The sequence below is a fragment of the Sinohyriopsis cumingii genome, chromosome 3, assembly GCF_028554795.1.
Source record: "Sinohyriopsis cumingii isolate HCF-2022 chromosome 3, ASM2855479v2, whole genome shotgun sequence".
Taxonomy (NCBI): Eukaryota; Metazoa; Mollusca; class Bivalvia; order Unionida; family Unionidae; genus Sinohyriopsis; species Sinohyriopsis cumingii.
In genome coordinates, this window is record NC_142963.1 from 25720671 (window position 1) to 25864849 (window position 144179).

Here is a 144179-nt window from a genome sequence, read left to right on the forward strand (position 1 = left end):
CCTTAACAACGTCAAAAATGATTTTATCCCTGACAAAGTCAGGAACAAAGGCGTAATTGTCTATTTATCTTTTTTTTCACAGATGAAATCTTTATTTTATTACACTTGTTCGGGTTTATGGTACATCAGTATTTTCCGCAGGATCATATTTAAAAAAAAAACATTTTAAACAAATCACGCTGAGCTATTTTTGAACTTCCAAGTATCAGTCGGTTTATATACGATACGATCCTATTAGAAGACGGAGTCTTCGAAGTTCAACAGCAATCAATACCGTCTCGTCATATCCGCTCATGGCGGATGCTTTTTGCGTCATCCAGGGGTTGATTTTCGGGATTGTATTGTCCCGCTGTTGAGTGTAGAAAATGACTCCGCTAGGATAAGTACTGTAAATACTATATGTTGTGCTGTCCTACTGTAAATACTATCTGTCTGTGCTGTCCTACTGTAAATCCTATATGTCTGTACCGTCCTAGGATAAGTTATATATGCAATTGTAAATAGTGTAAATATACAATAGTGTAAATAGTGTAAATATACAAAGCTGTAAATATGCTTCAGGGTCAAACGACCCACATTTTTTTCTTTTAAATATATATATGAATTACGAAAATATCAATAATGTGATTGCTGCTATTAAAAAATTAGAAAAACAAGGATTTAAAATATCACTAAATTCTGATTTTGAATCTTTACATGAAGCTAAATGCGCAGGGCGTTATATTCTTCCTGCTCAGTATCGGTTTATAAAAAGAATTCAAAATAATTTGTATAAATCGCTGGCTACCGTAGAAGAAGCACAAATAAATGAATTTGTTTTATTGTCTCGTGCAATTGAAAAGATTAGGCTGGCATTGGCGGCCGAGTATGAAATAAAAAAGATAATAAATACCCGGGTAAGGAAGTTAAAGGATTGTATGTCCCTTGACGAAGTCAAGGACAGCGTCAGTGATGAAGTCAGCGACGAAATCAAGGAAGTAAATACCTCACCTTGATTTTATCAAGGATGAAATCAAGCATCAAGGAAGTAAATATCTCACGCTGATTTACTTGGAAATCACCTTGATTTCGTCAAGTACTTGGAAATGAAAGTAAAAAAAACGGTATATTTTTTTTTTACTTCCCCTTGACAGCGTCAAGGATGCTTGATTTTGTCAGCGCGATAGTATTTCTCTTAGTTGGTCGGGTTCAATGCAGGAGTGTGCATAATTGAGAATTTGATCTCTGTCGCATACTATTGCGGTAATATGCTCGCGTCTGAGACTATCTAACTGTTGCTGTGTTAGTAAGAAATCTTCGTCTCCGTATTCATCAATAAGCAATTTAACATTAATTTCTTCTTGTGCAAATGCAGCCTTGAGTGCTTGCTCGAGCGCTTGTTTGTCATACACAAAAACATCTGTGTGGTGGTACATATAAATCTAATCTAATCTAAGATCTAAATACGCGTATATATTCGAGGATTGGATGTATACCGCAATGCGCAATCACAATATGATCTTTGTTTAATACTTGCAGTTGCGTGTCAGTCAGTATAAAGTCGTCATTCCCGTATATATCAATGATTATTTTTTCCGGGGTAACTTTTCCGGTTTTGACAGCTTCATCAAGAAGTTCTTTATTATGTATGAAACATTTCACGCGGTGATACATTATATAATACTTGCTTGATTAATTGTGGAAATGTCCTGCGATTTTTCAATATATTTTTCTGCAGATTTCAATATTTTTTTACTTTTTACTAGTAAAGTACCCCTCCAGGTTGAAAAATTGGACGATTTTTTTGCTTTTTACTAGTGAAGTACCCTTCCAGGTTAAAAAATTGGACGATTTTTTTGCTTTTTACTAGTAAAGTACCCTATAAATGCGTGAATTTGTCAGTGTTGCACAAATATATATAAAATAAAATATGTTTACTGTTGCTTATACTTGCTTGTGAATTTCAGACGATTTTTGTGATTTTTACTAGTAATTACCCTATCAAGGTTGAAAAATTGGACGATTTCTGTGATTTTTACTAGTAAAGTACCCTTCCAGGTTGAAAAATTGGACGATTTCTGTGATTTTTACTAGTAAAGTACCCTTCCAGGTTGAAAAATTGGACGATTTTTGTGATTTTTACTAGTAATTACCCTATAAATGCCGTGAATTTGTCAGTGTTGTATTTTTACTGTAAAACTGAAAGTCGTTTTACAATTGAAAGTCCTTAGGATTTCACCCTGATTGGAAGTTTATGACTTCACCCTGATTGGAAGTCTATGACTTCACCAGGAGACTAATATGTAGTGTTTCATTCCGTAAATCAAGAGGATTTCCACTCTGGTCTGTCAGCGCGAAATTTATTCTGGTCAGCCATGGATTATGACATCGTAGATAGACCGGATTGACTGGCTCTTGCACAATCTGAAATCCAGGTGGTTCTTTCGGAGTAAATGAATAAAGAATAAATCCTTGCTGGGCTTGATTTGATACCGTCGTGTCCGTGCTGTAGCTGCCATCAATGACATCACACACAAGATTGACCGCGAACACATCGGTGATGTTTACGATGCCCGGGGATACATGACGGCCCTGCCCTTCGGGGTTATTGTTATGTCTGAGGATAGTTGGCTCCCGTAGTGTTTTTCTGTGTTGTGCGAGTATGCCGTCGAAGGACTCATTGATGAGGTCGGTGACGGATTTCTTCAGCTCGGGCACGTTATACCAGGGAAGTTTAAAATTTGGTAGATTCGCCTCTGGTATTCTAAAGAAGTTTAAAAATTGTTGCTTATATTTGGTTACGCCGTCAACATGATCGATTATCGCCTGAATTAATCGCTGATTAAAGTATTCCATATCGTATGCGAGCTGATTGAATATCTCAATTTGTTTAATAATTTCGCTGCGTAGTGATGTATCAAAAATATGTTCTTGGAAAAGTTGCCGTAGTTGCTGTAATTGTTTCTTATGCTCTTCATCAATAAATTTGAAGCAATGATTGATCTCATCTAGGTTTGTATCAAAGTATTTAGCTGTTCCTCTTTGGAGATCCCTTTCATAAGTAAAAAAACATTTGATATTATCCTTACTGTGAAATTCAAATATACTACCCAACGTTGCGTTTTTTAGCTGAATTAAATTTTCCTCGTATATCGGTAAAACTCCGTGATATGACTTATTATCAGTGATATAGTCAGACTTTTTAGGTGCTGATGGTATTGGTGGCGCCTCGGGTGGAGTTTCAGGCCATCCTAGCACTGTTCTGATCGAACTATTGTATATATCCACGGCGTAGTCTGGGTTGTTAATTTCGATCACGGATGACAGCGTTGGCTCATGAACAGTTATTTCTATTTTTGATTCCTTCCCGGTGATTCTTTTTATTCGACGTTGTAATTCCTCATTGATTTCTTCGATTTGATAAGACCCGGTTGGTAACACAATGACATTCCAGTCTGGGGTGCCATCGGGTTTATTTTTACATGCAAATACAAACGAATTATTTGCTGACAATTTTCCAAACGATCTTGATCTGATATTGGGCCAACTGTGATATACTCGTAATTGTGCTAACGCGATGTCGCTTACTGGAATCGCAGTTGGAAAATTAATACTGAATTGTGACTTAGTTGATGTTACTGTTAACAAAGATGTTCGCGCCTGGCTTGTATTTGCGACTATCTGCTGAAGTAATTCCGTCGATGTCATTGACATTGTTATTTATCTGCTGTCGTTTCAAATCGAAGTACTTTATGCTCTGAGTGTAGTCGTTGTACATCTTTGCCATTTCGGCGAATTCGGAATCTGATATTGTTGTATCGTCAAGACTGGATGATATCAGCGACGACAATTTCGAGTAGGTGCTCGTGGCCGCGCTGTTTAACTTTTCATACTCGTGCAATTTTGTTAGCGCACATGAAGATATTTTTTTCGCGATAATATTAGCAACTCCTGCAATTGTCGTTGATGTTGAAACGGTAATTGTGATTGCAATTGCAGTTGTCACTGGTGTTAACGCTGATAATAACACACCCGTGGACGCAACTATCGCTGACACCGAATATACTATTGTGTCTAACACGATTACACGCCGTTTGTATTTTTTTACCTTTGTTGTATATTCGTTGATGGTATTTTTTAACTCTGACTGCCATTCGCGTACTTGATCATATCTGTATTGTTGCGCTGTTGTCGGTGACTGCGTCACTGTCGTTTTCATTTATTATTTTACGCAGTAACCAATTGAGGCGTTTCAGCTACAAATTCTAAACACCACCAGTAAGATGTTGCGGTTAATTTCTTGTCGGCGGATTCCAGTATAAATGTTTCTTCGGTTCCGCTATTTAATATGATAGTCACAACCACGGAAAACTTGTCGGTGGAATGTCTCCAGGGATATGTTGTGAAGATTTCAAATTTAGCGGCACTGAACACAGACAGTCTGTACACGCCAATGACTGTTGCGGTATATTTGATAGTATTATTTTGTCGGGACCATGTTGCAAATCCAGATGATACCGTGTATACTATGTTGGTGATATGCCCGGGAGTAACTCCAGTGGGGACTTTAATCAAACTGGTTTTGTTAATGATCTCAGGAATCCCCGATACGATATCCTGCTGTGTTTGTTTGATCGTGTCAATGTTGGTCTTGATATCAGAAAGATTTCATATCGACGGTGTGCGGAGTACCAAAGAACTCATCCGTGGTCTCATTAGTTTTTCTAAAGTTTCTACGGAGATTTGTAAACGCGTTCACATGAACATCATACTCGGCTCGCAACGTTGTTAGTTTACTGTCAACGGCGCTAGCGCTTGCGTCAACATATTGTTTGTTTGCGGCATCTTCCGCCGATGTTGGATCTCTTAAAACGGTTATTTTGTTGCCGTTCATACTGAGTTCACCTGTCATTGTATCACCGGTAATTTTTAGCCGAGTAACGAGTATGCCTCCAACGGTTGTAAATAACGCGTCAATATATTTTTTGTTTGCGGCATCTTCCGCCGATGTAGGATCCGCTAACACAGTTATTTTGTTTCCGTTCATGCTGAGTTCACCTGTCATTGTATAACCGGTCTTTTTTACTGCAACTTTGTGCATATCATCTCGCAACGCCGCGATTGATATCAGCGAATCCCGGATTTTTCCGCTGTCGGTGAACACAGGGATGTTACCCGGAGTAGCTCCAATAACCCTACGAATTATTTCATGCCATTTGATATCGCTGGTTTTTAGTTTTCCGTGCCGGTCCTGAAAAATAACAACCTCATCTGGGTCTATCCCGGTCAGACTTAAAAGATTATCGATTTCATCTTTGGTCGCATATTTTGATAAATCTATATCGGCGCGTTTTTTTGTCTTTGTTTCGAGAAGAGATCTTCCGTAGATATCAACAATTATTTGATAGGAAACCGTTTAAATTGACCCGTGGTATACTCGTGCACAACTTTGTGAGGTGGTTTGGTCGACGCTGATATCGCATCAAGAACATTCAATACCTGTCGGCCACATATCGGAGGATCGGTCAGTGTTTGCGTTGGCAACGTTGAGTACCACACTTTTGGCCCTGTCGCGGGGATGTCTTTTGTATATCGGAGAAATTCAGCTGGCGGCGCTAACCCATACGAATCAAAATAGATAATTCCACGTGGATCGATCGCGTAAGCAACCCAGTGAGTTCCTGGACCACCGCTGTTATCAAGATTAATAATTCCGGTTTCTGGATTATTCGGTTGTCGTGGTAGCTGATCTCGCATAAAGACACCTCTGAAATTTTTTATATTTAATTGTTTAACAGCATTGAGCAAATCAAAATTGGACATTGGTGTGGTTTTCAGAACCGTTTTGGATACCATGAGGGTGGAGTTCCTGGAAGTCTTAACCCGCGTCCCATTTTTTTGTATCCTGATCCCTTGGATCCCCCTGTGGCTTTCTTTAATGCCATTCCAGCAGCTGTTCCAACAGCTCCTAACGCGGTGGCTTTGGCAACAGCTGGGGCAGCAGCAGCTATCAGTGCTGGTATCGCGGCGAGAAGCGGAAATATACCACCGGTTTTAATCATGTCCTTGACAGCTTTTGGAGCAAAACTAAGTTGAACCCCATTTTTTGCTTGTTTTGCTTTATTGAAATGATTAAGTTGTGTTTTAGTCAGCGATAGCTTGTTTGGGCCGCCAGTAATCTGATCACTTTTTAGTGTTATTGTTACCTCACATGCGCTCACGTTTTTCGATTGTAATTTCTTAACCTGACCAGGAGTCAGAGTGACATTAACGTGACTGTATGACATTTTTTGTAATAAACGCGATTGATCTAATTGTTACATATTTTCTACTGGTGCATCAACGAATCTCATTCGGCCGGCAACACCCTCAAGTAACATTGATTTTTCGGAAAGTATGACTGCGATTGCTCTGTAATTAGCTATAGCGGCTGCTCCTGCTGACGGTGGGTCTTTATTTTCTATAGCCCGAAAGTGTATATCAACGACAGACTGTCTGGTTAAATCAAGATGCTCTAACGAGAAGTAATAGATTGGATAATGAGATATAAAATCCAATTGTGATATTTGCAAACCAGTATCGATATTTAGATCGCGCGCTAGATATTTCGTCAATTGTTGATATGCACGTGCAACGTGATTATTTCCAAAATTTAGCATTATATTCTCGGACGGCTCTTGATGTCCGTTTATTCTCAGAGAAACGTCAGTGATACCAAGTTGATCAAATATCATATGCGAACGTGTTTCACTACCCACCCGTGCAACGTCCTGAAGAGCAATAAAAATATGTCGCGGCGCGGAAACTCCCTGCTGTGATGCTATATGCCATGTAAATAAACCATTGATGGCACTTTGGACACTATCTGTAGTTGTTGTAAGCCACGATAGCAACACTTTACCACCTTGATCCATAAAAGAAAGCAGTCGCTGTTCTTCAGTAATTGCAGGAGTCATTACCGGCATCCACAGTGATAGTTTTGTTATATTTACCTTACCAGGGTCACCTAGGGGTCGCCATAGCGCATCATTGTCGTTGGCTTTTCTAACAAGCACGACTGTATGTTTTGCTCCAAAAAATACCTTTCTGACATCTCTGCAAAATCCAAAGATGTGCGACAGCGGAATGGCACATGAAAAATTTCTACGATTACCTTTCAACATTTGTCTACGTGTATGAAAACCTAAATTAAATTCTTCATTAGCACCATGAACCACCGGCCACACAGCAGCGTCAGCGGTATTGGTATCGTTTCTTGGTCGTCTAATATTGTACTGATCACTGTTAGGAAAATTAGAAGTGTCCTTGGCAAACATCATTGATGGACCAGATGATCTTGTATAATCATCAGAATATCTTGCTAGACCAATTATTGTTGTAGCAACATCGACATCCTTCTGAATCGATTCAATATTTTTTCCATCAATCATGTAGATAGCACTATCAAACAAGGCCATAATTCCGTTATTGACAAAGCCAATTTTAACCGCATCCCCGTATACTGTATCATCTGTTTTTATAATTTCTCCTTCTACTTCAATAAATGCTTCAGCGAGCAGGAAATATCCTTGGCAAACGTCACTGATGGACCAGATGATCTTGTATAATCATCAGAATATCTTGCTAGACCAATTATTGTTGTAGCAACATCGACATCCTTCTGAATCGATTCAATATTTTTTCCATCAATCATGTAGATAGCACTATCAAACAAGGCCATAATTCCGTTATTGACAAAGCCAATTTTAACCGCATCCCCGTATACTGTATCATCTGTTTTTATAATTTCTCCTTCTACTTCAATAAATGCTTCAGCGAGCAGGAAATATCTACTTGTATCTTGAACCTGAAGTTCAATTCGTCCTCGTTTATTTGGTTCTCGTGCGTCATAAGAGTAATACTGATAATCATGCACTGATTCATTTTTAAGGACCGGTTCGTCCATGTCAAATGCTGGGTCGGATTCCCGTTTAAACTTTTTATTATAGAAGCTATCGTTTAAAACGAAGACCACTTCCCGCCACCAAACTTGTGTTTATTTGTTCAGGATTTATCCCTTGATTTATTAAGGCGGCTAGTTTTTGATTTGCGGCTTCATTTATTACTTTACTAACATTTGCAGGCATGTCTGCGGTGGCTGGTAATTTTACCGGCGAACCTCTTTGAGGCTTGCGTATTAATCGTGCTAGTCTGTCCTTGATTGCCAAGAATGCTTTGCTGGCAGCGCTACCAACAACGCCAGTAGCTTTATCTTTGATAACGTCAATAGCTTTCATTGATAATTGTTTCGCGATCGGTATTGCTTTAGGTGCCATTCTCGCGAATAAACCCCTGGCAACATCGCCGAGTCCATTTCCATAAGTCATCCTGTATACTGGTAGTCGTGAGTTCACAACCCTGACCATGTCTGGCCTGCGATGAGAATTGTGTACGATCATTTTTATTTAATCAGTTATTTCTCTAATCGTGGCGACTTTCAGTCGCTGTCCACGAGTTCATCAATAAGTTCTCGGTAGATGTGAACATCCATGATGCCACCGCGAAATAATCGCTGACAGATATCAGCCGCTTCATTAATTATTTCTGGAGAGTTATTTCCGGCAGGTCTTCCTCCGATGAGAACTTCTAACCGTGATACATCATTGATGATATTATCAGGACAAATATTTAAACCCTTTCCAGTGTTTGGTCGTACAATTCTCGGGGTTAAAACATCTTGCGGTAAACTTTCAGGAGATGTTGTTAAACCAATTATCGGCGACCTAGTTGGCTCGGATTTTTGACGACGTGGACTTTGTTCAGATGCAACCTCATATTCACCTAACGGGACTAGGTCAGTGTGTATTATCCTCCGCTGTGGTTGTTGCAAAGGTGTAGAAGGTTCCTGCTGGGAGGGTTGTTCTAGTTGTTTCAGCTTTTCTTTATAAAGTCTCTTTACTTAATCAAAGAGACCTCTGTATTCTAAATCATCATCTCTGGCCTGTTTTTTGTTTTTATATATTCGATATATCCATTTAATAAAATTGTCATCATTTACGCCTTCAAAACCGGGTTTTAAGATACTAGATTTATTAAATATACTAATTAATATTTTTTCAGGCAATTTTTCTATTTTAGTATTTCTAATATCTTCAGCAAAACCCTCCCTAAATTTTGCAATCATTTTAACATTTTCCTTTATTGGTTTAGACGCGAGTTCAGCACGAATTTGTCCAATACCTTCAAGTATTTCTTCGTCGACGGGCGGAGGTTGAGCTGCAACTATATCAGTTGGAAGATCTCGTAAAATCTTTTTTGTTTGTTTGGTTCTTCTAGCAATTTTTTCAGTCTGCTCAGCGGTTTGTTTTAGCACTGGAAGAATACCCTTTTCATCTCCCAATAAAGCTCTTTCAGTGATCGCCGCAGCTTTTTCAGTAGCTGTTGTAACGGGTTTAAATAATTCTTCTGCACCTGTCGCAAATTCAACTTGTGCTTGTTGCCGCGCTTGTAATTTTTGTCTTACACTATCTCGTACAGGAAGAAATTTTTTTATTGCTTCTAGTCGCTCTCGAGCTAGTCTAGCGGAATGTGCTTCTCCAATGTTGGCCATTATTGTTAACTTGAATTTTTAATTTACAGCAGCAGAAACGACGACGACAAGCAAACTCCGCCAGGGAGAAACACTTTGTGTTTTAGGAGCAGAGGAGGCTAAACATCCCCGAGTGTTTTCGCAAGATAGACTCTTGTATCAAGAAATAGTTGTATAGGTAGATATTTTCACGATATAACCCTTCCAAGTCAGCAGAGAAAGCCCATTTTGTCATGTTTTTCTGACTTGAAGTGTTTATTTTGTGAAAATAATAACTCTATCTAAAATGTCCTCGATAGAAGGCTCTGTTAAGCGAAATATTTTGTGGGATTCGCCTCCTCTGCTGCTAATAGTCTAGGATAACTTATATCTAACTGGGGATTTCCAGAGTATTATCGAAATTTGCTTACCAGATGACGTTCACCGTGCTTGTCTGAGTTAGGGCTAATTCATTTCTCACACGAAATTGGCCCAGTTTAATAGAATGGAAGAAATGTTTTTTGTCGCTGTCTTGGGCTGGTTCAAAATCAAAGGCCCACAAAGCATATCCTCCTGGATAATCGTCGTATGAAATAGTGTGCCTGCTGTTGATTCCAAATTGTCCTTTGACTTCAAATAGAGTCAAGTAAGATCTAAAGTAATTTTTCAAGGCAAAATTAGGCTCAAACGGTCTGGTGCACAAAGTCTCACCATTTCGGGTAACTTTCATCTTGGATACGCTGAAACGTGGGAACTCAAAAGGATTTCATTAGATAGCGCTGTTGAGGGCAGCGATACTGGCGATGCCAATAAGCAAATATTTCGGCAGTTGAACTTGGAAAACATGATCTTCGATTTTAGCTCGGAGTCCAGAGGCAATGATAGAGGTTTTCACTTCCACTCGTCGTAGAGGAAACTTGGCTGTCGTTCTGTTCATAATTTGAATGATGTAGCTTTCTACTGAAGGTAACACTTCCAGACATCGCTTGTAGAGTCTGGTTTAATCGATGTTCGTTGTCTACTCGTTAGCATTAGCAATCAAATGGAAAACAGTACTACTTCGATCCAGTCTAAAACGTACATCCACCCCATTCAACAAATACTTCTCTTGCAACTAGATGTCAAAGTATCTTGTTTGATTTCCATTCGGCGTTCGTTAATTCCATCAATGTGGTGTGCATCATCTGCAATCAATGCTGTGTCGTTGAGTTAAACTTGTCTACAGTGTCAGCTTTCCAAACCATTGTAGCATCCAGCTGTGTGTTCTTTGCTTCTTTTGTATAGATCAAGATATTTTTTCAGGTACGCGCGGTAAGAGTAAGTGTCCATGCTGATGATCACTAGCTTACTTTTTAAGTACAAATCCACTTCGCTGACCAACGAATGTTTGAAATTCTTTACTGGAACCGCCCTAGCATCGGATCCTAGATTGTTGCTGCCCGTTTTAAGAAGTTTGCCTTCAGGTGCAAGTGACTGTTCTTCCGATCGATGTATTCTTCGGTATGTCCTTTCATTTAATAGGTCCTGAGATGGTCCAGGAAGATACAGGATGAAATAATATACATTGGGATTCTTGCACCCTCGCTGTCATCGATGGCATGGCAAACAGATCGAACTTTGACTTTGAACATTAGCAAGAATCTCGGTGCATAATTTTTTCTTTAGTTTTTTATAAGAAACGTCCAATTTTCTGACATCGTTCTCTTCTTTTATTTTTATTTTTCTGATTGTCTGTGAGGTCTGAGGTGCATTGTCCTTGCTATGGTGTAGCGGGGGAATTAATACGTTCACCAGAAGTGTTACGCTAATCTATGACTTGGGTCATTTTCTGTCTAATTCGGCACATTGTTCCTGCTTTAATCAAGCCTTCTTAGCAATATATTGCTCAATGAAGTTTTAGAGAAACTGCGTGAAAGTTGTAACTTTTAAAGCATGCAATCATCCAGTGATCATCGGTAATAAACCGGCTGCTATAGCAAGAAAACATTAAGACGGATCCCAAATCATGTGCTAGTTGTCGAGAACTCCTCTGCACACAGCATACATCTATTACAATTCACTGGAATCGTTACCGAAAATGTAGTTTTTCGGTGAGCTTTCATTTCAAGAATACAATATTTTGTCCAAGGTATTCTGTTGTACTAATATTGACACTGCCAAAATAGAATTTACTGACAGGAAAACAGTGAGGATTGTACAAATCCTCGATGAGGGTGATATGTGTTTCCTCCCTCATCGTAAGCAGCTATGGTAGAATCCACTCTGAAAAGGTTGGATCTCAGCAATGGAACCGCTGTGCTTCCTACGACATTGTACTCGACGAAATCAGAGTATACAAACAGCAAATTCATTCTTTCGTTTAAATTCATTAGGGTTGTGACAATGCTTGTAGAATCGATCGTTAATGTGACTCTTTTGACTGTGGTGTTATGTTCGTGTTTTCTACCCAAAATAGCAAACAGAATGAGAGAAAATCTGATAGCGTTCTACCATATAAAAAAATAGAATTAAAGACGATGAGCAATTTTATGATAGTCAGTACACTTAGGCGAGTTTTCTTCAGTGCTACGCCAAAATGATCGTTGAAAATAACTGAAAACGTATCGACAAAATGCTAAGCATTAAAACAATATTCTGTAGGAATTTGCTGGCGATGGTGTTTCTGATTCGTACATGAAGGGACAATTTTTGTCCATGAGTTCTTGAATTTATTCGCTGAAAGATTTCCAACCAAACTCTTGGCTTGAGTGGGATTAATGACTTCTACCAAAGCCATACTATGTTGCTGGGAAACATATCCATATAACTATCAATGGGGAATGTTATTCATCGTTCGATAATTCTGGTTACTGAGGGGTCACTCGGTGTCACATGATGATTTTCCAAAGACGTATGTTGCTGTGATCGGAAAAGGAGTGGTGACTGGCGTTGGCGAAGCTATCGTTGTTGTTTTTACCATCGATATATGTGAACGGGAATTCGGGAGAAGATAACTAATATAGCTACTGAGTAAAATAGTCCCCATTTGTTTTATCCCCTTCTGGCAAAAAGAGCAGACAGAGTTTAAAACACTTCTCTTGCTTCTTTTTCTTCTACTTCCATCCCTGAGGCTATGTCTGTTATGTTTTGTTTAGGATTTTTATTTTGGTTCTTTTTAAGGCTTCTTTGGATGATGGTGTGAATTTTGCGACATCTTTGTTTCAGGAGTAAAAAACCCTGATGTGAATCTTATCCAACACTTTACTGGAATTGGTCTACACTGATTATCGGACGTTGCATCAGCTTGAGTTTAGGTACTACTGGTGTCTCAACGGTCTAAAACGTGATAGTTCTTGTTTAGGCAAATCCAACATACATTATAACACACCCTGTATGTCCTGTGTCGTGGTGGCCAGGTAGTGTCAAAAGCCGTGAAGGCGCTGAATTGTGCTTTTAGGGCCGCCATAATGCACGTAGCCCTATCTGCTGTACACCTACTACCACGCCACTGCCTTTCTTCTAGCGGCAGTACCTCTCTGTCTTGAAGATGGGCGGTGGGTTCTTGTGGGTTTTCATTTTCTTAGAGTGTGATACAACTATCTTTTCTGTTTGGGATTGTCTTTTGAGATGCATCATTCTTTTCTCTTGGTATTATCTGTTTAGCTTCTGCATTGGGATCACATTTTGAAAGTGAACGCATAATTGCATGTCCTAACGATCCACTTCCACCTAATCTAAAACTGATTTTGGGTAGATGGGTGGGGTGGGGTGAATATCCATTTTTTCATCAGCAAGCTGTGGCGAAGCACTTTGTGTTGTTGTTCGTTTTGTTTTATTTTGTTTTTCATGTTGAATACTGTTATAAAGAAAAAAAGGTGGATGATGTTATTTTTTAAAAAGTTTTCTTTAGACAGACGAAACGATGAAGGTGGCGTGTAAATGATAATCATCCTCCCTGACACAAATCGTAAAAGAGTTCGTACGAAACCTCAAAGACTCGCGAGTGGTATGTTTTAAACTGATGAGATATGCAATGTGGCAATTGAGTGGAATCGTCATAAGCGTAATTTGGTGGTAGGTTTTAAATTGATGAGATATGCAATGTGGTAATTGACTGGGACCGTCCTAAACGTAAGTTAGCGTAGGTTTTAAATTGATGAGATATGCAATGTGGTAACTGAGTGGGATCGTCTCATACGCGTAATTTAGTGTAGGTTTTAAACTGATGAGATATGCAATGTGGTAATTGAGTTTGTCTAACACTTGAACTTTACATTTTTCTCTTGTATTTTTAAACAAAACCACCAACTGTGTATTGAGACTGATTGTATAAATCACCCCACTGCGGCTTACTGGATGTAAAAACAATCCAATGGGACATTTATATCACTAAAGAATTGGAATAGTTACCCTTTGTATTTAAATTCTAAACGTTTTTTTTAAATGGTAAACAAAACATTCTTTCTTTTTTTTCTTCTTACAAATCTATAAATTTATTACTCAAAATGAAATAATAACTTTAACATTTTTTTGAGTGGGGATGTATTGTTGTGAACCTGGTAATATGTAGTATGGTACATAGCAAAAGAAGACTTTCTCAAAATAGAACTAGCGATCATTTCTATATTGGATTCACAATGATTTGTTCTGTATAACTTTCGATGGTTAGTTTTATTACTGTTAGACAAAGTATGATTTGTAAAAACATTTTGAAAAATAACGAAAAATTAGACGTATATGTATATTATATGGGAATTAACTCACACACAGAAAGTGTTGTCATAGCTCTAGTACTACCGGCTGCGTTACTGCCCTTAAGCATACGTGATGTGGCCCCTGATAAAGTTCTTTACAACTAGATACAGTTTCAAGATAGGGAGTAGCTTGATGGACTTCGCCTTCAGTGATATATGCAATGAGCAAGGTAAAATATTTATTGAATTTTGTCATTTATCATCATCATTACCCTTATGACCAAGCATGTTGGCCAATAATACTATTTTCTTTGAAATGCTTTAAGATAAATGTTCAATGTACATTACTTGGTACATGGCCTGCCATGGTGTCAATTCCTGCCAAAGTACTGCCTTTCCGTGTGTAATGGCTAGCTACTTTATCGATAACGATACAGAAAGTACGAATGAAAAAGACACATTTTTCTGCTTAGTATTTGATGACAATGAATAGTTTTATTACACTGAGTGGTGCAGGTCATTCGTGATTGATAGGAAGTGTTCAGCACAATACAGGTTCGTCGCCGCCTCTTTTGAAGTAAAATGGACGCAGTAGCAGTAAACTCCGGGTGATGAGAGCAAGAAAGAGAAGAGGGCATGCTCCTGCGAAAAAGTTCCTAATTTTAGTATTATCCATCACCATAATTTTTTGTTTGTTTATGGATAGTAGCATATATTACAAAGATGTGTGTGTGCATATATATATATATATATATATATATATATATATATATATATATATATATATATATCATTAAAATCAAATTTAATCAATAGTTTGCAATAGCATGACTGTTAAAACCTAATTAGCGGTATTGACACCATGGCAGGTCATGTACCAAGTGATGTACATTGAACATTTATCTTAAAGCATGGACTCTGACCCTACACCCCAAACATTACCAAGACTGAGATTAATGCATTGCTTAAACCATTTATTCATCCCTGTTAGTACTAATGTCTTGTCGTCTGGATCAGCAGAGCTATCAAATGACCTAAACACTAGCATCTTTGAAATCTTCCAGACTTGTTTTAAAGATACTAAAAGATTCAATAATCATTTGAGACAAATTGCCTACTGGCATGATATCTCCTCCATACCTGCCACAGAGCCCCTTTATAAGCCTCCGACCCCCAATTCTACACTTTTCTCTTTTTTAAATTAGTTGTTACCGGTATACATTTACTTTGTATTATTTTTTCAACAAAAATGAAATTTTTTATATTCATTTATATCAGTGAACTGTATTTCTGATCAACGCATAAGTATATACATGTACTGTTAGTCCTTGCCACTTTTCATGTACCTACTTGTAATTTTGGAGGAGGGCAGTTGCTAAGTTGTGAGAACTTGTTTTCCATGCCCATGTGTTGTAATTATGGCAATAAAATATTTTGAAAAGAAACAACAATATGTGGCTGCAGATATAGTTCTGTACATGTAATCAGTAGAACAATTTTAACCATCATCAGAAATCAGGGAGATGTTTCGACTGTTTTGAACGAAGGTATAATGTGCAATCATGCAGACACAAAAGTAAAATAGTGTTTACAATATAGGTATACGGCAAAACACTGTGAAATGTTTCACCCAAGTATGCAGTTTTAGGAAAATGGCAGTGAAGATGGGACCAAAAGTTTAACAAACAAATGCATTTTTCCAGAACCTTGAAAACATCCTATAAGATCATCTAAATGTAATTCTCCCTGTGATGACAGAAAACAAAGTACAGATACCCCACTGAGTGATGATGTCCATGGAATTCTCCCTGTGATGACAGAAAACAAAGTACAGATACCCCACTGAGTGATGATGTCCATGGAATTCTCCCTGTGATGACAGAAAACAAAGTACAGATACCCCACTGAGTGATGATGTCCATGGAATTCTCCCTGTGATGACAGAAAACAAACTGCTGTTACCACACTGAGTGACGATGTCCATGGAATTCTCCCTGTGATTACAGAAAACAAAGTACAGATACCCCACTGAGTGATGATGTCCATGGAATTCTCCCTGTGATGACAGAAAACAAAGTACAGATACCCCACTGAGTGATGATGTCCATGGAATTCTCCCTGTGATGACAGAAAACAAAGTACAGATACCCCACTGAGTGATGATGTCCATGGAATTCTCCCTGTGATGACAGAAAACAAAGTACAGATACCCCACTGAGTGATGGTGTCCATGGAATTCTCCCTGTGATGACAGAAAACAAACTGCTGTTACCACACTGAGTGATGATGTCCATGGAATTCTCCCTGTGATGACAGAAAACAAACTGCTGTTACCACACTGAGTGACGATGTCCATGGAATTCTCCCTGTGATTACAGAAAACAAAGTACAGATACCCCACTGAGTGATGATGTCCATGGAATTCTCCCTGTGATGACAGAAAACAAACTGCTGTTACCACACTGAGTGATGATGTCCATGGAATTCTCCCTGTGATGACAGAAAACAAACTGCTGTTACCACACTGAGTGACGATGTCCATGGAATTCTCCCTGTGATTACAGAAAACAAAGTACAGATACCCCACTGAGTGATGATGTCCATGGAATTCTCCCTGTGATGACAGAAAACAAAGTACAGATACCCCACTGAGTGATGGTGTCCATGGAATTCTCCCTGTGATGACAGAAAACAAACTGCTGTTACCACACTGAGTGATGATGTCCATGGAATTCTCCCTGTGATGACAGAAAACAAACTGCTGTTACCACACTGAGTGACGATGTCCATGGAATTCTCCCTGTGATTACAGAAAACAAAGTACAGATACCCCACTGAGTGATGATGTCCATGGAATTCTCCCTGTGATGACAGAAAACAAAGTACAGATACCCCACTGAGTGATGATGTCCATGGAATTCTCCCTGTGATGACAGAAAACAAAGTACAGATACCCCACTGAGTGATGATGTCCATGGAATTCTCCCTGTGATGACAGAAAACAAAGTACAGATACCCCACTGAGTGATGATGTCCATGGAATTCTCCCTGTGATGACAGAAAACAAAGTACAGATACCCCACTGAGTGATGATGTCCATGGAATTCTCCCTGTGATGACAGAAAACAAACTGCTGTTACCACACTGAGTGATGATGTCCATGGAATTCTCCCTGTGATGACAGAAAACAAACTGCTGTTACCACACTGAGTGACGATGTCCATGGAATTCTCCCTGTGATTACAGAAAACAAAGTACAGATACCCCACTGAGTGATGATGTCCATGGAATTCTCCCTGTGATGACAGAAAATAAACTGCTGAAGCCACACTGAGTGTTGATGTCCATGGAATTCTCCCTGTGATGACAGAAAACAAAGTACAGATACCCCACTGAATGATGATATCCATGGAATTACCTCTGGTGCAATCCCATTAAGTGCCTCCATCAATCAATGTGACCATAATGTTGCAACTGCTATTGACATAACTGTTGAATGTGCTAATGTTTCAAGAGTCAATAAAAATCTTCTGAAGAAACAGTCGATAGTCGTGATTTAGGACAATGTATAAAAGAAAATGTAGAGGAATATCATGGTTCATATATTGACAGTGAAAATATTAATATATTCCATATCATTTATCTCAAAACCATCAAAATTCTGAATTCTCTTAAATTCAGTGGCTTAAGGAAAAAGGTCTCAAAATTTGCCATCTAACATTCATTATCTTGGTGAAAGCAAATTACTTCTTTCAGGAAATAATTCAGTAATTGATAGTTTTGCTTTCAGTGAAACCTTCTTACATGAACTTTTTCATGATGATGAACTTAAAATTCCTAACTACAGTTTTCAAAGAGAAGACAGACTTGTCCAAAAGAATGGTGGACTTCTCATTTACATTAAGGATGGCATTTCTTTCAGATGTCGATATGATCTTGAGGAAATTGGTATGGAAATAATCTGGCTAGAAATGAGACATAATGTCCAAAAACCATTTGTATTGGGCTGTGTATATAGACCACTGAACACTGACAATGCTCGGTTTAATACATTTCAAAACCAGCTTGAAACTCTGCATATAAAAAACAAAGAAGTCTATTTAGTAAGTGACTTTATTTAAAATTTGCTTTATGATACCAATCAAAGCTGGATTAAAACCAGGAATTCTCTGAATTATCAACAGTTAGTTCATGTACCCACTAGAATAACAGAGGTATCTGAAACACTAATTGATCATATTTATACTAACAATGCTGACAATGTTATAGAAGTTGCAATTCCCCAATATTCCATAAGTGATCATTATCCTATATGCTGTACAGAAAAATTAAGTCAAAAAAGGAAACTTTATCATCACAAATATATCAAGTATCAAGAACTGAAAAGATTAAATTCACAAATATTCCTTAAAGAACTGAAAGATATCCCTTGGTCAGTAATTGAATGTTTTGATGACCCATCAGATGCTCTTGACCTCTGGATAGATATGATTACTGACACCCTGAGCACTCATGCTCCAATTAATTTCAAGAGAGTCAACCAACAAAAACAACCAGACTGGATTACATGTGATATACTGAATGCTATTAAGATAAGGGATAGATTTAATAAATTAAAAGATACAGACAGTTACAGATTATGGAGAAACAATCAAGTCATTGATTCAAAAGGCAAAGAAAACTGATCATTCTACTGAAATATCAGATTGTATTACAAAAATGTATCCTATAAAACCCTGGAAAATCTTCAGTGACTTGAGAGGCAGATCTGTCAATGACCTGCCATTTACATGTATTAGTGATGCAAATGGTGATGTTAAGGAAGAACCTCTTGAAATTACAAATGCACTTAATCATTTACTTTGTGAATATAAATGAAAAACTTAAGGATTTCACAAATCTTTGAAGATTCTCCAGTGATGAATTAAATGAACATATTTCTTAAAAACTAAGCAAAAAAGAGTGCTTTAATTCCTAAAATAAGCTTTGAATTCATTTTAATTGAATTAGACCAACTTGATGTCACAATAGCAACAGGTCTAGATAATACAAGTGCTAAATTCCTAAAACTCTCATTTCAAGTGATTGCACCTTCACTTACATATAGGGTACATGTATTTTCTATCTAAGTATTTGCACAGGTATGTTTCTAAACAGGCTTAAATGCCAAAGTAACTCCAATACATAAGAAGGGAGATCTTTCTGATATTAATAACTATAGACCTTTATCAGTTTTATCATCACTTTCAAAGATATTAGAAGGACATGTTTGTAATGAATTTAGAAACTACCCAGATTCATTTAATTTGATACATTCATGACAATCAGGCTTCTGTGAAAGACATTCATGTCAGATTAAAATAATTAGAATGGTAGATGATTGGTTAACAGCAATAGATCAAGGCAACCTTGTAGGCACACTGTTTATTGACCTTTCGAAGGCTTTTGACCTTGTAAATCACAAACTCCTGCTGGAAAAACTCAGCATATATCAAGTTAACCATGAAAGCTTAACTTGGTTTTGAATTTATCTTGAAGGTAGACAACAACAAGATTCTATTTTAAATACACTTTCAGATAAGAAACTGATAAAGTCGGGTGTTCCACAAGGATCAGTTCTTGAGCCATTACTCTTTCTGCTGTACATCAATGATTTACCATATCATATTGAGCTATCCACCACCAACATGTTCACAGATGATACAACATTATATAATATTGGATCAACAAGACATGAGATTAACACTAAATTAAAAAAAGATTTGGTAAAAATGAATAACTGGTGTGAACTCAGTGGTATGAAGAAAAATGCAGCCAAATCAAAAGCCATGATCATAGGTAGTTGAGCAAGAGTAAAAGCTGAGAAAAATTATTTCAAAGTAATGATAAAAGGATTGGATATACAACAGTCTGAAAATAAAAAACTACTTGGCATTATGATAGACCAAATCTTGTGCTGGAAAATACAAGCTGATAAGGTTATTAAAAAAGTTAATTCACTGCTTTATCTCTTGAACATAATAAAATCTTGTCTCCCTCAAGAACAGAGAAAGATATTCTACAATGCATATATCATGCCACACCTAGAATATTGTTGTTCTATCTGGGGTAATAGTGGTATAGAAAATCAGGAAATATTACTGAAATTTCAAAAAAGAGCAGCTAGCGTTATTCTTGATACTGATTTAGATACACCATCAACAAAACTTTTTAAAACCCTAAAGTGGATTCCATTTCAGCAGAGAATTCAGTTTCAGAAGGGCTTACTAGTCTATAAATCCTTACATGGTTTTGCACTTCTGATTATCTTAAATGTAATTTAAAATTTCTTAAAAATGTACGTGTGTATGAACTAAGATCCATCTCAAACAACTAGTTATATTTACCTAAACCAAATTCAGAGTATTATAAGAAGAGTTTTGCTTTTTTCTGGAACCAAACAATGGAATTCCATACCACCTTATATAAAGTCATCTGACACATGCCAATATTTTAAAAAGCTTCTTAGTCAACATCTAGAGAAACAATCATTGTACGATTTTTTTTAAAATTCAGTACTACTACTTTTTACAGCAGTATTGTTATCATGTACTCACCTATAATGTTTTACACATGTTCACTACTACTATTTGTATGAATCCTGTATGTACTCAATCCTTGAAACCTTGTACATTTTTTTGTTGTAGCAGTAGATCAGTTGTCGAGTTTTTAACAGTATTTGTTGTCTGAAGACTCCTTATCTTGTAAATATTGTGCTTATATATATATATATATATATATATATATATATATATATATATATATATATATATATATATATATATATATATATATCCATTGCAGATAATGTACGTTATCAGGACATCTTAATTTTTGTGTGTTGCTGATGTGCTGATTTATCATGGGGGATAGAATCTTTCTAGAGGATGGGCCAGTGTATCCAGCCAGAGTAGAGGGGACTTTAAATGTGTATGAGGCTCCCAACTTTATACTGACAAAGCCAAGGTAGGTAAATGTACATTTTTGTGGCTGATCTGCATGATAGAAAAGAGAGAGATATTGATCACTTTTCTGATACCTATAGGTCGGAGCATGTGCAACAATCAGTTTTATTGAGCTCGCAATGCTCAACATAATGATGACTTTGCTGTCCATGTGCATGTTAATCTATCTGCATGTATATCCATACATTCATCCATTCCTTAGATTAATCTCTGAAAAGGCTGAGTGTTCAAGTTTTTACATGTTCAGTTTCTCAAGTACAGTATTGCCCATAGAGTCATGTCACTTGGTGTGTTGATACTTCCTAATGAGTAACACTAGTTTATCAAAGTTCTCACTCATACTTCCTAATGTGTAACACTAGTTTATCAAAGTTCTCACTCATAGTTCCTAATGTGTAAGTTTATTAAAGTTCTCACTCATACTTCCTAATGTGTAACCCTAGTTTATCAAAGTTCTCACTCATATTTCCTAATGTGTTACACTAGTTTATCAAAGTTCTCACTCATACTTCCTAATGTGTAACACTAGTTTATTGAAGTTCTCACTCATACTTCCTAATGTATAACACTAATTTATCAAAGTTCTCACTTATACTTCTTAATGTGTAACACTAAGTTTATCAAGGTTCTCACTCATACTTCTTAATGTGTAACACTAGTTTATCGAAGTTCTCACTCATACTTCCTAATGTGTGACACTAAGTTTATCAAAGTTCTCACTCATACTTCCTAATGTATAACACTAGTTTATCGAAGTTCTCACTCACACTTCCTAATGTATAACACAAGTGTATCAAAGTTCTCACTCATACTTCCTAATGTGTAACACTAAGTTTATCAAAGTTCTCATTTATACCTCTTAATATGCAACTGTAGTTTATCTAAGTTTCTGGGCAGGACATAGCTTCTTGTCTTTTAAAGTTTATGCAGATCTATATATTCCTGGATATACATCCTTGTGCCTTAATTTAGTGAGACAGCATTCTTTGAAATCAAAGCTCCTATCTTTAAGGTGAATTTCACTGAAAGGTTTGAAATATGTCCTCAATTCATTATATGATTTTCCATTTATGGTAATTTGATTATATTCTTAATTTGATCTGGAGGTAAATGGAAATATCTACAAGACATCTGACTACAAAGAGAAAATGAAGCTTCTTTTTGTTGTTCTCATATGACTGCTATGTTAAAAATGATTTAACACCTATCTTATTAAGTATATACTCAGAATAATAAAGTAGGTCAGTGTTAGCAACATTTAATGCTCCAGTGCCAGCATAAATTGTGGTATTTGTCTTCTTATCTTAAATACTATTTTGTATGTGGATGTAATGTGTACATGCATACATATGTCAATTGATGTTACTTGACCATTCTTGACAATGTGACAGATAATACATATAGAAGATCTCGAGTAAAGAAAAATCAACAGTACCAGTTTTATGAGGATGATAGAAGCAGGAATAAGAACATCCTCTGGAATTATTTAAAAATTATCAGCATTATTATTATTATTATTATTACATGTATTATTATTATTCCAGTAACTTTCATAGACTCCTAAGGATATTGTAATATACAGTAAGTAGTCCATGCACTTGGTCATGCATGTATGTTTAATGTCCTTGAACTTCCACAACATTAATTATTAGCTAGACATGAAACTTGGGTCATGGGAATTTTTGTTTTACTCCATGATGGCAGTTTATAGGGGGTTGGCATGAATTTATATAAATTTTATTTGTCTGAGAATTTGCATGTGTAATCAATGGTACTGTGTCAACACATATCAGACTAAGACCCTTGGGTCATGAACTGTATCTTTTCCCTACCCATAAGGCACATAGTCCCTGAATGTTAGCAGAAGATATTGACATCACCACCCTTTTACCATGTAGACAATGAATTGCACTTAATGGGCATGAAAGGGCAAATTTATATGTACAGTGTTTGGAGTAAAAAGGACAAAATTATATAACTTAAGATACAGTTTTGTGGGTTCCCTCGGTTTAGCATACCACCCAGTGTACAATACTTGGACTTTTTGTTACCTATCAAAATAAAGTAAACCTTGCTTGCATGATTAATTTTGAGTTTATAACAGCCTGGAAACTACCCAGTACTAAGATTCCCACCCAATAACCACTGATAAACTTTCATGAAGAAAACAATTGTAGATGTACATGCAACTGACATTGACTGCATGGTGCTGCCTTATCAGCCAAAGTACTTACCCACCGGGGTTAAAGCCCGGAAACTCTCAAAATCAGCATCCTATAACCATGTGATTATTTACAAGTGCTGGGCATGAAAAAGCAAATGCACATACAAAACTGACATTTGCCCCTACCTTAGTCCTAACCTTATAATGCACCCAAGAGGCTCAAACATCTGTGAGGAGGTCAAAACTGGGAAGTTACAGGGACCTGTTTGACAGACTTCTTCTTTGTATTATCATTATTATTTTTATTATTATTGTTATTATTATTATTATTATTAATTGAATCATCAGGTGGATTGCAGATGAGGAAGTTAGTGCATGTGGAATCTGTAAGAACAAATTCAACCAGCTACGCAGGAAACATCACTGCCGACAGTGTGGGAATGTCCGCTGTAACAAATGCTGCTCAGAAAAGGTACTAAATCCAGACGTCCAAAACAAATAATTAATGGCAAAGTGTTTGTTATCCATAATTTCTATTTTTATATGGAATTTGCAGATTGTTGTCTAAAAATATAAAAAAATGTAAAAATCAGTTAACTTCACATGACATTACCATTTTCTAGATCATGGCAAAATCTTGGAAACTCTTGTCCAAATAACCAATGCTAATAGTATTAGTATGGCATGGATGGAGAACAAATCCAAATAACCAATGCTAATAGTATTAGTATGGCATGGATGGAGAACAAATCCAAATAACCAATGCTAATAGTATCATTATGGCATGGATGGAGAACAAATCCAAATAACCAATGCTAATAGTATCATTATGGCATGGATGGAGAACAAATCCAAATAACCAATGCTAATAGTATTAGTATGGCATGGATGGAGAACAAATCCAAATAACCAATGCTAATAGTATCATTATGGCATGGATGGAGAACAAATCCAAATAACCAATGCTAATAGTATCATTATGGCATGGATGGAGAACAAATCCAAATAACCAATGCTAATAGTATTAGTATGGCATGGATGGAGAACAAATCCAAATAATCAATGCTAATAGTATCATTATGGCATGGATGGAGAACAAATCCAAATAACCAATGCTAATAGTATCATTATGGCATGGATGGAGAACAAATCCAAATAACCAATGCTAATAGTATTAGTATGGCATGGATGGAGAACAAATCCAAATAACCAATGCTAATAGTATTAGTATGGCATGGATGGAGAACAAATCCAAATAACCAATGCTAATGGTATCATTAAGGCATGGATGGAGAACAAATCCAAATAACCAATGCTAATGGTATCATTAAGGCATGGATGGAGAACAAATCCAAATAACCAATGCTAATGGTATCATTAAGGCATGGATGGAGAACAAATCCAAATAACCAATGCTAATGGTATCATCATGGCATGGATGGAGAACAAATCCAAATAACCAATGCTAACAGTATCATCATGGCATGGATGGAGAACAAATCCAAATAAACCAAATAACCACTCCTAACAGTATCAGTATGACATGGATGGAGAACAAATCCAAATAACCAATGCTAACGATATCATTATGACATGGATGGAGAACAAATCCAAATAACTAATGCTAACGATATCATTATGGTGTGGATGGAGAACAAATCCAAATAAACCAAATAACCACTGCTAACAGTATCAGTATGACATGGATGGAGAACAAATCTAAATAACCAATGCTAACGGTATCACTATGGCATGGATGGAGAACAAATCCAAATAACAAATGCTAATGGCATCAGTATGACATGGATGGAGAACAAATCCAAATAACCAATGCTAATGGTATCAGTATGGCATGGATGGAAAACAAATCCAAATAACCAATGCTATAGGTATCAGTAACAAAATATACGGCCAGGCAAGCTAACAATTATCTGGATTATTGCCTGAATAATATTATCTTATTATTCAGGCAATAATCCAGATAACTGTTGCTATTGGCAGATATTTCTTTCTGTTCTTTTTTTATAATAAAGTACCATTAGTATGTGGAGGACATTTGATGATGAATACTGCATATATCCATATGTATATAATACCTATCTAATTGCAACCATCATGGTTATGATATACTCAGATCTTTCATAGCATACTGTGCTGACAAATCTGCATTCATACTGCATTTTTTTCTACTTGGACTAGCACAACCTGATCTGTTTGACCTTCGTTCAGTGAAAGACCTGTGTTGATTCTGTGTTCTTATATATTCAGGCAAACCCAATTAACCTGATCTGTTTGACCTTCATTCATTGACAGATCTGTGTTGATTCTGTGTTCATATATATTCAGGCAAACCTAATTAACCTGATCTGTTTGACCTTCATTCATTGACAGATCTGTGTTGATTCTGTGTTATTATTATTCAGGCAAACCCATTTAATATGATCTGTTTGACCTTCATTCAGTGACAGATCTGTGTTGATTCTGTGTTCTTATCTATTCAGGCAAACCCATTTAATCTGATCTGTTTGACCTTCATTTAGTGAGATCCTTTATTCTTATGTTTTCAGGTGAACACAATAGACTCTGATCTGTCACTGAATAATATGCTGACAGATCATGGTCAGTACTGTGTTCTTAAGTATTCAGGCAATTATTACAGATCCTGATTTATCCATGCTTGATATTTAGTGACAGGTCTATCAATGGTGATTGTCTCAGAATTTGATAGATTGTACACACTGTCTCATGTTTAGCTGTGAGATACTAAGTCAGGTACAAATATTTGATTGAGTTTAATAGATTTTACATACTGTCTCATGTTTAACAGGTCAACTAGCTGTGAGATACTAAGTCAGGTATGACTATCTGATTGAGTTTAATAGACTGTACACACTGTCTCATGTTTAACAGATCAACTAGCTGTGAGATATTAAGTCAGGTACAAATATTTGATTGAGTTTAATAGATTTTACATACTGTCTCATGTTTAACAGGTCAACTAGCTGTGAGATACTAAGTCAGGTATGACTATCTGATTGAGTTTAATAGACTGTACCCACTGTCTCATGTTTAACAGGTCAACTAGCTGTGAGATACTAAGTCAGGTACAACTATCTGACTCAGTTTTATAGATTGTACACACTGTCTCATGTTTAACAGATCAACTAGCTGTGAGATACCAAGTCATGTATGACTATCTGATTGAGTTTAATAGACTGTACACACTGTCTCATGTTTAACAGATCAACTAGCTGTGAGATACCAAGTCAGGTATGCCTATCCGATTGAGTTTAATAGACTGTACACACTGTCTTATGTTTAAAAGATCAACTATTTGATTGAGTTTTATATATTGTACACACTGTCTCAGGTTTAACAGATCAACTAGCTGTGAGATACCAAATCAAGTACAACTATCTGATTGAGTTTTATAGATTGTACACACTGTCTCATGTTTAATGGATCAACTAGCTGTGAGATATCAAGTTAGGTACAACTATCTGATTGAGTCTCATGTTTAAAAGATCAACTAGCTGTGAGATATCAAGTCAGGTATGACTATCTGATTGAGTTTTATAGACTACGCACTGTCTTATGTTTAAAAGATCAACTATTTGGTTGAGTTTTATAGATTGTACATATTGTCTCATGTTTAAAAGATCAGCTAGCTGTGATATACCAAGTCAGGCACAAATATATGATTGAGTTTGATAGATTGTACACACTGTCTCATATTTAGCTGTGAGATACCAAGTCAGATACAACTATCTGATTGAGTCTCATGTTTAAAAGATCAACTAGCTGTGAGATATCAAGTCAGGTACAACTATCTGATTGAGTTTTATAGATTGTATACACTATATCAGGTTTCACAGATCAACTAGCTGTGAAATACCAAGTCAGGTACAACTATCTGATTGAGTTTTATAGATTGTACACACTGTCTCAGGTTTAATGGATCAACTAGCTGTGAGACACTCTTGCCTTTCAGTTAATTTGCTTTAAATTTTTGTTGTTCCTAGTAAATGTTATTTTATTGTTTAATATAATTTGAAGGTAACACAGAACCTTATTCTAACTTATTTCTTATACCCAGATTCTGGATTATATAAACAGTTTTAAACTGTGCATAGACAGAAACCTCAGGTTTTTGTTGCTGCATATTTTTAACCTTACCTTTATGGTCAGGAAATAATTTTGGAGCATAAACAACACTAAAATTTCACAAACATTATGATTCCATGAAGGCTAGTCTTAATAGTTACTCTTTTGAAACCTGAAGTTAAAGGATAACATTATATTTTTCTCTTGCATTAGATTCCACTTCCTCAGTTGGGCATAAACACACCAGAGAGGGTTTGCGATGTGTGCAGGCCAGTCACAGAACTTGTTACAAAGTCAAGGTCACCCATGCCAGTAAGTCTCAGGCTTTCTATAGTGGTCACTTGCATGTAACAACCACCTTCATGTAATAGACAGGAATGATATATATGAAGACCACCTTCTCTTGAAACACCTCATTTTATGCAGTTTTAAACTGTTAGCTTGCCTGGCCATATATTTTGTTATGGTTGTAATGTGGCCTGGCCATATATTTTGTTAAGGTTGTAATGTGGCCTGGCTGTATATTTTGTTAAGGTTGTAATGTGGCCTGGCCATATATTTTGTTATGGTGGTAATGTACATGTATATGCACTGATATTCATTGCACAGAATAAGGTCTTTCAAACCCTTAGATTAGCATGGAAGAGGATGGAATTTGTCGGTCATCTTTTTTTGTCCCTGAACATAATCTGTAAAGGAAGCATATTGCATTATTCATGTCCATCACATCATGCCCCGTCCATTATGAATTTTGTTTCAGCTAAATAGATTTTGAAGGACTGTACGAATTGAAAACAATTTTTGTATCAGGCTTTGCATCAGAAATGTCATAGGTTAAGTTTGATTTTCAGCATTCCTGACAAAATATGACTGTTAAACTGTTTGTCTTAAAAACTGTTCTTGCATACTGAACTAAGCCTTTGTCAATTGCAGAATATGAATGGGGTTATCCATATTGTAAGGTCACATTTTTATTTCTAGCTCACCTTAAGGTCAGATGAGATAGCGTATGGTAAGGTCCTGTGTCCATCATGTATTGTGCAATGTCCATCCAGCAACAATTTGAGGCCATGTTTCTTATCCTATATTTTGATCAAACTTGGAATGCAAGTTTATCATATCAGTGTCTCAGATGAGTTCAAACATCATGAGTGTCAATAATATCCATGCATATTAATGAGATGATCCCGCATCAGATTTGCTGACTATGTTACCACTCTGGAGGCCATATTTTTGATCTGATTTTGATCAAACTTGGAATATACCTGATCAACCAATTAAAATTTGTCAGGATGTCAGATAGCTATGCCAAACTATGTGAGAGTTCCTGACAATGCACCAGATAAGGCATATTTAAGTGGGAACTGACAATTTATATATATATATATATATATATATATATATATATATATATATATATATATATATACACACACACATATATATGTATCTGTATATATATACATATATATACAGGGGAATGATAAGGTTCTAATAGGTTCAGCTAGAACTCTGATCAAAAGACTGATGTGTTGTAATACATGATGTAGTGATATGTGATGTGGTGCAAAATAGTCCTTTGATAAAAAGTTAATATCAGAGGTATATGCAAGTACATTGTCAGATTTGGTTATTAATCTCCTTTAAATCTAAGATGGATTAGTTATTATAACTAAATGATGTACAGCATCATGGCATCAGAATATAGTTAACACCTGTCAGCATAGAAAGCATGGAAATATAGCAACCAAATGAAACAACCGAGATCAAATTCTCCTTCTCATACAGGTATAGTATGGCTCTGAAAGGTATGTTATTCATCAGATTTAGACTTTTAGTGATTTTCTATGCATGTTCCCCTACCCACCTTGTCATGAGGCAAGTATTACCAAACTTCATTTTGCACAATAAACAATAATTCATTTGACAGAATTCAACTCTTACAACACTCACTCTGTAAGTTCAATAAAATTAGAATAGAGTAAAACATGAAATATGTATTTGAACAACTTGAATTTACAAGGGTTATCTTGCAATACTAATAATCTATGTGATCTTACATCTGATTTGCAGAGCTTGTTTCCAGTGATGCCAGACTATATAATTTTGATAGCTATTTTTTAAAATAGGAATTGATTAAACTTCATAGGTGGGTTTAAATCATCAAGAAGTAATGAGAACCATTTACACTAATGAGGTAATCATACATCTGATTGGCTGAACTTGTCAGCACTCTAGTGACTGTTCTGATCAATTTAAACCAATCCAGTTAATAAGTCTTATATTGTAAAAAATGTTGGATGAGTTTTATCATGAGCAAGATTTAGGCAAATTTATTAGGTAATCTTGTAGTCTGATTGGCTGACCTTGTTACTGCTCTTGAGACTGAATATTTTATTTAAAGGGACATCCTATTGCAGCATTGTAGGGGTGTCATTGATGGGTTTCCATTTATTGGGGGTTCTTAAATCTATGGTATAAAGCCTAGTTAATGAATTCTGTCATCCTTCAAATTCATTAAAGGTGCTTTCTAGACCGGGGCATACAATTTAAGTTTATGGGGTTGGGATTAACTACAACTGTGCCACATTTTTTTAGTGGATCCACTCTAACTGAGGCATAAAATTAAATTGATAATTTTGAAAATTTGAATTAAATGTGTTAGTTCACAACTCCCAAATATTTTTTATATTTTAATATGATGATACTACAGATGGTCACACTATTTCACAATTGCCATGGTAATAGGACAGTCTTTTTAGGGCTCCTCTTATATTATCTGAGTTCACATTGAAATACCTAGTACTTTGATGGATTTGTTGATCAGGGATGAAAATCATTCAGTGTAACCAGTGCATAATATATTCAGTTCTACTGGATTAGGATAAAATGACAAAGTGAGTGTTGAGAAACTTTTTTGGAGTATGTTTTCTTAGTAGTAATGTGGGAATAGGAGATACCAGCCTATAACTCAATGTTAACAACTAATCTCCCAGAGAATCTCTGTGTATAAATCAAATGTTAACAACTAATCTCCCAGAGAATCTCTATGTATAAATCAAATGTTAACAACTAATCTCCCAGAGAATCTCTATGTATAAATCAAATGTTAACAACTAATCTCCCAGAGAATCTCTATGTATAAATCAAATGTTAACAACTAATCTCCCAGAGAATCTCTATGTATAAATCAAATGCTAACAACTAATATCCCAGAGAATCTCTATGTATAAATCAAATGTTAACAACTAATCTCCTAGAGAATCTCCATGCATAATTCAAATAACATCCACAAATCCTTATTACTGACAAAAGTAGAAACAACTAGTACAGTCACAAATTAACCCAAAAATTTAGTGTTAATAATCTGTTACTATATTAAAACATTCATGATAATTAATTAAACAAATGGAGAACAAACTTTAATTGAACTCCACTATTCCAAACAACATTTCACTTATATCATAAAAAATCGCTTAGAAGTTGTGTCAGACTGCAAACAAAGATACTGATCTGCTTTAGCATAATGAATCTGTAGATCAGGGTCTATGTTGTTTGCCCTACTGATTACTCCAAACAGACTGCATGGACCCAGATCTCATTCTGGCTTCGCGTTATGGGATCATGGCAGATCTGGGTCTGCAGTTGGACTTGACTTATAAGTGAGTATATATGGTACATTGTTAAGCTTGAGCACATCTTGAAATAAGTGTTGGGTATCAGTCACTGTAGTTTACATACAACTATATATATTCAATAATAAGTTTACATACAACTATATATATACAATAATAAGTTTACATGCAACTATATATATACAATAATAAGTTACATACAACTATATATACAATAATAAGTTTACATACAACTATATATATATATATATATGTACAATAATAAGTTTACATACAACTATATATATACAATAATAAGTTTACATACAACTATATATACAATAACAAGTTTACATACAACTGTGTATATACAATAATAAGTTTACATACAACTATATATACAATAATAAGTTTACATACAACTATATATATACAATAATAAGTTTACATACAACTGTATATACAATAATAAGTTTACACACAACTATATATACAATAATAAGTTGTAAGAACATTGTTACACTTTGATGCAGTAGTATATAGAGGGCAGTTATTCTCACTTTTCAATTTCTATGACCTCTGGCAACAGTATACCAATGAAACACTTGCTCATTTCAATATTGGGGAATGGCTATTCAAAAGCACCCTCTCCCTTTGTATGTAGAATAGAATATTTCATGTTTATCCAAACTAAACAGCAACAATAACTACGTATGTTCTTCACTATTTTGATAGAACACAGTAAATAGGTTTGTATGATCAGTATGTTTTGTGAGTTTAATTACAAGTGAGGTCTACACTTTATGCCAATATCTTAGGAAGGACCTTTTTTCACACATTAGTAAAACAAGTACTGTACAGTTGACATGATATTGAGTTGAGTTCTTATAAAGATAAATAACCCAGCTTAATGAAAGTGTCAACTATTAAGTTAAGTAAGCCAGATGAGTGATATAAGGCCCACTTGGGAATCTTTTTTATGTTTCACACTAATAAATATTTATTTGATCTAGGTGATGCATTTTAGAAAAAAAATAAACAGTATCAGCAATTCTTACAGTCTTTCGCATTATTTTATATATATGTTTATTCATGTGTTTTATGATGATCTAAAATTAGTTACTTGCATATAAGTAGACTCCAGCTGCAAATAACAGACCCTGATCAGCCATTACATAATGTGCCAGCAGATTGGATGTATGTTGTTTGTTCTACTGATTACTCCAGAGAAGCTGCATAGACCCAAATTTCCTGTTGCATTATGTGATGGCAGACCTGGGTCTGTGCAGTTGGCAGTTGTAATTGACTTATAAATAAATATTTTTGGGTAATTTATATTTTTTTAGTCATTTCAGATTGAAGCAGCCTCAGGGTTAGTCGAATTATGCAGAGACCCTAACAAGATAAAATTCGTGAGTAAAGACAAACAACCGACTTTGTGTATGGATTTTTCCACTTTATATATATTAGACCTTAGCTGCAGATAAACAGACATACAATTTAAAAGGACAGATATTTTTGCAATCAAAATTTACATTGTTAAACTGACCATTTCTTTCCATTTCCAACTTCTACTGCTTTATTTTCTATTAAAAATATTGTTAGTATTTGGAACTATAGCAGGTTGAAATGATTATTACAGAGAAAAATTACTAAAAATTATAGAGATCTCATTTTGTTTTATATTTCTATCAATATTTTATTAATAATTTCCATTAAGTGCTGATTTTATTCCTTAAATGCAGATAAACGTAAAGGGGTGGGGGCAAGATCTGTGATGTCAGCCTAAGACATAAATTTTCTGTATTTAGTATGAATATCTCAGTATGCTGGTAAAGAATAAGCATCCTTCAAAATAATCTTTGATCACAGAAATTACAGGCATGGAAATATTTTTCATCTAAATACAATTGCAGCAATTATTAATTAATAAATTCATGCATATTCATCACAGTTGCTGATCGATCCAAAATACAATGACAGCAGTTATTAATTAATAAATTCATGCATTTTTATCACAGTTGCTAATTGATCCAAAGTACATTTACAGCAGTTATTAATTAATAAATTAATGAATTTTTATCACAGTTGCTAATTGATCCAAAATACAGTTACAGCAGTTATTAATTAATAAATTCATGCATTTCCATCACAGTTGTGAATACATCTGATACTACAGAATATACTCATTATATTTTTACCCCAACCACCCAAAATAATTTTTTATTCTGACAAATCCTGATTTATTTATTTATTTATTTTTGTATTTTTTATTTATTTATCTTTTTGGCATTTTTAGGTTGTAGAGCTGGGTGGAATATTTACCCTTATTGCCTTGGCCAGACAAGCTGCTACTCAGGAGGCCATAGTTGTCAGTATTTTATCAGAAAGGCATCTGACCTTTCCCAACTTTCATGAAACATTTCAACTTTCTTAGACACACAACTGACCTGTTCTCACTTTCATGAAACATTTCAACTTTCTTACACACACAACTGACCTGTTCCCACTTTCATAAAACATTTCAACTTTCTTACACGCACAACTGACCTGTCCCCACTTTCACAAAACATTTCAACTTTCTTCCACACACAGATGAAAATTTAGATGTTCTGTAGGATCTGTGTAATTTCAAATTAAAGATCAGTAACTAAATGATAACCGCCAAAATAACTGGCTTGTTTAGCGCAGCAAAATTATTCACAGTGGACAGATTATCAGAATGCAAAATTTGTATCAGAGTATTGTTTTCAAAGTTGGTTTGTTTTATGAAAGCAGGACCAAGTTAGAAATTGATCAAAGACAGGTATTTGTTGGGTTGTTTTATGAAAGCAGGACCAAGTTAGAAATTGATTGGGTATTTGTTGGGTTGTTTTATGAAAGCAGGACCAAGTTAGAAATTGATCAGGTATTTGTTGGGTTGTTTTATGAAAGCAGGACCAAGTTAGAAATTGATTGGGTATTTGTTGGGTTGTTTTATGAAAGCAGGACCAAGTTAGAAATTGATTGGGTATTTGTTGGGTTGTTTTATGAAAGCAGGACCAAGTTAGAAATTGATCAGGTATTTGTTGGGTTGTTTTATGAAAGCAGGACCAAGTTAGAAATTGATTGGGTATTTGTTGGGTTGTTTTATGAAGCAGGACCAAGTTAGAAATTGATTGGGTATTTGTTGGGTTGTTTTATGAAGCAGGACCAAGTTAGAAATTGATTGGGTATTTGTTGGGTTGTTTTATGAAAGCAGGACCAAGTTAGAAATTGATTCAGTATTTGTTGGGTTGTTTTATGAAAGCAGGACCAAGTTAGAAGTTGATCAGGTATTTGTTGGGTTGTTTTATGAAAGCAGGACCAGATTAGACATTAATCGAGTATTTATTGGGTCGTTTTATGAAAGCAGGACCAGATTAGACATTAATCGAGTATTTATTGGGTCGTTTTATGAAAGCAGTACCAGATTAGACATTAATCGGGTATTTTTTGGGTTGTTTTATGAAAGCAGGACCAGATTAGACATTAATCAGGTATTTGTTGGGTTGTTTTATGAAAGCAGGACCAGTTTAGACATTAATTGGGTATTTGTTGGGTTGTTTTATGAAAGCAGGACCAGATTAGACATTAATTGGGTATTTGTTGGGTTGTTTTATGAAAGCAGGACCAGATTAGACATTAATCGAGTATTTGTTGGGTTGTTTTATGAAAGCAGGACCAGATTAGACATTAATCGGGTATTTGTTGAAGGGAAATGTAATCTTCTCATTCAGATGCATTGAGATGACCCAGCCTTCATTTGACATAGCCTTCATTTGACCCAGCCTTCATTTGACATAGCCTTCATTTGACCCAGCCTTCATTTGACCCAGTCTTCATTTTACTTAGCCTTCATTTGACCCAGTCTTCATTTTTATCCTCACAACAGTCATCAAACCTGATATTATGATTTTGAAAAACCAAGTGCTTTAAATGTGACGACGTTCATTCTCCAGAAAAGTATCAGACAGGCTTATTGTCGTGAAAAATTTCAGAGTGCACATTTAAAACATGATGCTCAAAGTGTCAGCAACATCATCATATAGGTGCCGTTATTGATGAGAAATAAACTATATACATGTATTTATATTGTTGTTCTGAAACTTAATATATGTACTAAGGTAGTTTCACCAAAGTCAGTTCGTTCCTGATTAGTGAATGATCTGCATCTTAATTGTCATCTCAAAACTTTAAGATAAAAATTATCTATTACACCAGTTTTGTTGGTTAATAAACAGGGTCAGGTATGCTCTTCAGAGTTATTACCCTTTTTGAATATATTGCTGCCATGAGGCTGTTTTGACCCTTTGGGTGATCTAAACCTTAATCCATCATGTCCATCATTAGTACATGATCATACTGACTGGCTCCTCTACCTTCCTTTCCAAATTGCCAACTTAAATTCAATCAAAAATGAGGGATACAAAACCAGACCATGTATTGTATTTGAGACATCTGCCACATTCTACATTATAATGTCAGTCCCATGTCCCATCTCTCCAACTGAAGAATTTCAGACTTTTCCTTCCATTAGTATCAGGTAGAATCTTCACATTCTGCACTAAAACCATCAAAGAGAAAAGACCATGGAAAATGCAATATAAATTAAGTGTGGTGCAGTTATCACAGTGTACAGTTTTCACCAGCTGGCATTTTACCACCAAATTTAAGGCATTTGTGCCAGTGGCATTATCGTTCCAAAGGGAGGTAACCCACTGTGAGGCAATTGGGTGAAGAAAAGTAGATTTTTGGGTCTTATCCTTGCCAGTGCCCCGGGTAGTACAGATTTGTGACATCACATGACATTCAGTCCAGTTTTCAGCAGATCATAGCCACCTAATTTAACAGTGATTTTGTCACATGTACTACCAGGGACTGTTATGATCCTAATCATTGAGTTGCCAAAAAAAATCAAAAATCACCATTTAAAGGTATATGTAATCATTCTAAAAAAGAAATGATACCTTGAGCTCAGATAGTAGATACCACTTGCCTACATGACCTGTATGACTTGTTCTTTAGGATCTTTTGTTCCCAACTGTTAAAGTTAAAACCTTTATTACTTTGAATATGATACTCTTTTGTAAAGGAAACTGTGAACAAAATGGTATTTATTTTTGTACACAGCCCTTAATCTTGTGTAGGATATCTGTACTTAACAGGTAACCACTTCTTTTTTCTGTATTTTAAAAGAAACATATTGGCATTTAGTTCTGTTATTGTGATTTCGAATAAAGATAACAGTAAAATTTTATATGTTTATTTTTATCAGAGAGGTATCAAGTAATTATGAAAAATCCAGTGTTAGTGTTAACATGTATAATTTCTGTTGAAAGACTAGACGCATCAAAATAAGAAACAAAAAAGTATATACAACAACATATCCAGAACATTTTCTATATGGGTTTTAGTTTGAGAAGGTGCTAGTTTATTACTTTTTTTGTTGCCCATGAAAGGTTTATTTGGTTTTAGTGATTTAAGAGTTTAACTGAACCCCCTAAAACTCCTTTAAATCTACAGAAAATGTAATGAATAAAATAGATGTTTAACAGTAACTTCATTTAGACTAAATTTTAATCAATTAATGTTTTATTGAAAAATGTAGAGCTCAGTGATAAAGAGGTTGGGTACCTTCTAATACCATTAAGTTGAAGCAAACTGGTGCTATAAAACTGATTTCTTGCATGTGATATATAGTTCCATAATCAGTGAGGACATTCCTGGCTTCAAACACTAAAATTTTGTCAAAAGTGAGAAAATATGGGAAATCTCCCAGAAACTAATCAAGAATTTCTTTATTTGTTGTAAAAAAAATATTTGAAATGTGGAGATGAAGAATAAATTAATGTACCATAGAGGTATGCCACCATTCTCTCCATTGTGCCTGTTTTAAATGCAAACAGCTTCACCTTACATACGTCACTCTCTCAAAAGTACATAATAACTGGTGAGCGCCCCCCCTTGTAAGTCCACATTGGCTGCGTAGTCTACACAGTTGACAGCATTATGACCTCCTGTTATATTCCATCGCAAACCCAAGAGCATAATAGAGTTGACTGGTTCTGAATACTGTTACTGGAGATGCTTATGAAGAAATTGTTGAACATTTCCACAATGTCTTGTACAAATGTTGCTATATCCTCATTTTGCTTAAGTCTAGGGGGAAGACAACTGTTCCTGGGTGGGTTCAGCTCTTTTAGATGCTTCCACAATGTCTTTGTACTCTTACTTTCATCAATAGCCTGTTTATAGTAGTTCTCTTTTGCCTTATCTATCAGGTGCTTAGTTTTATTCCTCCACTTTCTATACCTTTTCATGTCTTTTTTTCTTGTGGAAATTATCTCTTATGTGCTTAGCCTCATTGATGTCAAGGGTAATCCACTTGGGTGTAATTTGGTGTTTAACCCTTGTTTTCTAAATTGGGGCATGCTTATCTAAAGCTGCATGGAACATCTGATACCATTTGTTTAAGGCAGTGTTGACATCATTTATATTGCAGACTGTTTGGAAGGGTTTACAAACTAAATCATTTAAGAACATTTCCTCATCAAACTGTTTAAAGTCCCTGTATGTGTTGACCATTTTTAGATGATTTCGGATCATGTCCAGTTATACAGACTGGGTAGTGGTCACTCAGTACATACACTGGCACATTAATTTCACTCATGTTTTCAGGTTTATTAGTATAGACATGATCAATGATATTAGCACTTTTATCTGTTACTCTAGTTCGGGTGTTAATTAATTGAGTAAAGTTGTAAGTTTCAAAGATACTTATCCATGTTAATGGTGGGGTTTTTATGTAGTCATTGTTAAAATCACCTAATATGATAGTTTCTAAATCTTTCTTTAGTAATGCTTTTTGAATTTGCACCTCAGATCTATCAATCGAATCAACTGTGGAACTAGGTGACCTGTAATCTGATCATAAGACTATTGGCTATGATTGGGCAAGTGTTACTTCAGTCCAAATACTCATTGGTGTTCATGATTGTTAAGAACTATCCTTATCCAATTTTAATAACAATATATTTATATACCATTTATATTTATATACTGCTTTTTTATTTTGTGAAGTTAAAGAAATATTTCCTTTTTTGTTTGAAATTTAGCAATTCAACAGAACTTTAATATATTGATTGTTACTTGGTGGTGTCCATGTACATATTTGTCTGAAGTGACAAACTATTTCGTCTGAATCATGGAATATGTGTTTCAGTGGAATACGTAAAGAAAAGGTTTCTAAGTCCTTGTGAACTTGACCAAGGTTTATTTCTTACTGGAGGGACTAAAGGATAAGCTTTTATTCAAGACAGAGGTTTGAGAATCATCTAAAGGAAAACTAGAAAGATTTAAAACAAAGTCACAAACATAAAGATGAATCTGTTTGTTGAAAGAATTATTGTTACAGTTTGATAAATTTACAAACAATATAAAGGTTCTATGAATTACCTTCTGGGTATTGATCCCAGCTATCTTTCAGCAATCTGCAGTGATTTACCCATACTTATGTTGATTGTATTACTGGTATATTAAAAACAGATTAATTTGCAGATTAGTTTCAAAATGGAGTCTTTTATTTTTTCTCAGAGTAAGGTTCTGAATGGCCTGCACATTCTTTCAACACATCAGCCTCTTCATCAACTCATGGCAGATGCAGGAGCTATCAGAGCCATCTGTGAGTGAGTAAAAATATACCCTGAAATCTTAGTTAGCTACATAAATTTATACATTTATACATGCGTTTTTTTTAAAAAAAATCATGACATTATTTTCTTTCTTGATAATACATATTTAGTAAATTTTCTTCATTTCTTTGCTTCTTAAAAGGTATGCAAGTTTGAAGTCTGAAATGGAAATACATGAATCATCCAATATGATAATGCAATAGACAGAATTCAGCTTTAAGGCAAATGTAGAAGAAATCTATCATGTTGTGCCTCCATCAAAGTGTCTGCCTCCATCCAAGTGTCTGCCTCCATTCAGGTGTCTGCCTCCACCTACTTTCATCCCTACCTACAAGGTCAAAGTCTCTGAGGATATAGACAATGAAGACAATAGTTCATCATTTAGAACATTGCCTCAGTCAACAAAAGTTGTTGAAATCACTGGGGGTCTCTTGGAAACAAATTTGTGACCCCAGCAATGGAAAAGCCATAGTTTCCTTGGGTGATTTGACAGCTAGCCTCGCACTGGTATAAATGAACTATGATGCACATGATCAGGCCTGGTATTTATTGAGCTCTGTCACCAAAGTCATGAATAGGACTTCTCGCCACTCCATGGCTAACACCTTGACAGCCTCCTGCAACATGATCTTAGACCAGATGTCATCTTCTTCTCTAAAGTCCCATCATGCCACACCCTTGCACACCCTCCTATTTGGCTCTCTCCTTCTATTCAGGATAGAACTGAGGAGGTCAGAAAACAGGAAGCACAAGAGTTATTACTACATTATCAGTGCAAGCTCACTTATCCTGATATCCTACTCTGGGATCATTCAAAGAAATGACCAGTTGTTACCTAGGATATAATAGAGGCAATTCCCAAAGATGACAGAATAGCCATGGCCAGGCAGATTATAGATGGCCATACACTCCTACTTATTGCCATCAGGCAGGGAATGTTTCTCCTCCTCAAAACTTCCCACCACCTATCAGTAACTTACAGTTTCCCCCTGCCTGCTGGTGACCTACCCATAGTTGCCAGACTCCTTTTAGTCAGGCTTGGATTGACCTCTTTCCACAAAATGATTGGGTAATTGGATGGCCTCAGAATATCCTGCTGGTTTGAGATCTCTCTCAAAGGCTTTGTAAGGGCCTGTAGTTTGTTAGGCAGCATAAGGGGCGGATTGTTCACCACCTAAATTCTGAGACCTCAGGTTTCTGTGGCTATATACAGAATGCACTCCTCCCTGGCCTCTTAAATCTCCCTTCTTTGATGTGAGAGCTTTAAAACCAGGATGGGGACCTGGATTAGCCTCCCAGTTAAGGCACTGAAAGCACTGGAATTAAGGCAAAGATGCTTGTCACCATGGCTTCACATGCTGATCTTTGTTTGGCAACCTTCTCCAGTCTTTAAGGAAAGAATCTCTTTACAGCTGTGCATCATGCTGTCATCAGAGAAGCTTGAACTGCATATGGATGTTGCACTGGACATTTCAGAAATCTTGCTGGATCACAATAAGAACATTCTTAGGTCTGCTCCATTGAAGGCAAAGGCCCTCTTTAGGGCTCATCCCCTCCTTGGCTTTCCAGGTCCAAAAGGACCAACAAAACCTGTCCCTTGCATCTTCTCCTTTCCCATCGAAACCAGCGAGGAGGCATGTCCATCCTGATCACCACTCTGGTCCTTTAGCAAAGTTCTTTTAAAGGATGCAACCCCAGTCCAGGAAGCAACCTCATTTTTGGCTTCCCTCTTGCCAGTCTAGATGTGTTTACCTTAGAGGCCCCAGAAGGAAGTTTGTAGACCCACTCCCTTTCCTAAGGAAGGGTGGGTGGATCAGCCCAAGAAACTTGCTCCCTATGCAAAGGATTCTCATGGGTACTTGACCAACCCTCCTCTCAGAGGCCTGGTCATGCATAAATAACAGGTCCTCACTATGCCTGACAACAGATTCTTGAGTATTCCGTTACAGTCTATTGATAATAACCCAGCTAATAAAATGAGGTATTGAGTACCCATTTACCAAATATACTCACTTATAAGTCGACTTTTATTTACTGAAATTTTATTCTTGCAGAGTAGGGGTTGTCCTATAAGCATGGGAGACAAAAAAAAATTGATAGATCTGGGAGTAATGTTGGAAACTCTAAATGTCTACAGTGTACAAAAATACTTTCAATTTAAATAATTTGTTTTTATGCTTCTATTCCCATTCAGAAATGTGTATACTGTATGCACAGTGTTTATCCAATTCATGATGGTATTCATTACACAGTCCTTGTATCTACAGTTATTTGGAGTTTTAGTCATTTGAATATATTATGGGTAAATTAAGTACTTCCCACCACAAAGTTAAGTGTCCATTAATGGTGTTTCCCTTGGGCATTTACAAGCATACAAACTAATTATATGTAATTGCTTTCATTTTTCTGCAAAGTCCCAACAACCTGTATTTGTATTAATTTTGGTGTTTTTACTGTTTAACTACTTTGTTTGATGCAATAAAAGTTTTTCTTTAAGTTCTAGTTTCCATTTCCATAAGTTAGGTTTATTTCTGAAGTGATATTTCCCAAGTTTTCTGCCAGTGCACATTGCACCATACACCCTTGGCTTGTAAGGCTGCACTCACATTGTTTTCAAGTTGACAATCCTTTTGATCAATCTATGAATTTACTACATGTACATGTTCAGTGCCAAGTAGAGTTCTACCACTTCCAGTGAATGTTTGATCTTAATCCCTTAGCTTGTTTTCCCACATGTCAGTCCTTTGATTGATCTGCAAGTATGATACTTGCTCAATGAGAAATAACAGAGGGTGGTTATTTGATCTTGCCACAAATTGACACCTGTTGAGTTGCAACTTTTAATAGATTTAACACTGTATGTTCAGGTTTGTACATATTTTAATATACTTTTCCTTTGATCAGGAACCTGAGTATTCAATCATAGCATCAACAGGTACCCAGTAGATGTTTGCTAAAATTCTGACAGCCATAGTATTACGACTCTATGGTCTTAAACTAAGTAATAGAAAAACCAAGAACTTTTATAGCATTTAACAGATAATTATATATTTCCCAAGAATACAAAGTGAAAATTAAAAAAGAACTTACAGTATTGTGAATCAAATCCCAAATAGTCAGAAAGTTCTATAACCAGTCCTAATGAATAAAGTTCTAATTAAATTTCACCCACACTCATAAGGAAATACTAACTATGTATTATTTGTTTATCAAAATAAAAGTGATTAGTCAGGTACAGCATGAACTTGATTTTGGACAAGGTCAAGTCCAAAATACAATTATTATGTAATGAATTGTTAAAACAATATCCTAACAAATAATGCCAATTAAATATACATAATAGTAGGACTCCTTTTTATAATAAAGGAATGATATCTGCTTCAGTTTTGGGAATATCCTTTGGCAAGGACCCCCTGTTTCTTTTTCACCAAAGACTTAATACAGCAGAATGGTCATGTCAGGTTACTTTACATTTAATTTTTTCATCCATTTTAATATTCACATTCAAATGTAAATTTCCAATTTTATTAGATACAATACAATTAATTTGGCAAAGATAAAGTTTTCTTTTAGTATTTTGCTTCATTTAGTTCTTAACCTGACTGGGCAAAAGAATACATTTTATTCCTAGTGCAAGCCTTATACACTCCCAATCTTTAATTCAGCTTGCATGAATGTTTGACAAGTTTATTAACTATAAATGGACTTAGAATTATGCTTTGATAATTTTTCATGCTGTTTATTTATTTAGTGCAGAACATGCTTCGAATATCCCTTTTTATTTAGTTAAGAATCATACAAAACAAGATTTAAAAATGTGCCAAGATTAACAGAATTTTCATCATTATTTGGTTTCTTTCAGTATAATGGACAGAGCAGACCCAGGTAAAGCGGATTTATTACAAGATGGTATTGGATCCCTGATGATCTTCTGTAAATCTCCATCTCTTAGACAACAAGGTATTCGTAGTAAGTTTGTAATGAATACCCTTTGTGTTATGTGGAATTGACATGTAAATCTCCATCCCTTAGACAACAAGGTATTGGTAGTAAGTTTGTAATGAATACCCTTTGTGTTATGTGGAATTGACATGTAAATCTCCATCCCTTAGACAGCAAAGTATTGGTAGTAAGTTTGTAATGAATACCCTTTGTGTTATGTGGAATTGACATGTAAATCTCCATCCCTTAGACAACAAAGTATTGGTAGTAAGTTTGTAATGAATACCCTTTGTGTTATGTGGAATTGACATGTAAATCTCCATCCCTTAGACAACAAGGTATTGGTAGTAAGTTTGTAATGAATACCCTTTGTGTTATGTGGAATTGACACTGTAAATCTCCATCCCTTAGACAGCAAAGTATTGGTAGTAAGTTTGTACTGAATACCCTTTGTGTTATGTGGAATTGACACTGTAAATCTCCATCCCTTAGACAACAAAGTATTGGTAGTAAGTTTGTAATGAATACCCTTTGTGTTATGTGGAATTGACACTGTAAATATCCATCCCTTAGACAACAAGGTATTGGTAGTAAGTTTGTAATGAATACCCTTTGTGTTATGTGGAATTGACATGTAAATCTCCATCCCTTAGACAACAAAGTATTGGTAGTAAGTTTGTACTGAATACCCTTTGTGTTATGTGGAATTGACATGTAAATCTCCATCCCTTAGACAACAAGGTATTGGTAGTAAGTTTGTAATGAATACCCTTTGTGTTATGTGGAATTGACAGGTAAATCTCCATCCCTTAGACAACAAAGTACTGGTAGTAAGTTTGTACTGAATACCGTTTGTGTTATGTGGAATTGACATGTAAATCTCCATCCCTTAGACAACAAGGTATTGGTAGTAAGTTTGTAATGAATACCCTTTGTGTTATGTGGAATTGACACTGTAAATCTCCATCCCTTATACAACAAGGTATTGGTAGTAAGTTTGTACTGAATACCCTTTGTGTTATGTGGAATTGACATGTAAATCTCCATCCCTTAGACAACAAGGTATTGGTAGTAAGTTTGTACTGAATACCCTTTGTGTTATGTGGAATTGACATGTAAATCTCCATCCCTTAGACAACAAGGTATTGGTAGTAAGTTTGTAATGAATACCCTTTGTGTTATGTGGAATTGACACTGTAAATCTCCATCCCTTAGACAACAAAGTATTGGTAGTAAGTTTGTAATGAATACCCTTTGTGTTATGTGGAATTGACATGTAAATCTCCATCCCTTAGACAACAAAGTATTGGTAGTAAGTTTGTACTGAATACCCTTTGTGTTATGTGGAATTGACACTGTAAATCTCCATCCCTTAGACAGCAAAGTATTGGTAGTAAGTTTGTACTGAATACCCTTTGTGTTATGTGGAATTGACACTGTAAATCTCCATCCCTTAGACAGAAAAGTATTGGTAGTAAGTTTGTACTGAATACCCTTTGTGTTATGTGGAATTGACACTGTAAATCTCCATCCCTTAGACAGCAAAGTATTGGTAGTAAGTTTGTACTGAATACCCTTTGTGTTATGTGGAATTGACACTGTAAATCTCCATCCCTTAGACAGCAAAGTATTGGTAGTAAGTTTGTACTGAATACCCTTTGTGTTATGTGGAATTGACACTGTAAATCTCCATCCCTTAGACAGCAAAGTATTGGTAGTAAGTTTGTACTGAATACCCTTTGTGTTATGTGGAATTGACACTGTAAATCTCCATCCCTTAGACAGCAAAGTATTGGTAGTAAATTTGTACTGAATACCCTTTGTGTTATGTGGAATTGACATGTAAATCTCCATCCCTTAGACAGCAAAGTATTGGTAGTAAGTTTGTACTGAATACCCTTTGTGTTATGTGGAATTGACACTGTAAATATCCATCCCTTAGACAGGAAAGTATTGGTAGTAAGTTTGTACTGAATACCCTTTGTGTTATGTGGAATTGACATGTAAATCTCCATCCCTTAGACAGCAAAGTATTGGTAGTAAGTTTGTACTGAATACCCTTTGTGTTATGTGGAATTGACATGTGAATCTCCATCCCTTAGACAGCAAAGTATTGGTAGTAAGTTTGTACTGAATACCCTTTGTGTTATGTGGAATTGACACTGTAAATCTCCATCCCATAGACAGCAAAGTATTGGTAGTAAGTTTGTACTGAATACCCTTTGTGTTATGTGGAATTGACATGTAAATCTCCATCCCTTAGACAACAAATTATTGGTAGTAAGTTTGTAATGAATACCCTTTGTGTTATGTGGAATTAACATGTAAATCTCCATCCCTTACACAAGAAAGTATTGGTAGTAAGTTTGTACTGAATACCCTTTGTGTTATGTGGAATTGACACTGTAAATCTCCATCCCTTAGACAGCAAAGTATTGGTAGTAAGTTTGTAATGAATACCCTTTGTGTTATGTGGAATTGACATGTAAATCTCCATCCCTTACACAAGAAAGTATTGGTAGTAAGTTTGTAATGAATACCCTTTGTGTTATGTGGAATTGACATGTAAATCTCCATCCCTTAGACAACAAGGTATTGGTAGTAAGTTTGTAATGAATACCCTTTGTGTTATGTGGAATTGACACTGTAAATATCCATCCCTTAGACAGCAAAGTATTGGTAGTAAGTTTGTAATGAATACCCTTTCTGTTATGTGGAATTGACATGTAAATCTCCATCCCTTACACAACAAGGTACTGGTAGTAAGTTTGTAATGAATACCCTTTGTGTTATGTGGAATTGACATGTAAATCTCCATCCCTTACACAAGAAAGTATTGGTAGTAAGTTTGTAATGAATACCCTTTGTGTTATGTGGAATTGACATGTAAATCTCCATCCCTTAGACAACAAGGTATTGGTAGTAAGTTTGCACTGAATACCCTTTGTGTTATGTGGAATTGACACTGTAAATATCCATCCCTTAGACAGCAAAGTATTGGTAGTAAGTTTGTAATGAATACCCTTTGTGTTATGTGGAATTGACACTGTAAATATCCATCCCTTAGACAGCAAAGTATTGGTAGTAAGTTTGTAATGAATACCCTTTGTGTTATGTGGAATTGACACTGTAAATCTCCATCCCTTAGACAACAAGGTATTGGTAGTAAGTTTGTAATGAATACCCTTTGTGTTATGTGGAATTGACATGTAAATCTCCATCCCTTAGACAACAAGGTATTGGTAGTAAGTTTGTAATGAATACCCTTTGTGTTATGTGGAATTGACACTGTAAATATCCATCCCTTAGACAGCAAAGTATTGGTAGTAAGTTTGTAATGAATACCCTTTGTGTTATGTGGAATTGACACTGTAAATATCCATCCCTTAGACAGCAAAGTATTTGTAGTAAGTTGGTACTGAATACCCTTTGTGTTATGTGGAATTGACATGTAAATCTCCATCCCTTAGACAACAAAGTATTGGTAGTAAGTTTGTACTGAATACCCTTTGTGTTATGTGGAATTGACATGTAAATCTCCATCATTTAGACAACAAAGTATTTGTAGTAAGTTTGTACTGAATACCCTTTGTGTTATGTGGAATTGACATGTAAATCTCCATCCCTTAGACAACAAAGTACTGGTAGTAAGTTTGTACTGAATACCCTTTGTGTTATGTGGAATTGACATGTAAATCTCCATCCTTTAGACAACAAAGTATTGGTAGTAAGTTTGCACTGAATACCCTTTGTGTTATGTGGAACTGACACTGTAAATATCCATCCCTTAGACAGCAAAGTATTGGTAGTAAGTTTGTAATGAATACCCTTTGTGTTATGTGGAATTGACATGTAAATCTCCATCCCTTAGACAACAAAGTATTGGTAGTAAGTTTGTACTGAATACCCTTTGTGTTATGTGGAATTGACATGTAAATCTCCATCCCTTAGACAAAAAAGTACTGGTAGTAAGTTTGTAATGAATACCCTTTGTGTTATGTGGAATTTACATGTAAATCTCCATCCCTTAGACAACAAAGTACTGGTAGTAAGTTTGTAATGAATACCCTTTGTGTTATGTGGAATTGACATGTAAATCTCCATCCCTTAGACAACAAAGTACTGGTAGGAAGTTTGCACTGAATACCCTTTGTGTTATGTGGAATTGACATGTAAATCTCCATCCCTTAGACAAAAAAGTACTGGTAGTAAGTTTGTAATGAATACTCTTTGTGTTATGTGGAATTTACATGTAAATCTCCATCCCTTAGACAACAAAGTACTGGTAGTAAGTTTGTAATGAATACCCTTTGTGTTATGTGGAATTCACATGTAAATCTCCATCCCTTAGACAACAAAGTACTGGTAGTAAGTTTGCACTGAATACCCTTTGTGTTATGTGGAATTGACATGTAAATCTCCATCCCTTAGACAAAAAAGTACTGGTAGTAAGTTTGTAATGAATACCCTTTGTGTTATGTGGAATTTACATGTAAATCTCCATCCCTTAGACAACAAAGTACTGGTAGTAAGTTTGTAATGAATACCCTTTGTGTTATGTGGAATTGACACTGTAAATCTCCATCCCTTAGACAACAGAGTATTGGTAGTAAGTTTACACTGAATACCCTTTGTGTTATGTGGAATTGACACTGTAAATCTCCATCCCTTAGACAACAGAGTATTGGTATTAAGTTTGTACTGAATACCCTTTGTGTTATGTGGAATTGACACTGTAAATATCCATCCCTTAGACAGCAAAGTATTGGTAGTAAGTTTGTAATGAATACCCTTTGTGTTATATGGAATTGACATGTAAATCTCCATCCTTTAGACAACAAAGTATTGGTAGTAAATTTGCACTGAATACCCTTTGTGTTATGTGGAATTGACACTGTAAATATCCATCCCTTAGACAGCAAAGTATTGGTAGTAAGTTTGTAATGAATACCCTTTGTGTTATGTGGAATTGACATGTAAATCTCCATCCCTTAGACAACAAAGTATTGGTAGTAAGTTTGTACTGAATACCCTTTGTGTTATGTGGAATTGACATGTAAATCTCCATCCCTTAGACAAAAAAGTACTGGTAGTAAGTTTGTAATGAATACCCTTTGTGTTATGTGGAATTTACATGTAAGTCTCCATCCCTTAGACAACAAAGTACTGGTAGTAAGTTTGTAATGAATACCCTTTGTGTTATGTGGAATTGACATGTAAATCTCCATCCCTTAGACAACAAAGTACTGGTAGTAAGTTAGTACTGAATGCCCTTTGTGTTATGTGGAATTAACACTGTAAATCTCCATCCCTTAGACAACAAGGTATTGGTAGTAAGTTTGTAATGAATACCCTTTGTGTTATGTGGAATTAACACTGTAAATCTCCATCCCTTAGACAACAAAGTACTGGTAGCAAGATTGTACTGAAAACCCTTTGTATTATGTGGGGTTAACACTGTTTATGGGGTGACCTGTCAGTTCTTTTTATATATTTGTTCTGGAGCTTTCTGTTGTCAGAACATGGGATGAAATATGGTATTTCTATCTTAAGCCCAGGGTCCCTGTGTAGTAAGTTTAGTTTAAAAAAAATAAGAGGTGGGTTTAAAATGGGAAACTAAAATACCATATTTGCCAGCCTAGCATCTGTGTTAATCTCTAGGAACGAAACACTATAAGAAAATGGGGGGGGGGGGTCATCATCCTACGTAGCTCATTTTTCTTTGGGGATTTAAATTCGTGGTTTGGGGCAACAACTAAAACCACAAAAATTGGTCCCCCACAAAAATTGGTCCCCCACGAAAATTGATGATACTACAGTACATGTTATTTAAATAATTTGATTATATATATGTGCATTAGAATTGACAAGTTAGAAAAGAATAACCATGACAAAGACATGTATTCCATCAAATTATTCTTCTTGCACCCCAGTATCAAATAAAACATGACCCGATGAGAGAGAGAGAGAGATTTAAGGATGATTTGTAATCTGTATTGTTTAGTTACATGATGATTGTGATCTTACTAACATCCAAGTTCAATACTCTGTTCCATTATCACTTAATACCACTGGGTAAACAATTCCATCTAGTTTTAGCTACAATATCCATTGTCCCAAGAATCACATGGCCTTGTAGTGCTATTTACTTGCTAATTAAAAATGCTACATCTGTTGCCAGGTCATCCAAGCTAACACTTGCTTGCTTATCTGTTAACTTTTAAAAGCCGAGTAGGGACAATGAATAAAAAGATTGGGAGTTAGGGACCTAAAATCAGGAGGATTTTCACAGCATTTTCTAAGCATTGGATATTGACTGATTTTTCCAGTCCAATATTTGTGAAAATGTGAAATCACACTCTATTTATTCCTGTGATGTGTGAAATCACTCTCTATTTATTCCTGTGATGTACCTTATTTTGCCCCCAGGATGTGGCTGCTTTGATATTCTGGTCAGCTGTGGCCTAATCGCACAATAGCTTAATGTTAGACTTAAGTAAACAAGCAAGAAAGCCAGTGTGACTAATTAGCAGTTAATCCTTATCATTACAATTATCTTGTGAAAGGGATTGCCCTTCTAACGTACTCCAAAGAATCCATGTTCTACAGTGTGTGTTTGTAGGCACCAGCAACTGATTGGCAAACAAATGAGCCCCAGTTTTATTGTAACTTACATTGCCTGAAATGTGTGTGTGAATTCAACTTACCAGTTAAAATCTGCAGTCTCAAGCTTCCATACATGTGGCAACTATTTTTTCCCACTTTTTATATCCCACCTTATTTCCTTATTGTCAACTCATAAGGCATTTAACACTGTTTACTAAATAAAATATTTATTCTTGATTTGTTTTGGAGCACATGTGCACATGTTATGCTTTATCATTCCTTCTTATTATAATGATGGCAATTGACATTTGTATATTGGTAATTGACATTTGTATATTGATAACTGACATTTGTATGTTGGTAATTGACATTTGTATATTACTTATTTAAGTTTCTTTGGTGGGAATGAAGGTGCTGTTTAGCTTGTAGAGAAAATTCACAACATTCACAGTGTTCATTCTTGGAATTGAAACTAATTGCTGACAATTTTACTGTTGGGGAAAATGGAATAAATTTACATGAATAATGTTTAAACTTAACATTCTATTTACTGTAGAAAAAAATTCTTTGTAATGTGATAATAACTATTTCGTTACAACAATATTCATAGGTGATAAAATAGAACATGGCTGCTGTGGATTGCATGCAGTATTTTTTGTTTATGTAGGATCTTTTAGGAGAAATAAAAATCGACAGACATATTGAATGTATTAATCAGGAGTTCTTTGCAAATATAATGAGATATTATGAGATCAGGAAGTAGGCATGGAACGACCACAACAATCGGGAGTTTTTCTCCTGGTGTAAGAGTGGACAGGCATGCCTGTCTGATATCAAGATTCAGCAGACCAGATCATATTATTGAGGCTACCAATAGAGAAATAAGGCTACCATTAAAGAAATAAGGCTACCAATAAAGAAATAAGGCTACCAATAGAGAAATAAGTTTACCAAGAAATAAGGCTACCAATAGAGAAATAAGTTTACCAAAAAAGAAATAAGGCTATTAATAGAGAAATAAGGTTACCAATAAAGATATAAGGCTATCAATAGAGAAATAAGGCTACCAATAGAGAAATATGGCTACCAATAGAGAAATAAGGCTACTCATAGGGTATTTTGAATACGGTACCATGTATTGAAAGGAAATGCTAGGTGGTTACTCATATAAATTTATGAACTAGCAACGTCTTTTGAACTTGCCAACAGAACAGCTAGCATGAGCAAAGATCAAAACTAAATGTTGCCTAACTACACGAAGTGTACATGCATCCACTCATAAAAGATAATATTATTTGTTGTATTATTTGTTGGGAATGGAAAGGTCACTGTACTTGCAAAAAAAATTACACAGCATGTTAAATGGTCATTCTTGAGATTTATCCTAAATGGAGTCTGTATGGATATAAATTTTGTGAATACTTAAACTCTGAAACTGAAGGAATATGGTAATTGTATTTTAATAGTTTACATTTACTATTTAATTATTATTGTTTTCGCACTTTGAAAAAATCTTCAGCTAAACAGAGGTAGTAAGGCTGAAATCTCTCTCATATCGGGATATGTGTTACTTTAATCACGAAGTACAAGAAGAAAAATGCTATGGAATACATATGTCTCCCTCTCTCTCTTTTGAACAAAATTGGATAAAGCATTTTAGCATCACTGATGCAATTTCCCTAATGCTGGAATAGCATACAGTGATACCTTTAATATTCATGAAACCAGAAGTTACTTAGTTTCATTCTACACCCTGAACTGAAAATTTACTGAGTTACAGATAAGACAAAATTCATGATGTTATGTAGAACAAAATGAAACAAAACAACAAAGCTGAAGAATTGACCTGGCCTTATCTTATACTCATCATTGTTTATATATGGATGGAGGATGGAAAATTGACAAAATTTGCAAATTCAACTTTTACTCCACATCAACTTATAGGCTGGCAAATATGGTAACAAACTTTTAAAAGTGATGGATGGGCTTGGAAACATTATGCTAATTAATGCTACTTGTATTGGCATTACATACTCTCTAATATCGTCTAGAATATTGTGATTATAAGACCAGCCTATCTATCTATCTATCTATCTATCTACCTACTTAAATAGCTACCTGCCTATGTAACTGTCTATCTACTTAATGTGTTCTATTTCAGCCATATCAGACCAAGCTCTGCCTGCGATCCTTAAACTGTTCAGAAATCCTAATGAAGCAATAGCCCTGCTGGCCATCAGTACACTTAGTCTGATGATTGAGCACCCTGGCACTCACAAGGCCATCATGGAAGGAAATGTGAATATACTCCCCAAAGTGCTTGCTCAGACCACCTCGTCTGATGAGCAGGTTAGGAAATAATTTGAACAAAAATAAATAATAAAAGAATTGATCGAAATCAATTATTAGTTCTTTACTTTTCTCAGTCAAAATTAGAATCAAAAGAATAATAGACTAATTGATGGAATATCCATGCAAATACGTAGCTGATTCATATGTTTTATGGAAACACCAATGCAGAAAAAAATATATCAGATACTGAACTACATGACAATTTGCATGCATCTTAATTCAATAATTCTACATTACATGACAAACAAAATTGACAACTAGGAGGCAAATATGTATATTTTAATTCTTTCAAAGTAGATTATTTTGCTTATCCTGCCAGTTTTGTTACTTTACAAATACAGACACATGGAATACTATGAAAATTTTTTTACTTTGCAAGTCCATGCCAATGCAGACACAGAGAAAGGGAACAGTAACAAATTGTTTCTTTGTAAATACATCGATGCCAATGCAGACACATTGAACACTGTATAAATGTTACTTTGCAAATACAGTCCATGCCAATGCAGACACAGGGAACATTGTGACAATTGTGTTACTTTGTAAATACATCCATGCCAATACAGACACATAGAACACTGACAATTTTGTTACTTTGCAAAAAGTACCCATGCTAACAGAGATAACATGGAGTCAGTTTTTTTACCTTTTGGATGCCATCCATGCCTATGCAGATATTTGGGACACACAGTTTTGTTACTTTGTGGATACCATCCATGCCTATACAGATATTTGGGACACACAGTTTGTTACTTTGTGGATACCATCCATGCCTATGCAGATATTTGGGACACACAGTTTGTTACTTTGTGGATACCATCCATGCTAAAAGAGACATATGGAACACTGTGCCAGTTTCGTTACTTCTTTGCCTATACCATTTACAGACATATGGAACACTGACAATATTGTTACTTTGCAAATACCATCCATGCCAAAATAAACATATGGATCACTGTGCCAGTATTGTTACTTTGCAGATACATCCATGCTTATACAGACATATACAATTTTGTTACTTTGCAAATTCTATCCATGCCAATATAAACATATGGAATATTGTGCCAGTTGTGTTACTTTGCAGATAAATCCATGACAATATAAACTTATGGAATATTGTGCCAGTTGTGTTACTTTGCAGATAAATCCATGACAATATAAACATATGGAATATTGTGCCAGTTGTGTTACTTTGCAGATAAATCCATGACAATATAAACATATGGAATATTGTGCCAGTTGTGTTACATTGCAGATAAATCCATGACAATATAAACATATGGAATATTGTCCCAGTTGTGTTACATTGCAGATAAATCCATGCCAATATAAACATATGGAATATTGTGCCAGTTGTGTTACTTTGCAGAGACATCCATACCAATACAGTCATACAGAACACTGACAGGTTTTTATTTTGCCAAAAACTATCCATGCCTTAATCTTTTGTAAAATAATTAAGTCTAGAAATATATATTATGTGTGGATTTGGAAATGGCAGTCAATTCTAACTTTCACTTTTAACTCTATGTACAGAAGGTGATTCTTGCATACAGTGCAGGTCTTGTTTAGTTTGAGTTCTGTGTGTTGCAGTTTATTAATTGGACCAGATAAGAATGCTGACTGTGGGCCAGTACATTGTTGAGTTTTGTGCTGTATAATTGGGCCAGATAAGAATGCTGACTGTGGGCCAGTACATTGTTGAGTTTTGTGCTGTATAATTGGGCCAGATAAGAATGCTGACTGTGGGCCAGTACATGGTTGAGTTTTGTGCTGTATAATTGAGCCAGATAAGAATGCTGACAATGGGCCAGTACATTGTTGAGTTTTGTGCTGTATGATTGGGCCAGATAAGAATGCTGACAATGGACCATTACATTGTTGAGTTTTGTGCTGTATAATTGGGCCAGATAAGAATGCTGACTGTGGGCCAGTACAGCTAACCCCTGACTTATTCGATAGTTGTATTCCCAGGAGTGGTAGCATAACTTGAAATCATATAACTCTAAATTTTGGGTTCATTGCTGTTAGTTTTTATTGAACAATACCTAATTTATTTAAATTCAATAGCATTCATTTTTTAGCCATTTATGAATCCTAATTTTTGTTTTGTTTTAGACAAATAATTTCATTATTTGTTAGTTTCGATAAAAACATTAAATTGAAACAAATTCATTTGAAATTGCGTTAACATCAAATCTAAGTCACTTGAGTTGGCAAATACTTGTACACTGTTTGCTTTTGTGCAGTATAATTGGACTAAATGTATAAAAATGCTGACTATGGGCCTATACATTCCTTGCTTCTGTCCAGTACAGTTGCATGTACTACTTTAACATTTCTTAGCAAAATCAGCATTCTTGACCATCCTAACTTTATAACTGGAACTCAAATATTTTGTGGTTCAGAATCCTTGACTCCAGTTTTTAAATACCAGTGAAAAACCAGTTGGGTGTAACATTATTCATTTTTTTTAGGCATATTAAAGTACTTTGAAATTTTTTACTTCCCACATGCATTGTACTCTATATCATATTTCTCTAATGATATGCCCATGTTCAAAGGCAAGCCCCTCCCCACCCCCACCACAACAACAACTTCCAATCCAGGGGTAAACAGTAATGTTATATCTGGAAACATTTTTAATACTTTGTAATCTATTTCAAATGAGCCTACCTTTTTTATAGACCCAGTAGCATGAAAAATGTATTCATTCAATAAATTGAAAAATACTAACAGATATTGCTTTTAAATTTGACTTTCACTCACACTATTAAAATCATTTAATAATAAATTTCATTTGAAAACCTGTCAACTATAATTTCTTATATGTGAGTAAAATAATCAGTTATCATGGTATTTTAGTGCAGAACAGTGATTTGTCAGTGTGATCCTGTATTGCTTTGTTGCTTGCAGGCAGAATTTTAGAATGATTTCTAATTCAGAAAGTCATGTACTTGTTTATCAAATCTAGCAGACACAACATCTAAGCTTTATTAAAAAAACAGTCCAAAATTTCCCTCAGTAACACCTTGAATGTCATTTTGATAAAATAAAAGGTGACTAGAAGGGACAATGATTTTACATCTTGCTTTCATGGCTAGCTGTCTTGTTTCAGGTGAGTTGAAATATTCAGAGTATATTAAATAAATTAATTCAGGTGTGTATGGTTTGGTACAATTCACAAAAAATTACTGCAGCATTAAGATATTTTGTAAATTCAAATAGTATAAAATACACTTAAACTGGGACTTCTTTAACGTTGGATTATTAATTAAAATAAATATTCTTAAGTGAAATTAATTCCAAAACCCATGATCATCACCAACAGAAGATTAGACACCACATTCCTGATCATGGTCTGAGAACTTGAAAGGATTTGTATTTAAATAAAAAATGGCATGTTCTCCAAATGTTTTTATGATAAAGATATTTAATGTAAAAGGCACATAATGTGGTCTAAAGACATGGCCCATGCTTTGCTGACACCACCTGTATCCAAATGAATAATGAAATGAGGTATATGCACTTGTCAAAGAATTTGCTGCAGTATAACAATACCACATTTAAAAATAAGTTCATTACATACTTTTAGACAAATATGGGCTGGCACCCTGGTCCTGTCGTTAGAGAAAGACAGTAGCTTTGCAGAGTCACTTACAGTTACATAGTCATAGATCATGATAACTGTTTAATAACAAGTTGTATGCTATTAGAAATTGTTGTTTATATAATTTGTTACACATGTAGTACTTAATGGTTTGAATAATTGAATGAGTCAAATTAGTAATAAATTGTAGCATATATTTCAATGATAAAGAAGGGGAAGACATGAAAAAGTACAGTATGCTATCATATACCATATTTACTCACTTATAACTCAGATGCAACTGCAAACTGCATAGACCCAGATCTGCCATCACATCATGTGCTAGCAGATTTGGGTCTATGCAGTTTGTTAAGACTAATCAATGGAACAATTAACATAGATCCTGATCTGTTGGTGTATTCTGGGGCAGCAAAAAAAGGGTCTCTGTAGTTTGGACTGAACATATAAGTGATTAAATATGGTATTCCAAATACTAATAACATATATATGGCTCACCATGGCAGTGCTAAGACATATAATGGTATCCTTTCTGTCTGTTAATCTGTCTGTCAGAATTTACTTATGTTCATTTAGCATTTAGGTCATTTTAGATGCTCTTTGGTGGGGCATCCATGCTTCACATTTGTAGAAACTCTTCTAGATTATTAGAGGAAACCAGGTCTTCTGATTGTAACTGGTCTATTGTCCATTTCCTTCTTTTTTTTATTGCAGATGCAGGAAGTGTCCCTAAAGGTTCTAGGTCACCTTTCCATGGGGTCAGACTTTCAGAAACACAGAATCATACAGGTCAGCAACAGACAAAATTATTACATACCCTATTAATCTTACATGATTGATCTGACATTTGATACAGGCTAATTCAGTATCATACCTCAGTTGGAACTACTGAGGTTTTTTCCCTGATGTTGATTTTCTTTGACAAACTGACTCCAACTTTTATCAATCCCAATTTGTTTGACTTTTATAAATCCCAATTTGTATGACTTTTATAAACCCCAATTTGTTTTTACTTTTATGAATCCCAATTTGTTTTGAATTTTATGAATCCCAATTTGCTGTGAATTTAATAAATCCCAATGTTTTTGTTTGTACTTTCATGCAAACTGTAAAAATAAAAATATTTAGTAAGCATTAAGTACTGGGTATGTAATAAACACAAAAACGCATTTGTGTTTTTGTTCTGGGTCAGGAAAAAAAATTTGTTTGATACGGCATTTGAATGCATCTCTTCAGATGCCTTGCCACATCCTATGCCACATCAAACTTGTTTGCCAACTTGGGACAAAGCTCAATGTAGTTTTTTATATATATTCTTATTTCATGTTTGGTACTTATTCATTTTTCACCTGCAGTTGGCATTTTAGCATGTATAGCCATAAAATGGTGCTTCATATACAAAAAATTAATCTGCTTATGGACAAAATAAAAAACAAAAGACTCATTTAAAGCAGAATTATGGGATTGTTGAGTAAAAATCTGAATCTTGGAATTGGTATCAGTTTTTAAAATCTGTAAATATTTAATGTTTAACTATTTTAAAAGCAAGAGCAATCTAAGTCTTTATATACATTCTTATTTATTTTTAGGAGGACTTCTCCACAGGACAATGTCTTTTGAAAGCCTTACTTAGCAAACCAAATAACACACAGGTCTTAACCAATGCAGCATGTGTTATTGCCAATGTGGCCACCAACCAAGATGACCAGGTCAGTCAGTAACCTTGCATTGAAAAAAATAGTATCTGAAATGAGTGTTTTATCAGTCTGTAGGTTGTATGTTTATCTGAATGCCCACATCTGTCTGGTTTATGATTCCTATCCAAAATACCTAATGCTGTGTGGGTACACTACAAGGTGTTCTTCATCGGAATCGTTTAACTGTGAACAGCTTTTCAAGATTGATGTAAAATTATTCTTAAGTGTGTTTCATTTTCTTTACACATATTACCAGTTTGAAGCACAGCTGCCTTATGCTATTAAAGAGTTTCATGCACACCAGAATGGTCTGCTGTGACCTATTTTAAATGTTTAATTTTCTCAAACTTATTCAGAAATTATATTTGATTTATATTTTATTTATTACCACCAAACTTGCATGCTAGCACCATATGAAGTACATCATTGGTTCAGCAGTGCATGAAAATTGTTTCCACAAGACATTTCATTAGCGGTATATGCCCAATATCCGAGTGTAGGACATAAAGATATTGTTCATATGATCTGTTGCAATTTCATTTCTGCACAATAACTCAAGTTCTCCACCATCCATAGTTTACCATACTTTGTGCATGGCTTGCATTTGAGATAGTTTTGGGGTCCTAAGATCCTAGTTCAAAAAGACTAAAACCCAATGATGAGACTGATTTACATCAGCAAACGGAACCCTCATCCCAATCCTTTGCTGCATGAAAGCAATATGGCAGAATCATATTCTTCAAAGTTTAATGAAATATTTATAAAGCCCCATGACTTTCAGGGTCATAGGCATAAGATTTAAACTGTTGGATGCCTAATCCACTCACAACTTTTTCGAAAATACCAGACATACAATTTGACCTTGATCACATTTGACAGATTTGAAAAGGCCAACAAGTGAGAGAAAAATTAACAGAGATCTTGCTAGGATTTTAAAACTAGGAGTCCAGGACTCCCATTTTGGTAAAAATAGGAGTCCTACCATCAGAAGTTGCAGTCCCTTCTTTCCTACAGAATCAACACAGACATGGGTGCATCTCTTTTTAGATGGAGATGTTTTTGTAATGTAATCACTCATTACTTGTTTTTGTAATGTAATTACTCATTATAATATAGCTTCATTACAACAGTCCATTGACAGGATCGCAAATTTATGGTTTATTTATTTGTATACATACTTGTAGTGATTTTAGGCACACACATAAATAGTATCTGATTTGCTGTTTTTTCCCGTATTTTTGCAAATATGTGTCAAGTCAGAAAACAGCTTAGACCTTAAAGCGCATCTCGCGAATTCCACAACATAGCATTGTCCCATACGTTTCTGACCTAAATAATTTGCATTTTAAAGTTAAATCTTTCATAAAATAATACCTATGGTTTGGTTTCAGTTATTATTATATTTTTTCTGAATATATTTGCCCGATGATTTAAGAAAATAGACAGTCTAATAAACTGGTACATCCCAGACTTAGTGAAGTCTGCCATTATTTCCCATTAGGCCTACTGGTTCACTTACAGTTTCAAACTAATTTTATGACGAAATAGTGTATAAGAGGCAGTTAATATATACGCAGATGACCAATTCTGATCTTAAAACACAAGTTTGTATGTTTTATCATCAAAGAATAGCATGCAAGAAATTGATATTGCTACCTTACTTGGAAAAGGGTAAATGGTCAATCAGCTATCAAAACATAATCCTTTTTGTGAATGGGCAAGAGTTTGTTTGTCAGTGTAATTTATATAAAACCTAGGCCTAGCTGCTGATGCCTTGATGAATACATTTCGCTACAACACTAGAACTAACCGGGCTAAGGCGAGGGGCGTTAAAAAAAAATATGGTATAGTCAGTCAATGTACCACTTAAATAATCACAGGGTGAAGTCATTTTCGCTTTCCTAACAGAAGAAGGCGAAGTTTACATTTTTAGGCGACTTGTCACCCACTTATGAATGGCATTTTGTCGAAGTCTCAACATGTCTTGATTCTGAGGTCACGTGCTACATTCAGAAATGAACATAATAACGAAAGCTAAAGTTGTTTATCTGATGTACTTTTATAAATGACCACATGTACATCTCTGGGTCTTTCTGACTCTGAATTCTATCATTGTAAATATCTACATTTTCCCATGCGGCCGCCAGTCAAAGCCTTTGAACTTGCCGCCCAGCTATTGCATCATGTTCTTTTTTATGTACTCTTATAAAATGGCAACATGTATGTATCAAGGGGTCTTTCAGTCACTGGAAATATCAGCACAGCTAACTGATCAACACATTTTCCCACAAAGCAGGTGGCTGAAGCAGGAGTGGCAAGTCTTTGAATTTTGCTGCACGCCTATTGCAAGTGTACAGAGGACTCCTGCCACAGTGATTTTCTGCGTCCCAGATCAAATATTGGCATCCAAATAAACGTAATTAAGCGTTTCGGAGATCTCTGATTATCAAAGCATTTAACATTAGTTTAATATTCCTTAAAGGAATGGCCTCTGGAAATCTTGTGGATGCACACATTATGGTCAGCAACTATTGGTTGCCTGGCTTAGTCCTAAGTAAGGGAATGGCACAGTCTACCATTTTTCTGCCAAATGTTTGGTCAAATGCAGGAATAAGTTGCAGATGACCCTAAGGTATCTTCTGATTGGGTTTTCCTGCCATCTGAAAAGTGTTACAAGATCTACAATATTTAGAAACATCAGTTTTAAATTTTGGCCGATAAAATCGATATAAGACTTCTGTTAAATCTTGCCAACTCCTAAATGACCAGCCTAAGGAGTTTCATGGACTATACACCACTCCCTCAATAACTCGTGCCCTCATAACTCACAAACCCGCTTATAACATGGGGTCAGGCATGGATCCCATTTCTTTAAACCAGAAAATACCCCCAAAATTGATCCCTATTTGTTTAACTTGAAGAAAATCGCAATCGAAATTGGTAATGGAAACTTTGATGTATCGCTAGTTTTATTGTCGAAAACGGTAGTTAGGACCTGGAGATTTTATTCAATACTTTGAAATATAAAATTTAAAAATAGGTGATACAATTTTTTACATTTTCTTTCCAAACAACATTCCTAGTACACCAAAAATTAACAATATGTAAGGAAATTTTTATCAATGAAAATGTCACTCACGCAGAGTAGAGGCAGTACTTTAATAAATAAATACAAATTAAATAATTTTGTATCAATTGAAATTTGTGTTCTAGTTCTATTATTTAGTTCCTTTTAAGTGTAATCGTCATAAATGCAATATGTCCTCTTGTAATTAAACGTAAAATCCATCAATCTACCATACCAGCTATGTCCACGAGCATTTCTCTGAGAACCTAATTAAGTGCCGACCATGTTTTCTTAGCTGACTTGCGAAAGTATTTGTTGTATTGTTGCACTGAATTAAAAGCTGGCCTCCTTTGTATTATCACGTTAATTATGTCTTTTGAATCAAAAAAAGGAGGTGGAATAAAAGAAAAGTTAAAAGGCACAAAAATCGTACAAACTTAAAATCTAGTGGCCCCAGTCATATGTCAGGTGAACTCACCACATTTGATCAATTGAACACTTATAAATGTTATTGTGTATGTAACATAAACTACCTTAACTTAACTGACTCTTTCATAACTGTGGTCAAAGATAACAAGGCAGCCAAGCGAAATGAATACCTTGTAAAATAGAGAGCTTGATTTTTCAGAAATGGACCATTGTGGGCAAGCAATTTTCAGGAATTCTTGAACAAGCACTTTGAGATATCCTCAAGGATGATAAGAAGTTTCACTATTAATTCCAATTCCAATGAAATCACATCAGTATTGTACTAACTGATCGATACAGAAAGTTTCAACATAGATGATTGCCTCACAAAATATAGCTCGCATGTTTTTGAAAAAAGGAATCTTGTTTGGGGGTGTATCAACAGTTAGTCTAGTTCCCTGCTTTGTGGAATCCCGATTTGGCAGGGTAATATTAAACACCACTATGGGAACCAGACTGATCAAGAAAAAAAAAGCAGTGACGTAATACACAGGTTTTTTTCGCATACACGTGATGATTGTTGAAACTAGTTGGAACCATCTTTCATATGTTGGACATTTTGAAAAATAACTGTTATTTAAACAGAATAATGAACGACTTCGTTAGAAAAAGCATGTTATTGAAAATTATTATCGACGTGCTTGTAAAATGAGGATTCAGTCAATAAACAGCCCTGAACCCTAACACAGCCTACCCCCAAGGTTTTCTCGATGTCAGAGTGATTTTCGTTTCAATTTTTGGATGTCCCTCAGTAACTTGCGCCTCACTTTTAGTGCAGTCTATGTTGTGGACCCTGTTGTGTGCGAGTTGTCAAGGGAGAGGTGTACTAAGAATTTCCTGTCAATATGACTTTAGAACAACAGTTTGATAGCTCATGGGCCACATGTTACCAGTGGATACCTCAGGTGGTCTTCATTTTCTTGTAAGGACCCCATGTTTTAGAAAACTACTATTTGGTACTGGTGTGGCTACAGTTTCACTAATAGTCCTCATAAAACAAACAGGAGATCTCAGGATCTTGTTCCTGTTCAGCAATGAGCGATTGTCTTTTGTCACCCTAAAAAAAAGAATGAGTTTTAAAATGAACATCACTATGATCAGTACCTCTTTACTGATCAATACCAGGAGCAAAAGTGACCTCATCAAAAAGACTGACCAATAAATGTGTCAGCTAAAGGGATAATTTCCTGATGAATATCATTCTCAAGAGCTCTTTTTGTCATGGATCTGATAACTGCACAAGCAGGATATCAATCAGGGAGTTCAGTCTCAAACAGGATCAAAGTTTTTATGCAAACAAGGCTTGTCAGTTACAAGTGTATTGACCACAATCTTATCTCCAGCTAGACCATTTTCTAGTAATAAATGAGTACCATGAATGAATGTTTCAAATAGTCTTTGCTCTGACATGTGTGGGTCCTTAGACTAAGTCTGATGCATTTTGTCACTGTTCAGACTGTCACAGGTCCTAAGACTAATTCTGATGACAAATTTACACAGTGGAGAGGAACATTAACAAAGCTGCATACTAATCCCTGAATAAGACCACTGATTAGAAGAAGACTTCTCATAAAAAGGCAAAGTATCTGATAATAAAAGACTCTGAGAAACTTATGTGTCTATTATTATTTTAATAGGGATGGAATTTGCAGAATCACCAATAAGTGATACAGAACCTTTCAACATGTATGTTTCATAATTCTTGACAACACAATCAGACTGGGCTTTGTTTGACCCAATTAGTATATAGTTCTCATAAACTTAATCAACCTTCTTTACTGAGCATCACCTATCAAACAGTTGATCCTTTTCACCTGCAAATTTGACATTGGTTTTTCCTTCTTTTTTTTCCCTACAATTCCCAAATCTTTGTTGATATGCCTCAGGTACCAACTCATAACCCTTCAAGATACATTCCTTAACCACATCATAATCAGCACTTTGTTGTACCAACAGTGAAATGTAGACCTTACAAATGTTACCAATATGTACACTTTGTAATGATAAACTCCAGTGCTTTCTTGGCCTTTTCAGGTGTTATGTATATTTGATTTAATTTATATTTGATTTAATTTAATTGTTTGTTTGTTAGTTTTAATTTTTTAATTCCATTACATGCTATTGTAATGTATCTTTATTTGCTGGATTTGATATTTTCCAGAAATTAGTTTGACCCGATTCTTTTTTCATAAACACCTAATAATAGAAACTTTGAATCAAAATGCTGACCCAGTTCCTGATCTTGATTCAGAATAAATAAGAGATGAAGCATACAACTTTTTAAAAGTTTATTCTCAGAGTAAAATCATTGGATTTAGTCGAGGACATACTGGGAGTACATGATGTTAGGCATATAAAAAGCTTCTACATTGTTCTAGAACGATGATCATGTGACCCTTATACGGGAATCTTTTTGCGTCTTAAATTAGTGTATAACTCTTCTATAGAGGATTTAGTCAGTTGGGCTATAAACCATTAACACTCAAAGGCGTTTTGTTGTGACCAAATTGAGTTGAAATTCAATTTTTTGGAATTATTAATTGTTTTCCCTGTGAATATTTAAGTGCTCATACAGAATTCTTGGACAAAGACATTTATTGAAATTTTATTCAAAATTTAAAACTGGATTATTATTTTCTGTGGTTCAACAAGTAACTGTTGACTCATTGGGACAATGATTTTAGATGGCCTGCCAGAGCTCGAGCAGCTATATAGTTCTTGCTTTTCAGTTTACTGCTGTGGATCTTGGCTTCAAGAAAAACATTTTTCAGTGGCCCATGGTGTCAAAAAGATTGGACAGATCTGCATTAGGACAACACTGAAAATTGCATGCATTATTGTCCTCCATCTTGGGTGTTTTCACTCAGATTCATTTAGGACTTTTTATTTCTGGGACTTCTATTTTTTTAATTCTTGGATTATTCTTGGATTATAATTGGATTTGATTCATAAAATCGTTAAGTTCTTTTTCTCATTTTTACCTGTTTTTCTAGGGAAATAAATTATTTGTTAAATTTTACAAAGATTGTTGTCTTCACTCTTTTTCTTGTTACTGGTTTAAAAAGCCTAAAATGTAACACAAGTTTTCAGCAATTTTCTCAAAGTGAGAAAAGTATTTATCTACTTCTTTTTCTTTAAAATGGGGTACTAACATAATATTTCTGGTAATATTAAATGCTGAACTTGTGTGTAAAAGATGGAGTGTGTTCCATCTGCCAGTTCTAATTCGTTTTATTTCAATTGCATTTCCCATTATTGTCTCTCTCAGCATCTGCCTCTCCATTTCCTCTCTAAATTTGCATCTATCTATCTCTCTCTCTCTCTCTCTCTCTCTCTCTCTCTCTCTCTCTCTCTCTCTCTCTCTCTCGAGCCCCGAGTGGCCAAGTGGTCTAAAGCACTCTCCATTATGGATCACTGCCATCTCACCTCTGTCTGTGTGTGTTCGAGTCTAGGATTCGGCCAATGTGGGTATGTGAGAAAGCTTCCCAGTAGCTTCTCGTGGGTCAGTGGTTCTTCTCGGGGTTTTCCTGGGTTCTTCCTCCACCATTAATACTGGCCGCCATGCATAGCCTATTGTGTGCTGAAAAAAGGCGTTAAACCCCACAACAACAACAACAACTCTCTCTCTCTCTCTCTATATCCACTCTCTTTCTGTCTACATATATGTTACTTTCTTTTTCATTTTCCTGTCTCGGAATTTGTATATCTCTCTTTAAATTTCCTCTTTGCCTTTGTATCTCTGTCTCTCTGCATTTGCATTTGTCTCTCCTTTTTCTCTTTATGAAACTGTACTTACATCAGTTCTTTCTGAAGCTCAGGTTTTGATAATTCCAGTTCCATTTGTTTTTTAATTTAAACTGTAATTCCTTTAATTTCCTATCTAAACCAGAGAAACATACAAATCAAACCCAAATCACTTATATCCTAAATTTCCTTTCCCAGAAAATATTGAATCAAAATATTTGTTATTTCTGGCTTTTTTGAAAGATGCTTTTACTTATAAAATATCAAAATGTCTGGTATGCTCAAGCAACTTCTTTTTCATTGGCTCTAATCCAGAGGTCTCAAACTCAAACCACTCTGAGACCACATGATGGCATTTTCGATGGCCCAATGGCCATACCACCTATGTTATCTCTCATGACACCTTGTGATGCCAATCATTTTGTGGGACACAGGATATGGACCACGTGTTTGAGACCCTGCTCTAATCCTTCCTGGGGAGGATTTGAAACAATGTTCACTACCTAAGATGACATTGTGAATGCTTGATGGTTTCACTAAAGATTTTGCAAACATGTAAAATATAAATCTTTAGGGACAACAAAAATTCAAAAACAATGTTAATTTAAGTTTCAAAAGCAATTTTAATTTCTCTGTAATATTTTAAAGAAATTCAGATAACAGACAAGCCCCCAGTTTATGTTTTGACTTTGTGGTGTTAAGCTAAATAAGAAAAAGAAGCTAAACCAACAGTTTTTGTAAAACACAACAAACTATTTATTTCCCTGGAATACAAAGTTAAAATTTAAAAGGAACTTACAGTATTATGAATTGAAATTTAAATAATCCTAAAAGCTCTTTCACAAGTCCCAAAATATAGAGTGTCCCCACTTAATAAGTTGTCAAGGTGGCTTTTAGCAGACGCTTTCCTTCACCATGCCTGCTATGATCAAGAACTGTATGCTCAGTATGGGTAATTGTTATGCAAGTTTCAATCAAAAGAGAGGTGAGTACTTATAAAGGCATGTTTGTGTATTGTTTCAAATAGGGTATATATTTTAATTTGACAGAAATATCTAATCAAACCAAATAATAACTGTTTTAGCATTAGACAGAAGATACTTATGAAAAGGACAGGGAAAAGTTATGTAATCTTTGCAGGCACATTTTGATCTTTGGCCAGGGTGGCTTAGTGGGTAGCATGTTATGCACATTGTGCTCATTTTCTGGTGGCCGTTATGGCATGCAGATTGTACTGATGAGCTAGAGTGGCTCAGTGGTCAGCATACCATGATCATTAATGGTTAATTAGAGTGCTTTAGTGGTCAGCATGCCATTCATATTTTATTGCTTAGCTGGGGTGGCTTAGAGGTCAGCATGCCATGCATATTGTACTGTTTGCTGAGGAAGTTCAGTGGCCAACATGCCATGCATATTGTACTGTTTGCTGAGGAAGTTCAGTGGCCAACATGCCATGCATATTGTACTGTTTGCTGAAGAAGTTCAGTGGCCAACACGCCATGCATATTGTACTGGCTAACTAGGTTAGCTCAGTTGTCAGAATCCCTTGCACATTGTATTTGTTTGCTGGGCTGACTCAGTGAGCATCCCATGCACATTTGACTGGTTTGCTGGGTGGCTCAGAGGTCAGTATGCCCAGCACTTTATTGTGGTTTCCAGGGGTGGCTCTGTGGTCAGCATGCTGTGCATATTTTATTGGTTAGCTGGGTGGCTCAGTGGTCAGCATGCAATGTAAACTGATCAATTTGTCCAAATAAGGATTTTTCAAAATTGTTTCTGTTCATTTACCATCAAAATTATATAAAAAATATTTTTGAGTACAGAGTTATCTTTCTATATACCATGCATTTTGTACTGGTTTTCTGTGGTGGTTCATTCGTTAGCTTTCCATGCTCAGTGTACTGGTTAGTAGAGGCGACTAAGTGGTCAGCATGTCAGACTCACAGTGGATTATAGGTTTGACAAGACCAGATTAGGTTAGTGTTTATGGTGTGCTTCTGGGCATGGCATTTCACTCCCATTACCTTGGATTTAAAAAGCCTTTCAGGTGTACTGATGCTCAGTTATGCCAAACTTTTATGTAGAATTCATTAATTTATATATTAATTCATACATAGATCATTTATTCATTCATATAATCAATTTATACTTATTTATTTGTCAGGGTGGTTTGCAGTCCCTTATGGAGTCCATGTGCAATTTACTACAGAATGAAATAACTAATATAGACCTTCTGGCCCATGTGACAAGAGGGATTGCCAACTTCTCCAGCTTCAGACAGAATGCTCACAAACTGGTATTTTTAAAACAATACTTAAGGGACAAGTCATAGAGGTCATGTAGGCATTTGTTGCTAGCTGTTTCAGCTATATGTTTCAATTTAAAAATTTGATTACACGTACGTTTAAATGACAGTTATTCAGTTCTTTTCACTCCTGATCAATATCCTTGGAATATCATTATATAAATGCCCAGACAAATATGACAAAATCAGTGTTGCAGTATGCCAAGAAGTGTGATCCAGTGTAAACTTGATTTAGTGTTGAATGCTACAATATGAAAAGGAAAGCAATACTCCTGGGAAAATATCTGAATGACCCCCCTGTACTGGTAATGATTAGACCCAACATCTATTTTTCTTAACCCAATTTAGTGCCAGTCTGCTATTAAATAAAAGTCCATAGTAAGTTTTTTTGATAACAACTGAGGTGCAAATTATTCAACAACCGGGAATGAACAGACTTCTGTATAACTAATTCAGTATTAAATGTTATAACAACAATTGTTATTTTATTTAAGGTCAGGAAAGGCACTTATGTGACTATATTGATGGATATTTCAGCATTTTAATAATTAAAATGTGAATAATACTTATTACTATATATACTCTGATTTCATCCCATAGATTTAACACAGCTGAACAATATTTTCTTATATACATTCCTGTCCAAATAATTTTTCTAGTGTAAGATAGCAATATTTTCTTTATATGTGTTTTTTTATTTTGTTTTTGTGTGGACACCTCCAGTAATGATAGACTAGCACACCTTTGAGGTGACCAACACCAACACCAATTGTTCTAAAGTTGTGGGTCAGTCTTTTATTTTAGAAACACCAAAAACAGAATTTTTAGTCAAGAATAACAAAACATATTTGACTGGGGTTCCTCTTTTATTTTTGATATGCATGTACTTGTTTAGATTCCCATTTCTAGGTTTCCATTCTTTCCATCCCTAGGCCTAAATTGTATTTCAAAATGGGCTTGTCCTCAGGCATTTCACCTTATGGCTGGTTTCCTCGCCCATTTGGAAGTTATTTTAAGTAATCCTTGCCCTGGATCTGTATATTTTGTCCTTTTTATGAATGCAATATTTGTGCTAAATTTGTTGTCAAAGGTGTATTTATCCCTTTGATATGTGTACATGTATATGTCAGAGCTGGCCTTTTCTTAGAACAAATATATTATAAGTTGTCTGTTTATCAATATATATAAAAAAGGATACATTTAAATTTAGATTTTAATGCAAAAGGTTATTTATTTTCTTGTACTCAACAAGGGCTAGGACAAAGCACACAAGCTGATTCTGACAGGCACTCACTGAAGAAAACACAAATCAACTCATATAATTATTAGATGATTGGTGAGTGCCAGCCAAGACAAATAATTCTGCTTTATTGATGTTAGTTTCTGTAATCCAAACTGATTGTTGGAAGCACTTTTTTACAGCTATCTTGCCTTCCTTTACTTGTGTGGAAGTGTTTAAAGAGTTCGAGCCCTGGTGTAAAGACTCATGGACTGCGGGCAGTCCTAAACCTCCTGAAACACCTCCCATCCCAGACAACAGACCAGCTCATAAGGTACCAGCTTGTTAAAAAAATATATTTTTTGTTAAACTTCATAAATGTCTTAAAAGGGGTTGATATTGATCCAAAAAATAACCTTCCTTGATTATCTGCAGACGATGGTATAAATGATGTAATGAAACCTTTAATCATTTAGCTGAAAAACATTGATAGGTATCTTTTTCCAGCTTTAGTGAAGCTTATAGCACATCTTAAATCCATAAAAGATTATAAAGTCCAAGGTATGTTTTTGAACTGATAATGTAAATTGATTTTTTTGGCTTATATGATAGATAGGTTTGCAAGTTTCATATGTAACAGACTGTTTACTTTGAGATGTTGCAAGCTTCTTATATGACCCAGTGCTGTTTCAGACTGTGGCCGGTTTCAGGCATTGTGCAGTGGCACACACAAGGATAACTGTCCTTTATGGCGGTGGTGGTGTTGTATATTCTATAAAGAAAACATGGTTAATCCTAATTGTTTCTTCATCACTTAGTTGCAAAAATTGTTTTTGCTTGATAACCATTTAATAACTTCATCATTGTGGGGCATAATATAAAGAAGACCCGTATCAAATTTTTTTAAAAACCATTTTCCATGAAAATTTGACCAAGTTACAGCACATGAGTGTCTTGAACGTTTAGCTGGCTTTTCCATGAAACTTTGACCAAGCTACTGCCCATGATTGTCTTGGAAGTTTTGCCTTTTTCCATGGACATTTGACCAGTCTGCACTCCCTAATTGTCTTGAAAGTTTTGCCCATTTTCCATGGAAATTTGACCAAGTTACTGCACATGATTGTCTTGGAGCTTTGTCCATTTTCCATGGAAATTTGACCAAGTTATGGCACATGATTATCTTGGAAGTTTTGCCCATTTCATAATCAATTTTGAAAGACATCGTTAATTTAATAAGATTGTGTATTGGACTCAATGTTAAGATTACCTTGGTCAAGATTTCTTGGTATTTTTTTCCATCATTTTTTACTCACACAAAATTCCTATGACCTTGGTCACGTTTTCTTGAGAGTTTTTCTCATCATTTTTTACTCATACAAAACCTCTATTACCTTGGTCAAGTTTTTCTCAACATTTTTTACTCACACAAAACCTCTATTACCTTGGTCAAGTTTTCTTGAGAGTTTTTCTCATCATTTTTTACTCACACAAAACCCCTATTACCTTGGTCATTTGGGTGGGGTCTCATCATTTTGTACTCACAAAACAGCTGTTACCTTGGTCAAGTTTTCTTGGGAGTTTTGTCCATTTTTTACTCACACAAAACCCCTATTGCCTTGGTTAAGTTTGTTGGGAGTTTTGTCCATCATTTTTTACTCACAGAAAACCTCTTTTACCTTGGTCATGGTTTCTTGGGAGTTTTTCTCATCATTTGTTACTCACACAAAGCCTCTATTACCATGGTCAAGTTTTCTTGGGAGCTTTTATCATCAATTTTTACTCACACAAAACCTTTATTTCCTTGGGCATGTTTTCTTGGGAGTTTTTTCCATCATTGTTTACTCACACAAAACCTCTATTACCTTGGTCAAGTTTTCTTGGGAATTTTTATCATCAATTTTTACTCATACAAAACCTTTATTACCTTGGTCATGTTTTCTTGGGAGTTTTTTCCATCATTTTTTGCTCACACAAAACCTCTTTTACTTTTGCCATGTTTTCTTGGGAGTTTTTATCATCATTTTTCACTCACACAAAACCTCTGTTACCTTGGTCAAGTTTTATTGAGAGTTTTTCTCAGCATTTCTTACACAAAACCTATTACCTTGGCCATGTTTTCTTGGGAGTTTTTCTCATCATCTGTTACTCACACAAAACCTCTGTTACCTTGGTCAAATTTTCTTGGGATTTTTTCTCATCATTTTGTACTCACACAAAACCAATGTTACCTTGGTCAAATTTTCTTGGGAGTTCTGTCCATTTTGTACTCACACAAAACCCCTATTACCTTGGTCATGTTTTCTTGGGACTTTTTCTCATCATTTTGTACTCACACAAAACCCCTATTTCCTTTGCCATGTGTTCTTTGGAGTTTTGTCCATCACCTTTTACTCAGACAAAACCTCTATTACCTTGGTCAAGTTTTCTTGCGAGTTTTTCTCATCATTTTTTACTCACACAAAACATGTTACCTTGGTCAAGTTTTCTTGGGAGTTTTGTCCATCACTTTTTACTCACACCAGTGTATCCCCCCAGGGGTGTAAAACTGAGGGTAAAAAATAACAACCTTGGTGTCAGAACATGGTGGTCAAATAAAAAATGTGGGGGTAAAAAATGTACTGACAAATTTTCATCTCACCCATACTATTTCAGCTTGAAATAGGATATTGCAACTTGTACAGCATTCTTTCTCTATAAACATACAAATAAGCCAACATGAACAATTAACAAACAAATGCACTGTCCATTCAAAGAATAATTGTATTAGTTCATTTTCCTTTTAGTTTAAAGTCGTACTTTTAACAGTCTCCTTATACTCTTTTTGTAGCATTATTATAAACCAACACATTACAGATAAGCCAATACAAAAAGCCAAATAAATCTTTTTAACCAAATGGAGTTAATTTACTGCCTGTCATAAAATGTGTACTATCATCAGTTTCATTGCAACTCATCCTAGATCATATTTATCCAAAAATCAGAAAGGCTAATGATTAATTTTCTTTCTAATAAGTTACACTTGAGCTTTAAGATCTTTCTTTTGTTGCAGCAAGTTATAAACCAACAAAATCTGCAATGAGCCCCTGACTTTGTAATCATAATAACTCATCAAGTTTACTGATTTTTTTTGTTGTGAAAGAATATCTTGGGTGATAATGTGTTCTCCAGATATTGTGCGGTGAACAAGGGCAGATTTTTAAAAAATTCTTAAACCCTGTCACGAAAGGATTATTCACTTTTGCAGTCTTTGCAATCATAGCATCAGAAGTCACACCGGTAATCCTAATGGATGTGCTGTATTCCAGTCATGGGAATTATTTTCTTCATTTTTCATTAAAGTTAGATCCACAGTTATTCTTTTGTGTTCTGCTTCTTTCACTTTCTTCACTAATGATTTTTAGTCCAAGCCGTTTTAATCTGGTGGTCACTTTCTAGTGCAACAAGCATTGACATTAAACTTCTGGACAACATCTTGATGAGCTCGATGGAAATCTCATGAGAGCTCACAAGATATGGGGATGCTACTCCGTCATAACATTGCCTATGCTAGTCTGGTTCCCTGTTTTGTATGCTCCCTGCATTGCACTCTGCTATACAAATAGCAGAGTTCAACGCAGGAAGCATATGAAGCATGGAACCAGACTATGCCTATGCTTGAAGTATTCACAATGCCATCCCTCATCCAAAGCATTGGATATTAAATAAATCCTGATCAATTTATGTGAATCCTTTGCATAAAATAAATGCATGGCAACAAAATGTGTGTCAATTTTCTCCAGAGTGTGTTCATGACACACAAATGTGCATAAAGGGAAACACTGTCACACAAAACCTATTACTTGGTCAAGTTTTCTTGGGAGTTTTGTTCATCATTTTTTACTCATACAAAACCTCTATTACCTTGGTCAAGTTTTCTTGGGAGTTTTGTCCATCATTTTTTACTCACACAAAACCAATAGATGATGGAGTTCTGTTAAGGGACTATTCCTTATACAAAGTTCTACTTATAGTAACTCATGCTTACACTTCATTCAACCTTTTTTTGTAGGTACATAAATAGTTTGTACATTTATATTTATAACATAATTACTATTAATGCACAAAAGCAAAGTACAAAGTAAAACAAAAATTGTCATCCATTCTGTTTCTTTTGAAATTGATAATCGGTCATCTTGAAATTGTATTAAGGAAAATAATTACTAAAGAATCCAATTTCATTTTCTTCATTCTTATTAGACTTGGGGCTATGGGTGGCTAAATGGTCCAAGGTACTCACCTTTGCAGATCACTCTCACCTCTGTCTGCAGAGTTTCAGTCACAGCTCAACCATCATGGGTACCTATGTAAAAAAAAAAAAAGCCTGCTGGTAGCTTCCAATGGGTCATTGGTTCTTTCCAGGTTTTTCTGGGTTCTTCCTCCACCAAATATATACTGGGCGCATGTATAGCCTATCATTTGCTAAAAAATGACATTAAACCCCACAAAAACAGTTTCATAATCATCTTAATTTGTATCATAAATTCAAATTGAAGCTTTGTAATTAAACTCATATATTAAGCCTCTTACGGGGAGGGTCACTCTTTTATCATCGAAAGTTGACTGAGTTGACCTTTACATGACTCAAAGGTTAGTCAATGCATCTTGATTTATGGCCGATTTAGTAATTCTATATCAACAGACTATCCTCTGTACACATGCTACTTTTTTTTCTTTTTTCTTTAATTAATGGTGTTGAATAACTTAAGAAGTTTACATTAAATTTTCTCACAACTTAAAAATGAAGCATTTAAAATTTACTAGCAAGAATTTAAGGAGTGCTTTGAAGAGCACTGTTGCATGTGTAATGAAGGCCGTACAGATTTCAAACTCATGCCCCAGTACCAACAAAATTTAAAGTATGAAATTATTTGATTCAGGTATTTATTTGAAGATATACACTACATGCTTGCGAAATGGGTTAAAAACTCCAAATAAGACAGACACATATCTGATATTGAAACATGTAAAGGATTCATTACATCATTATGCGATGGCAGATCTGGATCTGTGCAATTTGGAGATGGACTCAACTTATAAGCTAGTAAGAACAGTGAAACAATGAGATATATGTCTGCTTTATTGATAAGTGTCCATTTCATTTGGGGTCATATTTGTTCATCTAAATACATTTAGAAATTATTTACCCTAAAATAGGCCTTTGATTGTGATGCTCCCCCCCCCCCAGTGAGGAATCTGAAATTTGGTCATTTTCATCCCATTAAGCTCTTAATTGGAATTGAATTGATAGGAAGAATATTTGTAATGCATTCATTTAGATGCAGACAACATGATTTACAGTAAACACTTGATCGGCTTCAAATTAAACAAAGATACAATGCATTTATATTAAAGCATAAGTACATTAAATTACCAGATGGAAAATAGACCTGACAGTTTGGATAGAACAATTTTGGGGTCCCAAGAGATTCTTTTTAAACACTGTTTCAGTGTACTTAATTTATATGGATCCTTTTTTAATACTTATTGAATACTTATTTCTTACTTACTAACTGACTAACTTACTAACTTACTTATGTACAGGCTTCCCATCCATCCCTGTATTTTACATAAATCCCTATAGTTTTAATTGTTATCGTTTTCCCTATACTGATAAATCCAAAATCCCTTTAAATCCCTGTATTTTTTAAATCCTTATAATTGTCACTATTAAATGACTAAAATCCTGATACAGTCCCTATATTTTTTAATTCTCATTTTTTTCCCTTTAAAATGTCCAAAGTCCCAATACTATCCCCATATTTTGTTTGATTCTAATATTTTCCCTGTAAACTATCTCAAATCCCCATATGATCCCTATATTTTTGTGGCAAAAGCACATTACAAAGTTTTGTGGAAAATATTTTGTTTAATTCTAATATTTTCCCTGTAAACTATCCCAAATCCCCATATGATCCCTATATTTTTGTGGCAGAAGCACATCCCAATGTTTTGTGGAAAATATTTTGTTTCCAGAAAAAGGATAAAGATGGATGTACCAGTGATCTCCCCATAACTTTTTTATCACATTGTGGTCAGCATGCATTGGTGTCATAAAATATTATAAAAAATGCATGTTATCTTGAAAATAGTGAAAAGATTAATATTGATGAAATATAAAAGAAGTCATATATTTGCATAATATTTTTCATTTCCCAAAGTTATAAGCTTATTTAATGTCAAATTCATTTTTCTTTGAATTTAAATGATATCTTTTGTTTCTTAACTTCTCCGTATATTTTGATTGCCAAATTAAAATTAAAGTCTATTAGGCAAAATCCTTGCTCATTTTCTTACTCTGAAAGAGAAAAAAAGAAATGAGAAATTAAAAGGGCAGAATCCACTCATGTTAAGGTCTACTGAGGAAACTATTTCACCACATAAATATAAGAGCAACTTGTGGATAAAATTCAACTTTCATTCCTCATCACATTTTCCAGATAATAAAACAGTGACAACAATCACAAGTACTATTATATAAACAAAAACATATTCAAAAAGTGCTTGAGGAATTGCACACACACACACACACACATACACACACACACACACAGACCTGTTGATAAGTAGATGTGAACCAAAATTTACCAATATGGAAAGCTTACCATATGATCCAGCAAATTCCACCCAAGGAATCGATATGAAGTCTTCCATTCAGTGTTGAACCCCATCCTTTGTTTCTTAAGCTCTTTCTTTAGGGGAAGTCATGCTATCTGAATGAGAATCACCATCGGTGTCACCAATATCTGGTCTTCATGCCACTAAACATGGGGCTGGCTGGGAGTTGGGTAAATTTACATATTTTTGAAGGTGGTGTATCCATTATTCACAAGAATTTGCTTAACTTAAAATGTAATATGAATACCATTTTTTAGCTGGCAGTGAAATGACTAAAATATATATACAGTGGTTCCTTGACTTACGAGTTTAATTCATTCCGTGACGGAGCTCGTAACTCAAATTACTGGTATGTCAAATCAATTTTCCCCATTGAAATGAATTGAAATGCCATTAATCCGTTCCGGATCCCCAAATAACAGCGCAAATTTTTTGTTACAAAGTCCGTTTCAGACACAACCTCAGGCCACACCTTCTTCCATGCAGAGGTCAAGGTCCTCTTTGTAACACCCTCCAGGCCATATTGATAATTCTGAGGCATATCACGATGTTATAGTGGTCCTTCCAAAACACTCGAAGGGTGAGGTTTGTGCTCTCTGTCACCTCAAAGCAGCAGCGGAACAGGTGCTTGGTGAAGAGCTTCTTGAAATTAGAAATCACCTGCTGGTCCATGGGCTGCAGGATAGGGGTGGTGTTGGGTGGAAGGTAGAGAACCTTTATAAACTTGAACTCTTCGAGGATGTCATCTTTGAGGTTAGGTGGGTGAGCAGGTGCATTGTCCAGGATGAGAAGGGCTTACAGGGGTATGTTATTTTCCTGGAGATATTTCTTAACGTCAGGACCAAAGACCAAATTCACCCACTCCACAAAGAACTGCCTGGTGACCCCCGCCCTTGGGTTTGCCCTCCACATAACCTGCAGTTTTTCTTTCAGAATTTTATGTGATTTAAAGGCTCTGGGGTTTTCCAAATGATAAACGAGCAGCAGCTTAATCTTGCAGTCGCCGCTCGAATTGGCGCAGAGTGCGAGGATTAGCCTATCCTTCATGGGTTTGTGGCCTGGCATCCTCTTCTCATCTGCCATTATATAAGTCCTCCTTGGCATCTTCTTCCAGAAGAGTCCTGTCTCGTCACAGTTGAAGACTTGCTGGGGGATGTATCCTTCTACTGCTATAATTCCAGCAAAGGTTTTGAGGTAATCCTCAGCTGCCTTCATATCCGCGCTCGCTGCCTCACCATGCCTGACAACGGAGTGAATGCCGGTCCTCTTTTTAAAATTCTCGAACCAGCCCCAACTGGCTTTAAACGGCTCGCCCGATGCCTCGTTCGTCGAAGTGCCTTGGGTCTGCTGCAGCAAATCAGCGTAAATAGCTTGTGCCTTCTCGCAGATTATAGCCTCCGTCACGGTATCTCCTGCGAGCTGCTTCTCCGTCAACCACACCATCAGCAGCTTCTCCATATTTTCATGGATAGATGTCCGCTGTTTAGAAATTATTTTAATGCCCTTGGCTGGCGTTATAGCCTTTATCGACTCCTTTTGCTTAAGTATGGTGCAGATTGTAGAAGTGCTACGCTCGTACTGCTTCGCCAAGTCGACTGCACGCACACCTTGGTCATGTTTTTCGATAATTTCTTTCTTTAATTCAATGCACATCATCCGCTTCTTCTTCTCAGCACTGTCCTTCGCACTCACTTTCTTTGGATCCACAGTTGGAAAAACAAAGTTTTGCAAAATAACTGCAAGCACAGATGCGAGCACAACACCGATGCTTCCACTGCGAGCTAACCACTTAAAGTGAACAAGTGAGACATGGGATGCTGGGCGGATGTTGCGATGTTCACTGTGGTGTTTGCTGCGCCAACTAGTGGTGGGGTATCTGAAGCTGGCTCGTAACCCAAATATTAGCTCTCATCTCAAAGCAAAAAATCGGCCGAGAGACGGCTCATATCTCAAAAAACTCGTTAGTTGGGACACTCGTAAGTCAAGGTACCACTGTATATATATATATATATATATATATATATTATAACACTTACCATCATCGCTGTCAGTGCAGAGATGATTCCAGCATCAAAGATCATGCCCCAGCATTTGGGCAAGCCAGGTACAAAAAATAAAGGCTAGGTGTGTGGGTAATTATGCTGCATTATCTTAATTAATTTAACCCATTACCTCAAGCAAGCTCCTTTGGACGCCTCTACTCCATTTGCATGGAAGCGCCTTTTGATGCCTCTACTCCATTCACATGGAAGTACCTTTTGACGCCTGCTGTACACATCAGCCATTTTAAGTGGGTTTTCGTAGTGCCACCTTCGGGGAAAACCCCCTATTAGATACTACATTCATTTCTGCGAATGACAATTAGATCAGATCACGTGGTTACTGTTTATGCTTTGGTTGAAATCTGCTATTTAAAGTAACTGGTCGTAATCTCCACTCTCCAAAATGGAGGTCGCAGATTTCATTCAGTACTTACGAAGTTTTCACAATTAGAATCAGAACTATGAAAGCTTGAATAACTTAGGTAAAGGCTCTGATATTGATGTAGGCAGCAATTAGTTTTTATAAATTATCAAATTCAGATGACATAGTGATGTAGACTTGGACAAAAGAACTTGTACATTTCGAGTATGAGAAATGGCAGCTATGGTTGGTCAAGCGGTTTCACCGACTTGACGGTGAACGAGTTCTCTCAAGATTTTAGAGCACATAAAAAATTCTTCCATGAAAAATAATTACACAGCTATAACAGTTGGACTTTACTCTTAAATTTTTCCACACATAATAGATGTGTACCAAAAATGTAAAATAGTTCAAATTTCTGTTAAACGTAACATACACTACATTGCTTAACAGTTAACAGGCAGGCCTATGCATATGAAGTTGAATATGTAACAGGTGTTCTATTTATAGCACACTGCACTGGGTAACTTTGCTCTATGAGATTAAATACACAGGAAGAGGTAAAAACAGTGTCATTTGAGTTATAAGGCTTTGAATTAGTGACATTTGACATTCATTTTATAAGGATATTGGGAAACATGCAAGCATTGCAGGACAAGTGGGTAGTATAGCAGTGAGTTTTATTGTTGTTATGGGCTTAACACTGTTTTGCAGCACATGATAGGCTATGCATGGCAACCAGTATAACTGGTGGAGGAAGAACCCTGGGAAGAACCACTGACCTACATGTAAGCTTTCTCAGATACCCACATAGGCTGAGCCCGAGACTTGAACCTCTACAGACAGAGGTGAGATGGCAGTGATTAGTAAAGGTGAACACTTTAGACCACTAGGCCATCTGGGACCCCAGTGGGTTTTAAGGAATTGTGTATCAGGAGAGCTATGGTAAAAGGTTCTGGGGAGAACACGAAAATGAAAATACATGTATATGGCAGTGAGAAATTATATATCCCTTTATTTTGTAAGATTTCCATTTTAAATCCCTATATTTTGTAGAATTTCCCTTTAAAATCTATATTTATGATTTAGCAGACTCACTTTAAAATCCTCATATTTTTGCATTGTAATTTGAGACCGAATTCCTGTAATTTTGAAACCATGGGTGGGAGGCCTGTACTTATTTGCTTATTTACTGACCTACCTACCTACCTGTCTACTTACTTGCTTTCTTTTAATCCATTTACTTGCAGTGATGGAGCAGCTGTAGTTATAAAACAGATAGGAGAGACCACGGAGTTGATGGATTCTATTCAAACTACATTACTGACCCTCATGCCACATGTGGCCAAACCATTGTAGAATTAAATATTTTTTATTTCATCAAACTTTCAAAACGTTATTTTTTTAAATATAAGGTTTAAGTTCAGACAGAAGAATGCTGAAGACTGAACAAAAATAATGGAGAATTCTTACAACAAATGTCTGTCAACAATAGACTCCTTGAGCAAGTTTAATGTTATTTTTATACTTGTTTTCATGCAAGGAAGCAATTCAGAAACAAAAAAATTGAAGATAGGACATGACCCATATGACAAAAAATAAAATGGTTGCACACCGATAGCAGGTGAACAACTTATGGGTTGCTCATGTTTTTCAGAGGCAGAAAAATTGGTAGGCCCTGCTCAATGACATTATAGTAAGTAGCCCATTGGGTCTTGATAATGAGACTGGTCTACCCATGTACGGCATATGGACAGTTTTGAGTGAGCTTATAAAGCTATGAGAAGGGTTTGGGAAGTTCTTAGTTTCTAAAGGGATTGTTAGGGAATAATTTCACCTTTAACTTGTTTAAACTCGAGCTATAGAAAGGGATCCAAAACAGTCAGATATAGTAACAATAATTTTTGATCATCAGCAGTATTGTTATGGAACTCGCTTCCAAAAATTACAGAAACAGATGCTTCTTTTATTGATTTGGTATTAACAATTTATAAAAAATTGGAATGGTATTAAATACTGTTTTCTTTCCTTCTGTGTATGTATATATAAAGAATACAAATCATATGTTGAATAACAATCCTTTCAAGTGCACTAGATCCAGCAAGGAATTATGTGTGCCAGGGATTGATTAAGATAAATGCAATAAACTGACAACTAACAGTGTGAAGCTAGTATCTATCTGATTTTTGACTCTTTAATGACTTTTTCAGAGGCAAATACAAAACATAGACAAGACAAACAAATATAACAGAAAAACGGTTATGTTTGTGAAACTTTACATGGCTGTTTCTACAGGAATTCAACCTTTTAACTTTATTATGTTTCAACTAGTTTATTTCAGCTGGTTTCTGATACTGGAAAATATCTGTATTGATGCAGAAATTGATGACCCATAACAACATCTGTTATTTTATGTAAATTTATGTAAGTGCAAATTATATCCCAGATATTTAATTGTTATAGTAGTCATAGGCTATTAAGCAAATTTAGAGAATTATTTAAAAGAAAATGTGTTGGCTGCAAAAGATAATTTTATTTGTGTATGGTTGTCTTTTTCTAGTCTTCTTGGTTTAAACCGCTTGGTTTCAGTGTTCTAAGGTGGTGTATCCAGTAAGATTCCTTTTCTTTCCTAGTGTAGGGACTTCAGTTGGGGTTGTGAGCAATTGCAATAAGTGTGATATCACTGAAAGTGTGGCCAGGAGAGGAGAAGTGTTCTGCGATCAGGCTTCTGTACAATTTCTTTGTCATCCAATCAGATCTACGAAGGTTAATCCTTTTGTGAAGCTTTTCAGTTTCTCCAACATACTGAATGCTACAGATCTTACATGTGATGAGATAAATGACATTCTCTGTTTTGCATGTTTTGTTTGGACCATGTATATTTAACTTTTCTCTAGTCAGTGTGCTAGAAAATGTCCTGGTCTCTATCATTTATTGACATGTTTTGCACCTTTTATTGCCAAAGGGGCCAGATTGACTAGGGTGATCTTGATTAGTGATTGGCGTTAGCTTCGCCCTGACTAGGATGTCCTTGAGGTTTTTTGGTCTCTGGTAGGTGACTACAGGTTTGTTAGGGAGGATTAACTTTAGTGTGTCCAACAATTCCATGATGGGCCAGTGTTTCCTGATGATTTTACCTACTTTGGGTTTGTCTGGATGGTAGGTCAGGATAAATGGTATCCCATCAGCCTTTTCCTTCTTTCTATGTTTTAGTAGGTCATCAGGGTTTGTCTGTTTAGCTGTTTGGGTTGCCTCCATAATCAGGTATTTGTCGTAGCCTCGGTAAATTAAATGTTTAGATAGCTCTTCAGACCTTTTTAGGAATGTTTCATCATCAGAGCAAATTATGTGTATCCTACATATATATATATATATATATATATATATATATATATATATATATATATATATATATATATATATATATATATATATATAATGCATGGTAACAATCAAAATGTGATATTTTCATGATTGGTGAAGTCACAAGTTCACAAATTAAAATATATCACCATTTTGCACCACAAGATGAAATGTATTAATAATGTATTCAATACAGGAAAAGACAGTTTTTGGTTTATTATATACCAAACTTGCTCCTGAATTGAAGCTTAGAAGATTATATTCACTTTTTGTTACACCAAACCATTCTGTCTTTTTGACATTTGGTTCATAATTTTACTCTATTTGGCCATGAAGCAAGTCCAATTCAGCAATGCATCAGAGTTGGTTTGTCATGTCAAGGTGGTAAGTGGACAAAACTTCACAGGGAGACATCAACAGTGTTGAGTCAAATTTCTTCAGCAAAAATTATTTTTTATGTCTGAAAAGTAATGCATTTTCCATTTATTTGTTCTAGCCCAAAAAGTGCTCATTTTTCTTACTGCAGGTATAACTTCTGTTGGCAAAAACAATAAAGCATTGTTTGGCATGATGAGAAATCTTGTGATGTAAGGATGTATTTTTTACATGTGAAAATATAGAAATGAAAAAAATATGAAAATTGTTTCATTAATAATTTTCTATATGTCACACTTAAGAATATAAGAAAAATTTACATAGTGCAAATCACTTTTACTTAGTCAGACTTGTGCTTGGGATGTTTTTGTGAATAATTTTTACAATTTGCACAAACTGTTTTTGCTCTTCCTCAGCATGCTTCAGTCTGTAGTGTAATGTATGCATGTAAGTATGTATATTGGTATATTTGTATATGTGTGTGACTATATTGGCATGTGGGTGGGTTCATATGTAGGTAGGTAGGTAGGGTAGGTATATTTGATGCATGACCTTACAAAATAATTGGGTAATGTATGTACTACTTTTTTTAATGCAAGAATGTTTGTAAATTGTCTCTCTTTAAGTCATGTAAAACTGTGTGTTACTGCATGTAATCTGTTAAGTGATGTACAACTATGTGTTCTTGTCTACTCTTGTTAAGTGATGTACAACTGTGTGTTCCTGTCTGTACTCTTGTTAAGTGATGTACAATTATGTGTTCCTGTCTGTACTCTTGTTAAGTGATGTACAACTATGTGTTCTTGTCTACTCTTGTTAAGTGATGTACAACTATGTGTTCTTGTCTACTCCTGTTAAGTGATGTACAACTGTGTGTTCCTGTCTGTACTCTTGTTAAGTGATGTACAATTATGTGTTCCTGTCTGTACTCTTGTTAGGTGATGTAAAGCAGTTGATCAAAATAACATTGAAAGGTCCATCTATGGCACATACTGTTGTATAGTTAAAATCTACCACTTCTGAAAATTAAATGATTTTCAGGAAGAATTAAATCAAGGGTATTTTTATGTGTTCTGTCAACATATTGAAGAAATCAGCCTGAACAAACATGTGTTAACAGCAAGGTGTTAATTGATTATTGGTGTAATTTGGAGAGTTTAAGGCCAAATGTGGGATTGTTTAAAGTGTTATGAGTAATAAAGGGATCAAGTTGGTTCATAATGACTTTTGAGGCTTTGATGAAAATTTGTCAACCATAGGCTGATGAGAGATAAAATGGAGAAATTATTAAAAACAAAACTTGAGTAAGCATTTTGATTTTTTTTGTTGTATTTAATTGGTATTGTATTGTTCAAGTAGTTTTTAGGATTATGTATACTTTGATCCACAAGCAACAACCACTGCTTACCACAAGCAACAACAACTGCTTACCACAAGCAACAACCACTGCTTACCACAAGCAACAACTACTGCTTACCACAAGCAACAACCACTGCTTACCACAAGCAACAAACACTGCTTACCACAAGCAACAACTACTGCTTACCACAAGCAACAGCCACTGCTTACCACACTCAACAACCACTGCTTACCACTCAACAACTACTGCTTACCACAAGCAACAACCACTGCTTACTACAAGCAACAACCACTGCTTACCACAAGCAACAACCACTGCTTACCACTCAACAACTACTGCTTACCACAAGCAACAACCATTGCTTACCACAAGCAACAACCACTGAACCATAAACAAGATGGTGAACAATAAATAATAGAAAATATAGCTCTGTTGGAGTTACTTCCTTCGAGCAGACTCCTAAACATTTGCAGATGCATTTTTAAACACATCAAAATTAAAAGGCATGACTTAACAAGATAAACACTGAACAATGAGATGATGGAAAGTAAACGATGAGATCCATAATTCAAATGCACAAGAAATGCATTTTTGGGGTACTTAATTGTTTCAAGGTCTTTACTTTCTTGTATATATATAATGGTAGTTCAGTAGTAGACAATTAATATACATGTTGTTCAATGGTTCTGTCATCTGAAGACACCACACTGTTTACATATTATGTAATTGTAGATGGCCTGTTTGGAAGATTGGTTATTTTTAAACCAAGAAAGTCCATGCATTAATATTATGAAATATTGCCTGATGCATATTAGTATCAAACATAATCTCTTGATAGCATTATTTGCTACAATGTATAAAATAATAATCAAGCCTTGGTGTACTGGAGAAATGTCAGATATAGGTCTAAATGCTGGAGACTTACAAAAATGATAAAGATATTTATATAATCTTCATCCCCTCATGAAAATACTTGTACAAATTTGAATGCATCGGCCACATTTTATCATTTTTTTATGCATTCACTTTGCTTGTCTTTATTTTAGTTTGCATGATAGGCTTCCCTTGAATAACACCTAGTTATTGCAATCGTGTCATTCAGTGTTGATACAAACTTTTCTTCTCTTCTCTTTTTTTTTGCTAATCAAATATTGCAGCAAATTAAAATGTGTATTTTTTGTCAGTAATTTTTAATCATATTACAAAATGTAAAATTTCCATGTACATGCACAAGGTTAACAAGCAAGTTGACATTGTTTTAATTTAACAAATAAAAGAGCTTCTTCCTATATAAATATGTGTTTATTTCATTTTCTCCTTCATCGCTAGGCCTAACTTTCATAAAAACATACCAAAATAGTTTTGTCCTCTGTCCATGACTGTAGATAGAAATGAGCTATAAATAGACTAATTATTTGTTTTCATGTTCTGTATAAGGAACCAATTGAAAAATTTGGTGTAATTTCCCACTGGTGATTAAGTCAGGTGGGTTATGTTGCACCAAGTCATGTAAGACGTATTGTGATGTGGAGATGTAATAGATTTGCAGAGATGCACATAAGGAGTTGAATAATTACACTGATTCCTAGTTCCTATTTCCTAGTACTGTTTTTGTTTTAATATCAATATGCAGATGTAATTAATGTTGTGTTTAGATTTAGTTTCAAATGAATCATTTATTTAAATTATTTATTGGAATTACAAAGTGCTCATATGATGGTAGGGACTAAAGCAGCATTTTGGGATTATTGTGAATTTATTTAAAGGAGTTTGAACATGTGATGAAACATTTTGGGATTATTGTGAATTCGTTCAAATGAGTTTGGACTTGTGATAGAACATTTTAGGATTATTTTGGGTTTGATTACAGTACTGTAAGTTCCTTTGTAATTTTCATTTTTTATTTTAGAGAATTAAATTATTTTTTAAGTTTTACACAACTTGGTTTTGCTTCTTTCTGCTGTTATTTTAAGACCACAGAGTTGTAACACAAGAGTTGTAACACAAGAAGTCAAGTAAGTTTTATTATGAGCAAGATTGTCACTTAATAAAATGCTGCTCTTCTTCCAGTGAAACGAATATAATTATATTGGCAATGCTTTAATCAGATATTTGACATGTGTCACATATAACAACATGATGGCTCATTCAAATGTTTTGAAAGATATTCGGGTCAAATCTTATGTATGCTTAATCATCCCACTTTATTTAGTTTTTAGATAACTTGTACAATAATTCATGTGCACATAGCAAATACATCAATTATATAGAAAAAGGACTATTTAATTGGTGGGGGGGGAAGCTGCAATATTCATGTGAGTTATTTTATCTCACAATGATTTATTTTCAGATAACATAATATCGTTTTATTTTGCTGTAAATCAGAGCAAGATATTTTCCAGCTATTGACAGAGGACAATTTGCAATATGGAAAAATGTCAGGCCTATACCCTAGAATCTTGGGTGAACAAGATGGCCCCTATTGCTTAACTGGCGTGAAGCAGCTGTTCCGTTTTTTAGTGCCATTTTCATGATATTTGTGCTTGTTGCCTGTTTTCATCTTCGTTATTGTGTTCATTATGTATTGGCTGTTAAATTCGTATGTGTTTCTTCATCACCTTGTTTTGGAAACGAGAATAATTAGACTTTTTCTCAGCTGTATTGCTCCACTGTTTTTGAACAAACGGCCATAAAGTGATACTCGCCAGTCAACCCGTTTATGCTATGATGGACCCTCATTAATTGCTTTAAATGTTCAGTCCTCGGCTCTCCACACTACATTGTGCTCTAGACTAAACGAACTGGGACTACATTCATCATTACCTAAATGTAAACAGAAGCGAAAAAAGAAACGTTGTTTCAAAGCTGGCCGGCGTAGAACAGGAAGCAGATCTCCAGTTATCTCCCTTATTTCGGCACAACCATTTAAAAAAAATTCGACCGTTAATTTAGATAGCCTAATTCAAATCCCAATTAATTCGTCAACCTTTGTGTCAACTATCCAAAAAATACCTCTGCGCATTGCATTATTCAATGCCCAGTCAGTAGGACCACCGGAAAAGCGCACAGAAATAGTTATTTTTATCAACGACCAAAATGTTGACATTTTTTTCGTGACAGAAGCATGGCTAAAAACATCAGGGGATGAGCCCAAGTGTGCGGATCTAACACCCAATGGTTACTCCATCAAGTCGTTCCCACGTAATTCTCGCGGAGGTGGAATTGCTGTCATCACAAAGAATTCCATGATAAAACAGCTTAACTATACCACAACATTCAATTTCGACCACACATCGTTTGAACTAGTCCAAACCACACTCACACTGGAGCAAAGGTCAGTCCATTTTTTCTGCCTATACCGCCCTCCTCCTAGTAGAAAAAAACATGCTGGCTGACTCTCTCTTCTTGGAGCAGTTTCCGAATCTCCTGGACTTTGGAAATTCGATAGGTGGCAACCTGATTATTCTTGGAGATTTCAACTTTCACTTTGACTGTCCCGGAAACTCAAATACATCAAAACTCGTAGATTCCATTAATGTTTTCAACCTCAAACAGTCAATTAACCAACCCACCCATAAACATGGTCACATTTTAGACTGGATTCTTCATAGACCTGATGATAACATTCTACGGTCCTCCCTGGTATCCCATGACCTTGCATCAGATCACCTCTGCATTATATGCCATCTTGACGTATCAGTCCCTAACCCTAAACCTTTATCTGCTACTAAGAGAAACCTCCGTATGATAAATAGAACCAAACTAATGCACGACATCCAAGCTAACGTAACAACTTGCTTACCTCCTACCGCAGAACAACTCGATAACTGCGTTCATTACTTGACAAACATGCCCCAGCTACCAAGTGCAGAGTATCAGTTCAAAAGTGTTCTTCATGGTATAGCAGTGTTAGGGATCAGCTTCGCACTGCTAAAAGAGACCGCCGTAAAGCTGAGAAGCTCTGGCTTTCCACCAGACTCACTCTTCATAAGCAAATCTATGAAGTCGCTAAGAAGAATCTCACAAATATAGTCCATGCAGCGAAATCAGCCCACTACACTACTAAGATCATGGAAAGTTCCAGCTGCAAAGAGCTCTTTGAGATTAGTAACAAGCTGATGTCAAGGAACAACTCAACACCACTTCCAACTACCTTCTCTCCAGTCGACCTTCCGGACATATTTGCAAATTTCATCCGTGACAAAGTACAAACCATTAGAGATAAGCTTGACACCACAATTTCAATTCACTCGTCGTCACCATACAGTTGTGATACAGAATTTGAGCGGCAACCATTAGCAGCATTTGAACCTGTCTCTATGGATTTTGTACGTACAATCGTGATGAAGAGTGCAACAAAGTCATGTGAACTTGATCCAATTCCAACATCACTGCTGCTTGAGTGCTTAGATCCAGTATTGCCTTCACTAACTAATGTTATTAATACCTCTTTCTCATCCGAGGAATTCCCATCATTTTTCAAAACTGCCATTGTAACGCCTCTGCTGAAGAAACCAACACTAGACCATAACGATTTAAAGAACTACCGCCCAGTTTCTAATCTTCCATTCATTTCAAAAATCTTAGAAAAGGTTGTTCTATCCCAGCTTGTATCTCATCTAAATTCAAATAGTCTTTTTAACAATGTACAATCTGCATATCGCCCTTGCCACAGTTCTGAAACTACTCTTCTAAAAGTAGTTAATGACATTCTCTCTGCGTTGGATAGCGGCAAGATTACAGTCCTCACCCTTCTTGATTTGTCTGCAGCATTTTACACAATAGACCATGATATATTACTTCACCGTCTACAGCATGTATTTGGCATTCATGATACAGCCTTACTGTGGTTCAAGTCCTACTTGGTCAACAGGATACAAATTGTATCTGCAAATGGAATACACTCCAGCCCAATCGATCTATGTTGTGGTGTTCCACAGGGGTCTGTTCTTAGACCTGTTCTCTTCATTCTGTACACTCAGCCGCTCTCAAGTGACATAGATCATCATCCAGTGTCTCACCAATTGTACGCTGATGACGCCCAAATATACAAATCTAGCCACCCAACTAAAATTGATGCTACCATCCAAGGTGTAGAGAGGCGCATTTCTGATGTGAAATCATGGATGACTTGTAACAAGCTGCAGATGAATGATGATAAAACTGAGGCCATTCTGATCACAACACAAAGACTTTCTCATTCACATCCTTTACCTCAAACAATAAATATACAACGCCATTATTAAATGCACACACTCAGTACGAAACCTAGGTGTTACTCTGGACAGTACTCTCACATTGCACCATGTCATAAACATATGCAAGGCTGCATATCTTGAGCTGAGACGCATCAGCTCATTTCGCAGATATCTTTCAGTTGATGCCACTAAAACACTTGTGTGTTCATTAGTACTTTCAACACTGGACTATTGTAACTCAATTCTGTCTGGTTCATCTCAATATCTGCTCCAGAAACTTCAAAAAGTTCAAAACACAGCTGCTCGGATCATACTTAGAGTACCACGATCAGAGCACACCTCCCCGCTGCTCTGTACCCTACACTGGCTATCCATTCGATCCAGAATCAAACACAAAATTTGTTCTCTGTGCTACATTTCACTGTCGGACTCCAGTCCAACATACCTATCTGACCTCACCCATGTGTACACACCAGCAAGATACTTAACGCTCCTCTTCTGACAATCGTAATCTCATTATTCCCACTATGAAAACAAAGTCATATGGACAGCGTTCTTTTTCATACCAGGGCACAGCAACGTGGAATGAATTGCCCACTGAACTTGGACACAAAGACACAGTGATCACATTCAAGGGGGCTCTCAAAACTCACTTATTTCGACTGCAAGAACAAACTTAAAGACCTAATGTTTCCTACCTGAAATATTCTCAGCATGTTTTTTATTTTTTAATGTTTTTCTAATTTCATGTTGTTTGTTTTTGTAATAATATGTTTCTTATCTTATAGGTGTTGTCTAATGTTGTAAAGCGCTTAGAGCTTTTAAAGATTAGGCGCTATACAAAGTCCTCATTATTATTATTATTAAATTGTTGATCCCTAATAGAATTATGGTATACCGTGGTTCATATCGCAGAATGTTCAGAAATACCTCATTATACCGTGGTACATATCGTGATATGTTCAGAAATACCTAATTATACCGTGGTTAATATCGCGATATGTTCGGAAATACTTCATTATACCGTGGTTCATATCGCGATATGTTCAGAAATACCTCATTATACCATGGTACAGATAACAAAAACTTGACACTTGAAATTTTAAAATATATTTGGAAGCAAATTCTATATATTTGGTGATGTTGTTAATGTTGTCATGTTAAAGTTCATGAAACATTTGCCATTTTATGACATGTATTTACATTATTCTATGGCAATTTATATATTCAGAGCGTTGCTCAAAGTTTTTCTTTTCTAATTTTTTACATATTTTTTTATTTAAATTCAGGTATTTATTGCAAAAAATTAAATTAACATATTTTAAAAAGCAAGTAATCTATATACAGTATAAAGTCTAAGAAAACTTAATGCCAACATTGTCCATAAAGCTGAAACCTAGATTCACTTGTCTGATCTAGACTATGCCGTTGAAATCATGACGAGAAGGCTATATGATTTGCTATGCAAACCACCACCCCACCCCCACCTCTGCATCCCAGAGGAAATGAAGTTGCTAAGTTTCATTAAAGGTTGTATTTGTTCTTCAGATCTTCGGAGTTTTTTCATCTGTTATGCCGATCAAAAGTTCTCTTTTTGCCACATAGAAGTTATAGAGACGATCACGCTCTCTTTGTCCACTCTTTGAACCTAGTCTAGAATGGTTATATTTTTGGACAATCCCAACAAGAGAGATTTTGCAGAGAGAGCACAAATTACTTAAATTTTTTCCAATATTTTATTTATTTGTTGCCAAAATTTTTTGCAAAATCTTTGTTTAAAGTAACTTAAGTCTAGGACTTCTGATTACCTTGTGAGGTAAGTCTAGGGCTTCTGATTACCTTGTGAGTTAAGTCTAGGACTTCTGATTACCTTGTGATTTAAGTCTAGGACTTCTGATTACCTTGTGATGTAAGTCTAGGGCTTCTGATTACCTTGTGAGTTAAGTCTAGGGCTTCTGATTACCTTGTGAGTTAAGTCTAGGACTTCTGATTACCTTGTGATTTAAGTCTAGGACTTATGATTACCTTGTGATTTAAGTCTAGGACTTCTGATTACCTTGTGAGTTAAGTCTAGGACTTCTGATTACCTTGTGATTTAAGTCTAGGACTTCTGATTACCTTGTGAGGTAAGGAAAAACGTTTCATCCATTTATTCTCATTCATGTTTCAAATTTTATATTTCGTTTTGCAACTGAGGCTGGCTCGGGATTATTACAGATGAATTTTGTAAATTCTTTTACAGCCGTTTTTAACCATTATTATAAGTAAGACAGATGGGTGCATACACGGGTATTGGATGTTAGAACTGATACTTACATAAAATTTACTTCTGTAGGCTTCATGACATCAAATACCCCTCGAATTCTAGGAAGTTTACAAGCAGTCCAAATGTATCACAAACTTGACAAGTTTGATCCACAAACCATCTTCATTTACAAAGTCATTTATTTATTAGAATATTCATTTTTCAATCCAGTGTTTGTACATTATAGTAGAATTTCCAATAATGATATTAGAATTCTTCCATATTTGTGTTTGAAGGAGTTCCTTTTTGTTTTCAACGGTACACGTAGTATACAATTTTATGTAAACTGAAAATATATCTATCCAGAATCATTCAGTCATTTATTAGCTCCTTTAGATTATCTCTTTTAAGAAAATTTATTCCAAATAAGAAAATTATTTCTATGTTTGGGAGAAGAGTGAAGATAGAATGTTTTTTCTTTCCATTTGGGTTCATGAGAAACCGTTCTTCTGATCCAGGTAATTTTAAAAGAATCCACAGACGTATCGATATCAACCATATTAAGGTGACCCTAATGATAGTCTTTAATAATTACTTTTTTCTAATTTTGTCTTTTTCTCCATTCCAAACAAACTCTAAATAAAGAGCCTAGTTCTTGTTGAATGGGTGGGGATTTGATAAACTCCTTTGTAGGTAAGCAAGTCCTATCACTAAGATGTCTGCAGTGTGGCAGTTATAGTGATGTCTAGCACATGGGGTATCGTGCCGCAGACATGTAGCATGATGTCTCACCCAGCCACATTATCCTGACACCAAGCCGACCTGTCCTAACACTATTTTTTTTTTTTTTTTTATTAACCCCGTAATAGGTTGACCAATGGGTCGGGGAACCATCCCAGGGTCACCTTACAATCAAACATTTCTGGTTATCAGATAATCTAGGGATAATAAATATAATCTACAGAGAAAGTAAAAAAGAAAACACACACACACACACGCATATACACATGCATATGGCACACAATCTAGGTGGCATGGCCTTTGTGATATTACAGTATTTTGTTCCTGTTTACCATCAAGTCAGAGACAAGTTAAATGTTCATTGTTGAGGTCCATTTTTGAAGAAATTGGTCCTGTTTTTTATTTACCTTAGCAGTGTATTTTTCAATGTTCTTGTGCATTGCAACTATTTGCTTAAAAGCAAAAATAGAAGGATTTTTCATATTGAATCTGCAAGTATAAATATAATATTTTGCCAAAATAAGCAGAAAATTACCCAAACTGTCCAGTTGTTCACTTCCTAAAAATGTTTCTTTTTTGGACAGATGTACAATATTTGGGCAAAAAGGTGCAAAAACTTCAATAAAACGATACCAAAATTGTGAAGTAATACTGCAGTCATAAAAGAGATGCTCAATACTTTCAGTTTCACTCTTACAGAAAGTACATTTGTTGTCATCAAATATGTTAATTCTTTTAAGAAAATCATTAGTAGCGATTATTCTATGGATTAATTTAAAGTTACAAGAGATCAACTTGGTATCCTTGGTACAGCATTTTGCCCGGCTATATATATCAGACCACTCCTCACTACTTACATTTTTATTAAATACTTGCATCCAAGTTTCTTGCTTCGCAGTGTGTTGCCTTTTAGCTTCCTGTAAAAGATCTTTGTAAACAAACTTGAGTGAATCTTGTTTTCGCAAGTTCGTTATTTTATCCTCCTGCTTATCAAAATTATTATGTACTAGGTGGTTTTTTATGGCATCTTTCCATGCTTTAGGAATTCTGGATATTAAGGAGAAGTATTTCAAGAAATCATCGCTTCCAGTTTTTTGTTTTATTATCTCAAAAGGTATTAAATTACCGTGATCATCTACTAGATCGTTCAGAATTTCAAAACCAGCTTCTGTCCAGGATTTGTATTGATAGATCATTTTAGGGGGGACAAAATTTAAAATACTCATGGATAGATACTCGTTAGGACTTTGCGGTTCTTCTTTCCATTTAGATACTGCCAAAATTACATCTCTCCAAAAACTGTTTTTAATGAACTTACTAAATTCTTCTAATTTCCTTCTCCCTAAATTCCAAATATCCTTTTTATTTCTGAGTATAGTTGTATTGACTAAGTTCTGCCACGTTCCATTTTCCTTTTCCAGCAATCTTTTAACCCATCTTATCTTAATATACCTAATGAATGAAAATATGTGTATCATATTTAGTCCTCCCTCGTTTTCTGGGGAAACTAGTATATCACGTTTTATTCTCTCTACTTTTCCACCCCATACAAATTTAAATAACGTGCGATTTAGTTCTGCTTCAACTTTTGCTGATGGGTTAGGAAGTGCTGAAAAAAGATGTATGAATATGGGCAGAACAAGAGTCTTTACAACAATTACTTTACCAACTATTGACAGATGTCTTTGACTCCAGCTTGCCAGTATTCGTTTTGCCTTTGTTAGTTTCTTCATTTAATTAATTTCCACCATCTGTTGTAAATCTGGAGAAAATTCTATGCCGAGGAGTGTAAAGTTAGAAGAGGACCAAATTAAGCCCATTTCGGGACATATTCTTTCATTAGAAAATTTCCTGTTTCCAATCCAAATAGCTTTTGTTTTTGTTATGTTACATTTAAGTCCCGATAATAGAGAAAAACCTTGCAAGATATTCATAGTTGCTTCAAGAGAAAAACTAGATCCATCAAGAAGAATAAAAGCGTCATCGGCATACTGACCCAATTTATATTCACTGGCGTCAAAGATTACTCCCCGTACATCCACGTTTTGCTTTAAAGTTATAGCTAAAATCTCAACCCCAATGATAAACAAATAAGGTGCAAGGGGATCTCCTTGACGACATCCTCTTTCAAGTCTAAAAAGAGATGACATATGTCCATTATTTATAACACAACTATTAGAGCCATTACAAAACAGTTTAAACCACTTACAAACGGAATCACCAAAATTAAAAGATTGTAGAGCTTCTTCCACAAAGATCCAGTTAATTGAGTCAAAGGCTTTTTCGAAATCTATTAACAATAATAAACCATATCTGTTTTCATTCTCAAGTTGGTCCATGATATCATATAATAGTCTAGTGTTTTCTCCAATGAATCTACCCTTCATATATCCTTTCTGAGTATCGCTGATTATTGATGGAAGAACGTTTTTAATCCTAGCTGCAATTGCTCCCGAAGCAATCTTATAATCAGTATTTAAAAGTGATATAGGTCTCCAGTTTTTAAAATATCTTCTGTCTTTTTCCTCCTTTGGTAGACATGTGATGACTCCTTGAGTCTGAAAATCTGAAAGTTTTCCTACAGTATATCCGTAATTTATTGATCTACATATAAATCCCCCCAGAGACTTCCAAAAGAATTTATAGAACTCTACAGTGAATCCATCCGAGCCAGGACTTTTTCCATTTTCCATCCGTTTTAGAGACATACCGAATTCATTAATTGTAAGCAGACCCTCGCATAATTCTCTTTCCTCTCGACAAAGTTTAATATTGTGATTAAAAAATCTATTTCGAGTTTCTTGAGTAGCCTCGTCATCAAGCTGAGCAATTCTACTTTTGAACAATTCCATATAAAACTGTTTTTTTGCTTCTAAAATATCTATTTGGTCAGATATATTTGTCCCATCATCCAAAATAATTTCCTTTATTGTCTTATTAACATAGTTTCTTTTTTCAAGATTTAAAAGTACTTTGTGCTTTTTTTCCCCAAATTCATACCATCTAGCTTTAGATCTTAATATAACACCTATGTATTTTTTCCTAGATTCCTCTAATTCTGCTTTTTTCCTCTCTAAATTTTCCAGAATTTCTCCATTTATGTTATTCGACAGTCCCCCCTGAATTTCTGTTATTTCCTGCTCAATTTTCTTTAATTTTTCCCGTTTCTCTTTTGATTTCCAAATAGAATAACATATAGTTTCAGATCTTATTTTCATTTTCAAAATTTCAAAGAACATTTGGTCGTTACAGGAAAGAGAAACATGGAGAGAGTCATCTTTATTTCCCCCTACATAGTATTCATTTACAGTGTCAGTTATACACTTTTTGACCAAATCAGTATACTCAGTGTTCCTCAACAGTTGGGTATTAAATTTCCAATATCCTTTTCCCCTTGGAAACGTTGAAAACGCCACACTCAAAACAATAGCTGAATGATTAGTCTTGTACCCTGTCCTGACACCAGGTCGACCTGTCCTAACACTAACTTCTTAATGCTGAGCGCCAAGCGAGGCAGCTGTTAGTACCATTTTTCTAAGTCTTTGGTATGACTCTGCCGGGAATCGAACCCACGACTTCCTGCATCCGAGGCGGACGCTCTAACCACTAGGCCACCGGAGCGATCAAAATGGGTTAGCGCTCTTTTTGACTACTGCAGAAATAAGTTTTTAATTTCCCCGTTTTTGCGATCACAGTTTATTTTAACTATATTGTTTTGCTCTGTGAAAAATGCTATGCCATGGTAAATAAAGTCATATGAATCCCAGTTTAATTAGTATGCAATATTCAATACTACTACATGCTCTATTTCCAATCCAGACTGCTTTTTTCGATATTTATTTTAAGGCCTGAAAATTTAAAGTGTTGACGAATGAGATCCAGTACTGATTGCGGGGACTGTTCAGAGACATTAGGAGTGCGGGTAGTGTCCTCAGCAAACTGTGAAATACGAAGCTGTATATGATTTATATTGCATGCTTATAATATCTGGCTTTTTCCTGATTATATGTGATAATATCTCTGCACACAGAAGGAACATACAGTAATACCTCGAACATTCGCGAGGTTAGGTTCCAGAACCAGTCGCGGATCAGGAGGAATCGCGAATGTTTGGTACGAGTCACTAAAAATGCTAATAAATGCTTATTTCTAGGGTTTAAACCCTAAATATGGCGCAAATCATGCTCCCAAAGCACTTTAATTTCATTTAAAAGTTAGCTTAATACATACATTACCCTTAAAAAGAGAAATAAATGGTTGACGTAAAAATAGAGTACAGTATCGCCTAATGGGTATTTGCCACACTAGCGCATTTACAGTACGGTACATGTATACTAATATTACCCCTATACTAATTCATTGGCTGCCGTTTTCTTTTGCACTCAAGTAAGGTAAAACCAAGTAACGAATGGGACTGTAAGCTTAATGACTGACATTTTCTTTGTCATTGACAGGAAGGTAAACTAGGTAAACTTCATATGTCACAGAAGTCATATAACGAAGGTACAATTCAATAAAATAAAGAAAACATGTACGTAGAGGGTACCAATGAAAATTTCGCGAATCCGTGAATTCGCGAATCCAGAAACGCGAATGCACGAGGTATTACTGTGTAAGGGGAGAGGAGATCACCTTGTCTGTAGCCCCTCCTAATGTCAAGCCACGATGAACACTCAATTTACAATAATGCACGATTTAATATTTTGTAAAACAACTTTGTCCAATTTTTCAGGTCTTCTCCAAAATGTAAAAAGTCTAATACCTTATCAATGAAATTCCATGCGACAGAATCAAAAAAGTTTTTCAAAATCAATTAAGAGAAGGTATCGAGGTATGTTCTGTTTTTGTTCTTTTTTGTTTAAAGAAAACATCAGATCATATATGCTACTAATATTTTCCACCTTATATCTTTTCTTGATAAAACCGATTTGACCGATATTTTTAATTACTGGAAGAACCTGTTTCAGTCTATTTTCAGTACATGCCGATACAATTTTGCAAGCTACATCAAGTAAAGAGATAGGTCTCCACTTCTTAAGATACTGTTTTGGTTTGTCCCCGTTTGGAAGGCAAGTTATTACACCTTCCTTTGAGTTGATGACAGCTCCCCAGAATTGTATGAAAAACTAATTTCCCTTCTATAATAACGGCCGATATCTATCCAAAAGAACTTTTTTTTTAAATCGACTGAAAACCCCATCTGATCCTGTGCTTTTATTATTTGGCATGTATTTTAGGTTAGCAGTTGCTTTAAGTTACTGGGCCATTCAAAAATGATTTCTGTGTATTAATTTGTGAATATTCCTATCACTGAGAGAGACTCAAACTAAACTAGATCCATCTGGTGATAAGAATATAGCTTCTGATAAAATAATTCTGATTCTTTCAGAATTTCAGACTGATTACCTGTATATATTCCATCAGATTTTAAAAGATTAGGCATAATTTTACTGATGTAGTTGCTCGTTTCCTAATAGCAGAAATAGTTTGGTGTCTATTCTCCTTCTTTTCTCCTACCAATTTCCACCAACTGATTCTTTTTGTTCTTTAAAATCTGAAAATTATTAATTTCATTAGTTTCTTCCAAATAATTAATTTCACTAATAAGCAGAGTCTCCAGTTGATCATGTTGTCTTTTTTAAGTAAGAGTAAATTTGCATTGTATACATTTGGTTTTTAATAATTACCCAAAAACAATTCCAATGTTTGTTTCTCCTGAAACGCTTCCAAATTTGATTTCCAACAATAAAGATGCCCATGGTATTTTTTAAAAATCCCTGGATTTAATTTTAATTTGTATCAAAACCATGTGAGATTAAAGCTGCGTTTGTAGACTTGACTTTTAAAGATCTTCAATGACTCTGATTATATGCAAGAGACCATGCATAACAATATTAAAGTAGGTCAATTTTATCTGATAAAAGTTTAATATTTACTTTACACTGGTTGTGTTTTTACAGTACTACATAAGCTTGCTTAATGAAAAAGTCAATGGTTAATTATGTCAGTTAAGCGATATATGGCTCACTTGGAGCTCTTGTTGAATGGCCAAAGAGTAGCACTGAAACCACATTTTTCTTGATGATTTATCATGTATGGACATCCAAGTACCTCCACATCTAACTGCATTGGTTGCATAAAGTAGATGCCTTTTATGGTCAAACAATACTGAAATTGACTCATAACCAGTTGATAAATGTTTATTTCACCAGATAAATGGATTTTAGGTCAATTATGGAGGAACTTCCGTTTAATAAACAAAAATAATCGGGGGTGTAATTATGAGGAAGTTTGACATTTTAAAATATTTCACTTAGGTCACATGTTTTGATGAAAACGGCAGGGCTATATCTTAGTGTTTGCGCCTAGGTATATTTTCTGTATTTTAAAAGGGTCAATTAAGCTATGCAGAAAGTATCCGTATTGTACTCGTAACCATATCGGTAGCATATAGGTCTTTAAAGACAAAAGCAAACTAATAACGTACTTCTTTGGCAAATACTTTCATCGTTGTAACATAAGTAGATCTTAAAGAAAACCATTCAGCAATAAAACAGAAATAAATACCACATATCAGTTGTTTCAAATACACAGGCAGTACATATATTTCACACCAACGAAAGAAAGTAACATGAAGTAACTCTTTTAAATCGAAAACTGTCCATTATCTATTCTGTAATATATTTATTTTTGAGACATGCTTCATATTTTGTTTCTAATTCACATTCGTCAACGTTCGTGAGAGTAACACGATCTTCAATCAACAAAATATAAACTGGGACTCGTATCGCAGCCTACTATGTTCCTTAGAGCTTTCTTTGCAAAAATATTGATCAACACAGATATGTAGTAAGAATAAAAACCTGTTTCAATTTAATTTAATGACGGGCTTTTTTTCCCTGAAACCGTCGGAGAATTTCATATAAAAGCAAAAGCTTAATATATGCCAGATCTAACAACAAGAAAGACATCCAGGTAGAAGAATACAAGAAAGACATCCAGGTAGAAGAACACGGCTCCCTTTAAAAAGTTTGATAATACTGCACATGTCCACCCGTAATAGCGAAGGGTACTACCCTGATCGACATTTGAACGTGACGATCTTGGTAATGTTTTAGGTTTTCGTTGACGCAGATGCTGACCTCGGCAGACTACATTCTTTGAAATGAATTTTATGGCTTGTCTGTAACAGCCAGAGCTGGACCATTGGAAGAACGACTATACAATGATGGTGATAAATTTCAATCGTCATCTGTTCCAATTTCATTACAAAGATGTTTAAGCACAAGATGGTTTTCAGAATCGATCCTATTGCAACAGAGGGAAATAAGGTTCACATAATGACAGCCAAGATAATTGTCATTGATGCTGTATCGATTCTCTTCATGTTGACCAGAGAATGGTCATTTTCTGCCCCTTACAGATCTATAATTGTGCTGAAAATTGGTGACAACAAATTTTGAGTGTTGGAGAGAGAAAAAATAAAAAGAACATCTTTCACAATGGCGTTCAGGCACCTCAGATTATTAAATAGTATTGTCCTACCACATATTCATACAACGAGAGATTCATACCACCTGCGGATAACTCGCATTTTTAAGTGTTTTTAGACATCAAATCTGCAAAATGTTCATTCTATAATTCCCAGGACTCCGTAATTCCCAGAATGATATGAATAAAACCATTTATAAGTAGATGCTCAACTTCACATACGAAGAGAGGCGTAGTGTTTGTTCATCCATATGCGAAACACAAAAAGTATGTATTGATAGAGCATTGTGACGCTATAAACGCCTATATGACTTTAGTCAAATTCATACAGGCCATGTATGCGTTAGGTACCGACTATTTCAGCAAAGGGTGTCTTTTTAAAATAATTTTATTACACATGTCTTTAAATGGCGGTTATGCACTTTATTTGGATACGCATACATCCATACTTTTTTGGGACGGTCATTATTTACACGCCCCGACAAAAAATACAGCAAAACGTGATATTTTCGGACGAGGTCAGCCTATAGGTGAGATCCAGTATAAACCAGGTTGAATGTCACGCGCTGTGATGTTACAAAAGCAACGCATGTAGAAAAAACAATTGTTTTACCCTATACTGTGAAGTTTAGACACGCCGTGCTCTTCTCTTGACCCAGTTTAATACCTGACCACAATTGTAAACGTCCATAGACATAACAAAATTTCTTCTGGAAATTTCATTGTGACAGTTAAGTTGCTAAACACTCAATAATCAGGACTACTAGACTTTGGTTAAACTATATTATAGTAGTCACTCACCATCCCGTTTGTTTATAACCCCAAATCAACCCCCAATTTAAAAACATAGGCTCATAGGACATAAAAAAAAATGCACAAACTCAGCCATTTCATTCATTGGTTTATAAGTTCTAGCTTGATAGTCACGGGGGGAGGGCAAACACTATGAACTTGGCGTTTCGAATCAGATGGGAGTTTCTTTTGCAACACGGTCCGCCATATTTGCATGGGTGAAGCTATGTTTTCAAGCAAAAGATGTGATATTGTTCACCGTCGTTTATAATCCCAATAATTCCATAAATTTTGAAGTTACATCTGTTTGAACAGATTTATACGAGAGTTAATCTGTTGTAGTTGTTCAAGCTGTTTTAGAAATATTAAAGCTTGACATTGCAAAATATTGACCTCATTAGTTCCGGTCTTTTTCATAAGAAGTATGGTATTACACAATTTTTAATTGGTTCTCACAGGCGTTACGATTCTGTATGTAAATACCCAGAATGCAACGCGTGCGCACCTTGCGCCGCACTTTTGCTTCACTAATACACCTTTGTCAACACCACATAACTTTTAAGAAAAAATTATAATTTTATTGTCGATAAGGTTATTTACTTCATCGAAATGACACATAGATTATACTTGAAATGAAGTGACCCTACAGCACGAAAGAAAAATTAAAGCTGGAAGTTCCCTGGCTAATGTCGGAAGACGGAATAGTGAAGTTGAACCGCAATCATGCATATTGCTATCAAATAGAAATGCACTTATTCATGACAAACAGATCATAATGAGATTATTTTGAAATTTCTTTTTAATTGTGTATAGTGTCCCCAAGGTTAACATGTTGAAAGAGTATTTCTGGACCATGAATTTCGAGATACAATATCAGTTGAGAAATTAAATTTCATAGCCTGTGTATTATACCAGAACTTTTGAGTACAAATACTTTTCGCGAAAGCAGTTGCTTGTAACGAGACAGTTGACAAACCAAATTTAATTAGGACGGTAAAATATTGCTCTTGTGGTGGAATTGATGATGGACTTTTTCAGCCTACTATTAAAAACAAAATTTGAGAGTGTTTCTTACATATACTGAAATAAATTATATAGTCTTCTTATTTAATACCAGAATTTCTGCATGCCATTGTTCAACTACGTGTAAAATTTCGTTTACCCTTTTCATCCAATATTATTCCATTTTTTTTGGGGGGGGGGGGTTCGTCCGCCATTTTAGTTCAGCTGATATTTACTTCCATTTTCAGCCTGTTTTTCCGTGTGCTATATAAGGACATTGCATTCTTATTTGGAAACGTACACATATCGTAGTAAATATGATATACCTTTAATAATTTATCATAGAATATCCAAATATGGCGTAGCAAGCCTTAGTTGGAAAGCGAATTAGCGCGAGAATCTCGTGTTATCTGTCAGGGCGGAAAAAGTACGGCTAGCGTAAGCATACCACTATAAATGGCCGGATATAGGCTTAATAACTTTATCATTAGCCAAATTTCCTGAAAAATAACTCTACTTAGGAAGTAGATTTTAACTCAGCCATCCTTTTGTCTTTAACAATAAGTTTATTTACTCCATTGCAAGGTATAAGATCACGTCGACATCGTAGTTAGAGTCGATATTGTTAAGAATTAGGCATGAGTGGATTTTCTGCAGTTTCATTTGATGCTGCGTCCTCTTTTTGCTAGATGTTTTTATCAGATACGAGTACACTATGGCTGGTTTTATATTCTGAAGTAAAATATCGCTTCCTTTTTGGACTTTCTTTCTCATCTTCATAAAGAAAGGTTTATCATAACAGAAAAGAGATGTAACCGGAGCGTACGACGTAAAAAAGTAGTTCCTGACAATATTGGACTTTTCCTAGCTAGACAATTCTACGTTGTATGGTTTACCTGGCTCTCACATCATAAAACGAAAATAAAAGGAATATTGTGTGCCCTTACCATCAAGTTAAGACAGAAACCTCAGATGCAATTCGCCGTAATTGAGACATATTTGCTACAACTGTTTATGTGACACAATATGGGCGGAAGGAGACAGAATCACAATCTAAACACTGTCGGCCTTTCCTAAAGAAACATGAAAGGTGCACTGCGCCAGAAGTGAATCACCAAACCCACCAAATTTATTAATTGGAACATCGCTCAGTTATTTCCGTGAAGTCGAGAAATAACCTCAGAAGGAAACTAATTTTTCTTCTTTTTCTCATTGTTGATACATTCTTAGCACAAATCTTCCAAATTTTTATCCAATTGTAAGCGTTTAAGAAGAGTAAAATCTTTCATATGAATTGATTTCATAAATGTGAAACACGGTAAAAACTGTTTCCTTCGATATTTCACTTGCATTCTAAAGAACCAATTTGTATTAGTGTTTTAAGACTTGTGCCATGGCTATCAGTGTATCCAAATGAGAGAGTAAATTCGCAATCGGAATGACGTCGGTCTTTTCTGTCAAGGGAGAAAAATATCGTTATTTTTAACGGAAAATGCATAGGGTGTTTTGACTGAGTAAAAGGTTTACATAAATTGGATGATAATTGTTCATCAGTATCAATTGTTTTGCCGATATATAGTGGTATCAATCTACAATCCCAAATGACATCTTCGGGTTTGTTTAGTATCGTTGTTTTACACGCTGGACTCAACTGCATTTGACGAAGGATTGATGGTGAGAGGATTAGGGACTGCTTTCATGTTGTTCATTTGTACGTCAACCATACAATCGTCTTAGCTTGTGGGACACACAAACTTAATGCCCATGATGCATTATTTCCAGTACGATCGTATCATCTTTAATATATGACGCCTGATTTTTAAAAAAAAAAATATATGTATTTCCAATATATATTATTTGTTTACATTTTTACTTTTCTTTTTCCCTTTTAGATGTGAATGCAAAACTTAAAGCCGCAAAACATTGCGTCTTTTGGAAACATTAAAAATGAAACTGACAATATTAAAATACAGATTTGGTGGGGGGTGGCGATATCATTTGATACTTCAAAATTACCAGTTATACGGTAATGCGGTCCCACACATAAACACGATCTAAAATAAACTGACCCGGCAGGTCTATGCAAATATTACATTTTTTATGGCCTCGAATGTGCATTAGTGATTTCCGCGTGTCTCGTGACCTATCCTTGAGCCTGAATCGACGGTATTGTTATGGTCTGTTTACCATAGTACCGGGTATAAATTGATCAGCTGATCTCAGATATTGGATTTTATGAATACCTGTTCACTGTTGTTTTCAACAAAGCATTTTTAATGATTTTAATACAGCTTGGCTCTCCGTGCATAATACAAACCATACTTCGAGTCTTGACAAGCCTGTTAACACTGTTTCTACACACGCCGGTCGATTTTACAATATGATGTACCAAAGGGGTCAAAACTACAGTCGTCATTGCAACGATATCCTAATATCGCTCAATGTGCATCCTATTATCGCTGCAACGCCAAATCTTATTGATGCAGCGGTAATTAATACTGTTGCAGCGATAACTTTTATCACTGCGACAACGAAAATTACCGTTATATTTTAACTTTCTCTTATTTTTTCATTTTAATACTGTTGTCATTTCAATGGTACTTATATTCGTTGCAACGACATGACTATACTGTTGCAACGACATGAATACACTGTTGCAACGACATGAATATACTGTTGCAACGACATGAAAATACTGTTACAATTATAGTCACCTTGCTATGGAATGGTATTCGAATACCGGTGCGATGGTATTTTTTAGTTTTTGCAATGTATTTTTTTTTTCTTAGCTTAAAAATTATTGTTCAAACTGTAGCATTACCGTTTTAACGGTAAAATATACCGTTACAACAGTGACATTTAAGTTGGAACTATACCGTTGGTACGATAACATATATAGTGACAACAACAAATGCAGTATTTGAATATAGTTGCAAATGCATATGAATGTAGTTGCCACAATAATCAGTACTGTTGCAACGGTAACCGTTGGAAATATCGTTGTCGCTGTTAACTATAACTGGAACGCAATATTTACCGCTGTGTCGACTATGCTAGGCGTTGCAACGATAATTCAACACCACTGCAACGGTATTGGTACTTTGACCCGTTTGGTACGCCGTATTGCAATATACATGACTTAATTTCATGCACGAATAGCCGCCAACAAGTAAGCTTGAGAGCGGGTTCGGGTGTAATCATGGCGCTGAAAATGCATATTGCTGTTCAAATTGTTGGTGTTTGTATGCTATGGACAGCAGTGTCGTCCATAAGATATCTCCCAAACTGGGATTCCCTAGACACCCGACCAATACCATCCTGGTATGATGATGTGAAAATCGGGATGTACATACATTGGGGAGTGTTTTCTGTTCCCAGTACATATTATGGAGAGTGGTTCTGGTACGAATGGCAAACGTCTAAATACAAAGAGTGCGTGCAATTCATGAATAAGAACTACAAACCGGACTTTACCTATGCCGATTTTGCACCACAGTTGACAGCCGAATTCTTCGACCCGAACCAGTGGGCAGATTTATTCAAAGCAGCAGGAGTTGGGTAAGGGACCGACTATGTAACTATTTAATTTCGGTGGGGTGAGAAAAAAGGTTCGCTTTATAATCTGTTCCCCAAGGAGCTTGAAAAAATAGTTTAAAAAAATAATTCATGTAAAAACAAAATGTATCCTGATATGAAAGATATTCTTCGCCCGCCCCCCCCCCCCCCCCCCCCCCGCGTTTCCCGAAAATTAAATGGTCGGCCCTAAGTATATGAATAGAAATAGTAGCAAAGTATCTCCAGATAACGATCTCAAGTCATTTTTTTCCATTCATGTTTCTGTCCTTGATTATTTACCGTATCTTTTCGTGTAAAATTTAAAGTCAGCTGCTAACAGTTTCGACTTGAATATGCTGATTGCATAATATGTTTGAGTAAGACCTGTTTTGCGTCCTTTCTACATTGCAGAGAAAAGAAAGTAGGCCTTGATGTACCGAATTTCGATGCGACGACAGAACGCCAGAAAATAATAATAATAATAATAATAATAATAATAATAATGAGGATTTTGTATAGCGCTTAATCTTTAGAAGCTCTAAGCGCTTTAGAGCATTAGACAACACCTATAAGATAAAAAAACGTATAATGATATGATTACAAAAACAAACACCATGACATTAGAAAACATTTTTTTTTTTAAAAAACATGCTGAGAATCTTTAAGGTAGGAAACATTATTAGGTCTTTAAGTTTGTTCTTGCAGTCGAAATAAGTGAGTTTTGAGAGCCCTCTTGAATGTGATCACTGTGTCTTTGTGTCTAAGTTCAGTGGGCAATTCATTCCACGTTGCTGGGCCCTGGTATGAAAAAGAACGCTGTCCATATGACTTTGCTTTCATAGTGGGAATAATGAGTATACAATTGTCAGAAGAGGAGCGTAAGTATCTTGCTGGTGTGTACACATGGGTGAGGTCAGATAGGTATGACAGTGAAACGTAGCACAGAACAAATTTTGTGTTTGATTCTGGATCGAATGGATAGCCAGTGTAGGGTACAGAGCAGCGGGGAGGTGTGTTTTGATCGTGGTACTCTAAGTATGAGCCGAGCAGCTGTGTTTTGAACTTTTTGAAGTTTCTGGAGCAGATATTGAGATGAACCAGACAGAATTGAGTTACAATAGTCCAGTCTTGAAAGTACTAATGAACACACAAGTGTTTTAGTGGCATCAACTGAAAGATATTTGCGAAATGAGCTGATGCGTCTCGGCTCACGACATGCAGCCTTGCATATGTTCATGACATGTTGGTGCAATGTGAGAGTACTGTCCAGAGTAACACCTAGGTTTCGTACTGATTGTGTGAATTTAATGTTGGTGTTGCTGATATTTATTGTGTTAGGTAAAGGATGTGAATGAGAAAGTCTTTGTGTTGTGATCAGAATGGCCTCAGTTTTATCATCATTCATCTGCAGCTTGTTATATGTCATCCATGATTTCACATCAGAAATGCACCTCTCTACACCTTGGATGGAAGCATCAACTTCAGTTGGGTGGCTAGATTTGTATATTTGGGTGACATCAGCGTACAATTGGTGAGACACTGGATGATGATCTATGACACTTGAGAGCGGCTGAGTGTACAGAATGAAGAGGACACGTCCAAGAACAGACCCCTGTGGAACACCACAACATAGATCGACTGGGCTGGAGTGTATTCCATTTGCAGACACAATTTGTGTCCTGTTGACCAAGTAGGACTTGAACCACAGTAAGGCTGTATCATGAATGCCAAATACATGCTGCAGACGGTGAAGTAATATATCATGATCTATTGTGTCAAATGCTGCAGACAAATCAAGGAGGGTGAAGACTGTAATCTTTCCGCCATCCAACGCAGAGAGAATGTCATTAACTACTTTTAGAAGAGTAGTTTCAGTACTGTGGCAAGGGCAATAATGAGATTGTACATTGCTAAAATGACTGTTTGAATTTAGATGAGATACAAGCTGGGATAGAACAATCTTTTCTAAGATTTTTTTATATGAATGGGAGATTAGAAACTGGGCAGTAGTTCTTAAATCGTTATGGTCTAGTGTTGGCTTCTTTAGCAGAGGCTTTACAATGGCAGTTTTGAAACATGATGGGAATTCCTCGGATGAGAGAGAGGTATTAATAACATCAGTTAGTGAAGGCAATACTGGATCTAAGCACTCAAGCAGCAGTGATGTTGGAATTGGATCACGTTCACATGAATATGGTGCACTCTTCTTCAGGATTGTACGTACGAAATCCATTGAGACAGGTTCAAATGCTGCTAACCTCTCTGATTCGGCCATTTCCGTCAGGTCGTGACATAACCTCGCAAATAGTTGTAGGAATACGCATCAGTTCGATGTATTTGGTGATTCGTCTCATACGGAACGTACCACACATATTACAACAGCAAAGATATACAAAATTCCGAGTCTGACTTTGTCTCTTTCCTCCGCCATTTTGTTCTACGTGACCAAAGGTAGTTCAGAATATAGTTCTCAATAGAGACGAATTAGATCCGATGTTTCCATTGGTTAACACAAAATCTCAAGCTCAAAATGAGTTTCAAAAGTTATGCTATCTCCAGGCCTGGCTCCACTGAAGCCAAACTTTAAGTGTACAAAAATAGAAAGCGTTCTCAATTATTAAAACTGTCGATACTCTAGCGTATATCTCTAAGTGACTTACAAACTTGATTAATTTTGGGAGATTTGTAGCATGGTTTTTATAATTTTAGAAGTGCTGGGGTTTCTTGCTCAATTTTGTAACTGTCGGACCAACCCTTGTAGTCTGGAAACTGAGCACAAAATTTGAATTCGGACTTGAGTCGCAAAAATTAAAAGCATACTTAGTGTCTCTTTATACAGTGACATTAAACATATACAGATAAATAGAGAGAATTTGCTTCCGTTTTCCTTGCAAGGGAATCTGTATGAGATTTACATTTTATGCAAACTGAGTACGAGTACAATGTGTGTGGTCAGAAAGGTTTACAAATACGACGACAGGTCTGTCCAATTTGTATTATAAACGCGTAAATAAAGTTGTATTTACCATAACTTATATTAGTGGTTGATGGATATGTGTGGAAAAGTTACGTTATACAAGTTCTCGCTTCAACCATTTGGAGGAAATAATTAAACTTTTACATACTTTCAGTCAAATTATTCAGTATATTAGCTAATGGGTCACAATAACAGATAATCCAGCTCGTTGTCTTTCTAAAATAGCAGAGCATCAGACTCGGTTGGATAAATTGCCAGATAGCTTTCGTAAAGCGCATGTTGTTTTACTGTGTTGCATTGATGTTATATGAGACTGTTAAGCTACAGTGTCACAACACCTTAAAACCTACCTCAATGTTCTCTTCTCACTACTTTCGAGTGTCTCTTTTACCACTACAATCTTACGTTTTAACTTCAAGTAGCTTATTGGCACCAAATAATTGCGCTGTGGATGAATTTTCCAAACCGACAAACCGAAGTCCTTCTGTTATGAAACAAAAAAACAACATTGGTCGAAAAGTAAAGTCTGTCAACTCTAAACAAATTTATTTTCCCCGACATACCGAAGTCCTTCTGTTAGGAAACAAAAAGACAACATTGGTCGAAAAGTAAAGTCTGTCAACTCTAAATAAATTTATTTTCCCCGACAAACTGAAGTCCTTCTGTTAGGAAACAAAAAGACAACATTGGTCGAAAAGTCAGGTCTGTCAAATCTAAATAAATTTATTTATTTTTAAATGTTCGTACTCTAATTGATTTGACAGAGTTAAAAGTGCACATTTTCACATTTTACGAGTCAGCACCAATCATGACGGTAGATTCAGTGCTTTCACTTTTTTCATATTAATAAAGATATTACCGTTCTCGAAACAGGTCCTCTTGTGTATTTTTTATAATGTTTGTTTCATTGCCTTCTAGATATACCGCTTTTGTAGCAAAACACCATGAGGGCTTCTGCAACTGGCCGTCCAAATACTCTTTTAACTGGAATTCAATGGATGTTGGACCAAATCGGGATCTTCTTGGTAAATAATCAAGTAGTGTGCGAGAAAAAATGTAAACTTAACTTATTTTACATCGATCAGCAAGGTTTGAATGTATTCTTTACGGGTTTGATGTTTCCGCACAGAAAGCTTGGAATAATAATAATAATAAAACACAGGAGACTCAGCTAATTCGTATGCGTGGTTCAAATCAAGGACTGCAGAGTTACATAGTTTGTAATACCATACATCTGAAACTGTTTGGTATTTGTAGTTTCTCTTTTGTACTCCGCATTGATGGCACTTTCGGTTTTAGTTATTTTGACGCTACACTAAATTCTCCCAAAGCAAAATATGATAATTCTCAGTAAATTAGGTGGAAAAGATCTGTGCATACGTAGACTGAACACATCAAGAAAATAATTTTGGCATAAAAAAGTTTTAATGTTATAGGTCGAATTTTTAGGTTTTGGGTGTTTTGATTTGCACCTAAGGTTTAAGGGATATATCACTACTTTGCCTAAATTCTCTTCCGGTCGAATTTTGTATTGCTGAAAGACCCATTTTTTTCAATATGTAAAAATCAACATATTTCGAATCTGAAATTTTCTATTTGTTAGCCTCCATGTATTACACAACTTCCATATGTGCGTGCGTTAAACTGCAATGTATAACATTACACAACTTCCCTACTCCATTTATGCTTGTGTATTCAATGTCCTGAAATTTTTTAATGGAATGTTTTTGTTGGGCGCATACCAATAATTGATAGTGTCGATCCATTTCATCCAGCTAGAACTTCGGGGTGGGAATGGTGGATTGGGGCGGGTAGGAATATACAGATTTGTAGCGCGCCTTTGTCCTACCCTAAAATCAAACTTTTTTTTAATGAAAATGGCTTAATTTAAAATACGTTTGACTGTGCAAAACAAAATTCTCTTTTCCTGTATTTTAGGCGACCTTGCTGCAGCGATACGGGCCAGGACCAACATCAGATTCGGAATCTATCACTCTCTGTTTGAGTGGTACAATCCGCTATATCTAGAGGACAAAATGAACAACTACACCACGCAAAAATTTGTAGAGGTAATTGTATTGTATCTTGTGCAACAACACCGATTTTGAGCTTTCATTTTCTTTATACGTTTATAAACTGTGTTATGAAAACTAGCTATGCATATCTATTTTTTCATTATTGGCCATACTTTGATTTGATCCCATTTCCCATGCTCAATATTTTTCGTTGTTACCATTTTTGTTTAACTCGCTTTATTTATATGTACCTTTCATTTGTCCCCGTTTGGCTATGATGAGGTATAAATCTGATAAAGTTTGCCGTTATTTGATGGAGAATATGGTAGAGATAGTTTTGATGCAAAACTAGATATAAAATCCAAATTCACCTGCTTGTTAGATATTAATATATACGAAGGTAATATTCATATATATATTTATATACAGCTATGAACACCTAATTTGAACATTTCTCTAGACCATGGCCATCGGGAAAATTTTCAGTTGCATGGTTTAGTGTAAACAAATCGTTAATTTGGCACATAACAATAAAATACGTGTTCAATATGGTTTATTTTTCTACTGCACAACCCGTTTTCATTGACTGATAAAACAAAACGCTTTGAAGAAAATTAATAGAGAATATACGTATAGTGTGCAGATTATTTGTATTTTACAGACGAATCGTTGGATGAACCATACTGCATCCGCTGATCTTGTTGAGGTGAAACATTATGCAAAAGTGTGTCCTACAAGCGCTTTGTCGATGTACACAACCCACACCAGTGGTGTCGGATCCAGAATCTTCTTCTTTTTATGTTTTCGGAGCATACTTTTTAACCACGTAACTGTAAAGAAAACTTGCTCCATGAAAAGTTCAGGTTGTTTAACGCTTATTTTTAGAGTCGTGGGTAGGATCACCGACTGCGCCCCTCCTTCCTTCCCGGATCCTCCACTGCAAATGCGCTGCACTCGAATTCGATCGAGATAAATATAGATGATGTACCATTCTTCATAAGCTCTGTCTTTGTCATCATATCATATCTGTATATTTTTAAATTTCTTCCAGAGCAAGGTGCTGCCGGAAATGTACGAGGTTGTCAACAAATACAAGCCGGAGTACATTTTCTCAGACGGAGATTGGGAGGCAAATGACACATACTGGAACTCCACAGAGTTCATAGCCTGGCTTTATAACGACAGGTGATATAAAACTGCTGGATTCCACACGCACCATAATAATGCTTAACATTCCCGAAAATAGTCACATACAAATATTTATTAAGAGTTATTTTGTATTTAATTTTCTATGGTTCTTACTTTTCTTTTTCTATCTCCACCTTATTTTCTATCTCAACATCTTTGCTCTTGTTCTTCTTGGCAAAAGTCCTGTCTCGTACAGCATGCACATTTTCTATATATTAATGACAGCATTTGAACAAAGTCATAGAACATTTGTCTGGAGATCCATGTCCCACTCTTAGTGGCAATAAATTTATTCTTGCTTTTAGTGACCGACGCGCATGCATTGCGACTAAAATATCCCGCATTATATCTCAAACGACATGTGACCGTCATGTACGGTTGTTGGTGTAAAATGACAGTAAGACATGTTCTTTTGTTCTAATGATATTGTTCGTATTCTTATTGGTGTATCGTCGTACAATCCCCTTAAATGAACACGTTGGGTCTGTGATACCTGTGTCTTGCCCAATAAAAAATGCATCTTGCGTTTATATCATCAAGCAACTCACCTTATAAAGTTTGCTTTATTATAAAGAAATTGGATATGAAGTTGTTGAGGGGGTTACGCTCGTAGAACTTAGATTCGTCCTTAGAACTATACTAGACGAATGGGAGACGTGCTGACTTGGTTTAAGATAATTACTGGTTGGCAATAATCAACAGTGAAAAATGCAAGGATATGAAAAATGCTGTATGTCCATAACTTTTGGGTTGTTTATTCAGATAGCCTCCATGTAGCAACAAGGGTCAAGAAGTCATCATTTTTTTCTTCTTCCAGCCCTGTGAAGGATACGGTCGTTACAAATGATAGATGGGGAAATAACAGCCGCTGTATCCACGGCGGGGTTTACGCCTGCGATGACAAGATGAATCCAGGTATAATAGATAGAAACGTGTTCAATATTTAATCTCTTTTCATCTGCTCGCTACTTATAATTTCATTGAATGCCGATGCAGTCCTTGTTTTATACTTGAAATCAGCAGTTTTTTCTCTCTCATATGCATCGATTTTATGTCTTATAACAGTGATTTAGTTGCATATTATTTATTTTATAAGAACCTATTTTACTTTTGGGTTAAAGATCTAGCAAAATTTCGATCGATTCCATGGAACCATGCGATGAAAGGAGGGAATAATACTCACCCAAATTTTTCGATATAGAAATGACGCTAGTGTATTTCTGATAAACTTTGCCTAATTTGCATGTCGAATAAAAAACCTTATTGGAAAATTATGCAGAAAGACAGCATTAATTTATGAAAAAGACACACACACACACACACGTGTGTGTGTGTGTGTGTGTGTGTGTGTAATCACACATGCCTTTAAACTCCCTTCAGTGATAGATATAATTTTTATTTAGGTCATCTGATAAAAAGAAAATGGGAAAATGCCATGACTATCGACAAGCAATGGGCGGGCTTTAGGAGGAATGCCCCACTCAGTGACTACCTCACCATCGAGGAACTCTTGGCTGTTCTAGCAGAAACTGTCAGGTCAGACTGGTTTTTTTAAATGTCATCTCAAAAATGGAATTGCTCCGAATATGGTATATTCTGAATAATACAGAAAAACTTTCCGAATATATCAACCAATTAAATTCCAATTTTCAATAGTTACAATTTACAAATTCTTCTCAAAAGAAGTTATATTTTAATGCAGGAAGTGTAAGCTGTTTTACGTTTCGGGAGGAATCATATAACTAATGAATACAGAATTGTTCTCAGATGTACAGAACTGTAAAATTAGTAATAATTAGAGACGTAAAATTAAGCTATATTTACATCTGTTTTGAGATAGGTATATATTGGGTTAAAGATGTTAAAGCTTTTCTAAACTATACAGCTAGTGACGTTTAGTCGACTACAGATGAATAAGAAACAGTATTACCTGACTTTCTACTTCCTGTTGTAGCTGTGGCGGGAACATTCTGATTAACATAGGGATCACTCACGATGGACTAATTGTACCTATTTTTGAAGAGAGGTTACGTCAAATGGGGGCGTGGCTTGACGTCAACGGTGAGTCTATCTACGCTACAAGGCCGTGGTCCAACCAAAATGACACATTGACGACTGGTGTGTGGTAAGTATTGCTCGAGATATGTTGGCATAGCGAATCTTAGGAGATGTGGCAGTCGCGATGTTTTATTATCCCGCGCTAATTTTCTTTTGATACATTTCAGTTGCTTAAGTGATTTGTCACTTTTTATTTTACAAAAGAAAAGCAGTAAATATTGAAAGATTTCTTTAAATCGAGGATTTAAAAGTTAGAATTTGAGGTCATAGAGGTGAACTTTTGATGCAATAGCTGTAAAAGTACGGAAGAAAAAATACTACGACGAGTATAAGACCAATACTGATTCTAAGTTGTACGACATTTTGCTGTATGTCCAATAATCATGAGTTTTCTTGCCTATCAAAAATAAGTAATGATAATTTTCTTCATTATTTTGGCATAATGCCCGGTATTTGGCGCAGGTAACGCTTAACAAAACATAATATAAATATATATTTATTTATTTCATAGGTACACCTCGAAAAAGCAAAGCAGTGGTTTGTCTGTGTATGCCATCATACAAAACTGGCCTACAGGACAAACTTTGACATTAGGTGCTCCAGTAACGACCTCTAGCACAATCGTTAGTCTTCTAGGATACCCGAGCAAATTCAGTTGGGTTCCGGCAAGTCCAGGCGGTGGAATCGTCATAGAAATGCCATACATACCAGTTAGCAAGATGCCCTGTCAATGGGCATGGGTCTTCAAGTTTCAGAACTTGGCCAACTAGAAGAAATGGCACCAATTCAAGAAAATTGTTGACGGAGAAGCCAGTGACAGACGCTCATTTGCACTGACTTTTTGCTGCATTTTCATATTTCTGTTTGCATTCATACTGGCAGTCACTTTCGATGCCTGTTTAAAGCTATGATGTGCTGATAAAATGTAATGTGGTACATTTTTAACCTATAGTGCGATACATTTTTAACCGTTCAGTACTAAAATTTTAGCCGACATTGTCATAGATCGGTTACTTATTTCATTATCGCATGTAACTAACTGTGACCTCGAAATGTTTGATAATTTTGTCTGCGCAATTGTACCGATTAACCACATCCATGTAGCCCCAAACAAATAAGCAGTGAGTCGCTATTTAGGGTGTTTATGAGATATACATTTCTGGTTGATCTCAGACAGTTCAAACTAACTACTGTAAATGGTTGTGGTCTACTGTCCAACTTTTGACCATTTTCTAATACTATATCTGTATACCTTTCAATTCTGCGAAATCAAGTCCAGTAGTCGTAACGAAAAAAAGAACCATACATTTCACCAACATCTTTGGAGAAATTACATATACAATGGTTATTTACAGAGAAACTCTTCAGGTCTGCGACGCTGGTAAATAAGAATTGTTTACGTTCCGATATCAGTTACAGCGTTTAGTTAGATGGCAGTAAGGATGAACATTATATTGTACTTCCTCCTGTGTAACCGTGGTCTTTGACAGTGCTAATTGTTTTTACCCTATTTTCTTTTCTTCTTATTTGACATCAGTTCTATATCGATAAATAAAATAATAATGTTGTACGTATTGCTTCTTGTTTCTTTAATTGTTCGTTTCTTTATTTATTACTTAAATATATAATCTTCAGACCAAAGAACATGACAAGCTTTATCTTATTAATGTCACATAAGTATAGAAGTAAACAATGTTATAAAATTCAGATCCAACACACATTATGCAGATCATTATCAAACATGCGTTGCAACGGATTAAAAAGAACATGTAACTTCTCCAATGTACATGTATTCCTATACCTGGTTACACTTCTATCTATATATTAATCTATCTATCTATCTATCATCATCATCAATCCATCCATCCATCCATCCATCTATCTTTCTATCTATCTACATGTATCTCTCATCATCTATCTATCTATCTATCTATCTATCTCTTAGGGGCATTGTTGCTCAGCTTATCCGTATACGTTTATTTCAAGTACTTATATAATCGGACTGACTCTTAAGTATAGTCATAAATGTATGGCAAATGTTTCTATTCTAAGTACAGTATATACCCAAACTTAACAAGAATTCAGTACAACATTGGAAGTTGTACCAATCTCAATTTATACATGTTATAAAGTGGCATTCATAAAGTCCCGAGATTTGCTACGACAAAAACCAGGCAAGTTCAGCCTGTCCGTGATTAGGCAACAATCGAACATAGCCAGGAATAACAACGGTCGACGGGCCATTGTTGGCGGGTCTTTCTGTTGACGTCTGAACGAGTGGGGGTCGATTGGAACCAAATAGTTGCTAGAGAGGCTACCGAAAAGCACCTTTGGTCGAACGCTTCTTTTAGAGATCACTCCCACAGAAGCCCAACAGTCAGTCATGGGGAGTGGAGGGAGAGTTTATGAAACTTGACTGCTTGCTACTGAAGCCAGTAAGAAATAAATTTGACATGGACTATTATAAGAAACATACATGACACTCGGAATAGCAGATTTATAGAAGTGGCATGCTGGGACTGCCATAGAGTACTTAGGGGCCGTCCATTTAGTACGTACACATGGAGGGGGAGGTATGTAACCCAAATGCATACGCTTGCGTATGGGGGGGGGGGTCACTGATAATGTACGTACGCATAGAAAACGGGGTGGGGTGGGGGTGAAGCCTCGATGATAATTTGTCTAATACGTAGCCTGTTCGACTGGGTTCAGTCGGCGTTTGAATTTTAGCGGCCACAAGACAAACTGTTTAAAGTAACGCAGTTTATTTCTTTCATGCAGCCAGACATTCAACGTCGGTGGACTATCTGTTTTATTAAATACGTTAATTGTATTAATCCTTTATGGTTTCTCTATGGATTGAATATAGGCCGTTCTATAGAACTAGGGTGGGTGCGTTAAGCGTACGTACGCAGGTGGGAGGGTGTATAAAAAGTACGCATGTGTACAGCGAGGGGGGAGGGGATCACGTTTTGCCAGATTTTTGCGTACGTACTAAATGGATGGCCCCTTATTACGGATCAGAACAGAATCATTATTAAATGTACATTTCTTCTGGTCAATCGCAGCTTTCGTTATTTTACTTTGCAGGACACAACGATATTTGCTGAGAAGAATGTTTATACCTGCTATCGTGTGATAATTTTCATACATTTAGTGAGACGATAATACTCTTGAGCTTGCATCAGCATTCTACACTTGAAACAATGTGATCAATAAAAGAAAAAACTTTCCCTGGCGATAGCAGTGTTCTTTCTTTGTTGAAAAATTGACGTCCCAACAGATACTGATATTCATAGCCAAACCTGTTTGAATTACATACAACACATATCTGTCTAGTAATTCTGTACCACTGCATTATTCCGTTTCAGTGGGTATTCTATGGTCTTCTGTACGGAATGTATTTTTTAAAAAAGATATCTGCTCTCCTGCATTATCTCGTTTCAGACATACCCGGTATGTATGAATATAAAATCGTAAGATAATATTCTAGTAAGATCGGGATTTCAGATGAAACTTGCAATGATGCTAACCAGTTTGGAATATTTTTTTTTTAAAGTTTGAGCAGAAGAAAGTTTTGTAACTTAATAATTCTGAATTTTAATTTTGTGTCAAAGAACATTTCTTTTGAACAACAATCGTACATGTTTAATCCATCTGCATTCACGAGAATCATTAAAGCAAATGTCATGTATCAAGCAAGAACATATCTGTGCTGCTTGTATTTTTTCTCTCAATGAGATCCAATAGCCGAGCATAGGTAAACTCGTGTCAATTTCAGTAGGATATATATAGCTAATTCTAAATGAATCATTGATAGCGGTGTATTTTTCCTTAATTTTAAAACGCTTGTAAAATGCTCACAAATATATTTATTTGCCAGATTTGTAGTCTTTTGAATACCCACATCGTGCTTCCACATAAAGTGCAAGCATTCACAACTGGAGATTAAAATTGGTGAATTAAAATTTCATATTCTCTAATAAAGGAGATCCCTTGCTTTTTTCCACTAATACATATTTCCAGTATTTCTGTCTTAGCATACAATTTCTTTTTAGAAATAGACACCTCCATATTTACAATTATGGACATTTTCGATGATGTGACAGCCAAATTTAATTTAAAGTTTTTATAGTAGTAATAGGGGACGATTCAGCGACAATGGGAATTAGCATTACAGAACCCCCTGGGACTGTTTAGCGACTATGTAAATTTAACATTAACCACCCTGGGACTGTTTAGCGACTATGTAAATTTAACATGGACGAAAAATCGTAGGACTGTTTAGCGACAAGGGGAATTGCACATGGGAATATGGGAATAAACAGGGTGGGACTGTTTAGCGTCAAGAGGATATGAACAATGGTAAAAAAGTCTTGAGTCACTCTATTTATTTTTTTTTTTTAAAATTTTTTTAAAAAAATTAAAAAAATGGGGTTGGCAATGGAAAGTCAATCTCTTTTCGAGAAATGTGGTGGCCCTGAAAAGGGCCTTTGGTTTTCTTCTTCTTCTTCTAACACCTCCACTTCTTCCACCATCTTCTCACTTTTTCCATTATTCCTTTCTTCTCCCTCTTTTCAGTTTCTGTTATCCAGTCAGGATGACCCATCTCTCTAAATTTCTGTTGGATCTTCATCCAGTTGTTATTCAATCTTTCAAACTCTAATTTCTTCTTCTTATTCTCTTCTTCCTTTCTCTCTTTGCTCCATTTTTCTTTTATCTTCATCACTTCTACTTTCATTACATCTCTAATTAGTTCTTCTGCTTTTATCAACTTGTTAAAACCCCACTTTACGTACCACCAGTCAGTCCAATAAAAGCTATTTTCTAGGAAGCTCCTGACTTCTATGACATGATCCAAGGCTTCCTTTAAAGTACCTACTCTCACGTAAGGTGGGTCAATGAATCCTCTGATTCTTTCTACTTCTTCCTCAATCATTCCCCCTATTAGATCTTTTGCTACTCCAAGACTCTTCACATTGTTCAGGCTACCTTCAAATCTTCCTTCCTTATTCAATCTTTCTACTACATAAGTCCCATCCATGATCCAAAAATAGCTATGTCTCAAATCGTTAAATAATTTTGTCACCTCCATCTTCTTTGTGTATTCCTCAGAATGGTGCGAACGACGAACACTGTGGGTTCTTATACGAAATGGAAAACATCCCCCTAAAACAAAATTGATATTACCTAGATTATCACTTAAAACGCGCGGACGTGAAAGAAAACATCCCCTACTTTTCTCATTTCATATGATCTACTATCCACATACGTGAATCATCAATAAACAAACCCCTAATATACTATTTACACACGCAAAGCATTAAAATTAAACCCAAATCTACTATCCACACTAACCTACGTGAGCTCTTACAAACTCACACACACACACACACACACACACACATAAAAACACACACTCACACAAATAAAAAGAGTCAATGTTTATATTCACACTACTCTACATACACACACATTGGCAAATTGATTACTATTTCTTTTCTAAAGGTTTGGGTAGCCCTGAAAAGGGCTGTTTGTTTTTGAACTCCAGATGCACCTATCTAATGCTGGCACCTTCCTGGCCTGGCACCACACACACATCTTCTACTCCAATCTTTCCAGTTGACTCGTTTGACTGAGAGCGCAGAGGGAGGATGATTAGCTTCATCACCCCAATCCTCTGTCTCTGGTATCTTGTAAGCCATCCTCTCTCCTATTTTCTTTTTCTCCTCTTCCTTTTGTCTTGTCTCCTCCTCTTCTTTCTTTATTCTTGCCTCTTCTACTATGGCCTCCGCTGCCAGTTCATTTACTATGAGCCTGGCATATTCCAGGTGCATCTGGAGTTCTAGCAGTTTCACAATTCTGGTATTCATTGTCTTGTCAACGAATGAACAGGGTAGCTAGACTGCCCAGCGAGTTTCAATTTATAGTGAAAGCGCGGACGTGAAGGAAAACATCCCCTAAAACAAAATTGATCTTGCCTAGATCATAACCTACCAAACACGCGGACCTAAAAGAAACACTCACTCACTTTTTTATACTGCCCATCACTATTCTAAAAAAATTTCATTAATCACTTCAATATATTATTCACATACGCAAAGCAATCCAATCAAACCCCAAATCTACTCTCCCCACACCTCAAACAGCCAAAAACATGATCTTAATCTACTATCCACACAAACGTACGTGAGTACTTACAAAAACACAATCCTATACACAAACACATACACTCACATCACAAAAGAGTTAGTGTTTATATTCACACTACTCTACCTACACACATTGGCAAATCAATTGTTATTTCTTTTCTAGAGTATTGGGTAGCCCTGAAAAGGGCTGTTTTTTGTTTGCTATGGCAATGTTTTAGTTTCTAAGAATGCGACGTCCTCTGAGGATAGACTTTCTGACGATAGGTCTGCTTCTTCGGAAAGAGAAGAAGAACTCTTTGGTATCGATACGACAATCGACAAAGCCTCTGTCAGGTTCAGGTTCCTGCTGCTGCTGCTGCTGTTGCTGCTGCTGCTGCTGTCTCTGAAGTCTGTACTTCTCTGTCCATTATTCTTTCTCCCTGTTCACTTCTTCTCTGAAGAGCTCTTCTATCAGGTCTTCAGTGACTTTTAACATTCTCACATTCTCTATCTCTTCTGGCTTCGGTATCAGACTGTGTCTGACCCTATGCAAATTCACGTAGGCTTCGTTTAGCTTAGCTAGTTTGGAGCACATCTTCGTAGGAGGATGAGTCAACAATGGATGGTTAGACTGGAAACTACCCCGGTTCTTAAAGTCAAAGCTCGGACGTGAAGGAAAACATCCCTCTACGGTTTTCGAGCCGCAACGTTCAATGAGTGTCATGAGAGGGATAGTAAGAAGTCAAAGAGCATGAATCAACATTCTTATAGCCAAACAAAAGACAAAGGCATTTTGTTTTAAAACACAACATTTTTATTCAAAATCACTTAACACTAACTAACAACTCTAACATTTTTTAACAATAATTCAACAATATAACATCAAACATTTTTTTTTCAAATCGTAAACAATTTCTTTTTTTAATTCACACCCTACTTTAAACAGGGCTGACAACGTTGTGAATGAAATTGTGATTTCCACTGTTGGAAGTCATTAGGCCATTGATGGACACTACGTTTCCTAGCTTGAGACAAAAGATAAGCATAATGGTCACAAAACCATCGATCTACTTTCACATCGTTTCTAGAAGAAGAACGAGGATCAAAATGAGTCACTAAATCTTCTAAGGAATAGCCCAGGCTGCGATGATGCAGAAAATACACACAATATTGTCCACACACCAAGGAATCTGTGCCTTGTAATTTCACATTATTGAATCGGGTGGTCTGAGCATTTCTTCTCATAAGGTATAACGGTACCAATTGCGCAAGTCCAGGTGGGCGGAGCTTAAGGTGTATGGAACATTGTATTCAGAATTAAAGAACAAAACTAGCTGTGATTGGTGCATTATGTAAGACTTGTACTTTCTGTTTGGCTTAAAAAAAAGTTGAGCCTCTTGGCAACATGTGAGTTTGTGTTAATTTCTATCTAGATCATATTTTGTATTTTTTATGATTTTTTTAAAATATGGTACACATGCCTGAAAATGTGCTTGTTGTGACTAGATAACTCTTACCCTTGTCTAGTTCCAGTAGAGTTATCTCTCTTAAATGCAATGGAGTACCTGGTTATGTCATTGTCAAATTGACAATCTAGCATTGTTCTATATGACAGCGTGTGACATGCATGCCCAAGTAGGACAGAAAGTATATTTATTTCACAAAACATTAGCATTGAGGTATATGGAAAAACAATTGGTACCGTGATACCTAAAGGAAAGAATAGCCTCACAGTGTTTCCATAGAAACGCATACATGTGGGCGGCATTTATGAACTATACTAGTTTGATGTAGGAAAACAAATGTATGCTGAACACTTTTGGTCAAATATTGAAAGTTCTTTAAGAATAAAATGTATGAAATCTTTAGAAAATAGCACAAGATGGCTTTGGATGGGGACTTTTGATAACTATAGCTATGATAGATATAGACTTGTGTTACCTGATGCCTTTATGTATGTGCTGTTACCTCCTAGATTGGAATGCATGCAACAAAATAAGTTATGTAAACATAATATAGTTGATTTTGGCCAAATATTGGCTATTGTACCTGCAAAAGATGAAAAATCATGTGTACAAAAACAACTATCTTGTTCTTGTAAGGCATGCCATAAACCAGGATAGAGAACATTCTAAGTACACTTGTAGATAGATCACTTGTACCATGTGGGATGTTCTGGCATGAGTAATTTTTAGGTAATTTATTAAGGATTTGGTATTCCTTCCCATTTTGATTTGAATTGTCCTGCTCTAATTGTCCCTTTTTTTTTTTACACTCTCCTGCTTTGAAATTGTTCATGTAGTTAGTTCAGTTCTCTTGCATTCCCTTTTGTTGAAGTAGCAGTGAATACCAACAAACAAGAACAGTTTCCTTAAGTCAGCATTTCCCATTGGCACTTGTATAAGCCCAATTATAATCTACTATTGACTTTCAATTAATCCTATTTCTTTCTGTCAAGCTGCTCCTGTGGAATTTCCATGTTTGGTCCAACATTACAGAATGATAACCATTTTAGTCACACAGTGCGTATTCATTCCATTCAAATCCACACTGTTCTTGAAACTTTGCATCCCATCGCAAGAATCCAAATTGGCATGAGATGATATCTGCATGGTTATGGAAGGCTGCACTCTACATGCCGGCATTGTAGAAAATATGAACTATGTGATATGAAAGAGCTGCGTCATCTTAGAAATTAAAATTACATGACTCTTGAGGTCTCCACTAAACATAGGAGTCTAAATGTTAGGTTCTCACTTTGTCAGTAATGTATTTTGAGATAATTTAATTGCAATGAAGTTAATACAGGTTGTTGATGAACTCATCTATATTACATGGATAATGTATTCAAGGTTACCACACCTTATGTGTATCATTCAGTTATCTCCCTTACACCAGTCATAACATTTCAAGGAAATAAAATCTCACATTTTCAGTGACTGATTATGAAAATAAAGAGAAGATTTGTGAAGTATTATATTAGCCCTCAATCTTGATGCAAATGTAAGTAGAAGCAATTTGATAATTTCTCACAGTAAAGTTTACAAGTTTAAAAACTGATAAGGTATGTTCTGCTTGGCTCTGAGATAAGTTTCTCTCTATCTTATGCCAATTATTATTAAATTCTTATGTAGAAGAAATATACTTTATATGTATCTATATTATCTAAATTATTCACCCTTTTATATTAGATGGAAATGAACACAACTTCACTTGAAATTTGGGTCCTGTAAGGGATGTTATAGCACAGTTGCCTTTGGGCTGTCCTTGGACCTGTTGGGCCCTGCCCCATATATTTGTCCAAGGTAAGGTCATCAAACTTTCACTTCTCATTTTTCGCATTGCTGATTTTGCCACCTTTAATTCCTTTGTCATAAGCTACCTCTCCCTTTTAGATAAACACTTTCCTCCTGTTTTTAACTCCATTTGATGTGCTATACTTAGTGTTTATATTTGGCATTTTTCTGTATTTTATTCCCCTAATTTCACCTCCCAATCCAAACATAACCACTTAGAAGCTGCGATTTACTATATTTGGTGACTGACTGGCTTATTGAAACAATTTTATTCACATTACAAAGGAGGAAAGCTTACTATTTGTGTTACAAAGAGGATGGGTAGGTGGACCTTTGTGTGAGGACTGGTGGTTAGTGACCTCTTGTATCTGTAGATAGTGTAAAGTGGTCAAAGCTTATACTTTATAATAAGATTGGGTCATGTCCACCTGTCTCTGATGTTAAGTTCTGCACCTACCAAACAAATATAAATTCCTTTCTTTTAGGTGAATTGTACATTTTGAAGTAGGACAGGTGCATACTATTTGGTACATTGACCTTTGACCTAGTTATTACATAATATGATATAATGTGATTTATCCCATATCACCTATGTGAAGTTCAATAATTGTTGATATGAATAAGATACAACTCATAGTTGAAAGAATTCATTTTATTTCAAAAGATGATTTTGATGGTGAAGCAAAAGTATGAAAACAATAGTTCAAACAGCTCAATGACATTTCTATACACATTCATATAAGACATAGGTTAGTACCTCATCAAATTGTTTTTCACAAATGAGACTAAGTATATTTGTTACTTATACAGTCCCGAACTATTTCACAGATTATTGGAAAAATTAAGGTTTGCTATAGGTATAACGGTACCAATTGCGCAAGTCCAGGTGGGCGGAGCTTAAGGTGTATGGAACATTGTATTCAGAATTAAAGAACAAAACTAGCTGTGATTGGTGCATTATGTAAGACTTGTACTTTCTGTTTGGCTTAAAAAAAAGTTGAGCCTCTTGGCAACATGTGAGTTTGTGTTAATTTCTATCTAGATCATATTTTGTATTTTTTATGATTTTTTTAAAATATGGTACACATGCCTGAAAATGTGCTTGTTGTGACTAGATAACTCTTACCCTTGTCTAGTTCCAGTAGAGTTATCTCTCTTAAATGCAATGGAGTACCTGGTTATGTCATTGTCAAATTGACAATCTAGCATTGTTCTATATGACAGCGTGTGACATGCATGCCCAAGTAGGACAGAAAGTATATTTATTTCACAAAACATTAGCATTGAGGTATATGGAAAAACAATTGGTACCGTGATACCATAAAGTCGATGATATCGTTTTCCAAAGGGGGCAATCCGTACGAATCGAAATATTCCACACATCCTTCTTGAGGAAAGTAAACGGCTACCCAGTGGGTTCCTGGGAGATGACTGTCGTCCGTGTTGATGACATAAGCTAGATGGTCTTGAGGTTTGCGATGAGGGAGTTCATCTTTTAGCACAGACGACAGGATTCCAAGAAGCCGTATACGAACTGTGGTTCAAAAGGTAATAAAGTTCCCAGGTATCCATGTTTTGTTTTGTTTTTTCTTCTTCACAGGTAATAATAAGTCATCAATTCGATCCTGACTTTTTGCTTTAAAATGTCTGACAAATAACCGTTTCTTCGTTTCGTCTCCTCACTCTGATTCAGAAGAGCTTCGATACGATGGATCTCTTGAGTGGTTAATGGTGGACAAGAATGTTCACGCAAGTCTTTATACCACTGGTACAACACGACTTCGTCCGAGATGAGACTCCAAGCTTCGTCCAGATACTCGTCCACTTTTTCTTCTTGACTCAGCATCAGGCATTTATCGTGTTGAATTTGACCGGGATGATCGTTTTGACATCCATAGCAATCTTTCTTGATCAAGTCCGTCATTTTTTCGACCAAGTTTTTGGCAAAACAGGAGACTAAATGCGCTTCTTGTTCTGGCCATCTTGACTTCATCATAACTTCGTCGTCTTGGGATTCTTCTTCCACGGTCTCCTCACATTCCATCTCCAAAGTTTCTCCACTAGGTAAAGAGGGATAACAGTCTTCCATAGCTTCTAATAGTCTAGAATGACTTCTCTCAAACTGTTGATTTCTATGGTATTATCGAATTCTGCATACAGGATGACGTTCACTGTCTCTGGCAGAGGATTTGTAAACTGAAGTTCCACACGAATCTGGCCAGATTTTATAGGGTGGAAATGTCCCTCGTCGCTGACCTGGTCAGGAGTGAAATCGAAGGCCCACAAAGCATAGCCTCCTGCGTAATCCTCGTACGTAATACCGTGACTGGTGTTGGTCCCTAATTGTCCGGTGGCTTCGTACAGGGACAAGTACGATCTCAAGTAATTCTTCTTGGTAAAGTCAGGTTCGAAAGGTCTGGTACACAAGGTCTTGCCATCGCGACTGACTTCGATTTTCTTCACGTCGAAGTGTTGAAAGTGGAAAGGATTTTCAGTGAAGGCTCCGTTGAAGGCTGAATTCTCGACCATACCAAGGATTAAACGCTTGGGTAACTGTCCTTGAAACAGATGATCTTCGATCATGGAATGATGGCTAGCGGGAATGGTGAACGTTTTCACTTCCACACGTCGTATGGGATACTTGGCGGTCGTTCTGCTCAACGTTTGACTGATGTCGTTACCCACTTTAGGTAACACTTCCACGCGTCGTACGTAGAGTATGGCCTCCCCGATTTTGCTTTTGGGATTGACGCCAGCACTATCAGCCAACAAATGGAAAGCGGTACTGCTACGATTCAGTCTCAAGCGGACATTTACACCGTTCAGCAAATATTTCTCTTGCAACCACATGTCCAAATGCAAACGATCCATCAGTTCTAGACTCTGTCCATTTAATATTTTGTCTCTTCGTTCTACAAATCCCTCATTGTGTGGTGTTTTGGATGCATCCGGTTCGAATTCGTTAAACTCGCCTGCATCGTCAGGTTCCCATAGTACGCAGACATTGAGATGAGTATTCTTGGCGTCTATTCCGTACGTCAAGAGATTTTCCAGGTAGGCACGGTAAGGGTAAGTATCCATGCTGCTGCTGACCAGTTTGTTATTCAAGTACAAGTCCACTGAGCTGAACAAGGAATGCATGAAATTGTTGACGGGAGCTACTTTCTCGTCTACTATGGTATCTCCTCCCTTATCTAGAACTTTGACTTTCAAGTACAAGTAACTGCTATTCAGATCGATGTAATCTTCGGGCTGACCCTTGATTTCAAACTCGATGGGAGCAGAATCTGTCAATGAGGAGACAGGGTGAAATTCCACCCATTGGGATTCTTGCATCGTCATCATGGTAGGTGGCATGGCAAACAGATCCAGTTCCGACTTGGAACAGGCGCAAGACTCTCGGTCCATCATTTTTTTTCTTGTTGCTGTGTCTCAATAATCGAAAACGTCTAAGTCTCGAACGGTTCGTCTTTTCTTTGCCTTTCTAGCTTTAGAAGTGTGAAGTCTGGTGAAAGGGTGTTTTCTTCGTCGTCTCTTTCTGCCTTGTCCTTGCTGAATGCCTGACTCGGTAGCGTGCAGGGCATTTATAGGTGTTTCTCGTCGGCCCAAAAGGTCTTTGCCCGTTTGCAGCAAGACATTTTTGCCTGCCCTCATGAAGGCTTCTTTAGGGTTTTGTTTGTCGATGATGACATTTTGGAGAAATTCTTTGCCTTGTGTCAGACCCGCATCTTTCAAGGCGTGCAATCCGCGTGTCACCATCGGTTTCAACACCGGAGCCACCGAACGAAAGGCCGATTTTAACATATCTCCTAAACCGTGTCCTCGCTGTCGAGCAACCCCTCGGTACACTGGATACATGACTTACGAATCGTGAGAGAACCGTTTTCGAAAATGGAGTTTCACCGTGACTTTTCCTTTGGTGAATGGAATATTTTGTCCCAAATCTCCTTTTATAGCAATGTTGTCCGTGTCCAAATACGACTTGCTGACAGGCAAATAGTGAGGATGTACAAATTCGCGGTGGACGTGGTAAGTGTTTCCACCTTCCTCGTCAGTGGCCGTAGCAGAATTTACTTTGAAAGGAATGACACGCAGTAACGGCACAGAGGTGTGTCCCACCACGTTGTACTCCACCACATCGGAGTACACAAACATCAAATTCAGTCCCTGGTTCAGTTCTACCGGGAAACGAAAATACTTTGCAAAATGCCCGTTGTTGTCAATCTCTGCTTTCTCAATTTTTTGGGAGTGCTTATCCGTGACCAAATTGAGGTCTCCACCCAAAATGTCATACAATTCAGGGCAAAATTTAATACGTATACTTTTTTCCTCACTTTCAAATTTGATGAGTAGACGGTGAGACAGTTTGTGGTACTCAATGGTGACACGTTATTTTAGTCCGGTCAGAACTTTGTCAAATGCTGCATAGAATTTGTCAGCGATGGCCTCCACCAGATGTTGACCACTAAAATAATGGCCTGAGTTAATTTTAAAGTGATAAATGTAAAAAGGAGGAGAAGTGTCACTGATGCTGCGGGGTATTGGGGTCTTGGGAATTGATTTATGTTGAGAAGTGTGCATCATGGTTTGCTGCACTGTTGGATCCAGAATTTCGACGTCAAAAGTGTTCTGAGTTTCAGTGATGTTTTTGATTTGTGTTGGGTGAATCATTTCTACCAAAGCCACTTCCCAATGGGCTTCGTGATCTAATGGGATGGCCTGAGGTAATTTGGCCGTGTAACAGCACAACGTGTTGTGGGGAAACACCTCCATGGAACTGTCACTGGGTAAGTTTAAGTAAAATTGGTTTTGGTGACTCATAATTCCAGAGTTCTGTGGCTGTCCGAGGGGTTACTGGACGTCAGAGGCGTGTCTCCGCCCAAAATGGGGTTGTTGTTGTTGTTATTGGAGTGGTGACTGATACTGGCACTGGACACAAGGTTCCTGTGGTTCCCGTTCGAGGAGAATTTCAGGGAGGGATTGGGAAGCAGGTAACCGATGCAACTGCTCAATAAAATGGTCCACAATTGTTTGTCTCCTTGTTGCAAACTCAAATTGGCGATGGCTGCCCCGATGACACAATACACCACGAAGATTTGGCACAAAAAGACGATTTGCGTTTTAGGCACACGTTCTCCACACCACACCCACAAGGGTTGTTTTTGTAAATCTTGCAGAGAAGAACTGGGTGAAGAAGTGGTCGACGTAGCTGGGTCTGTGTGAAAGGGCATGATGGTCACTTCTTTTTATAGTCAATGACTTGCGAAGCGTCGATCCAAGAATCAAAACTGGGTGGATATCCTTTCCAACGTACTTTGACTTCTTTGACATGTCGTTTGCCCACTTTACGGGTTCCGCGTTCGAGAATGCTTTCGATGTCGTACACGTCGTCTTCTTTTTTGGTGACACGTTGTAACTCGGGCAAATAAAACGTTCCTTTGAGCACTTCTCCGTTCATGTCTTCCAATTTATAGACGGCAGGATGACGGCCATGCACTCGTCCAGTGACACGAAACAATTCGGTCGTCCAGTTAGGTAAGTAACCTTTGTCGAAAGTGCGTTTGGTTTTGCCAATGCGCACCCAATCTCCTACGGTCAACTCTCCACTTTTCTTGGGGCCAGCCCTCGTCGGGGACGTACCAAACAGGCGCTCAAACACCAGCACTTCGTTGTCGGGAGTCACTTCTTGCGGGGCACGTCCGATGCTTCGATGGTAAGAATGGATGTACGCTTGCACCAGGTGCGGTAAGATGTCGATGTACTTCAGAGTGTGGTGATGCGTAAAATATTTCCACATGCGTTCTTTCAAAGTGCGTTGAAAACGTTCCACGATGCTGGCTTTGGTTTCGGGATTCTCGGTGGTAAAAAAATGAATGTCACGTTTCTTTAATTTTTTTTGGAAAGCCTGGTTCAGAAATTCGGTACCTTTGTCCGTTTGCCATCGAAGAGGGTGACGACCGCTTTGTTTCAACACCCGTTGCAGGACTCGCACTAACTCGCTAATCGATTTGGAAGTCAAGGGTACGACCCAGGCAAATTTGGAAAAGACGTCGATGACACAAAACAAATATTTGTAGCCACGATTGTAGCTGGCCAAATGAGAGACATCGGCTAAATCGGCTTGCCATTGATGATCGATGTCTTCCACTAGGGTGCGACTTCTGGCAAACTTGCGTCGAATGGGTTTGTGTAAAGTGTAGGTAGCTTGTTCTTGTAACCATCGTTGCACTTGAGGTAAACGGAGACTTTTCAGTCGAGTTTTGGCAGCACGATACAATTTTTGAACTCCTGCGTAACCTGCAGGATGCGAGGGATCGTAGTAAATGCTGGCTAACACTTTTTCCATTTTTTGTGTTTGTGTGTTAATAAGGCACCCACTCTTGGAAGATGCTACTCTTTTTCTCTTGGGGTACTTTCTTGGATTGCAATGCTTTGCGTGTGCGACCGGCAATAGGTGTCGAGGAGGATGTCGGAACAGGGGATATTGTTTCTTGTTTCACTTCTGTCTTCACTTTCTTTTTCTCTTGTGATGAAGAAGGGGTGGTCATCATCTTTTTAATCCATCCAATTCTGGAGGTAGGTGGTGTTGTTAACTTGCGTACTTTTTCTGGTGGAGTTTGAAACCCTTCTTCTTCTTCTTCTCCTTTTTCTGTCTTGATCACTGGTAGTGGTGGTACTGGTACTGGTGATGGTGCTGGACTTTTCATCAAGGTCTTAAAATCTTTCAGAGTGGGTAGAGCTGTTTCGTCTAAAGCTTTCTGGTGAAAGAGTTGCAGTCGTTGCAAGAGTTGACCGTACTTTTGCGATTTTTCTGTTTCGGACAAATCTTGGCGATCCATCAAGGACTGCAATTCGTGTTGTAACTGGGACATCTCGCTCAAATGGGGATTGGGAGGTAAATGCGGGGTGCGTTGTTCTTGCCAACGATGGTATTCCATCCATCGTTTGTAAGGCACTAAAGCTAGTTTTCGTCCTTCCATGGGGTTGTCAGGGGTCAATTCTGAGATCTTGGGACTTCCGAGGGCCTTTTTATCTTGCTCCCACCAGTCCTCCCAACATGGTTCCCAAGACTCCTTTCAGTAAGGGACCTAACAAGAGGGGTAAAATGCCTCCACGTTGGACCAACATCTTCTTCTTTTGACGAATGGGAATTTTCTTTTGAACCATTTGGCGCAGAACATGACGATGTTTGCCTAAGCATTGTTTCTGGTGTTTGGACAAAGGGATCGTGCCTTTCAAGACGTTCAAACAGCATTCGCACACGGTATCGATGACCTCTTTGGAGGGTGATTGAATGAGCTTTTTTCGTAGGGGTGGAGAAGCTTTGGACAGGACAGATAACATGTCCCCATGTTTGACTAAACGAGGAGGCAGACCTTTTCTTTTCTTTCCTTGGGGCTGTTTAGAAGAGAGATGTTTTCTGGAGGGTGACATCTTTGAGTCTTCAGCACCAAAAACACTGATACCCCGACTTGGTCACAGGCCTTTTTTATACAGGAACGCGTCGCCACTGATTGTCTTTACGTCGTATCAACTTCAGGACAGGCATGACACGTCGTGCAGGGGTACGTAACGGACTAAATCGAGCCAGTTCTTGCTTGGACAAATCCAGTAAACTTTGTAACATGCCCGATCTTTCTTGGACTTTGATTTTGGGAGAAGGTACTTTGTGAGCAGCAGCCACTGCCACTAAATTGGAGGGTCCTGCCACTGGGGAAGTTCTTGGGGTGATCAACGGAGAAGTTCTTGGTGTAATCAACGTCTCCAAGTACTCTTCAGTTCTTAGTGTCATCAACGGAGAAGTGGATGAACGTGAGGCTGCCGGAGACGCAGTCACCGCCGTCGCAGGTCGTGGTTTGCGAGTGTAAGGTTGCGTCCTGGCCGAAGTGCCTCTCTTGCGACTAGTTTTCTTCTGTGGACTTTTCTTTTTCTGGGGACTTTTTCTCTGTTTCTTTTTCTGGGGGCTTCTTTTCTTTTTCCGGGGTGGTGTCTGGTAAGAGGAGGGTCCCGCCACTGGAGAAGTTCTCCTTGGGGACCTGGTCTTTTTCTTCTTCTTGGAGCGTCGTTTGGCTTTTTCTTGGGGAGAAGTTTGGGGGCAGTAGGATCCCATCTTAAGAGAGAGCGAATGATGACCCCTCCTAGAGTACCGCTCCCTCCAGGTTTCAAAATGATTTGTTTTTTGGTTTGAGTGTCGATGCGGGGATCGGCCAGTTGGGTCAAAGCGACTTTGTTTCGATGAAAAAAGCGTTTGGTTTGATGAGGACTCTGAATGATTCCTTGGAGTAATTGACGTGCCGTCACCGTGAACCAGCGTAAGACTTCTTTGAGAATAGCTTCTAAGACACGAGCAAATATTTGTGGATTTTTTTCTCGACTGATGCCATACAAGGCACGAATCAATTTGACGGGAAGATGCGAGTGAAGGGACGTCATGTTCAAAATGTGTGTGAGACAGACGAAAAGGGTCTGAGGTTTTTATAGATTTTTTTGTGGAGTGAAATTAAGTCGAGGACGGAGGCGTGTACAGGACAGGCCCTCCGTCTTGGCACCAGTGGTGAAACAAGTGGGTACGAAATCGCAAATCATCGGGAGTCGTAGGTTTCAAATCGACGAGTAAATAGGCGTGTGGAGTTTGAGTGGCATCGTAGTACGCCTGAGTCAGCCAAGGCGTTCCTAACTGTTTGGCTAAGACTTGCACTTGCGATTTATCTCGAGGGCTTTTAAACAAGACCACGTAATGCGCATTGATACTGATGGTGCGATGGGCTTTACTTTGTTGAAACAAATTTTGGGTGATGTAAACGACAATGGCATTACGGTGATGCCCTTTGCGCGTGAACCACAGTTTAATTTCTTCTTCGTCTTCTCCTAACATGTCGTCAAAAATGACCAAATGGGTTTGACGGGAGTCAGAGACGATGCCGTCGTCTTCTTTAGGAATGCCTTCCACAAACACGATGGAATCGCCTTGACTTTCTCGCATGAGGCTGTACGCCGATTGCCACTCTTTGTAACACCACACGATCCGCTGAGGTGGCCGATCAATCAAATGATGTTTATGTTCGATCAAACGTTTGACGAATTCGGTTTTGCCTGAACCGCTAGGTCCAGCAATGAGCATGTTAAAGGGATGGCGAAGATACAAAGCCTCCCAACTGGCACGATCTAAGTGTTCGTCGATGACTTTGACAGTAGAGGAAGAGGGAGCAGAGACAGCAGAGGTAGCCATAGTGTCAGGAATGTCACTTGTGACACGAAAACAAACAAGACGAGAGTTTATATACTTTTTTCAGAACACGTTTATTGAATGTTTTAAACATGAATACGAAAGACAAAAATACATAAAAGCCAAAGGCTTAAGTACAAGGATAAAAGGCACATGATAACCATTAACGTGGAATAAACACAAGTGTCTGTACAACATGTTTTGGGTAATGTTCTGACCAGTTCTATAGGAGGTAAGGTCACACAAGTGTCCTCCCGAAAGGGTCTTTCATGCCTGTCCACGACAGTCCTGTCCTGGGTGACGACGGGTTCTTCTGGCACCGTCACTAACACTGGTTGAAAAGTAACTTTTTTCCTTGAACAACTCTCGTGCATACTGGGCCACTTCTTGGGTCCAAGCCTCAAAATCCCATTCTTTCCAGGCACGGACATCTGTCCAATGGGGGTGTAAGTCACAAGCTACACACACATCGTCATACACGTCTTGGGTAGCTAAAAGTTGACGAATCTTTTTTTCCCGTAGAGGTCGAGAAGTATCCAGATGAAAACGCAAGGCTTTGAGTAAAAGGAGTCTTTCGTGACCATTTAAGGCCATTGGGGTGGTAGGTACTGTTCGTAAAGAGTCCACAAAGAATCGGCTGGTAAACGAAATCCCAGAAAACAAGTCACTAAGACACACACCACTTGTCGACCCAAATTGAATGGATACAGTTCTTGTAATAATCGATGGTAATGATCCACGGTTTGAATATGGTCATTGAGTTCCTTCCACAGAATCTGTTCAATAACATGTGACATAATCCGTGGCATGGCAGCCTGATTTTATAGTCTCTTTGTTTCGGAAGCAATAAAGGTAATTTCTAACTAGACATCTTCGTTCTCCAGTAGGGAATCTAAATCTTGCATACTGTAACCGAAACGTCAGAGTTTGTCTAGACGTTTCGTCTTCCGCTAAGCAGATTCCACGTAAAATATGTTGGTAATCCTTTAACTCGTCTTCCTCAATACGTTGCAGTAGGTGAATCTCGAAGTAACCAAAATTACGAACGTTTAGTTCATTCACTAACTGAAAGTGTTGAACAAGGTCTGACCACTGAAACAATTTCTGACGAATCAGTCCTCTTATACCATTCAGGTACCAGTGGTTAAAGATCTGGTGACGTAATGGATGCAACTGTTCTTTACGTTTGACTTGTATTTTGACCAGCTCTCGGTAAATGCGTTCTCTCAACTCCACAGGCAAGCCCAAAATGTTCTCTTGTAATGTATCCATAAGTATATACACTGTTTTTGGAATCCTTGGGTGGTGGCCAATAGCCTCGTTTACCTTTGTGGCTGATGTAATATCCACTCATAATCAGTCTTCTTATACTTTGGAACAGAGCATAATTTAAAAACGGATGAATAACTTTGCGTTTGCGTTTCACTTGTATTTTGATCAGTTCTCGGTAAATGCGTTCTCTCAACTCCACAGGCAAAGCACGAATGTTCTCTAGCAAAGTATCAATGAATAGGTCAGTCCGTACAATTCACAATCTTCTTCTAGAGCAAAAGTAATCCACATAGTAAGTAATTTCTGACCACTGCCATTCAGGGTAACGTCCAAGAATCTCACTGAACTCTTTTGATGTAAACGGTCTAGAGTGATATAATAGGACGAATGCACACTTGACCCAGAGAAATCTAACACACTGGTTGACTTTTTTCACTTTCCTCTTGTGAATTTCTCGGCACAAAAGTTCTACAGTGACCCATTGAGATTTCACTCTGGCAAACCCCTGCCAAACTTCCTTGTAAATCTTCTCTTGTAGTTCTTTAGGTAATGATTCAATATCGTTTTTGAAATGAAGTTTAAATACTGGTCTCGGTGATGTCCAACATTTGACTAATAGCCAAACTGGTTTCTTCTTCGTCAACGACATGGTAAGTTACTTTAATGTCTCGGTCCCACTAAGGGTAAGTAATGACAATTCGGTGACCATTGAGCATGTTCTACGTAGGCCGAATCTTGTGGTTCCCAGTGGTGAAGTGACACACCGCAACTGAAGCACTTGACTTTATCTCCTTCGCCCAAGTAGAAAAATCCGGCTCTGGCTAATTCTTCGGGGGTCGGTCCTCCCAGATACTTAAGCCATTTTCCTTTGAACAATTGAAGACGATTTTCAAAGTCGCAGTATTCCGACAAACGCACAGGAAACGAATATTCGTCTTTCACAGGTTCGTTTCGATGAGGGTTGGGTGACATGGACAGGAGTTTGCTCAGGGCTGGATGACATCCGTAGGGGGGTAGACGTGAAGGTGAACATCCCCCTTTAAAACGAAACCCAGTAAAATGTCCACGAGGACGAGTGGCATCGCTTTCGCATCCTTCAGGTTTGACACGCACAGCATCACTTTCCATGATAGGGGTAGTGAGAACAAAGTTTCCATGATGCTTTACGGCATCGCTAAGGTCACAACGTACAGCATCGTACCCATCGCAAGGCTCACAATCGCATTCCACTTCAGAAACCCTACACTTAAATTGTGCCTGTCTAAACTTGTTTTGTGTTTCTCTGAAAGTATTCATCTTGTTCGCTTGGTCTTGGTAGTCACAATGAACTATCGATCTTGCCTAGGGTTCCTTTTTATATACAGACCAATACCGACGTGTCCATACGGTAAGGTGAAATGATTCGGAAGTCGCACTCGCTTCTGGTACACGATTTGATAGACTTTTTCCAAGGGTCGACTGACGATGTGGTGAGTGGGTAAACGTACAATCTTGTTCGGTTGATAGGTGGCCACATTAAAGTGTTGATCTTTTCCAGACTGCAAGGCTTCTTTCAGTACCCCAAAGTTGACCACTCGACTGGTACGATAATTCAGAGTCAATCCTTTCACTTTGCACTGCGTGTGCACTTCTCCTTGTTTGTCCCGGTATCCGTAACCGTAATTTTTAGGACCACCACTGGCGAGACTTAGAATCTTGTCGTCAGGATGCTCGTCTGTCCAGGCTCCTAAACGGTCTCCTTCGATGTCAGGGTGCTGTTGACTCGGGTGATGGATGTAAATGCAACTGTCCGTGTCAAAGTAGAGGACGCGTTCCCCTAACAGTTCTAAAGCTTCGTACAATTTTAAGCGAGCATGAGCTGTCACGTAAGCCGCAATGATGACATTTCCAAAAGGGTCGTCTTGTACAAAGTCCAGATCTTCTTCGTAATTGACCAAGATCAAATCCTCGCGAACGACGTCCACGTGTTTCATGTATTTGGTTTTGTCGTGAATCATCTGGAAGTAGCGGGAAGGTTCTGTCAAATATTCCGTCTTGGGTAAACACGGTCGTTGTGCCATTTTACCCCACAAGCAATTTAACATCACTTTGGCAAACGATCGCCTGCCTTCGTTTTTCTCGATGTGGTCTAAAGAGATGCCTTCTTGTTCATAGTATTTCTCTTTGAATTTTATTTGGTCTTCGGGAGTGTGACACCAGGAATGATAGCCGCTGGCTTCTTGCTTCAGTTTTAAAAAGGCATCCACGTAGTCGGCGAAAATGCCTTTCTGAGTGGGGTCACCCTTGTGATATTGTTGTGTCTTGGGAAAGTGACAAATTTCTTACACTTCTAACAGTTGGTATCCCATGTCCAGAGCTTTGAACAATTCTACGCTGACCCAGGTTCCCGTCAAGGCGCGTTCTTCCTGGGTGTGCTGGCAAGGTTGGTCTTGGTTGCACGTTTCGGCACAAGTACGGCACAAAGAAAACATCAGTTTGCCTTGGCAATGGTGAGGTGACACGGGATGGTACAAGTCCGTGGGAGGCAAAACTTTACACTTGATCAGACCTTCGTATTGTCGAATGTTTTTCAGGTCGATGTGTTCCGTGAACAATTGTGGGTGCCCTGCAGGAAAGCGACAATATTTGCACACGTAGGGATACAGCGAGCACACTTCCAAGTATTTGATTTCTTCTCCTTTCTCTTCGTCGGCTTGGTACTGCAATCAGGTGGCATTGGTCCTTCCTCCGTACAAACTATCCCTTGGATTCAGGGGGTCCATGAACTGGTAATTTTCCACGAGGCGTTTAAACTCGGGATCGGTTTCCAAACGGTGATCGTACTCGTGTTCCCATATTTCCACCACTTGGTATCCTTCCTGTTCTAACTTTAGGCGTCGCTGACAAGTGGCCTGGTACAAGTCTTCCATGGTTCGTTGTAAAAACTGATTTTTAGTGTCGCGGTCAGGGTAACAGACGGGACATCCGTGAAATAAGCAACCGTTAAACTCGTACACGATCTTGGGGTTTTCTAAGTCCCAGCCATCGACCGAATGCGTTCCGATGGTCTTTTCGCCTCCTCCGTTGCGGGCATGCTGAATGCATTTGTCTTCCTTGTCGCACAAGTAATGTAACCAACCTAGGGCTTTGACCGAGTATTGACGTTTGACATAGTTGATCGTTTGAGGACTGATGACAGCCACGGTGTTTTCAGGCATGAATCGTTGTCGATACACTAAGGAACACGCTTTGGCAATGGTGCAAGCTTCTTTCAAAGGATCGACCCCTCCGTGTTCCATGAACAGTTCTCGAAATTTTCCACAGCAACGCCGTAAAATGTCCACGTCGGAACGACAATACTTTAACATTTCTTCCTGAAAGTCGAAGGAGTCGGAGGCGTGAGTCTGGTACCAAGCGTAGAAAGCTTCTCGTTGTTCGGTACGCATGTTGTCGGGGTCGTAATAGTGAGCCTCAGGTAAATGGGGTAGAACGGCGTGTTGATTTGCTTCCGTATTGAAAAAGTGTGGAAAGTACCCTTTAGCCATTTCTGTCATTCCAAACGTTTTAGGCATTCGACTCAAAGGCATGGCCAAGTAACTCATCGAATCTTTAAACTGCACTTGTCCCACTTGCATGAAAATGATTTTGGCTCCGTTCAAAGTCACTTTAGGACGTTCGGTGCCTTGTTCCGTATAGTATCTCAAAAGAAACTGTCCATCTTATCCGGAGAAATTGTGAGCCATCACTGTGGCATGACGATGACAATCCCCGTAACGTTCGATGTCCTCTTGGCTCCACGTCTTGTCGATGGGGTCTAAGACCCATTGGGCAAAATCGGCTAACGTGTTCGGTCCTCGAAAGATTTTTTCACGCCCTCCGGGAATCTTGCTGCAGTGAGGGCAATGACTGAAGATAGGTTCCTGTATGCACTTCTCGCACACTCGATGAGCCACGCAGAAATTAGGAATGTGAATGCCGGTCTCTTGCATGCATTCGAAATCGAGAAAGATGAAATTGCTTTTCTTCTTGTGACCGTCCTCTTTCTCTGGTGGTGGTTGGTATTTTTGCACGTAGCATTCGTGTTCCAAGTCCACGATGTGGTGACAAATGTGACATTTTTTTCTTTCCTGAACATACGTGTGCCTTGGTACTATTGGTACGTAGGCCTTGTCCACACGTAAGGCACAATCGCAGCAGTTGACAAGCACATTTCTGCTGTGAACCTTGCGTCTTCAGATGTTGCTGGTAACAGGCAGGGCTGACAAACGTGCGCTGACAAGCAGGACAATGTACTCTTTCTTGTCCTTCGCTCAGACAGGGTGGAGAGGCCAAACATCCTGAGCATTTCAATCCGCAATGTTTGTGTTGCTCTCGATTATTATAACCATGGTCACATTTCTCACAGTAATAACCGTATCCCAGGAATGCAGTGATACTGGTAATGGTATCGAAATGGTCATCGTGATAATAGACATGAATGTATTGTCCGTCCTTAAAGTCTTGGCCTCGAAACAACAGAAGTCCGCGCACTTCTTGAGGGTGTACTTTCAAGGTGTAGAATGGAGCTAGGACATCTTGCAATTTTTGCATCTCAGGAATGCCACAGGGTGTGTCTTTGGACAGTCCGGCTTGTTGTAACAGGAGTTCTGCTTCACTTCGTTGTTTGGCTCGATCGGATCGTTGAATAGTTTTCCAGGTTCTTTTCCATTCTACCGTGTTGTTCTTGTTGGCATAGGTTCGTCCCACCACGATGGCTCGGGCTAAACACATCTGGTCTTGAGAATTGTGAGTTTGGACGAGACTCTTTTTGGTGCTGCGAAGGTCGTTCACCAATAACACCTTATTGCGTTGTCCGGTCCCTTGAGGAGGAGAGACGTGGGTCATGTCCAGTGTGGCTTTTCCATCGGTGATGTCAAACTGGTCATTAGATTGTTGCACGTGTTGAATCTTGTCCGTGACTTTGGAAGCAGTCAATTCTGCGGGTCTGCTAAACTCGATCCAAACAGGGGATTTCAAACCGTCGTGTTGTATGGAAAGTCTCAAGCGATCGTCTTCTTTGGGTTGACATTGTCGCTTGAGTGCAGTGAGCAAAGAATCCCACACCCCGGTGATGAACCCTTCTGCTTTCTCTAACGGTACCTCAGCCTTGAAATCTTTAAACTTCACTGAGTATTTGTAAGCCGTGGTTCTAAATTTTCTAGAGGAGCGCTTTTCGGTCTCTCGAATGGAATAGTACTTTTCAGAGTTGACTAAGGGTGGTGAACTTTGTTTAGAGGGTTCGGATTCTGGCTCACTCATGTCCTCTTCAAAATCACTGGCATGAATTTGTGCCAAGACTTCAGCCCTGGTACGAGGTGATAGATCACGTTTCTGCCTCTTACTTTCTTCTTCTTCCTTCTCGAACAAATTGGATCGTTTCATCTTGAGTGAAAAACGTCAAATGACTCAAGTTTAAACACCATGGGCTAATTTATAGTCATGGCAGACCAGCGTATATAAAAGGGTGTGTGTCTTATCCTTTCACTATTCATTTCACTCTCTAACTGAGCACAACGATGGAAGAGACTAGACAGATCGAACGTTTCATTAGAGCTTTGCGAGGGGTCATCCGAAAATTCTCTTCAGGCCAGCCGACGGACTACTCTCCTTCCTTTCAAGATAAAAGTCAAGATGCTTGCTATATCTGTCAAAAGAAAGGGCATTGGTCTTCAGAGTGTCCAGACCGTCAAAAAAGAAAAACAGGGGCTAGAAAAGACAAAAGTCAAGATACCTGTTATTATTGTAAAGAAAAAGGACATTGGTCTTCAGATTGCCCAAAAAAGAAACAAGAGGAGTCAGAAGAAGAGAGGGATTCTTCAGAAGAAGAGAGGAATTCTTCAGAGGAAGAAAGCAGACAGGTGAAGAAAAAGAAACAAGAGAAGAAAAGAAGAAGGGAAGAAAGTGAGGAGGAAGAAGAGGAAAAGACTGTGATGGTGAAGAAATTAAAAAACAGAGAGAGTAAACAATGAGATAGAAGAAGTCAATGAACTTTTTAAAGTGTTATGTTGTGAATTGGATTGTAACTATTGAGAAAAGAATAAATTAATTATATAAGGTAAGTGTCTTTGAGTTTTGATTTTAAAATAAGAAGCTACACTCACGCACTCATATACACGTACTATAGGGGTAAAATGGTTTTTTTTTTTTTTTTGAGTTATTGGCAATTGAAAGTGTATCTCTTTTCGAGAAATGTGGGTGGCCCTGAAAAGGGCCTTTTTGGTGTAGGGGTGAGTTTAAGCAATCAACTTTAACTGCCTTAAGCCTTTGCCACGGCCAAGGCCTACTTCTGGACTGCGTACTGTTGATGATGATTTGGTTGAAATCACTAAGGGTGGTACGGTAGGCTTAGTCATAGGGTTGTCGTGTTTAGCTCGGGAAGGTCGTATTCTCTTCGGTCGTAATAAAGAAGTCTGATACATTTGTTTCAGACTTCTTAACTCCGCTAAAATGTCCAACAGTACCGTGACCGTTTGATTTTCACCCTCTTGTTTCTTTGCTGCTACTTCTTCTTCTTGTTTTTTTCTTACCTCTTCTTCTTGCTGTAGGAGAAAAGCTTGTTCCGCTTCCTTTTGTCGTTGTATAAATTTGTCCAATTCTTCTTTCTGTCTCTGTCTAAAATTCTACACTTGCGGTAATGAAGGTGACGAAGGTTCCGGAACAAATTCTTGCGAGGTAAGAAAATCCACAAAATCACAATTTACTTCTTCTGAAAGTAAGTCCGGGTTCCCTTGGACGGTCTCCACTGCTGGTGCACCCCAATGAATCGTTTTCTGAGTTTCCGTCATGTTGAATCACTGTCGCATAGATTGACTGCACACAGGCGCTATCGAATCTATATAGAACACGTGACGTCACAGACTGCTCTCTTCGGATTGGATGCGGGCTGACTGAATTTTGTAACGCGTGTTTGGATTGGCCAATGAACTCAATCTGTTTCAATCCTTCCTCTACCTATAAATAAGTGCAGTTCACTGCATTGATTCACCTGTTCTCGGCGGCTCAACATGTGGACCGATGTGCAATCTTCTACGCTTGTGTCTTCGATGATGTTCCGGACGGACATACCCATGTATGTCCGGTCCAAGTGGACAGTTGTCCACAGGACAGACACCAGTCTGAGGATACGTAGGATCTACGTAGAAAGACAAGGATGCCTCAAAAGAGTCCTGATTTACGGTCCTACAGTGAGGCGCAACCTAAGGACAAGAAGAAAACCAATGCGGTGCCACTTATGTTAATGGATACATTAACATAAACCCAAAGGCCCTTTTCAGGGCCACCCACATTTCTCGAAAAGAGATTGACTTTCCATTGCCAACCCCATTTATTTTTTAAAAAAAAAATAAAAATAAATAGAGTGACTCAAGACTTTTTTTACCATTGTTCATATCCTCTTGTCGCTAAACAGTCCCACCCTGTTTATTCCCATATTCCCATGTGCAATTCCCCTTGTCGCTAAACAGTCCCACGATTTTTCGTCCATGTTAAATTTACATAGTCGCTAAACAGTCCCAGGGTGGTTAATGTTAAATTTACATAGTCGCTAAACAGTCCCAGGGGGTTCTGTAATGCTAATTCCCATTGTCGCTGAATCGTCCCCTATTACTACTTTTTATTATCCTGGAAACAAAAACCTCAGTTTCTGTTTTCTGAATTTTTGCCCTAAATACAATCACTTTGCAATTATTTGTGTCTAAACATTTTTCAAAATCATTCAGAAACTAAAAAATAGTACAGCTGAGAGAATTTCACCCTGTCTTAAGCCTATAATACAAGCATAGAAAGCAGATTGTTCCTTCTATAAGCCAAGACAACAAGACAAGATTTTATTTTTAACACATATTAAAATTGATTAAAAAAATGTCTGCAAAACCAATTCGTCAGTTTTCATAGTGAATAAAAAACAAAAAATAAGACCTGTTGTGGAATATTTGTTTTCTAAACCTATCTTCATTCTTATTAAAACGTTTCATTTTCTAAATATCTCGTTCATCTAGCGTTTAATACACCTTTAGAAAAAGCTACAGGAGTGATAGGTCCATAGATTTCGATTCACCACGAAAAATAAATTCCTCCACCCCCACCCCCAGAAACCTCCATCTTTCTTACCTTAACTACCACTGCCATTCACTTTCTTTGCAATCTGATTTACCTTTTTTTAAAAAGATTTACTGCATATTTTCTCGCTTTACTTTTAGTAATATCAGACTCTGAAATTTAATTTTCTTCATCAATTAGTAATTAAAAAAAGTACTTGCTTTTTAGATTAACCAGTATTCAGATTTCGGATGAATCCCTTTCCAATATATTCTGATGGTTCTGAAATTCCTTATATTCATCTGTGGTATGTTTCTCATTTTCATTTTATACTGTCTTTCTGTGTCTGCTAATAAATCTATTAAAATATTTGTTTACAAGTCTCAATGGCTAAAGGAACTAGGTTGTTTTCTTTAAAACCACAATGTCGAATGAAAACCGTCGTTTGTACCAAACTCATTTGCATATTTGCATATATGAATATTAATGACTGGCAGGATTTCTCCGTTATCCCAAGTGATATCATCAAAATCATGAACCATAACAGTTCTTTTCACAGGTGACAATTTTTGTAAGGTGTGTGCGATCATGTGACATTTCAAGATGGCTTAGGATGAGTAATTAATTTAAGACACGCTTCTGAATCTCACACTTATAAAAGTAAATGACAATACGTGTCTAAAAGGCAATCCATGTGTCTATCCAAATACAATACTGTCCCAGTCTGGCAAGGTATGGCTTCACAAATCCGCATGAGGCACCATGGTCTGGAATGCATAATCTGTCGGAATCATGAGATAAAATAACTGGTCGTGTCAGAAAATGAAGAGGAAAAAATGTCTTCTGCAAAGTGCACCATGTGCAATAAAACTACAACATATCACACTTCATAATTCTAAGCAGATATTGACTCTACCTGACATGGCATACCAGCCACTTTGCATCTAACTCATCTGCTAGTTATGTTTCTGACTTGACTAGTCTTCATAAACATCACTGTTATCAAGGAATATTGACCCCTATCGCTGCAGAACATACTTAGCAGTTACCCTGCCACATATACAGGCTACTGCTTTTTGAATTTTTTTCAACACATCCCACCTCCACTCAATGAATACATACTTTATGCTCGACCTATTAGTGTCACTGAAAAAATAAAGTGACAGAATTAACTAATCATATCATTATCACAAGATTTACCAGTACATGCATTATATAATATACAGGTGACCGCTCTGGTGGCCTAGTGGTTAGAGCATCCGCCTCGGATGTGGAAGGTCGTGGATTCAAACCACAACTGAGTCATATCAAAGACTTCAAAAAATGGTAATAACAGCTGCCTTGCTTGGTGCTCAGTATCAAGATGTTAGTGTTAGGACTGGTCGGCCTGGTGTCAGGATAATGTGCCTGGGTGGAAGATGATGCTGCATGTCTGGGGAATGATAAACCAGTGCTAGAAATCACTATAAGCTGCCACTGCAGAAATTATAGTGATATGACTTAAATTGTTTTAAAGCTATGTTAAAAATCTAAAACACATACTGTAATATACAGGCAAATGTACGTTTATATGGACATGTTATTCGTAAAACTCGAACAGTACTGATTGTTATTGTCACCAGATATGGATATGCACTGACAAAGTTATCATTCAACTTAATGCATCCGCTGAACAGACTTCTAATGTTAATGATCAGCTGACTGTAACATATCAATATGATTACCATAAAGGTTGTAAAACGTCTGTTTTACGAGATTTTTGGATGGATTTTGGTACGTATAGGATATGGGAAGATATGGACCAGTATATAGACCCAGCAAAGTCTTTACAACTACTACGGTAACATACATTTGAGTGATGAAGCTGTATAATGTATATAATGTATATTTATCATTTAAGTAGACCAAAAAGGGTCTTAAAACTTGTGTAGTTATGTCACAAAATTTATGAGACTCAGTCAATTCAGTTTTTGATTTAAAATGATTAAAATTCGAATTATTTGTTTCCTTTTGTTTTGATTTTCTGTTGTCTACTATACATGAGTGCTTTGATATTTCAGGTCATAAAGTCTGCAATCAGCAAGTAAGTTAATAAAAACAATGACCCTCAAGATATAATTTAAGTCTGTTGTTGTCATTTGTATTAAAATGAATTTATTTTCCACTATAAATCAGACGGCTGTGGGAAACAAACAATAAACAGACGTTATGTAAAGTCCTAGTTGTGAAAGGGGAGTTACTCTGATATTGCAGTAAGACCAGCAACAAAAAATATAATCTGATAATGGCATATACTTGTATTAATGTTGGAAATTTAATGTATCATTGTGTTGCACAAAGTGTAATCAACTTGAAAAATGGATGCTACTTCTATGGTACTCATTATGCCACCTGTGCCCTACAGCAAGAGAAACTTATAAGAAAGAATTAAAGAAATGCATTTGTAAATAACCACCCACAATGACTAGAGTTGCTCTGTGATTGTTGCTGAGAATGAACAATCAATATGAGGATGAAAGTAAATATCAACCTAAGACTGTTTGAACAACAACCGGTGTTCCAATGAAAAGTAATAAATTGTGTATAATGCAGCTTTCAAGTCAACACCTGTTAAATGCAAAAGCCACCAAAAAAACGACATTAACATTCTTCACATTTTGATTCTTATTTGCTAACAAAGATTCGATTTCCTAGTCATTGACCATCACAGTAATCATATGATCTAACTCTTGTATAACATTATCAGACAACAAACTGGCTAAACATTTTGTTAAAGTGATAGAAATTTTAAGAAGATATGGATTCTATCTGAGAACATAGGTTAAGGATATTATTTTGAAACAGTAGTATTCATGTGTTTATTTATCAAATAGTGTACGTGTCAGCTATCCTGACATTTTCCCAAAATAAACTGGTGATTTAGAACTAGTAACCTATGGTCATGTGGTACATATAAGTACACAATATGTGGTGCAATAGATAAAATAAATACCGAAAAGGTAAAAAATATCGAGATACCACAGAACCAGTATCGTCGGAAGCTAGGCCACACCATATTGGTTTTTCCACAGGGGCTTGTATCGTTACTTACAACTGACCTGTCATACATGTACTTATACGATATTTATGTTGTCGAAATATCTAAAATGGGGAGGCAAGGGTCAGAGGAAACTCGGACTAATGTACTATATAATAACTACAATATAGCACATGCATGACAGGTCCATTGTAAACAACGATACGAGCCTCTGTGGGTTTTTTAAAGATTTTTTTTTACCAGTCCTCGAAAATTAATAAGGGTAATAAACTTAGAAGTGTTTTAATCGGAAAGAAATGTAATTGCCAGTACCCAAATAAAATGTAAATTATTTCTTAGTAACGCTGTCAGTATACATACTAATACGAGTACTGCCGTGTAGACAAAATAATGCGATCTTATTACTAAAACACGAAAACTGATAACGGTCATAAATGGGTATGAGGCGTACTGTTTCGTTTAATTTCAGTTCTAATTTAAAAACGTGTCTATTAAAAAATATAAACGTACAAAGAATTCATAGATACGATTATAATAACAATAATAATAATAATAAATAATAATAATAATAATAATAATAATAATAATAATAAAACTACTAGCGAAATAACCTTGCAATTCAACCAATCCACGAAAATTGATAACGCCACCAATGGCGGTCTAATTTCAAATAGAACTTAAAAAATTGTAATAATAAACAAAATAAAATGTAATTACCAGCGCTGAAATGAAACGTACAATGCATTATTAGTAACGGTTCAAGTATATACACAACCGGTCTGATAACATAATACTAAATTTCCAGCAGCACAAGTCTCAACGTCAATGTTATTTTCTATAAACCACAATGTCCAATGAAAACCATCGTTTCAACAAAGTCATTTGCATATTTGCATAAATGAATATTTAATGACTGGTAGGATTTCTCCATTATCCCAGATAAATGGATTTTAGGTCAATTATGGAGGAACTTCCGTTTAATAAACAAAAATAATGGGGGGTGTAATTATGAGGAAATTTGACATTTTAAAATATTTCACTTAGGTCACATGTTTTGATGAAAACGGCAGGGCTATATCTCAGTGTTTGCGCCTAGGTATATTTTCTGTATTTTAAAAGGGTCAATTAAGCTATGCAGAAAGTATCCGTAGTGTACTCGTAACCATGTCGGTAGCATATAGGTCTTTAAAGACAAAAGCAAACTAATAACGTACTTCTTTGGCAAATACTTTCATCGTTGTAACATAAGTAGATCTTAAAGAAAACCATTCAGCAATAAAACAGAAATAAATACCACATATAGTTTTTTTAAATACACAGGCAGTACATATATTTCACACCAACGAAAGAAAGTAACCTGAAGTAACTATTTTAAATCGAAAACTGTCCATTATCTATTCTGTAATATATTTATTTTTGAGACATGCTTCATATTTTGTTTCTAATTCACATTCGTCAACGTTCGTGAGAGTAACACGATCTTCAATCAACAAAATATAAATTGGGACTCGTATCGCAGCCTACTATGTTCCTTTGAGCTTTCTTTGCAAAAATAATGATCAACACAGATATGTAGTAAGAATAAAAACTTGTTTCAATTTAATTTAATGACGGGCTTTTTTTCCCTGAAACCGTCGGAGAAATTCATATAAAAGCAAAAGCTTAATATATGCCAGATCTAGCAACAAGAAAGAACATCCAGGTAGAAGAATACAAGAAAGACATCCAAGTAGAAGAATACAAGAAAGACATCCAGGTAGAAGAACACGGCTCCCTTTAAAAAGTTTGATAATACTGCACATGTCCACCCGTAATAGCGAAGGGTACTACCCTGATCGACATTTGAACGTGATGATCTAGGTAATGTTTTAGGTTTTCGTTGACGCAGATGCTGATCTCGGCAGACTACATCCTTTGAAATGAATTTTATGGCTTGTCTGT

At 36.5% G+C, this 144179-nt stretch overlaps 2 protein-coding genes across 4 annotated transcripts; both read left to right on the forward strand.

Moving 5' to 3' along the window:
• The first annotated feature begins 14339 nt into the window (after positions 1-14339).
• On the forward strand, positions 14340-83254 carry LOC149802571 (uncharacterized). Of its 3 annotated transcripts, none has more exons than XM_089951842.1 (14): positions 14340-14429; positions 21043-21204; positions 23716-23839; positions 27685-27783; positions 32432-32497; positions 33385-33456; positions 38700-38791; positions 42660-42766; positions 51507-51694; positions 56019-56093; positions 56894-57013; positions 66445-66576; positions 68008-68138; positions 78112-83254. In XM_089951842.1, the coding sequence occupies exons 2-14, from the start codon at positions 21101-21103 to the stop codon at positions 78218-78220; spliced, it is 1419 nt and encodes a 472-aa protein (XP_089807968.1). In that variant the 5' UTR covers positions 14340-14429; positions 21043-21100; the 3' UTR covers positions 78221-83254. The 3 variants fall into 3 exon arrangements, with proteins under 3 accessions (XP_089807968.1, XP_089807969.1, XP_089807970.1); XM_089951843.1 differs by having other exon boundaries at positions 42660-42757; XM_089951844.1 differs by lacking the exon at positions 33385-33456.
• Positions 83255-102574: 19320 nt separating this feature from the next.
• On the forward strand, positions 102575-112791 carry LOC149802572 (alpha-L-fucosidase-like). Its single transcript, XM_089951845.1, has 8 exons — positions 102575-102986; positions 106879-106985; positions 107899-108029; positions 109027-109160; positions 109981-110078; positions 110567-110699; positions 111118-111288; positions 111733-112791. Exons 1-8 carry the CDS (start codon positions 102628-102630, stop codon positions 111989-111991), a joined length of 1392 nt encoding a protein of 463 aa, XP_089807971.1. The 5' UTR covers positions 102575-102627; the 3' UTR covers positions 111992-112791.
• Positions 112792-144179: the final 31388 nt, after the last annotated feature.

Excerpts from the sequence above, each read along its gene's own strand:
- LOC149802571 (XM_089951842.1), top strand. The coding sequence starts at position 21,101 with ATGGGGGATAGAATCTTTCTAGAGGATGGGCCAGTGTATCCAGCCAGA. Across the intron at positions 32,498-33,384 it reads ACCCTAACAAGATAAAATTC|GTTGTAGAGCTGGGTGGAAT; the intron begins GTGAGTAAAGAC and ends TGGCATTTTTAG. Across the intron at positions 42,767-51,506 it reads TAGACAACAAGGTATTCGTA|CCATATCAGACCAAGCTCTG; the intron begins GTAAGTTTGTAA and ends GTTCTATTTCAG.
- LOC149802572 (XM_089951845.1), top strand. The coding sequence starts at position 102,628 with ATGGCGCTGAAAATGCATATTGCTGTTCAAATTGTTGGTGTTTGTATG. Across the intron at positions 102,987-106,878 it reads TTCAAAGCAGCAGGAGTTGG|ATATACCGCTTTTGTAGCAA; the intron begins GTAAGGGACCGA and ends ATTGCCTTCTAG. Across the intron at positions 111,289-111,732 it reads ACATTGACGACTGGTGTGTG|GTACACCTCGAAAAAGCAAA; the intron begins GTAAGTATTGCT and ends TTTATTTCATAG.